This window comes from Lissotriton helveticus, chromosome 11 (genome assembly GCF_964261635.1).
Source record: "Lissotriton helveticus chromosome 11, aLisHel1.1, whole genome shotgun sequence".
NCBI lineage: Eukaryota > Metazoa > Chordata > Amphibia > Caudata > Salamandridae > Lissotriton > Lissotriton helveticus.
This window is the reverse complement of record NC_136072.1, coordinates 156,487,713-156,631,891: the sequence shown is the minus strand read 5'-3', so window position 1 is coordinate 156,631,891 and position 144,179 is coordinate 156,487,713.

The following is a 144,179-nucleotide window of genomic DNA, read 5'->3' as shown; positions in this document are numbered from 1 at the left end:
TATGATGTTCTCACCAGAGCAGAAATAGAGACTTTTGAGCAAGCTCGCACACGGCGTTCCCTGAATTCGGCCTTCAACTTTAAAAATAAAGTCACATGAACAATTTTACCTCCAGTTCACGGACAGCAATTTTTCAGCAGCCCCAAAATATTTTTGCATATTTTTCGGGACACTATCTTCTGCTTAAAGTAAGAACTATTCTTAGAGAACTAAGGTTTCTAAATTTTAGATAGCTTATAGACATTAGCTGCCCGCTGGTATTTTCGTAAATATTTTATTCTGTGATGGAATGGTCTTGAACTTTTTTTCTGTATTAAGAGCCATTTCATGTGTAAATTCTCATATACCAAATAGCAATAATGTATACAAATGCGTGATTACTTTGGCATTATTCTACAGCTTGAGTTCATACAATACATATGATTGCAATTCTTCCGTATATTTGAAAAATTTCAAAATGCATTTATGTATTTTGGGGTGGTAAGGTATACACTATACTCTATTGTATGTTTTACTATGCATAGATTAGTAAATATGTCCATAGTTAGCGTGGAGTGGGTGTGATGTATTCCTATAGGTTCTGAATCGATCCCCCTATTCCTGACCCTATTCTGGTTAAACAAACCAACAAGTTAACTAGCAGTCAGCCCATGAGGCAGAAAACCCCCATGATGCAGATACCGTTATCTGACGCAGTCACACTACGGCACAGGAACGTGTTATCTGATTAGGTCATAACGCTTGCGATCTAATTAGACAAGCGATATTCCTCCAGCCCCTGATAAGGCATACGGAGTACTCATAACAAATCAAACCTATGACAACCTGGGCAAAACCCTGCGGCCATTGTTTTGATTTCACCGAGAACTTCAGCAAAAGAATGTGCTAACGAGCAAGTCGTATGACATCCTTATTGACGTATCTATGTCCATCCTTACGTCAATCTCGGCACCTTAAAGGTATAAATATTACCGATATTGCCCTATGCAAACACACGCGGTGGTGACGAGACGGAGCAGCCATACTTGCCGAAGCGAAGAGCAGAGCAGACCCCGCTGGCACAGCCCCGCCTTCCTGACGCGCTGAGAACGAGACGCGCTGCTTTCTCCTGCCGAGAAATCCAGCACCGGCGCTTCCGGGTAGCCCTCGCAGGCAGCCTGGAATATCGAGACCAGAGAGAGAGATACCATCCCTCATTCAACCTAGATTCCAGGTACAGAACTGAATAACCCCTCGCAGAGAATTCTTTAGTTATTCACTTGGCAAAAACAAACTTAACTTAAACTGTAACTTTCTATTCCCGCCCACGTATTAGGCTTAGGTCAGGTACACGGGGTAGGCGTATTTAGAAACACCAGTTGAGTACGTTTAGTCAAATGTATATGTGTATGTAATATATTTTATTCATTTTAAAACATCTTATGGCTTAGAAACCATATCAATGTTTTTACAGTATTATTTCATACTATTGCTTTTAATGTATGCACTTTACTTAACTATAAGTATTGCAATAATATCGATCCATTTCTCTTGTATGAGAAAAGAGACTGATCAATAAATAACACCTTTTTATTGAACACGCCCGTCTCTTCCTTTTCTCTACATTCTGATGAGACTAAGAATGCACGTACTGACTGAGTAAAATAAATTGCCTTTTGTTCACACGACTCTCGAGATACACTCTTGATTAGGGGAGAGCAAAGTTGTCATGTTCTATGGTTGTCAGAAACTAAATCCCTTCTTGTCTAATCAGGGAAGTTAATTCCTTCCTGAACATTCGAGAAAGTTTCTAGTGAACTCTGAGCTAGCTGGCAAACCCAAAACTTTAAGTCTAATATCGACAGTAGTAGACCTAGTTAACGTCTGGTCTAGGCCTTTACTATTGAAGGTATTATTCCAATGCGCAGAGCCTATTGGGATAATAGGAACTACACTACAACCTGGTTCCGCCTTTTTAAAAAAAAATATACACGTCTTTATCAGTAAAAACATACGAGTAGTGCAAGAAAAAGAGAGGATGAAAAAAACTACGTAGCAATTAATCTTAGATGGAATCGGATGACGGGATACAGCCCCCCCAAGAGCCCTATAAAGGATAGGATAGAGCACATGAGAATAAAAATGGGAAAAAGTGCATGTGCATAGCGTATGATTTTGGGACTAGAAGAATCAGCCATGGAGCCTTACGATGATCGAGTGTCAGCGTGCTTCAGCGAGGTGCTGTGAAATCCTAGCCAAAACTTCTCTCTGATCCGCCATGCGTGGCCTAGAAATTTTGCCACACAACACGCGATCGGTCCTGAGAATGCTCAAGGCAACCTGATAATCCCGAGTTCCCACGTGCTGGCACAGTGGTTTTAGCCACTTAGGCCTCGGGAGATTCAAGCAAACAGGACATGGGCAACACTTTCTAGTGGGGCCCGCAGCAAGGGCAATTCTTTGATTTTTGATTGCGCAACTGTCATTTCGCTGTCGTCTTACAAACAGGAAATGTGCTGAACCTAAAATGGATGTATAACATCCCATCCCGTGGGACCTGAATAGCGTCTAAAAAGCGATCTAGGAAACTAGTCTGCTTGTGGAGATGAAATTTAGCGGTCAGTCTGCCTAGGTTCGGTTTACAAGATTCTTGGTGGTCCACCCATTCCAAATAGTGGTGTGTTAGCTCTTCTTTCATGGGTGACTCTTGCCTATCCCAATGCGCTTGTAGGCCCAGAGCTAACATCGCCTTCCTCACATAAGAGATCCAGCCTATTTTGTGGCCAGTGTCTAATTGTATCACCTCGGTGAGGGCCTTGGCATCGGGAAGGAGCTCTGGGGTTCGCCTAATGAGGACCTAAAAGAGGAGCGGGCGAAGCCTTGCTATATCACCAATGGATTGCCTGCCCAGGTCGAGTATTAGGGGGTGAGGGGGATGGATTGGAGCAGCATCACCAGATCTTTGAAAAACTTGTGCTCAGATCTGCAGAGATTGTGAGCCTTTTTCGGTCCCCATAGCTCTGCTCCATACAAAGTTGCACCTACAGCTTTGGGTACATACCATTTAGAAGTATTTTGTAAGGAAAGAGGACCAACCTTGTGTAGTGCCTTATGGACTCAGTGGAGCGCCTTGAATTTAATCTGCTCTGACTGGTAACCAATGCAGGTTTTAGATGCTCTGTGAGATGGAACAAAACTTAGGAAGCTTCAGCAACACTCGAGCTGCAACAATTTGAAGTGCTTCTAATTGTCTAAGTTGGCGCTGCTGGGAGCCTACGTACAGAGCATTACAGTAATCTGGCCTCGAAATTACCAAGGTTATAGTTACTAGTTTTCGCAGCTCTGAGGGAAGAAAAGGGAGGGCATTCTTCAAGACCATTAGTGTAAAGAAACAGGAGGAAGTCACTTGATTTACATGGTCAGCAAAGACCAACTTGGAGTCAAAGATGACCCTCATAGAAGAGCCCTATAATTTAATACAGTTGAAATGTTTCATATTTTGTTTGAACATCTCTGGAAGATGATGGATGCTTTCCTAAAAATAGGAATGTGCATAGGTAATAAGAATTGACATTCCTATTTCTGCTTTGTTAAGGGATAGTTATGTATGATCAGACCATGATAATTTAGCTGTTTTACTAATTTGTTACGCAAGAATTGTGTATAAAATGCCCTAGATTTTGGGGGTGAGACAGAGATTTCTGAGCTTTTGTAGTCTACTAAGGGTAAAAAAGGATTTCCTTTTGATTTTGCTGTTCATTTCAGAATTAGAAGGATTTCTGATTTTGACTACTCTAAATAAAATGTATTTGAGCCTTCATGGAATTAATCTGTACTGCTTTTATTTTGAGTTGTTTGTAATAATACCCTTTAACTTATGCCTTGATCTAGACCTCAGTTATTGAGTGATCCCAATTATTGATTTTTGCTACTCAGCTAAATTGATGTCATGGAGGGTGGCTTTTCGATCAACACAGGGCAGAACCATATACGCTACATTTTGGGTGATCGGATTTTTTGGGGTGTCCTGAATATAAGGGAACGGTTCTTCTCCCACACTTCTCCTGGATCACCCTACTCATTTCAAAATGGGTCCCATGCAGCTCATCCAATGTTAGTTTTATCAGCCCTAGCACAACATAATTTTGGCACTTTATAAAGTCACATAAATAAATAAGTAAACAAGACTAATAATTCTGAAAAGTGAGCCAAAAGTATGCAAGGCATAATAAATACTCAAAATGAGTGGAAAAAAGAAAAAGTTATACCAAACTGGTGTGAGGAGGGCAAGACATCTTTCAAATCAGATTGGAGAACAATTAAATAAATTGTTGTTTCCTGCGCACAATGAGCAGAACACACACACAGAAAATCTGTCAACAAATTAATGCAAAATGTTTAGAAAAGGGTATATATAAGTAGTGCATGAAAGAGCAGTTTGAAAATGCCAACCATGCAAACGGTTTTGTCGCCCCATTAACTTGTATGTGCTGTACAAGAAAGTGGAACAATTAAAATTAAAAGAGCCTTTGTAGGATGCTTACTCTATACATATGCATTTAAAGGTGCAAAGGCTTGGTGTCCTGTAAATGTTTGCTTATTCTCTCCCACCGCCAGGAACAGTCACCAGGGGGATCACAGAGGGGGAGAGGGCGGTCACTTCACCACCCTGCTAGCCAAACCCCTCTTGCCAATGCTTTGTAGTTGCTGCTATTTGTTTTGCCAATATCAGATTCTTTTCTAATCCACTGACATTGTCAAATGCTATCAACCAGCCATCTTAACGTATAGAAATCAATGTTTTCAAACTTTGCCGCCCATGTTGCACCATGACACATTGTGTTGAATCGTGTCATTCAAGATGGCTGCCTCATTGCATCACCACATTGCACCATGAAACATGGTGGCCATCTTGACAGTATGAAAACAGTGTTTTCTATACTTTTAAGGTAGGTGGTCAGGTTTACTGGTTTTGCCAACAGTGATGCACTATTAAATCATTTGGCATTGCCAAAGCCAATAGTGGTGGCCAGCTTGGCACTGGGGAGAGGCAACAGGAGAGAAGAGGGGGAAGGAGACAGGGAAAGTGCTGCAGGACAACATACAGGGCAAGCCCCCCCATCGAGTGCCAGGTGCCAGGTTACAGTGGATGGGTAGGGCACCTCTCTGACAGTAAAGGGAAACACTCTACTGACAGGACAAACACAAGAATAGGGAGGAAAGCCATCCAGTAAAGAATAAAGAACTGAGACAGACAAGAAAGCCATTCAGTCATGGGCAAGGAACTGACCCAAGGGCCACTATATCTAGCACTGTATGCATTGATGTTTGAGACAAAGAGCTGTCTGTTGCAAGACCACAAAAATGGGAAGGTTCAGGTGCCCAAGACAATGGACTCAAAGGAGATGCAAGTAGTTGGAGGAGGGCACGCCAAGTAAGGTGTTCAAAGATGTAACCCATGTGCTTCTTATCTGAAGATAATGTTAAAAGGACAGAAAATAAAGCAGCAAAGGGAGGAACATAAAGGAAGAGTGACAGACAGGTTAGTACAACAGGCAAGGTTATGGGATGCTGCATATGGAGAAAAAATGAATATGGCAAATGAAACAGGGAACACAGGAAGAAAATGTATGTGTTAATGTGCCGCAAGTGCAGAGTGGTGGAAACACTCTTGCAGAGCATCATGTTCAAAGTGGGATGAAACAGGTGTGTACTGTGCACATGTGGGTCTGGTAAAAAGGGGCAATGTATTGCAAACCAAAGGTGTGTTAGCTGGTTTTTAAAGGCTGCGCATAAGCCACCTTGGCTCTCTCACTAAGGGTCTGATTTAGAGTCTGGCGGGTGGGAAATATATCACAATTGTGATGGAATAACCTGGTCACCAAACTCTAAATCAGGCCTTAGTTCATGACGAGAGTTCATTAATCATGCACAAAATGTATAGTGCACTACAAAGCCATACCCACTGCAGAAGCGTGGTACATAAACATTCGAGGCCTCATTTATGAAAACTGTTGCATCGCCGTTTGAAAATAGTGATGCAACAGTTTTCACTGCGCCCTCCGTGCGACACTATGGATGTGCCATATTTAATGTTCGGCGCTCCATGACGCAAGGAGTTACGGATACATCAGTATTTCTGACGTATCTGTAAGTGCAGTCAGCCGCGGCCCAAGCAGGTAAGAGTGGTGGGGCCGGGTGGGGGGGATTTCAATGGACGATGATGAGGGAAAATTAAATAAATAATTAATTTTCCCTCCACTGCTCTTACCTGCACGATCCGTGGCTGGGCGCAGTAATGATGCATTGCTGGGGTGTGTTGCAAAAGTGCAGCAACTCCAACAATGGGTCATTACACATGGGCAAGTCCCATGTTAAATGTGCCTGTGTCAGTCTTATGCCTGCTGTGAGGCAGGCGTAAGATTTTGATGCAGTGGCGTCCTAGAAGTGGCGCAGCGAAATCTGATCGATTTCACTGCGCCACTTCTACCAGGCATTTAACGGGGGAACGCCCACCCTGCATACATTATACCTGACGCAGGTATAACGCAACGTAGGGCTTAACAAACTGACGCATCTGCCCAGATGTGTCACTTTGTAAATAGGGTGCAACATGGCGCATTTTTTACGCGCCGATGCGGCACAAAAACGGCACCACAAAAGTGTCCCAAGGCCTCATAAAGAAGGCCCTTAGTGCAAGAGTGCAAGAGACAAGCCTCTGTTTATACATCTTGTATCCTATGTATTACAGTTGCTTACAGCTTTTACTTTGCAAATAGCCTGAATGCTGCAAAAAATCGAAGCGTACTACCTCTTTGTCCCGCTTTGGCTTTAGGACCATTGGATCAGGATGTAAATACCTTTCTTTCTCATAAGGTGCTCCAAGACGAGCCTGGCCCCTGCTTCTGTATTGAATTCATTGCCTCCAATGTCTCCAACATGCTAGAGAACATTATGCCCAATATATTTAGTGACAGATTGCTGCAGCGCCTCCGGCTTTTCCTTGTATGATTGGAGGCAGAGTACTCGTCATTGTTTAATATTTCAGTGCCTCCCCGGTGCTCTCCACAGGGACAATTTATGGCCTGGGATCATGATGCATTGATGCCAGGGCACCTCTTTGATTCTGTGTGCACAGACAGGTGAATGACTTCTAGCCCATCTGCTCCAACGCACTGATGTGATTCTCAGAATGCAGAAATCCATCATTCGTAGCCACCCTGGAACCGGAGACGCCTATTGCCCATCAAGGCTGTCCTCATCATTGTATAATGGGCAGCATACCAAATGAGAAGGCGCTGTTCAGCTTCGGTTTATGACATTCTAAAGTGTGTGCTTAATTTACAGGTCAATGTTTCATTTATTTTCCCTGGAAGAAAAATGAATGCATTGTGGAAGTCCACCGAGCAGATTTTACATAGTAATAAGGATCAAATAGCGCTCTGAAGCAACCAAATGGATATGAGCAGCGCTTTATATAAATCACAAATAGCCACTCAGGACCTGATCAAATATGTTTTCCCTTGCTTAAGATGTTCGTAAGAGTGCCTAATGCAATGAAAGATGCCCTTCATAGTTTTTTCCTGGTTTGAGATAGCCCTAAATATTGGCCCACTGCCTTAAAACATTTTTAAAGCTGCATGGACTTCTATTGGAATTCTCAACGGCATTTTATCAAACCCATTATCGCCGCTTTAGCTGCAGTTTTCTGCCGCTAAACTGGCGATAATTTTTAACGCCGTTCTTGATAATATGCCCCGTACTGTCTTATTTTCTTTGATGTTAACAATAGGGCAAGGCAAAACATTTCCCCGAAATACAAAATCTACCTTTGAAAAAATGTCACTCACAGAATGAATTCACCCGTTTTTCAATAATTAATTCTACGGTGTGGAAGTTATCATGATTCATGGCATTTCCAGTGCATATTTTTGTTCTCCACATCTTCCATGAGCCGAGGAAACACCACAAAGCGACAGGAGTTTGTGGTTTCTCGCAGATGCGGAAAATAAAAAAGACTGATTCATTTTTACAAAATAAAAACGGTAACTTACTCCAGTATATACATATATATATATATATATATATATATATATATATATATATATATATATATATATATATATATATATATATATATATACATATATATATATATATACATATATATATATATATATATATATATATATATATATATATATATATATATATATATATATATATATATATGTTCGCTCTAGTGTAAAGACACCAACCAGGGCTTCCAAACAAGGTTTATTTCATCACAAGTTGCTCAATGGCTGCAAACCGGGAACACAGTCTATAATAAGTCCTGCTTCGTATATATATATATATATATATATATATATATATATATATATATATGTATATATATATACAGGGCCGGATTGGCTACCGGGCAGTTGTGTGTGCTGCAGTGCTGGGGGCTAATTTCGTTGATGGGGACCTGCATGTGCAAAACGAAATTCGTTTTGCTTTTTTTATTTCAAATCGCACGCAGGTCCCCATCAACGAAATAAACCCCCACCACAGAGAAATTAGCCCCTAGCTCGGCAGCACACACAACTGCCCGGTAGCCAGTCTGGCCCTGTATATATATGTATATATATATATATATATATATATTATATATATATATATATATATACACAGAGGCCCCGCCGTGTGTGTGTGTACATATATATATATATATATATATACACACTTTATTTTAAACATGTGCTCTGATACCTTAATAGAAATATAACAGTCTTCTGCCAGATCTGTTTTGGAGACTTGTGCATTACTTGATAAAGTGGCTCAATTTGAGATTTATTTTGTGTTTCTGCCTATGGACACAGTTCCCCATTAAAGAAGAATGACACGGTGACTATTCCCCTGCTACAGATGAACTCCTTTTCCTCAGTAGAGTCATACCACCCACAGAGCGCATTTGGTGGTTTTATGAAGGGATTCATGATATGAGGTGTTTTCTCTCCCCTGAAAGTTATGAAGAGCAGGGTGGTATTGAAATTTAGGGTTTGTGCTTCATGTGCAAGAATGTAGCTTTCTTTTTTTTTCATATGGAGGGAGTATCTACTGAAAACAATTTATACCACTTAAAAAGAGGAGTGCTCCAAAATAGTTTCAATTACTGACTTTACAGCAACTAAGGGATTGTAAAGAAAATATTAGAAAATACATTTGGGCTCATTTAGGAAAGAGAAACCTGACTCACGTTTCTTATGTGTGGAAAAGGCCCTAAATGAATCCTATTCTTACTTTTTGCAATTCACTAAGGGGCAGATTTACTATTTTTTCACGTAGCGCACTGCAGCAGCCGCAAAAGCTGCGCTGCGCTACGTGAAAGGGAGAAGGAGGAAGAGAGCGACCTATTTACAAAAATAAGGCACTCTCCTTCCCTCTCACTAGCGCCGGCACTGAAATCAGCTGCTGTGCGCCACAGAGACACCTTTGCGCCAGGGTGCTAGGGTTTCTCCGTGAGCCTAGCTTAGGTTTGGACTGGAAGGAACCCTTCCAATACAAAATACTATGCACATATTCACTTTAACCATTTTCCCACTCTGTATGTGTGCTGTACAGTGCAGCACACATGCAAAGTCGGAAAAGGAAGGAGAAGTAAAACCATTTCTCCTTCTTTGCGCATATTGAAAATGGCACAGTTTTCTCACACTAAACCCAATCGACTTTATTTAGTAAATTGGGTTTAGCGTGAGAAACATTGGGTGGTTGCACGGGAATGTCAATGCTCTGCCCATGGTACTCCCCGTGGCGGAAAGCTATGCGCTGCTTGGCATTACTTTTCCGTTATTTCCAGTGCTAAACAAGCTTAGCACTAGAAAGTAAATTAGGGAAAAAAAGAATTTGCACCGATTTGCATCACTTTTGTGACACCAACACGGCACAATAACTAAGTAAATCTCCCCCTATGTGATTGAAACATCTCGAAAATGGTCTTACGAAAATGCTTAGCTTATTTATGCTTGTTCGCTTGAGTTACACCATGGTGAATCCAGGCACTATAAAATAATTCACTGTAAATGGCCAAGGACAAAAGCAATACAAATATCAGTACTACACATGAAGTGTGGGATGTGCAACATAACTTTTACATTGATGCCACCAACTAGGACCCCACTGAATTAAAAATATATCCCACTTCAACTTTCTAATACATGCTAATAAAATCCAAGAATAGATACAAACCAAACACACTATAGAAGTCATACTCAAACATTTTTAGCTAAACAACATCGTCCACAGATTTACAATCCCTAGAAAACATTAAAAAAAACTTCAATGACTTACAAAAAAAAAACAGGTGTATGGAACACAAGGGAAAAATTGACACTAGCATTTGTGTACACACAGATATAAGTGTAAACCATGCATGTGTACGTAAGATACACAGCTAAGCGTCTTTTGAAATTGTTTTGTCAGCTACAAGTGATTGATAATAAAGTGAGTGGTCAGTTGTGGTAAAGCTCTTCAAATCCACACACCCACTATTCATGAGATGCAATGGGTGGGATTATGGTTCTTTCATGGGAGCTTAGAGTGTTGTTTGACTATTCACAATCTATCTAAATCTCTTAACTTAAAATAAATCTGTAAACGATTTGAACACACATACCTGGTAGCCTTAGCTAGTGGTAAGTTAGAAGTGCAAAGTGGTAGCACCCAGTGTGAAGATATTGAAACCTAACTCATTTTGACAGGGTGAGTGGGAACAGAGAAGTTGTGTTTGTGGAAAATGTTTTTGAGTCCGAGAAGAAAGTTGCTTTCATCTTTTTAACTTTTATGACTGTTATTTGCGTCACTGGAGTAAGTTACACATGGCGTGAAGCTGTGGCATTTTTCATTCACCGTCATGGTTTGACAAACATGCTGATTTTTTATGAACCCCATTCACCTAAGTATAAAATATTCCACATTGGTGGCACAATATGCGTCTGAGTGGCAGAGGACATTACATTAGCCACCCTGATGCATACCACCCGCCATATTTAGAGACACTGCTCACGCAGCAGTGAGTTCTGCACCTTCATAGGAACTTTCTCAGAAGGCACTACTAGTTTGGTGTGCGGCCACCGTCTTTTTGGCAACCACACACCTAACTTATTTGTTTCTCCAAAACAAAGTCCCAAAGCATGAGTTTGATTATGAGCAACAACAAACTAATGACCTCAAACCCTGAAAGTTTTCTTTGCAGGTATCGGGGTTCTTTTTCCTGGTCATTTTTTTCCTGGAAGTAAGCGACAAAAAAAAGCATTGCATGAAGCAGCACACATGAAAGTGACAGAATGGCAATTCTAGGACTGTTTATGTGCAGGAAGGGACACCTTCCTACACATAAACAATCCTTCCCTGCATGTAGACACCCCTGTAGTCTGGTGCAAGGGTGCCTGCGTTGACGCTACGTTGCTAAACTTAGCGCCATCGTAGAGGGAAACACAAGGCTGCACCACATTCTTGTAAATATGGTTCAGCCTTGCATTTCAGAAGTGGAGGAGAGAGGCGTTAAGCCGGGAAGGCTAACGCCTCTTTCCTCCACTTCCTTGTAGATATCCCTCTATGTGTCCGCTTCAGCTCTCACCTATTAGACAGCGCATGCGCTGAATGTTGCGAGACGTATTGCTAGCTTAGGATGAACTTAGACACTCCCGCCCTCCTTATTGCTTCTCCCACCCGTGCTCACCATGTTGTTTCCGTCTTCCACCTAGGCGCTCCATGTTGCCTCTGACCCGGCCCACTCTCCTGTGTTGCTTCCACTCCTATGTTGCATCAGGCATCTGTTGCTTTCGCCATCCATACTGCTTCACTAGTTACGGATACGTAACGAAAAATAAAAAAAGGAATTTGCATCATATTGTAGGTGCACTCATGACAATGACGCAGACAACTGCATAACGGATTTTTCTTTTTATTCTTTATCCATACTGCATAGCATAGGGGATATCTTTATCCATACTGCATAGCATAGGGGATACCGTTCAACTTGGCCAAAAGCTATTGGTAAAGCCATTAAGTCCCCAAGGCAAGAACTATTGGCTGTGCCAGTGCTTATTCATGAATTACTTCACCCAAATGATGCTTCTAATTTTTTTATAATAACCAGAGTGTTCTCACCAGATTCCCTGCAGTTTTCCTTCACAGACTGCTCCATATAAAGACCCACAAATTTGCTGTGCAAAGCACCGGGTCTCTGATGTGGTGTCAGGGTGAAATGCAGAGGGTGATGGATGGACCCCGAAGGACACCCCTTTTAATTTCATGCTTTAGCTGAAAGGAAGAAGCCCAAGGCTAGCCTTTTTGAAAATATCACCAGCAAGGAATACAACACTTTTCTCCGTATTGGTTGATAAAAACATACCAGCCTCTTATCCTTTTTACTTTTATTCCATTCAGTTAATCTAAAATATGTATTTAGAGGCTGAAATTTGAAAATCGTCGTCATATTGCCTAGTCATAAAATCGACACTGCTTTCCAAGGCAAAGTATTTGTTTACAAACTCAGATCTGTATTTTCCCCTGCAGTTACTATTACATGTCCAATATGTTATGCATTTAGGTTTATTTTCCTGTTTAGTTTTTCTATTTATGAGACGGATCTTCTATTTCGCCAGCTGAAATAATGACATTAAATGATGCCAATAAGAATTCTCTTTATTAGCGTTCTAACTTGAAATTAATTGCTTATTTGAGAGCTCCTCTATCTTTCAATGTCCCATTAAAGCCAGCTATTCCTGTCCAGGCCTGATCGGATGGTTAATCCTAACAGTGCCTGAATTATTAAGTGCTACAGGAGTTCTCCTTGGGGTGGATTGTATCTACTGACATACTGTGCAGACCACAGTAACAGTCCAGCTCGCCATCTTGAAAAAGGGTTTGGTTGTACATGCTGTGACAGAGGAAACAATGCATATCATTGACTAGAAGGAAAAGAAACACTAAAAGAAACAATGGAAACAAATGAAAAGCCAATATCTTGTGAACCCATTCAACACCTAATGTAGTGAAACAAGTGTCAGAAACAAACATTATATTTGGAAAAACCCAGGTTCAACATCTCCCAAACACTGAACCACATTTTGAAATTCACATCAGCAGACCTTAGCAGTGAACCCACACTCTGATTGTTTAAGAAACAGCAAAACACCCACCTCTTCGCTTATTCCAGAGTTATTATATTTACTAGTGACTCATGAATCTATGCTGCTAAGGCAGTGTTGCACAGTGGTTTATTTTATTATTATCTCTGTACCTGTCTGTTTCAACTTATTGCAGGAGCGGCCGGTGCAGGTAAGAGCGTTGGAGCGGGTTGGAGGGGAGTCGACACACGATGATGAGGGAAAAAAAATAATTAAAAAAGAAAACTACTTACCTTGCGCTTGCCGCGCACCTGACTTGGTGATGTGGCGAGTGCAAGGTAAGTGTTTTTCTTTTTTTACATTTTATTTTCTCTCATCGCTGTCTGTCGACTCCCCTCCACCCCGCCTATGCACAGGCGGCTCCTAACTTGCTTTATTATACAGGGGTACTATGATAACATGTTAAATAAATAAACAAATAAATGAATAACCAGTGAGGACCAAGATAAACAGAAGTATTCCTCATCTTGATTTGGCTAGACTGGATGCTGCCATGATGGAGCTATGAAAGGTCAGCCCCTGGCATCTGATGGTGTAGGTAGGTGTAGCATTCTGCTTATTTGTGGTCATATAGTCATGCACATAATTGAAGGCAAAGTGAATTACTTCATGGCACTGATTCAAACGTGTTTACCCTCAGCTTCCAAGTACACATTTGTAGAAGGTAATCTCTACTTACTTCTGTAAAGGTGAAATCTACAACTCCCAGGAATAAAGGAAGGTACCGCCCAAGTATAAAAGCATAATTTGTACGTGATGAGGGCTCCCAGAGGATCCTTCTGCAGAAGATAGAGGTTCTTGTGCTCGAAATCCAGCATGCTCGAGGCAATGCACACATTGAACTGTACATGCATGGCTTTGTGTACAATTTGTAGGGGATTGAATAGTATTCTGTCTATGATGTGCAGCTGTATGATGCAATAGAGTTCTTTTAACAAACAGTTTTCTTTTGGATCCAAATAATCCCTGGATTTTATTCAGAAGGATAGATTGTGTCAGGCATGTGTGCAGCCCTTTCTGGCTTAGAACAGTTTTTGTCTACATTTAGGGGGGTTTGAGAAGGGAGTGAACTTCAATGAGACTTTTTCACTTGTCTAGTAGATTACCACTATAGTATACCCTGAAGACAAAACAATGTCCCCGTGGTATAAGAAGAGGTGCACAAAAAGGAGAAAATTCCTCCTTTTAAAGAAAACTCCTCACTCACCAACCTAGTTGGTGAGATGCTTCATCATAGGGGTCCCACCCGAATAGCCGAATGCTATCTGGGTGTGCTTCAACATCTGATTACAGTGGAGCAGGTTTTTTTCAGTGGTGCACGTAAGTGAAAGCAAGTGAATTAAAAATTGGCTAGATTTAACTCCCTAAAATACTTAAATCTGGGGCAACTGGACAATGTAAAAAGCAATGTAAGATGCCGTGCTTGGTTAGATTGACCTCCTGTATCTTGAAGGCATTAAAAAGTAAAAAGTGGTCTACATGTTTCAACCTGATGACAATATTACCAGGTTTTCTTCAGGACCTAGTTGCGTGACCCGAGTGGTCTACACATGCTAAGGTGTACCCAACCCTTCGTCACTCTGAAACCAAACCATGTACTGACAGTCTGGTGCCCTCTCTTCAACTGTAGAAAGGGAAGTTCTGAAAAACAAACAAACAAACACACGCAAAAAGAGTAAAATACGTGTGCCGTGCCACAGAAATAATGTCAGGTGATCCTCTCATGCAAGATCCATAGTATTTATCATTAAAATATACATAATGTCTCTGGTGATTAGTGTATATCACAAGCGGTGTGCCCCACGTAATGCAAGGCACCTGTGAATGAAAACAGCCAGTCGCACACTCATTCAGCGCTCTTAGTCAGCCCGTATTTTTATATATCGCAACCCACACCCAGCATTCCTTTATGGTGGGTGTCTAAGCATTCGATCCAGTAGTTAGAGCGTACAATCATGGTGAAGCACTCCAGTTACAAAAGCATGCATGCTTAATAAGAGCTCAAAATGGAACTGCCGTAAAGAACAAATGGGGAGTTAAAGGCTTACTAGAGACGCAATGGAATCGTGCCTCATGGAAGCCGGGGTCAGGGCACTGGCTCTAGTCACACTCTACGGAAGTAAGCGAGATGTTACGTTAGAGCGGTCGCATTGCACATACCTGAGAAGTTGTTCGTGGAGAAGCGGAACTCACCCGCATTGTGTCTGGAATACTTACCACATCAAAGCATGCCACCCGCTGCTACGCTTATTCAGGGACCCGACAAGGCGACCCGATAATTACCAAGTGTGTATTTCCTCGCTATTTTAGCAGGATCAAACAGTGAGCCCTTCCATATGCGTCACAGTGGGCTTGGTGACGTGCTCATGTGGCCATATCACCAAATCAGAGTGGGCATGGCTGCCATGTTGTTAAGGATGCTTTTCCGTGGTGCTTTAGGAAAGTTTGTGGGGGCAGAGGTGACACTATTTACGACTGAGGGAAGGAAATCCCTGTGTTTAAGCCCTCCTATGAATGGGAGCAAACAAGGAAATGCGTTCCCTATGAGTGCACTGCATAGTAGGTACTATGAATGATCGCACTTTTCTGGATTGAGGGATGGAAATACCTACGTTAAAGCCATTACATAACTGCAAGCACCCTACAACGTTTGGGGAAAAAAGCTCCCTGTGTGGGGTGAATAAGGGGGTGGAACTCCCTGTGTCTCAAGCCCCAGATGGGCTGAGCTGATAATGAAGTTAAGTTTAATGCATCATATACAGCGCTTTCAGCGTTTCGTGTAGTCTGGGGGTAGGAGGTAGTGTATGAATGGGCCCCGCTAGGCTTGATCTCTAAGATTGTCAAAATAAGGGAAAATGTCCCAGGATGGAATGGTAATGTATAAGGGTGTGTAAGTTAGCTCATGAGCCTTATGTTTAGAAATATGCATACTACAATGCCCAGATTGACTTAAAGGTAAGCATTGTTATTGTGTGAAGAAGGTGTTCGTCATAGTGTCTTGGATTGGACGACACGTTTACAGACTCAGGGTTATTTTTGTAGAATTAAGTTCCACTGGATATTCTCATTAAGCCTGTTTCTGTGTGTGGAAAGTCTATAAATCCAACACTGTTCCTTTTCAAACAAGCGTTGTTTGATTTTTTCTCCTGAATTGACTTGTTCAATTATAGTCCAAATCATGTCATTAGTTGTGTGGTTACTCTGGAGAAAATGTTCTGTTAGTCTTGTTATTTTCTTGCACCTGATCGTGCTTCGGTGCTCACAGGTTCCCTGTTTGACTTTCCTGATGGTCATGCCCACATATTGGAGGTCACAGGGGCAAGTGATCAGACTTACAACGTTGGTACTGTTGCAATTTGTATGTGTCCATTGTGTCCACACTTTTCCAGGTTCCAGTGCGAGTGTTTTGGTGATGCTAGTGAGGCCGCACACACTACAATTCCCACATGGGTAGTGGCCTACAATGTTAGGTAGGCCCCATGCGTTCAGGAAAGTAGCTGTGTTCTCCTGTCCTTTTTTCTTTGGGCGCGTTCTCACTAAAGAGACCTTTAAACTCCTCGCTTTTCTGAAGAACAGTGGTTTCTCCCAGTTTAGATTCCCTGTATTGAGGATGGCCCAATGTTTGTTAATGGACCGTCTCATTTGGTTAGACGCTGTGCTATACGTGGTGACACAAGTTAGTGGTATTTCTTCCTCTGTTACTCTCTTATCTTCCAATAGGGCCTCTCTAAGTTGGTTGCGTGCTCTTTTCTGGCATGTATTCAATGTTCTTTCCGGGTACCCTCTGTCTGTCAATTTTTTTGTGAGGTCCACTACTTGGGTGCGGTAATCTATGGTCTTGCTGCAGTTGCGGCGAAGTCTTAGATACTGGCCCTAGGGCAGGTTCTCCCTTAGTGGTTTCGGATGAAAGCTCTCATATCTAAGCAAATTGTTTTTGGCAGTGGGTTTATGATGGGTCTTTGTATCTAGGTACCCATTCTCTTTTGTGATTATGATGTCAAGGAATACTATTGTACAGGGGTCCTTGGTTTGGGTGAACCTTAAGTTACGATCACAGGTGTTGATCCATGTGATGAAGTCTGACAGAAACTCGATCGGTCCTTGACAGATGACAAGGACGTCATCGATGTACCTCTTCCAGAACGTGGTGTTTGAAGAGAATGGGTTCTGTTCATTGAGTATGAATTTTTTCTCAAACTCGAAGACGTAGAGCCCTGTCACACTGGGGGCGAAGGTGCTCCCCATCGAAGTACCCCCGGTCTGGAGGTACAAGGCTCCCTCAAATTCAAAGTAGTTTTTCTTCAGGACCAATCTGGCACACTCAAGGATGAAGTCCTTTGGTGTCCTGTATGTCCAGTTTGTCTCATCCAATTCTTTCTTGAGCACTTCCAGCGTGTCATCGTGGGGGATGCTGGTTTAAAGGCTTTCAATGTCGAAGCCCGCCAAGATTGCTTTTCATCTACTTTGATACCCTTTAACAAGTTGAGTAGACTTTTGGTGTTCTAGAGGTAGGTCGTAGTGTTTTGTACCAAGGTCTTTAGATAGAAGTCACAAAAGCATGACAAAGGTTCCAGTAGAGACCCTATACCAGATATGATGGGTCTACCTGGGGGAGGGGGTCTTGTTTTTGTGCATTTTGGGAAGTGTATAGAAATATGGAGTCTTGCCCTCACTATTGGTAAGAAAATCTGCCTCATGTTTAGAGATGTGTCCCATGGATTCAGCGTGGTCCACAAGAGACATGATTTCCTGTCTCAAATCTGGCGTAGGGTTGGATGTCAAAAAGCAGTAATCTCCGGCATTCCGCTTGGTATGCCGTCTTGTCCTGCACAACGACGACGCTCCCTTTGTCTGCTTGTTTTATGACAATGTCCTAACACCTTTCCAAACTTTCCATGGCGAGATTCTCTTCTCTGCTCATATTCTGGAACGGTTGTTTGGTCTCCAGTTGTTCAAAGTCGTTAAAGACAGCTTGTTCGAATGCTATTATCTCCACTGGGATGGTATGCGATGGGCGTGTGAACGTTGATTTTAGCCGTAACCCTCTTTCATTATGGTCTTCAGTTGGTGTTTTATCACCCTGTTTCTCGTAAAAAGTCTTAAGCTTTAATTTCCTGAAGAAGCCCGAAATCTCCCAATGGAGATTGAATTTATCTAGTCTTGACGTTGGGACAAACCCTAGTCCTTTGTTGAGGACATTTTCTTCTGTTGGAGAAAGGGGTCTCGAGGCAAGATATGTGACTAAACCCTACTGTTGCTTGTCCCGGCCAGGGGTTCCCGTGCCTTGCTCCGTGTGTTGCTGCCCACTGGGTCCTCCTCCTCCCAGTGCACCTGGTTTGTGCCCTTCCTTCTGCGGGCTTAATGAGAATATCCAATGGAACTCAGTTCTACAAAGGTAACCCTGAGTCTCTAAACGTGTCGTCCAATCCAAGACACTATGATGAACACCTTCTTCACACAATAACAATGCTTACCTTTAAATCAATCTGGGCATTGTAGTATGCATATTTCTAGACATAAGGCTCATGAGCTAACTTACACACCCTTATATGCTACCATTCCAGTCTGGGACATTTTCCCTTATTTTAGCAAACTTAGAGATCAACCTTGGTGGGGTCCATTCAAACACTACCTCCTACCCCCAGACTACACGAAACGCATTAACCTTAACTTCATTATCAGCTCAGCCCTTCTGGGACTTGAGACCAAGGAAGTTACAACCCCAGACTACACGAAACGCTGATAGTGCTATATATGAGGCATTAACTTTAACTTCATTATCAGCTCCGCCCATCCGGGGCTTGAGATGCAGGGATCCACCCCCTTCTTTACCCCACACACGGAGCTTTTTTCCCCACACGTCGTGGTGCACTTGCAGCGTTGTAATTGCTTTAACGTATGTATTTCCATCCCTCAATCCAGAATAGTGCGATCATTCATAGTACCTACTATGCAGTGCGCTCATAGGGACCGCCTTTCCTTATTTGCTCCCATTCATAGGAGGGCTTTAACAGAGGGATTTCTTTCCCTCAATTGTAAATAGCCTCATCTCTGCTGGCCACGCCCGCACAAACTTTCCTAATATACCTCGGAAAAGCGTCCTTAACAATGTGGCAGCCATGCCCACTCTGACGTGGTGATGCGTCACATCACCACGAGCACCGTGACGCACCCGGAAGGGCTCAATGTTTGATCCTGGTCAAATAGCGAGGAAATACACACTCGGTAATCCTCGGGTCACCGAGCGGGTCCCTGAATAGGCGTAAAGCAGGTGGCATGGTTTGATGTAGTAAAGTATTCCGTACACAATGCGGGTGGGCTCCCCTTCTCCGCGAACCACTTCTCAGGTTTCTGCAATGCGAACGCTCTAACTTAACATCTCGCTTACCTCCGTAGAGTGTGACTAGAGCCAGCGCACTGACCCCCGACTTTCATGAGGCACGATTCCATTGCATCTCTAGTAAGCCTTTAATTCCCTATTTGTTATTTACGGCAGTTCCATTTTGAGCTCTTAATAAGCATGCATGTTTTTTTAACTGGAGTTCTTCACCATGATTGTACGCTCTAACTACTGGATGGAGCGCATAGACTCCCACCATAAAATAATGCTGGATGTGGTAGCAATATATAAAAATGCGGGCTGACTAAGAGCCCTGAATGAGTGTGCGACTGTCTGTCTTCATTCACAGGTGCCTTGCATTACGTGGGGCACACAGCGTGTGATATACAATCATCACCAGAGACAGCATGTGTATTTTTATGATAAATACACTGGATCTTGCATGAGAGGAGCACTTGTCATTATTTCTGAGGCACGGCACACGTATTTAACTCTTTTTGCGTGTGTTTGTTTGTTTGTTTTTCAGAACTTCCCTTTCTACCGTTGAAGAGAGGGTGCCATATTATGTGAGTACATGGTTTGGTTTCAGAGTGACCAAGAAAGGGTGCTCTTTCTTTTGGCTACAATGCAATAAAGCATCGTCTTTGCGGCAGATTATTGGACTCTGGTGCTATTCACTGAGTAGAGTGCACGAGCGCTTCTGTGCACAGTGAGTAGAATTTGATAACCAGGCTGCCTCTGACCTGCAGCTTTTGGTGTCTCGGATTTCTTCGTCGGAGGAGGAAATGTATATATATATATATATATATATATATATATATATATATATATATATATATATATATATATATATATATATATATATATATATATTACCTACTGGCGGTCGCCAGTAGGTATATATAGTTAGGATTTTTTTGAATAGGGATTTCTGAAAATTCTATGTTGAATAACTTTGGCGTTGATGGACGGAATTGGCTGAAATTTTCAGGAAAATGGCACATTTTGTTTCTGAGCGTCCCCTGGACATTTTGTCAAGCGGGGGCCGAGAAAAAAGGGGGGTCCCAAAACGTGTTTTTAACATTGAGATTTCCATCGGGCGTTTGGACTCACTTTTAGCTCGAACGGCTGAATGGATTTCTATGAAACTTGGCAAAATTGTAGAGACTGTTTGCCCGATGTGCCTTTGCTAGGTCTCAAGATATGTGCTCTAGTGGATTTTGAGAAATTAACGTTCAAAAAAATATATATATCTGTGACAGCGTCCCGATTAGCGCCCCGGTTCGCGTACCTGACGCGTAACGGAACTTTGCGAGGAGAAGCGGATTGGCTCTCCGGTGACTGTCAACATTCTAAACAGTCCGGTGCGGCCGCCATCTTGTCTCTCGGTAGGATCGAGAGACAAGAGGTGGAAATAAACGAAGGGGGAAATGAATGAAAGGGGGCAAGGTAGACCCCTCCTGACCCCCTAGGATTGATGTGGGGGCTATTAAAGGGCCCCGCGGGGCAAAACAAATAAAATACATTTTTTTCGATTTTCACGGGGGGAGCGCTACCCGGTACGCGCACCGGGGAGCGTACCGGAGAGCGAACCATGGGGAAAAATAGTGAAAAAAATTATATAATCATAATAATAAATAATAAAATAATCATTTTGAGTGATCAGAGGTAGGGTAGCTCTGAAAAGAGCTTTTGGGTTCTGTGGCTATTTTAGGTACCTACAAGTATGTCCCACACACACCCACACGCACGCAACCCCACACCCCCACACCCACACACAAATTACTATGTAACCCAAAAAAGTTGCACAGTATACTATAAGTCTGACTTTACATTATAATCAATTTGGTACTAGTTTATGATTTACATATAATAATGAATAATGTCTTGAACAATTTTTGATTATTAAATATAAATTTATTTTTCTGATTCTTTTTCAAAATTTAATAGAACGTCTAACATTTGACTGTCCGAAATGTCTTCTTTTTGACTGAACATAACTTCCAACATTTGAGTGTCAGAAATGTCCTCATATTGAATTAACAAATCCACAGATTCTACACATTGTAGAAGTTCATGGTCCCGTGATTCATCCATGAATTCCAAGTCAATGGGTTCAATGATTTCCTCATTGTTCATCTCTTGGACAATTTCAAAGGAAATATTCTGTTCTCCTTCCATTTTTGTGCTGAAATTTGCATAAAACAAAAAATCAGTAGAAATATGGCACTGTTGGGTTTAAGTTCAGACAGGTAGTTTTGATTTTTTAATAGTGAAGTTCACTTTGGGCAATGTATGGGAACAGGCAGGAAGTAGAAATATTAAAAAGTGCCTGTGAAGAAGTGTAAGTAAATTCATAATTATAGCAGAAAAGCCTAAGTCAATCTATAAATATAACAGAGGAGCCTATCTCTATCTATAACTATAGCAGAGGGACAGTAAATAACGATCAGAAAATGTTTTTAATAAATAACTTAGAGTGCCCCTTAGAAATTATCAACTTACTTTATAGAGAGGTGAAGAAGACAAAATGCGAAAATCCTTCCAAGATGTACCTCAGGTAGTTGTAGTCAAAATGGCCGTGTTTCCCTCTCATTTTTCATTTATATTCATGTACATACCCAATCAAATGTCAGGAAAAAAAAGTAGAAAATGAAAGTAACATTTTAATTGGTTGTCAATTCTAACACTTCAGATGTGTTTTTGTCATGTAAGTTACCTCAGGATATTTAGACAGTGCTACAGCTCAAATGGCTCAATGGAATTCCACCAAATTTGGGAAAATGGTAGGGACTGGTATGTAGTATGGCCTATTCTATATTTGGTGAAAGTGTCTCCAGTGGTTTTTATGTAAATTAACTTTTATTATTTTTTTTGGAGCGCTTCCCGGTGCGCGCCCCGGTACGCGTACCGGCAGCGCTACGGGAGTCCTCCATTTTGTGTTTCGGTAGATTTGAGTCAGAAAATGGCGGACAAACAACGTTGGGAATGGGTATAAGGGGGCACGGTTGGCACTCCCTGACCCTCTAGGTTTTCTGAGGGGGTCTTAGGAGGCCCATATAGGCCCAAAAAATATATATATGCGATGGGGGTGTGAACGTTGATTTTAGCCGTAACCCTCTTTCATTATGGTCTTCAGTTGGTGTTTTATCACCCTGTTTCTCGTAAAAAGTCTTAAGCTTTAATTTCCTGAAAAAGCCCGAAATCTCCCAATGGAGATTGAATTTATCTAGTCTTGACGTTGGGACAAACCCTAGTCCTTTGTTGAGGACATTTTCTTCTGTTGGAGAAAGGGGTCTCGAAGGCAAGATATGTGACTAAACCCTACTGTTGCTTGTCCCGGCCAGGGGTTCCCGTGCCTTGCTCCGTGTGTTGCTGCCCACTGGGTCCTCCTCCTCCCAGTGCACCTGGTTTGTGCCCTTCCTTCTGCGGGCTTAATGAGAATATCCAATGGAACTCAGTTCTACAAAGGTAACCCTGAGTCTCTAAACGTGTCGTCCAATCCAAGACACTATGATGAACACCTTCTTCACACAATAACAATGCTTACCTTTAAATCAATCTGGGCATTGTAGTATGCATATTTCTAGACATAAGGCTCATGAGCTAACTTACACACCCTTATATGCTACCATTCCAGTCTGGGACATTTTCCCTTATTTTAGCAAACTTAGAGATCAACCTTGGTGGGGTCCATTCAAACACTACCTCCTACCCCCAGACTACACGAAACGCATTAACCTTAACTTCATTATCAGCTCAGCCCTTCTGGGACTTGAGACCAAGGAAGTTACAACCCCAGACTACACGAAACGCTGATAGTGCTATATATGAGGCATTAACTTTAACTTCATTATCAGCTCCGCCCATCCGGGGCTTGAGATGCAGGGATCCACCCCCTTATTCACCCCACACACGGAGCTTTTTTCCCCACACGTCGTGGTGCACTTGCAGCGTTGTAATTGCTTTAACGTATGTATTTCCATCCCTCAATCCAGAATAGTGCGATCATTCATAGTACCTACTATGCAGTGCGCTCATAGGGACCGCCTTTCCTTATTTGCTCCCATTCATAGGAGGGCTTTAACAGAGGGATTTCTTTCCCTCAATTGTAAATAGCCTCATCTCTGCTGGCCACGCCCGCACAAACTTTCCTAATATACCTCGGAAAAGCGTCCTTAACAATGTGGCAGCCATGCCCACTCTGACGTGGTGATGCGTCACATCACCACGAGCACCGTGACGCACCCGGAAGGGCTCAATGTTTGATCCTGGTCAAATAGCGAGGAAATACACACTCGGTAATCCTCGGGTCACCGAGCGGGTCCCTGAATAGGCGTAAAGCAGGTGGCATGGTTTGATGTAGTAAAGTATTCCGTACACAATGCGGGTGGGCTCCCCTTCTCCGCGAACCACTTCTCAGGTTTCTGCAATGCGAACGCTCTAACTTAACATCTCGCTTACCTCCGTAGAGTGTGACTAGAGCCAGCGCACTGACCCCGACTTTCATGAGGCACGATTCCATTGCATCTCTAGTAAGCCTTTAATTCCCCATTTGTTATTTACGGCAGTTCCATTTTGAGCTCTTAATAAGCATGGATGTTTTTTTAACTGGAGTTCTTCACCATGATTGTACGCTCTAACTACTGGATGGAGCGCATAGACTCCCACCATAAAATAATGCTGGATGTGGTAGCAATATATAAAAATGCGGGCTGACTTGCAGCCTGATTCATGAAGCGAAATAGCGCCCGCAATGGCTGCGAAAATGCAATTGCGGGTGCAAAACACGGAATCGGCATTCAAGTACGAAATAGCAAATTCGCAAAAAAATAATAGCGATTTAAATAGCGATTACGCTATAATAGTCGCAGACTCTGGGTAGTCGAGCATTAGCGATACGGAAATAGCGACCAACCACGGAATCTGCGAAATGAATAGCGAAACGCAATATTGTCTCATTCGGCATTCATGAAATAAATACAATAGCGAAAAAGCGCTAATTCGCACGTTTGCGCGGCGCAATTTAAGGACAACTCAAAGCAGGTGGTAACCATAAAAGCCATGATTAAGTAAAATTTGAATAACTGTTGGCCAATCACCAACAGGTCCAGGCCTGACCAATCACACATAAGGACATTCAGCAGCAGCATTAGGCGTTCCACAATGCCTGGGATGTACATGGTGGTGAGGCGGCGAAGGCTACAGCGAGCAGCACGGAGGAGACGCATGAGGCAGGAAAGGATTTACCGGCAGCGGGTCACCTTGCTGGGCCAAACCAGAGAACAGATTTATGCTAAATACAGGCTGAATGGGGAAATGATCACCTGGCTGATACAAGAACTCGACCCCATCATGCAGCACCCAACAAGGCGAAACAATTCTGTGCCCACACATGTGCAGGTATTGTGCAGCCTGCACCTCCTGGCCTCCGGCAGTTTCCAGGGCATAGTAGCCGCTGCTGGGGGGATATCCCAGCCCACCATGTCACGCTGCCTCCACACTTTTGTTGACGCCATGCTCAGCCAGCTCCACCGCCACATCACATTTCCCACGAGCCAACAGGAATTGGACCTGACAAAACTACAATTTTACAATGTCGCCCATTTTCCCCATGTCCTCGGCTGCATAGACTGTACCCACGTCGCCATCTGCCCACCAGCTGCCACGGAGTATATGTACCGCAACAGGAAGTCCTACCACTCCCTCAACATACAGATGGTCTGCAATGCCAAGACCATCATCACTGACATTGTGGCCCAGTACCCAGGGAGTACCCATGACTCCTTTATCTTCAGGCACAGCGGACTCCACACACGACTGCTCAGGGGAGAGTTTGGGGAAGGACACCTACTTGGTAAGTACACTTTGTCGACCATGTCACATTGCTATGAAGTAACTGCGCTGCACAGGCAATCAACATCTGCTCCTCTCATTCAGGTGACAGTGGCTACTCCCTACGGGAATACCTCCTGACCCCTTACCTCAACCCTGCCACACCTCAGCAACGGCGCTACAATGTTGCGCACATCCGGACAAGGAACTGTATAGAAAGGACATTCGGCCTGCTCAAGAGCAGGTTCCGTATTCTGCACAAGACAGGTGGGGCGATGTATTACAGTCCTGCAGCGTGCTGCCGCATTGTGGCTGTCTGTGCAATGCTTCATAACATTGCAACCAAGCGCCGGATACCTGTTGACATCTCAGGCAGTGAATCTGAGGGGGACGACCGGCCACCAGCACATGCGCACCATGCACGCGGGGAGAACCCAGCTGAAGGCCACAGACGTCGCAACCACATCACAGCAAACAATTTCTAGCCCACCCTCTTCCCCCAACCCACATATCACAATTGCATGCAAAATTTAATGATTACACAAGGCTAATGTGTGCAGCAAAATAAATGTATTTGTTCCATTCACAAGAAAAAGGTTATGGTTTCAACTATTTACAAATTACAGTATTCCTGCATACTGCAGTGTGAAGTAGGTTCTTGGCAGGCTTAGCGTCAGCCTGTGGCAGTGTCCCTCAGACAATGTCATTGGCGCCTCCGGCGCGTAATGCCCAGGCGCCTGTGAGGCTCATCCTCATCCTGGGCAGCTGTACCAGGCGTTGCCCTGGTGCTGCGCCTAGGTGGCGGGACCTGCGTGGCAGAGTGGCTGCTCACGCTGGAGGCACCCTCACTGGCATCGTCTCCCCCTACAATGGCCGGTAGCACAGGTGTATGAAGTGCCGTCACGGCGGTGGTCAGGTGCTCCAGCACCCTGGTTATGTCCTCGCAGCACTGGACCAGTTGGTGCTGCTGGGTCAGAGAGCGCCGCGACAGCTGGGTGGTGGCATTTGCTGCCACATAATTTGACCTACTATAGGCCGACAGCCGGCTCATCAGCTGGTGGTGGCGCCTGCTTGCAACACTGCGGTGCTTGACGAGCGCAGCAGTATTGTCCTCCATTGCCGCCGTCATGCGGTCCATGGCCGCCGTCATGCGGTCCATCCGCTCTCCAACTCCCGCCACATTGCGGCCAATTTTATGCAGCTGGAGCTGGATGGCTCCTTGCTGCTGCGACTGGCGCTGGTGGATTCGGAGCATGCGCCGCTCGACGCTCATGCAGGCATGGAGATGCCCATTGCCCCTCCTGCTGTTCGGCCGCTGTGTTGCGGCTGTGGCAGGCCCAGATCTGGTTGCACGAGCTGCAGGTGGTGTAGCAGCTGGTGTTGCTGGTGCGGCAGGAACTGGAGGCACATTGGTGGGGTGCCTGGCTCTGGCAGCCGGTTGGCCGGCAGATGTAGGAGCACGTACGGTGGGGGGCCTGGCCTTGGCAGCCGGTTGGCCGGAAGATGTAGGAGCAGGTACGGTGGGGGGCCTGGCCTTGGCAGCCGGTTGGCCGGAAGATGTAGGAGCAGGTACGGTGGGGGGCCTGGCTGCTGGTGTTGGTGCAGCGGCAGATGCAGGAGCAGGTACGGTGGGGGGCCTGGCTGCTGGTGTTGGTGCAGTGGCAGGGGCTGGTGGCTGGGTTTCGGATAGTGATTCCTCCTCCTGGGCCTCCTCATCAATCTGCAGCCTCTCGCTGTCACTGCTATCATCGCCACCTGTGAGGGTAAGTGGATACTCATTAGGTGCATGTGACTGTCAGACGTGCAGATGTTACATGCATGCTGGGTGTCATTCCCTGGATGGCTGTGGATTTGCGCACTTTGGAACCTAACTGGCCGCATTGTGGTACTACTACATTGTGGACATACTACATCTCCCACAATGCTTCAGGGCATTTCCTGATGCACAACATAGGCATGACTAAGGGCCAATGAGTGAGCCTATTTGGTCAGGGACGGTCATAGGGGACAGGGTCGCAGTCGCATGCCACATACCTTGGGTGTCTTGGGTGGGGCGGGAGGAGTCCAGAGGGGTCACGCCAACACACGCCTCCCTCTCCAAGGTGTTCTCAACCTGGTCCTCCAGGGGTGTGTTGGGTGGGACAGTCGGTCCGCCACCTCCAGTGCCCGATGCCTCACCAAGGCGCTCCGCCACCCTCTCCTTGGCACGACCTCGGAGGTCGTACCAGCGCTTCTTCAGCTCCTCCAATGACCTGTCCGCCACGCCCACCGAGTTTACGCTGGAGGCTATCCCCAGCCAGATCCTCCGCTTGTCCTGCTCTGGGACCTTCCTGGAGTTGGGGCCAAACAGCCTGTCATGGTTGGCCACCACCCCTTCAATCAGGTTCTCGAGCTCCTGCTCGGAGAACTTGAGCTTGCGCTTTCGTCCAGCGCTGTTGCTGGGGCCAGGGACAGGTTCCTCAGACATGGCGGTCGCTATTTCTGCCGTTTCTGGAGTCGCTAACGGTGGTTTAGCGTCTGCTTTCTGACGTGCACACTCGAAGGATAGCGTCACTGTGGTGTTTGGGGGTGGGAACTGGCTGCTTCCTGGTTGTGATGTCATCACGGTGCTCGGAATGCGTCTTCCCGTTTTCCCGATCGCGCGAGAATGCGACTCGCATTCCCGATCGCACGGGATTGCGAGTCGCAATCCCGATCGCAGGTAGCCGGGAATAGCGATTTTTCTGCGTTTTTTGTAGGTCGCTAACGGCTTTAGCGCCCGCGTGCGAGTCGCTATTTTTTCCCCGAAAAGTACATGAATGCCGTTTTGCGTTTCCTCTATAGCGAGTCGCTATTAATCGCTATTAGGGACACGCAAAACGGCCCGTACATGAATCAGGCTGTTAGAGCCCTGAATGAGTGTGCGACTGTCTGTCTTCATTCACAGGTGCCTTGCATTACGTGGGGCACACAGCGTGTGATATACAATCATCACCAGAGACAGCATGTGTATTTTTATGATAAATACACTGGATCTTGCATGAGAGGAGCACTTGTCATTATTTCTGAGGCACGGCACACGTATTTAACTCTTTTTGCGTGTGTTTGTTTGTTTGTTTTTCAGAACTTCCCTTTCTACCGTTGAAGAGAGGGTGCCATATTATGTGAGTACATGGTTTGGTTTCAGAGTGACCAAGAAAGGGTGCTCTTTCTTTTGGCTACAATGCAATAAAGCATCGTCTTTGCAGCAGATTATTGGACTCTGGTGCTATTCACTGAGTAGAGTGCACGAGCGCTTCTGTGCACAGTGAGTAGAATTTGATAACCAGGCTGCCTCTGACCTGCAGCTTTTGGTGTCTCGGATTTCTTCGTCGGAGGAGGAAATGTATATATATATATATATATATATATATATATATATATATATATATATATATATTACCTACTGGCGGTCGCCAGTAGGTATGTATAGTTAGGATTTTTTTGAATAGGGATTTCTGAAAATTCTATGTTGAATAACTTTGGCGTTGATGGACGGAATTGGCTGAAATTTTCAGGAAAATGGCACATTTTGTTTCTGAGCGTCCCCTGAAAGTTTGGGGACATTTTGTCAAGCGGGGGCCGAGAAAAAAGGGGGGTCCCAAAACGTGTTTTTAACATTGAGATTTCCATAGGGCGTTTGGACTCACTTTTAGCTCGAACGGCTGAATGGATTTCTATGAAACTTGGCAAAATTGTAGAGACTGTTTGCCCGATGTGCCTTTGCTAGGTCTCAAGATATGTGCTCTAGTGGATTTTGAGAAATTAACGTTCAAAAAAATATATATATCTGTGACAGCGTCCCGATTAGCGCCCCGGTTCGCGTACCTGACGCGTAACGGAACTTTGCGAGGAGAAGCGGATTGGCTCTCCGGTGACTGTCAACATTCTAAACAGTCCGGTGCGGCCGCCATCTTGTCTCTCGGTAGGATCGAGAGACAAGAGGTGGAAATAAACGAAGGGGGAAATGAATGAAAGGGGGCAAGGTAGACCCCTCCTGACCCCCTAGGATTGATGTGGGGGCTATTAAAGGGCCCCGCGGGGCAAAACAAATAAAATTAATTTTTTTCGATTTTCATGGGGGGAGCGCTACCCGGTAGGCGCACCGGGGAGCGTACCGGAGAGCGAACCATGGGGAAAAATAGTGAAAAAAATTATATAATCATAATAATAAATAATAAAATAATCATTTTGAGTGATCAGAGGTAGGGTAGCTCTGAAAAGAGCTTTTGGGTTCTGTGGCTATTTTAGGTACCTACAAGTATGTCCCACACACACCCACACGCACACAACCCCACACCCCCACACCCACACACAAATTACTATGTAACACAAAAAAGCTGCACAGTATACTATAAGTCTGACTTTACATTATAATCAATTTGGTACTAGTTTATGATTTACATATAATAATGAATAATGTCTTGAACAACTTTTGATTATTAAATATAAATTTATTTTTCTGATTCTTTTTCAAAATTTAATAGAACGTCTAACATTTGACTGTCCGAAATGTCTTCTTTTTGACTGAACATAACTTCCAACATTTGAGTGTCAGAAATGTCCTCATATTGAATTAACAAATCCACAGATTCTACACATTGTAGAAGTTCATGGTCCCGTGATTCATCCATGAATTCCAAGTCAATGGGTTCAATGATTTCCTCATTGTTCATCTCTTGGACAATTTCAAAGGAAATATTCTGTTCTCCTTCCATTTTTGTGCTGAAATTTGCATAAAACAAAAAATCTGTAGAAATATGGCACTGTTGGGTTTAAGTTCAGACAGGTAGTTTTGATTTTTTAATAGTGAAGTTCACTTTGGGCAATGTATGGGAACAGGCAGGAAGTAGAAATATTAAAAAGTGCCTGTGAAGAAGTGTAAGTAAATTCATAATTATAGCAGAAAAGCCTAAGTCAATCTATAAATATAACAGAGGAGCCTATCTCTATCTATAACTATAGCAGAGGGACAGTAAATAACGATCAGAAAATGTTTTTAATAAATAACTTAGAGTGCCCCTTAGAAATTATCAACTTACTTTATAGAGAGGTGAAGAAGACAAAATGCGAAAATCCTTCCAAGATGTACCTCAGGTAGTTGTAGTCAAAATGGCCGTGTTTCCCTCTCATTTTTCATTTATATTCATGTACATACCCAATCAAATGTCAGGAAAAAAAAGTAGAAAATGAAAGTAACATTTTAATTGGTTGTCAATTCTAACACTTCAGATGTGTTTTTGTCATGTAATTTACCTCAGGATATTTAGACAGTGCTACAGCTCAAATGGCTCAATAGAATTCCACCAAATGTGGGAAAATGGTAGGGACTGGTATGTAGTATGGCCTATTCTATATTTGGTGAAAGTGTCTCCAGTGGTTTTTATGTAACTTTTATTATTTTTTTTGGAGCGCTTCCCGGTGCGCGCCCCGGTACGCGTACCGGCAGCGCTACGGGAGTCCTCCATTTTGTGTTTCGGTAGATTTGAGTCAGAAAATGGCGGACAAACAACGTTGGGAATGGGTATAAGGGGGCACGGTTGGCACTCCCTGACCCTCTAGGTTTTCTGAGGGGGTCTTAGGAGGCCCATCTAGGCCCAAAAAATATTTTTTTTTTTTAATTTTCGCGGGGGGAGCGCCCGGTACGCTTCCCGGTGCGCGTACCGGGGAGCGTACTTTGGTGAAAAATAGTGAAAAAAGTTAGAAAAAGATAATCATTTGGAGTGATCAGAGGTAGGGTAGCTCTGAAAAGAGCTTTTGGGTTCTGTGGCTGATTTAGGTTCCTACAAGTAGGTACCAATGCAAAGTCTTAAATTCAGGATGAAAATTCTGTTCCCCTCATCTGAGAAGTGCACTCCATCTCCTCTGTAGATATCTTGCATGTAGTAACGCAAGTTATTGTTGTAGATGGAGCCCATTCCATGGTCTCTCATGTAAGCGGAAACAGACTTATTTACATGCTTCCTCGATTTCTCAATTTGTGGACAAAATTGGTTGGACCACCTCCATTTCTGTCTTTGGCATATATGTGAATATACCAAGGCAGTTTGAGGAAAAAAATTGCTCAAAGGTGTCCTTTAAAAGCATTTCCAGACCTACCCCAGTCAAAGTGCCCAAATCATTTCCTCCACAGTGCACAATTAACAGGTCAGGGTGTGGCAAATGCAAAAAGGTTTTCACCAATGGTATCAATTGGTGACATCTCAATCCTCTGTGGCCAATCCAGTTGATTTCCACATTTTGTAAATTGAGGTTGTGTACATTTCTGTTATCAGCATACCTTTGAGCCCAGTGGATGTAACTATGTCCAATAATCCAGACAGAAAACATGGTGAGAGGAGGTTCTGCTGCAGTCAGATGAAGTGTGGGAATGAAATGGCAGTTGAAACAGTAGGAGTTTGTAATGAAAAAAACTGTGCAGTTACAGTGCTAATGATTCAGTAGCAGTGATTGGTGGATTTTGATTGCTGAAAATAGAAAGTTAGGGTGCATGGATGAGTTCTTTGAAAGATGTAATTTGAATGGTTAAGAAAAAATCATTTTAAGAAACATTGCACTGGATACGCAGGTGTACTGAGTTCAATTGAAACATTGTTGTGTGAACTTGTAAACATGAGAGGTCTTTCAGGAGGTAGTTGCTATGGAAAAAAGGCAGAAAGAGCAGAGGGGGGAAGGGTGTTGATTTAAAAAATTGAGGGAAGAGTTTTGATTGGGTGACATGAGAGATATGTGTGATGAATTACAGCATTTCTGTGCCTTTGTTGGTTGCAGCCTCTGGAGTGCATACCCTTTGCTCTGCTAAAGAAAAATTGGTGTGTGTCTGAGACTGTTTTGAAACTCAAAAAGTATTTGCTAAGGTGAGAAAAGATTCATTTAATTTAGATAGAGACTAGTATGCTTTAGGGAGAAAATTAGGAAGAAAGTTGTGTATTTAAAATGTTGCTTTCTGTCAAGTGTTTTACAAATAGATTTTGTTTCTTTGAGAAATTGTAATTGGAGATAATGTGAAGTATTAGTACTGACAGGGTGTGCTTGTACATAGGAGCTGTGCTGTGTTTTCAAATTATGACTTGAAAATCGTTTTTGAGGAAAAGGAATGCTTTTTAAATTTATGACAAGAAAAAATGGTGTCTGCTTCTTTAAACAAATATTTCACTTGCCCCATGATTTAGGGAGAATAATTTGCTTACTTGATGTGTTTAAAAACGTTTTATAGCCAGCATGGGCCATATTTACAAGGCCTTTGAGCCACTTTCACGTCATTTTCCCCATGTTAAAAGTGACGCAAAAGTGGTGCAAGGGTCTTGTAAATACGCCCCCATGTGTGTTAGGTCATTTTAAGTCACTTCCCCATGAATCTGGGTGAATAATTTGCTTACTTGATGTGTTTAAAAACGTTTCTTGAAGTCATTTAGGTTTCTTGATATGTACTGCTAGAGTTTCATAGCCAGCATGGGGCATATTTAGAAGGACTTTGAGCCACTTTCACGTTATTTTCCCCATATTAAAAGTGACGTAAAAGTGTTGCAAGGGTCTTGTAAATACACTCTCATGTTTGAGCCACTTTCACGTTATTTTCCCCATGTTAAAAGTGACGCAAAAGTGGTGCAAGGGCCTTGTAAATACGTCCCCATGTGTGTTAGGGCATTTTAAGTCACTTCCCCATGATTTAGGGAGAATAATTTGCTTACTTGATGTGTTTAAAAACGTTTCTTGAAGTCATTTAGGTTTCTTGATATGTACTGCTAGAGTTTCATAGCCAGCATGGGGTGTATTTACAAGGACTTTGAGCCACTTTCACGTTATTTTCCCCATGTTAAAAGTGACGCAAAAGTGGTGCAAGGGCCTTGTAAAATATGCCCTCATGTGTGTTAGGTCATTTTAAGTCACTTCCCCATGAATCTGGGTGAATAATTTGCTTACTTGATGTGTTTAAAAACGTTTCTTGAAGTCATTTAGGTATCTTGATATGTACTGCTAGAGTTTCATAGCTAGCATGGGGCGTATTTAGAAGGACTTTGAGCTACTTTCACGTTATTTTCCTCATGTTAAAAGTGACGCAAAAGTGGTGCAAGGGCCTTGTAAATACGCTCTCATGTTTGAGCCACTTACAGGTTATTTTTCCTATGTTAAAAGTGATGCAAAAGTGGTGCAAAGGCCTTGTAAAATATGCCCTCATGTGTGTTAGGGCATTTTAAGTCACTTCCCCATGAATCTGGGTGAATAATTTGCTTACTTGATGTGTTTAAAAACGTTTCTTGAAGTCATTTAGGTTTCTTGATATGTACTGCTAGAGTTTCATAGCCTGCTTGGGGCATATTTACAAGGCCTTTGAGTCACTTTGACGTCATTTTCCCCATGTTAATAGTGACGCAAAAGTGGTGCAAGGGTCTTGTAAATACGCCCCCATGTGTGTTAGGGCATTTTAAGTCACTTACCCCATGATTTAGGGAGAATAATTTGCTTACTTGATGTGTTTAAAAACATTTCTTGAAGTCATTTAGGTTTCTTGATATGTACTGCTAGAGTTTCATAGCCTGATTGGGGCATATTTACAAGGCCTTTGAGTCACTTTGACGTCATTTTCCCCATGTTAATAGTGACGCAAAAGTGGTGCAAGGGTCTTGTAAATACGCCCCCATGTGTGTTAGGGCATTTTAAGTCACTTACCCCATGATTTAGGGAGAATAATTTGCTTACTTGATGTGTTTAAAAACGTTTCTTGAAGTCATTTAGGTTTCTTGATATGTACTGCTAGAGTTTCATAGCCAGCATGGGCCATATTTACAAGGCCTTTGAGCCACGTTCACGTTATTTTCCCCATGTTAAAAGTGACGCAAAAGTGGTGCAAGGGCCTTGTAAATACGCCCCCATGTGTGTTAGGGCATTTTAAGTCACTTACCCCATGATTTAGGGAGAATATTTTGCTTACTTGATGTGTTTAAAAACGTTTCTTGAAGTCATTTAGTTTCTTGATATGTACTGCTAGAGTTTCATAGCCAGCATGGGCCATATTTACAAGGCCTTTGAGCCACGTTCATGTTATTTTCACCCATGTTAAAAGTGATGCAAAAGTGTTGCAAGGGCCTTGTAAATACGCCCTCATACCTCAACTAGTGTGTTAATTGTTTGCCTACTGGTATTGGTTTACTGTTTGAAAATAGTGGTTAAAATCTGTTTAGGGACATTCGTAGACGAATGTTCTGCAACAGGATAATTGGCAATTTGTTAAAAAATATTAATAAAGGTCAACAGAAAGTGGCTTTTTATAAGAGAAAGAAAAATGTTGAGAAAATTATTGATCAGGCTTTTGAAATTAAGCGAAAGTTATTTATTTTGATAATCAATAGAATTAGGAAACTAAGCAAGGCAATTTATGATTTCAAATCAAATAGTAGATGGAAGAGAACAGTTAATCGTAGTAATTTTTGTGAAGTTTTTTCAGGAGAATGGATGCATAGTTCAAGTTGTGAGGCATTTTTTAATGAGGAGAGTTATTTCCAGGATAATGATTTGGTGCATGCAGTTGATACCAGTGATCGAGCATATGAGGTGAAAGATGGTTGTCTGGTTGAAAAAGAAAAACTTGTGTCAACAGAGGCAGAAGAGGTGTTAGGTAATGAAGTTTTAGGAAGACGTCCTAAGGGACCAGTGTACACCTGGAAGTGTAGTAGTATTTGCAGTGTGCGACAGGATTCCATCAATTTGCTTTGTGATTTTGTACAGACATTTAATAAGAAAAGTTTAAAACAGAAAATGAAGTTGTTGCAAGAATTAGATCCTTGCAGAGTGAGAGAAGTGACAGGTTTGCATGGTCATTCACTGGCTTGTCTTTCCAGGAGAGTATGCCAGAGTGTTTTTCATCATTTCAGGATGCTAGCAGTGCATCATAATAAAGTGAGGAAATTAGTTAGAATGTTGTATTATGCTAAGAGTCCAGCAATTATGCTTAAACAATTATGCTCTGCTCTTTTGCATGGTTCTGAAGTAGATGTGAAGAATATTTGTGAAGAAATTGAGTTTTGTTACTTTACTAGTAAAGAGAACAATGTTGAAATTGACCCAGTAGAAGAAGGTAATGTGGAAGAGAGTGTACAGATTTCCAGTACAGATAAGTTTCTGAAGGAAATTTCCACGTTTACAGAGAAATCGAGTGAGAGGCCTAATTTCACTTGTGTGTGTTGTCGACGGACTTATTATAAGAATCAGACTAAGTTAGTGGATTTATATGCAAAAAGTGAAATGGAAAACAATAGTGAATGGAAGGATTTTGCAACATACTTGATGGTAGAAAATTGTTATGATTTGGGATCAGATCAACGTATGTGTACTTATTGTTTTAACAAATTAAATCAAAACCGGATGCCTGCTAGAGCAGTTCATAATAATCTGGAATTGGTTGACATTCCTTCTGAACTGAAGGATTTAAATACTTATGAATCTATTTTGATTCAAAGTGTCCATCCTTTTCAGGCTATTGTTAGAATGGGGCCTAAGACAGGGAAATTGCCTCCTTCAGATTTACAGAGAGGATTAAAGGGAAGAGTTGTTTATTTGCCTCTAGATTTGAAGAAAAATATTGATACAATTGGTGTAGACAAAGTGGAAGAGGAACCTCTGGTTATCCTAGTTAATGGGGTTCCGACAAAGAGTAAGAAAATCTGGCAAGATTTAGTGGATGTTAGGAAAGTCAAAAAGGCAACTTTGTATTTGATGAAAAACAATGAGTACTACAAGAATGTATGTGTTGCAGAAGACGAACTAAGTGAAGAAGAGGACAGCGATTTGTGTGCTGGACAAATAGAGAAAGTAGATGCCTCTAAAAATGAAGAAATATATGAACATTATAGTGTTCATCCTTTGCATTCTAAAGAACTCATGGGGAATGCTATTGAGTTGTTTCAAATGAAACAAGCCAAAGGAAGTCCCATTAGTGTTTGGGAGGAAAGTTTGGAAGCTCGGTGTTTCCCACAGTTATTTCCAACAGGTCGAGGAGGAAGATATGATGAGCGACCTGATCAAATTCCTGCTTCTGAATACCGGACTTTACGATTGTATGCAGAAGATCCTAGGTTTCGTCAATGCATTCCCTATTTGTTTCATCTACTGTATGAAAGTGATCTGTCTGGACTGTCTTATGCAGTGAACCACATCCTGAAAAGTGGTGTACAGCTGCAAAATATCTCGGCAAGGGACTTTATGGATAAAGTCAATGTGCAAGACAGTATTTTGGATTCTCACCTGATTAATCTCATGGCATGTCAGCGTGGTACTAATGAGTATTGGTACCGTCGTCATGGTGACTTAAAATGTATGCTGAGGAACTTAGGAACTCCCACATGGTTCCTCACTCTCAGCTGTGCCGAGTATGGCTGGGAAGACTCACTTGAATTTCTACGAGAGGCAAATGGAAACATTGAAAATATCGAATTCAAGACACCCGGAGAACTGTGCTCTTTGGATCCAGTCAATGTATGCAGGTACTTCAATCATAGATTTGAAGCTATGATGTCTTTCATTACGAACAAGAAAAATCCACCTTTTGGAGAGGTGTTGGATTTCTTCTGGAGAAAGGAGTATCAAGCAAGAGGTGCTCCTCATATACATATGCTGCACCCAAATTTGGAACAGATCCGGATGACTTAGTGATGAGTTTCATAGAACAGTATTCTACATGTGCTGTTCCAAACACAAAGGAAGACAAAAGTTTAAGAGAACAAGTTTTACGTTTTCAAAACCATCGTTGTGGAAAGTACTGTTGTCGTAAATTCAGAAACAAAGACAAGTTCTACACAAAATGTCGTTTTGGGTTTCCACGATCAGTGATATGTAAAGGAAGAGTGAACAATTTGATGTCTTCGCTGTGACATAATGTGATGAGGAAATCACCCAAAAATACATACAATTTAAAAAGAAACGAAGAGTCCAAGTACATCAACAACTACAACCCAGTGATTTTGTCCATGTGGAATGCTAACATGGATATACAGTTTGTGGCTGACAACTGTATGGCTGTGGCTCGGTATGTGACGTCTTATATCACCAAAAAAGAAAAGACAGAACTGAAGGATATGTGGGATGACATTTCACATGAGAAGAGCCTCAGTAAGAAGTTATACAGTTTCAGTCTAAAGATGTTGTCGCATCGAGAAATTGGAGCATACGAATGTTCTGATCGGTTATCTTCAGCAAGTCTCTATGCCAAATCTAGGAGTATAATTTGGGTGAGTCTTGGTCTTGCTGCAACACGTAATCGAGTTCTGAAACCTGTACGGGAAATTGAGTATTTGGCGGAGAAGGAGCCAAACAGTACAGATATTTTGAAGACCAACATGTTGGATACATATTATCCAAATAGAAGCAGTCACCTCGAGAATGTTTGTCTGTATGAGGTTCTACAAAATTACATATTCAAGAGGAACATCAAAGAAGATATTGATAAAGGAGTGTATGCTGTAATTGGAAGTGAGGGATGTCTGGTCAAGCAAAGAAAATACCAATTGGTAAATCATCGAAAATTGAGTTGCGAATCTCCTGAAAGAAAAGAGTTTTTTTATTTAGCTCTTTTGCAACTTTTCAAGCCTTGGCGTGCAGAAGAGGAACTGCTTGGAGATTTCCTCTGTTATGAAGATTCTTTCAATGCAGCCAAGGAGTCCATAGAATGTCCTGTTTTTCCCAAATATCTAGAAATGTTGAATGCAGAAATCGAGCAGGAAGCAACAATTGCAGCCGAGATTGCTAGAGATAGTTCTCAGGACAGTCAGAGTTCCACTTCATTGAGTCAGGATCCACTAGGAGGACCAGTTATCGAAAATGAAGCTGCCACTGCCATGATTGAAGTGGAAAGAGCCATGGAACATGCTCAGGAGGATGCGGTTAACTTAGAAGATTTGGAAAGACAACTCAACGTTGAGCAGAGGAAAATATATGACGAAGTTACCAACCAAATTGAACATGGATTAAGTCATGAGAAGAAAGAGTGCTCATGTACATCGTTGAAGCCTGTCCGACTGTACGTGAGTGGAGAAGCAGGAACTGGAAAACGTTTGCTCATTAAAGCAATTTCATGTTATTTGCAGAAAAGGACTGAGTCATCGCTGTCTTGTGTTGTCACCGCTCCAACTGGTCTGGCAGCACATAACATTAAAGGTATTACTTTGCATCGTCTACTGATGCTGCCAGTGGAGCATGATAACAAATTACAATACCACAAGTTATCTGGAGATGCTTGTTGTGAAGTTTCCAGAGTCTTGAGGAAAATGAAACTTCTTATCATTGACAAAGTAAGCATGGTTTCCAATGTCATGCTTGCCTTTGTGCATTTGAGAATGCAAGAAGTTCTTAAAACAGAATATGATGTGTTATTTGGTGGCAAACACATCATTGTTTTCAGTGATCTTCTGCAGCTGACACCAGTGAAAGGACAACCAGTGTTTAAACTACTTACGCATGAAGATACCAGGAAGTGCCTATGGAGCATTGGCAACGTCAATATATGGTTAAACTTCAATTATGCTGAACTGCGTGTAAATATGCGTCAGGCGAAGGATGAAGATTATAAGAATATTCTACAAGATGTTAGAATTGGAAATGTGACTGAGCATGGGAAGGAAGCTTTACATGCACGATTATTGTCAAATTTGTATCCAGATGAAGACGTTCTTACTGAGAAGAAATCTGGGATATGTTTGATGCCAACTCTGCAAGAATGTTCCATCTTCAACAACAAAATGTTGATTTTAGAAAACCAAAACATAGTGAAACTGGAAGCTATTGACAGAATTGAGCATATGGGAGCAACAATTATTTTGTCTGAAAATTTGAAATCTAAATTGGATTCATTAGAGAAGACTATATCTAAAACTGCGGGTTTTGAAAAGACTCTGAATGTGTGCTTTAATTGCCGTATCATTTTGAGAAGAAATTTAAATGTTGAAAGAGGTCTGGTAAATGGATTAATGGGTAATGTTGTTGGTTTTGTGAATTACAAAAATAGAGATGGAATTGAAATTTTAAAAATTTAATTTGATGGCATTGAGGATGTACAGCAAATTGGTCGTTGCTCTGCTAGGTTTTTGCTTGTTAAAGAAAATATGTTCGCCGTAAGCAGTTTCCTGTTTGCTTGGCATATGCGGTGACAATCCATAAATCGCAAGGTTTAAGTGTAGACAGTGCTTTGGTGAATATTGGCAGTTCTGTGTTCAAGGAGGGTATGGCTTATGTGGCATTATCACGAGTCAGAACTTTATCTGGATTGTACTTGATTGAGTGTGATGAGACAAACATTTGTGCAGATCTAGATTGTGTTAAGGAATACAATAGGTTAAGAAGAGAGTATGCGCCACATTTGCCTCAATATCCTTTATTTGAAAAACGTGTGGTAGGCCGGAAACGAAGAAATGTGACCAATAGTAGGGAGGTTGTAGCTAAAAGACGAAAAGTTGATGAACCCGAAATTGTAAGCAGAAAGAAAATGGATGCTGTTCAAGATGTTGTTGGTTTTCAATTTGAAAATAGTTCTGGTGTCAACTGCTATGCTAATGTAGTGGTTAATGTTGTCTTTTCTCTAGAAACTTTAAAAGAAGCGATTGTGGTCAATCTGGATCAAAGATTTTGCTGTTTGTTGAATTCTGTGTTAGAGAAATGTAGCACTGATAGAAGAAAAATAGAAAGTGTGTCTGAAATTCGAAATCTCTTAGACAAATGTTCAGGTCAAACGCAATTCTCTCAAAATATTCAGCAGGATTGTCAGGAGTTTTTAATGTATATGCTTGATGTTTTACAAGATGAAGGTGTAGATGTAGATTATCTGTTTGGCCTTTCTTATCAATGGCAGCATGACTGCGAGAACTGTAGGCTATCAAGTACTACTAGTGTAGACTCAGAAAGATTTATATATTTAACTTTGTCTGACAGTAAATCAGTATCCTTTAATAAGCTAGTAACAGCAGCCGACCAAAACATGGAGTGTAGCCAATGTAAGTCTGCAATGCTGTCCACATTATTTATACGAAGTTATGGCCAGTATGTCATTTTAATGTTCCAACGATGTAGACCTGATGGAAAGAAATTGACAACTTTAATTAAAAATGTTGTGACTTCGCAGTTGTCAATATCAGGAAGGACTTTTGTAACTGCAGCAATTATATATCATGACGGTCCTTCAACAACTTCAGGACATTACACAGCTTATTTAAAATCTGGAAAAGGCTGGTCATTCTGCAATGATTCTGTTTTAACTTTCAAACAACGTTTGCCTTTTGACTTAAAAAATTCTTACCTAGTGTTTTTACAACCAAAATTTTAGGGAAGGAAAGTGGCCTACGAAGATTTGAGCAGTTGATAAATTTTAATCTGCTGTTTTAAATTGCTTTGTGAATAAGAGTGATCATGATAATTAAAAATGTAAAGTAGTCATAGAGGTACATAACTGGCCTATAATGATTCAAAGAGTTGATATGATTTACTCTGTTGTTTAAAATTGCTTTGTTAGTAACTGAGATCAAGAGAATGAAAAAATTGGAAAAGTGATAGAGGTAGTGTAAGTGTGCCTCATATTAAGTCGTATCAATGTTATAGGAAATGTGAAATAAAAGTAAAGTAGAAGGGGAGATATTATTAGTACAAGATTGTGAAAGTGATTTTGGACGTTTTCTTAATGAAAGTCGGGGAAAAAGAAAATGACGGGATTTGCTTTGAGGAATTCGAAGAGATTAAATTGGCTCTTACACGATTTGGCCTTGAGGAGAAGTGTGGTAGAGAGCAAAAAGTAATTCATTGTTTCTAACATATTACTCAAAAAGAAATAGCTTTTCTTTCAGAAACTGGCGGGCACGGATTTTTTAGAGCACAACAGAGTATAAGCTGTTCATCGCATATCATTCGACGTCATGGAAAGTAAGTGTAGTTTTGATGAGTTCTGATTTCTGATTTGTTATATTATTTGGGTTTTTTAAACACAATCATTTTGATTGTGTTTTTTTTCCCCCCGCTGTTATATGATGAATACCTTCAACTCACTGTTTTTAGTGAAATTTGATATATTCTGAGAACAGCAAAAATAAACCATTTAATATGTATAATTAATTCTATATTTTGTATTTTGATTTTTAATTTATACTCATCTTCTCTCATGCTTACTTGTCTTTTACTACCTTATATCAATTCTCTTTACATACTCACATTGCCTTTTGTTTTATTCTCTTTCACCATTGACCTCTAACTCCACTTATCTTTCAACCTTTGTTTCCTTATTCCAACTCTGCTTTTTTCTTTTCTCTCATGCACCATTTTGTAGCTTTTAGACCCTCTGCCTCGGTTCTCTTTTCCATCTTTTCTCCCTTTTGTTTTCGAAATTAAATAATTTTGGGTTCTCCTTTTTTGTTGCAATCAGTTACTTTAACTCACCTTCACTCATTTATCTTTCTTTGTTGCTTCACTTAGTCTGTATCTGACACTCTTTCCTTCACTTTCTGTGTCCCCTCTCTCCCTCACTCTCTTTTCCTTATTCACCCTTTCCTTATTTAGTTTACTTTACTCACATTCTTTTAGTATCTTACACATCTTTAGTTGATTTTTCTCTTCTATCCTTCTTTTCTGTCACTGAATCTATCCTCCTTTTTATTCACTTAGTAATTTATTCTATTTCTATTTCTTTTTGACTCTGTCTGTCTTTCACTGTTACTTTATTTTCCTTTCTGAATGTTTATCTCTAACTTTATTTCTTTGTAAAATTGTATGATTTTCAAACTTATGCCTTGTCTTTTCTATTTTTTAAATACATGTTTTAATATTTTTCAAATTTTTCTTCTTTCTTTCACAGATTGAAATTTAAAAAATTATAAGTGATGGAGTTAACAACAACTATAAAGTAAGTATTTAGTACTTTTTCCCAAACATCTCTATCATATTCAACTTCTATTACTTCCACTGCTTTATTTCCTTAACCCTCAGTTTCCTTCCTTTGCTTTTTCCCTCATTCCTTTTCAATTACTTACTTACTCCACTCCTTCCACTCCTTTTGTCAGTCCCTCTGTTCTCTCAGTTCCTCACTCCTTTTCACTCAGTCCGTCTCTCTAACACAAACTGTCACTGTCTCTTCACTCTTTTACTAGTTGTTCTTTATGCTTTTTCTCTGTAGTTCAAGCACACTATCTTATTTTCATTTTTTTGCTGCTTCAATTATTCTTTTTATATCACTTCTTCTTTTCTTCTTTCTGTTTTTTCTCGCTGTCATTCCACATGTTTTAATCCTATTTACTTTCACTCACTGTTTTTTTAACACCTTCTCTCAGGGTTGTTGTTTTAGTCCGGTTCTATCCCTACCTCTTACTCCACATCTTTTATTCTCTTTCTTTTTAATTTGAAGATTCATTCACATTCTCCAAGTAACTCTTGTTTATTATTCTTCTACACTCTTTTTTTCTTTCACTTCCTTTTCTATTTTTTTTTCCAATTCTTCCCTCTTATAACTTTTCTTTGTATAATTATCTATTATACAGTATCTCTGTGTTACTCCCTCTAGCTGTCTTTCGTTTAACATTATTCTCTCTGTCTCCTTCCCTTATATTCACTCTTGATTTTTTTTTCCATTTTTTTTCCGTTCGCTTCCGGTTCGCGTACCGGCGCGCGAACCAGGAAGCGAATCCAAAAAAAAAAATTGCAAGAGTGCTAAACATTTTAGCATTTTTTTATAAATCGGAGGTAGTTCTGAAAAGAACTTTTTAAATTGTTTTTGTTGTTTTATATTTTTTTTATTATTTTTCTGAACATTTTTTTTTTTGTATTTTTGGAACAATTAAAAAAAAAATGGTTTTTTTGAGGGGGAACAACGAAAAACAGGCATTAGAAATGGCTCAACAGGAGCAAAAAAAGAAAAAATCACTTTCTGGGGCGTTTTGAGCACTTGTGATTTTCAAATGCTCTGTTCATTAAAATGACACTCATCTCCCCGTGGCAAAGTAGTCCTCCACAATAAATGCACACCAGCTTGATGTGCTGAAAATTGCTCTGAATATTGAGGACCGTCTCCCTCGCCTCTGGTCCCGAAAAACTTTCCTGTGTTGAGGTGGTGGTCACATGAGTTCGTGGGTTTTCACGCAAGTCACGCACCTCAGCCACGCTGTAGTTTATTGGATGCCACCTTTGCATGTGGCGATGCATGGTATAGTTCCCAAAGCTATATTTTTTATCTGTGCCTCGGGACAGAACTTCTTTACAGATCAGGCATGTCACATGACGGGCATTGACTTTCTTTTGGCCTTCTGGAAATGAAAAAGATTGCCAAATAAAATTTTTCTTATGGTGGGTTTTCCGGGGCTGTTCAGGCAAGAATACTCTTTCCTGTACCTCCTCTTCCTCTTCTTCCTCCTGTTCCTCAGGGTTGGGAAGGAACTGGGTAGGTGGTCCTTCCTTCCTAGGAGGTGGTGGTGGTGGTGGGGGTGCACCAGCTGCAGCTACTAATGAAGCCATCTCTTATTATTCAAAATAGGTCATCCTCTCACAAAGTTGAAAGTCAGAGTGAGAAAAAAGGTGGGGGCTTTCATCATTTGGGGAAAAAAAATGTTCTAAACCAATGAAAAGTGTTATTTTTAGGTCACATGACCTAGCCTTACATCATTAGGAAACCAAAAGTGAAATGAACCATTGAAAAGTTTTATTAACAAGTCACATGACCTGTTAAGCTTACGTTATGCGCTACGCGCCGCGCCCCGTATCGCTTCCGGGGTGCTGCGCTTCGCGTCTCGGTTCGCGCAATGCGCCGCGCCCCGGATCGCTTCCGGGGTGCTGCGCTTTGCGCCTCTGTTCGCGCTCTGGAGCACTTCTGGGTGCGCTAATGCGGCGCGTCATAAGACGCATTACGCGACAACGCGATACGTCGCGCTTACGCGACGCGTCACGATGTTGTTTTCTAAGGCGGCAGTTGCGCAAACGGAACGTTTACCGGTTCGCGGACCGGGTCGCGGCACCAAATTGAGCTAACGGGAAGCTACCTGGTGCGCGGACCGGTAGCGAAACAAAAAATAAATTAAAAAAAATATATACATAAAAAAATTGTATTTAAAACATATAAAATATATTTTTCGATTTAAAGAAGAATACATTTTAAAGCTTTTGATATTTGCTATTAAAAAACCATTGAAATTCACTGAAAAAACCATAGGTTATAGACCATATATAGTTAGGAATTAGCATTTACAAAACCTTGAAAATTCACTGAAAAAACCATAGGTTATACACCATATATAGTTAGGAATTAGCATTTACAAAACCGTATTTTACTCACACAAAACCATTGAAATTCGCATATATAGTTAGTTGCACTAACTATATATCGCGCACCCGCAATCCACTGCTGATCATGTCACATATTACATCATTCATGACATGGTCAGTGACATCACTGATGACATCACTGATGACATCTCAAATGACATCACTGATATAGTGATTCTACTACAGTTGTCTCTGTTTCATGTGTCTCTGTGTCTAACGTGCACTTTAAACTTTTCGAGTCTTCTGTGTATAAACATGTTGTGTATTAGGATTTTTAAAATCATGCTACATTAGATGTTTATCTGCAGTCCCTCTAAGAAATTAAAGAGACTGAGTATCTATATTGATTTTCCTATTATAAATATGAACAGTAAGATATGCCATTGCCTTCTGTGTCTATCTATAGTTAGGTCAATTCTTTGATTCAGTTTAATACCCAGCAGCTATAGGTTGTGGGCCTCCTAGTCACCCATCCACCCATTTGTTGTTTCATTACAATTGTTTTAGTACTATTAGTGTGTGCATTACTGACCACTGTTTCCAGCAGTATCTTTATCCCAAAAGAAAAACATTTGCATTATTGGACCCAAATACGATCCCAGAGAAACACAAAAATGTGAGCAAGAAGACACATTGTGCCAGTCCTTTGTAGTAGTAGGCTAATAAAAAGAATAGTTGTTAAGTGATTAAATAAATGTATTCTCTGCCCCCAAAATAACTGTTATAATTGGCACCTACTTCTGAGGTTGCCACAAGGTCATAATGTTGCACATATTTACATCATATTTTGGCATTTTCTTTACCACTTAATTGGGAATTGCTGACACATGCCATTTTATTAACACTATAAAATAAATATTTCAATGTTCTCTGCATGTTTTCCTTTCCTAAATAAAGAGGGTTTGCAAGTTCCAACATGCACTTTTGCAAGCTTGAAACAGGCTGAAGGTTGGGGTATTTAAAACCGTCAAAAGTTAAGATCCTTTACAACATTTGTATTGCTGCTGATGTCTCATCAATGAAAAACAAATTAATAAGTAAATAAATGCACAACTGCAAAATGTTCTATGACGTGTGTGTAATGAAGGTCAAAGCAATAACACAAAAGACATTACCTGTTCAATCATTAACAGACCGAAAATAGCACAAGGTCTTTGGCACAGTAAATGACTATTTCTTTGTGTTCCATTGCATTCCTAATATCAGTGAAATAACCACATGGTAGACGATAATTGTGCAGGAGATAAAAAAAACCTGAGTCATGGGGAAAAGGTCTAGTCATACTTTGCCTGTCCCATGACAAACCCCGCCCACATATTATGCTGACACCCTCACCGCAGCTTCATAGTACGTTTTCTAGTGTATATTGCCCTTGATCAGGCATTCTTCAGTAGATCAAATTTGATATGTGTCCAAAGGCGGTGACAAAATTAGTTTGTATCCGACTTGCAGTGGGTGCATAGGTATGCAGTGTTTAATGTTTGTAGGTTGTTTCTGGTGCTGGGGGCCAGCACCCATTGTTTTGAGACTGAGACTTATTTTTAATCAGATTTTTTACCCAGAGCAAGAGAGAGAAAGGCAGAACAAAGATGAAGAGCAGAGAAAACAGTGGCAAAGTGAGAAGGAAGTGATGAAAACGGCCTGCAAAAGTGATACAAAAAGGCAGGATGTGTAGGGTGGTGGAAAAAGCGTTATGTGGGGGTGGCACCTCTGTTATGGCGACGGAGCGTTGCTTCATTGCCTCAGCAGCATAAAATCATGGAAATTAAAATTATAATAAAGCAGTGTTATTATCATTTTATTTTTCATTACAGGAGTGAGCCGAGTCTTGGGGCGGGGCAAGGCAAGCATGGAGGGCACTTTCAGTGGTGGCACTGCACGTGCGCATGACATCATGGGCACTTAGATGTCTCCAGGTTGGTGCATGGAGAGAAGGTGGCACAGGCTCCCAGTCCCTCTTGGAGCTTAAAACCAGCCCCCTCTGCCCAATCCTGACGCTACTCTCATGCTAGATAATAGTATAACCAGCATGAGAGCAGGGTCTGGATTGGCACAGGGAAGTCTGGGAGCCTGTGATCAAGAGAAGAGCTGCGAGCATCGAAGCGGGAGGCGGCAGGTAAGTTTTAATTTAAATGCATTTATTATAACCCCACCACTTTTCCCTCCTGGCAGCCGCCACTGGAGGCATGTGGTGGAATCAAGTCTATGCAGCCCTGTTATCCTGCAAGTCTGGATATGTGGATGATAAGTGCACAGAAACTGGGGACAAATATGTGGACATTGAGATGGTAATACTAATTGTGTATGTTATTCCTTGTTGGGGTGGAAAAACATTTCCTACAAGACTGTGTGCCCCTATCTCAAGTTCATCACAGCAAGCCATAGCTTTTTCACGAATATGAGACGTTACGACACATGCGATACATCGCATGCCATTACAACGTGGTCGTTACAATGACCCCGTTGTTACGTCTCATACCATTACAGCACAAGTTGTTACAACAAGTTGCTCTAGGGGGCGCTGGATGTTGGAATAGTATAATTTACTATTCCAACTACAGTCTGTGTAACAGTAGGGGAGGTATTGGATTTTAAATCCAACACCTTCTGCCCCCTACAGCAAGTCGTTGTAACAACTTGCGTTGTAATGGTTTGCGATGTAACAACGCTGTAGTTGTAATGACCGTGTTGTAATGGAATGAGTTGTTTCGCATTCATTGTAAACAATGTCCCCCTTTTTCACCTCCACCTCAGTGCAGACGCAATCATACATGTGCATAAGAGGTGTTTTTGTTAGACAGATTGAGACCAAGAGCGGGGCTCTTGAGACTTGGTCGGGGCACTCAACGTGCACCCTCCTTTTACCTAGCGTGGCTACTGACAGCCCAATAGGCTGTACAGAACTGACAGCGGTGGCAGTGCATGCTACCATTCGTAATGGCAAAGCTGGTCTTTTTCACAAGGACCTGCCTAGGAGAGACACTACGGGCCACTTCCATCTTTTTGAAAATCCATTCTGCCACACCCATTCAATTGGGTCTTTTGCCATCCATGTAGGACATCGAGAATGCATGCTTGCACTTCACCGGAGTGTATAGAGGATACATGCTGCCATAGTCACTCGGATCCATTTGCCACATCCAAGTGGTACGTTACATGTAGAGTTGGAGAGAGTCCATACACAAGATGTGAATTGTAGTGTGCTTTCAGGAAATCGTGGTATCCTTTGTAGTGAGTCAGAAATTAAGGTGTGAAATAATAGTAAATATGCCCCTATGTGACAAGCTCAAAAACTTGTTTCTAGAGAAAATGGGGCAGGGTTTGGTTGCAATTTCTATTTTCTAAATAACATTCTATTCCCACTTCCACAGAGGGCGTTCTCCTGCTTTCTGGTTCTGACTCTTCTACCAGTGCTTTCTCCATTATAGCTACATCTTTAGAAAAATACATGATTTGGATGAGTAATTTTACCCTAACATATTGTGTAAAAGATGCAGCTTCTGCCCTCATCTGTTCAAGCAAATTCATTGTTTTGTGCCCCAATTGCTTTACATCTGGTTAACATCTCAGAAGGAGAAGTCTGTGTTCCAATTGTTCTAAAAGACAATAGAGTGGACATTTACCCGAGTATAGAAATATTTGTGTGATTTTACATGTAATATTTGTGTGATTTTACATGAGTACATGGGATAAACTATCTGTAACATATCTGGGTGTATCAAAGTACCAAGAAGTTATGTTACAAAGGACTGATATATATGATAAGTGGGGCTCCTGGTTTTAACGTATTTTTTTTTTACGTTTCCGACGGTATTTATCCATATTTCTTTTTTGTTAATTTTATGTGTATTTATCCATATTTATTTTGAGTTTTGTGAAAAAATTGAGCTAAAACTAGAATATGAACACATGTAATTAACGGATAAATTTGCACACATGCTTGAATGCCTGAGAGATTTCAATGATATGAAAACTCACAAGAGGATAAATCAATGCACTTATATGAAAACATGTGCATATCTATTGCTATTTAGGCAACTTTACTAAAATTCCGTTTTTTAACACCTTTGCCTGTCAATCCGTACAACTGTTTACTTAGCAGCCATCACTGACTGCATTTAGAATCACTAAAAAATACTACCCATTTTCTGTTATTATCCACATTTAAAAATAACTTCAGACAGGAAAATAAATGGGTTTCTGCCTGTATTTATATGTGATAATCAGTAAAAACGGAAAACAGGGAGACTTGATGATAAGTATTCACTCCATTATAATAACAGGAACCAGAGGAACATAATTGCTTACAGAGGAAGCCATCTTCATCCATTGGTCTGCTGTTGTATCATTCACAATTTGTTTTCTAGCACAGCATACTGTATGGAGTTGTCCATAGGCCTACCTGGCTGCATGTGACGGCATTATGCTTTTGCACAGTGTGCCCATCGTCACAAGAGGTAGTCTCAGTCTGAGCTAGGGACTACTGGCTCAATGCGTGCTTTCACTGGCTGTTAGCCAATGGTTGTTTTCAAGCAATGTCTTTATACAAAAACCATTCTAAAACAAAATAAACATTGGCAAACCAGTTGGTCTTCAGCTAATGCCAGACCTTCTGGCTGTACCAATGCTTTTTGCTATACACTTAAATGGGCATCTCAGCATTCGAATGTCACAGAAGGGTCTGTCACCAGGAGTTCCTGTCTGCTGTGCTCTTGGTTTGTTAACTGGACCAATGCTTAATTTGAGCCGGTGTACCGGCACTTAATTGCGGGCACTTAATTGCCAGAACCTGCACTTATGACATCTGCCACATGGTGGCAATCTTTGTGTAATTTAAAGATGAGCAGAAAAACAGTTGTTTGTTAATTTAATACACCTTAAAAACAACTAATACCTGCCACCCAAGCCATCCTTAAAGCTTTGGCGACCTCGAACAGCCTGAATTGTCACACTTGTAGCACTGTTATGGTTAGTGGCAGTGTAAGTATAGCAGCAATGTGTGGTCCAAACTGCGGTGGCCTCCATCATCACCTTTGGTTTTTCTTTGTTCGCCCTAAGTTGGCAGGGTATGCTCAGACGTGAGTCCCTTGCTCACTTTGCCACTGGAGTCAAGCAAGCCCGGCTGAAGACGGCTGTAATGCCAGAAACCGGTCCTGGGAAGCTTGATTCCGGTCCAGGGAAGACATGGCCTGGCAGTTCGGGCTGGACTGTTCCCAGAAGGCACAGGGTCAGACTGATTTGCATATAGCCATGTCTGAACTGGGGTGGCGGAGTGAGCTAAAGAACGGTGATGGATTAAACCCAGATCAGTTGACTGGGGGTGAGTGTTTGTATTGTCAACGCTCCGTCCATCATCACCTTTGGTTTTTCTTTGTTCGCCCTAAGTTGGCAGGGTATGCTCAGACGTGAGTCCCTTGCTCACTTTGCCACTGGAGTCAAGCAAGCCCGGCTGAAGACGGCTGAAATGCCAGAAACCGGTCCTGGGAAGCTTGATTCCGGTCCAGGGAAGACATGGCCTGGCAGTTCGGGCTGGACTGTTCCCAGAAGGCACAGGGTCAGACTGATTTGCATATAGCCATGTCTGAACTGGGGTGGCGGAGTGAGCTAAAGAACGGTGATGGATTAAACCCAGATCAGTTGACTGGGGGTGAGTGTTTGTATTGTCAACGCTCCGTCCATCATCACCTTTGGTTTTTCTTTGTTCGCCCTAAGTTGGCAGGGTATGCTCAGACGTGAGTCCCTTGCTCACTTTGCCACTGGAGTCAAGCAAGCCCGGCTGAAGACGGCTGTAATGCCAGAAACCGGTCCTGGGAAGCTTGATTCCGGTCCAGGGAAGACATGGCCTGGCAGTTCGGGCTGGACTGTTCCCAGAAGGCACAGGGTCAGACTGATTTGCATATAGCCATGTCTGAACTGGGGTGGCGGAGTGAGCTAAAGAACGGTGATGGATTAAACCCAGATCAGTTGACTGGGGGTGAGTGTTTGTATTGTCAACGCTCCGTCCATCATCACCTTTGGTTTTTCTTTGTTCGCCCTAAGTTGGCAGGGTATGCTCAGACGTGAGTCCCTTGCTCACTTTGCCACTGGAGTCAAGCAAGCCCGGCTGAAGACGGCTGTAATGCCAGAAACCGGTCCTGGGAAGCTTGATTCCGGTCCAGGGAAGACATGGCCTGGCAGTTCGGGCTGGACTGTTCCCAGAAGGCACAGGGTCAGACTGATTTGCATATAGCCATGTCTGAACTGGGGTGGCGGAGTGAGCTAAAGAACGGTGATGGATTAAACCCAGATCAGTTGACTGGGGGTGAGTGTTTGTATTGTCAACGCTCCGTCCATCATCACCTTTGGTTTTTCTTTGGCCTCCACCGAGGGCCTGACACTAATATTTTTACAAATTAAGCACAGAACTGGGCCTACCAGGGAATTTGAGTGGCCTGTGGGATCAGAGCATCCCACAGCACAATTTATAGGCCATTGTCTCGAGGCTGTTAGGCAGAGTGCCTCGCGCAGCAACAAGAGCATTTCCTATTGTGAGAGCGCATTAATGCGTTAATGAAATGCGCAAAGCAAAGAGCTTCATCCATACAAATGAGTCATTTAAATAATGAGGAAGGATGTGGTTCAGTGTCACTACTGATTAATTAGGACAAAATAAATAACCAGCTTAACAGCAGTCACTGCTTCCACTAAAACTTTACTATATTAGTGGTAATTGAGCTAATGTCATTGAAGGATAATTAGATACCAGTTAAGTGCATCTAAACTACATCAATGTGGGGTTTTTACCTTTAGGTAACACACTATTGTTGAACCTCTACAGGGCAATTAATATAGATAATGTTTCTGGCTAATATTCTTTTTAGTAGGCTGTATCTCTGCTTGCTATCAATATAATATTCATATCTCAGGTGTTTTAAAAGTAAGTTGTGCACATTCCCAAACTAAACCTTTTTATTCCAAAGTGTCGAAAACCAATAGAACGCCACTGTTACTGTAACATATCTTATTTTAAAGATTGTTTAAAACAGAATGGCTGTTAAGATATTTTTGTGTGTTCAGCAGGTGCTGCTGAGACCTGTTAGTGACGTGCATGTCACAAAGTACGATATCGACTTAGACATTCATTCTTCCAATGTCAGAAAATGAGTGTATATGGATGAGGGTAGGATTTAGTACCTGCAGCGCTAAGAAGCGCAAAACGGTAGTAGGAAACGCTACACGTGAAAACAACTCATTAATAAACAAAATATGGTGACTGGTCTTGTGTTCAAAAGTTGTATTGATGAAGGAGCAAAATGAAAAAGGGGAACATTGTTGATTCACAAAAGTGATAATTTGTGTCGGGAGCAATTACACATGATGCACAAAGCACACGAAAGTGTATATGAATTGAGTAATTTAGGCGCAGTTTGGCACCAGCCTCTGTTTCAAGTTCTGGGGATAAGATCTCTATCATTAATAACTGACGTGAGAATTAACAGTTTAAAACATACCTTCTAATTACTAAGGGAAATGGAAATGGAAAAAATGCAGGTTTACCTGTAAGCAGTAAATATCTTCTGCTGCACTGAAACTGCTGCAAATGTTAAACATTAGCAAACATTTGCTTTTGAATTTTTAATTACCAAACGTCATTTTTTTTTGGCTTTGATTTTTTGTTGTTGTTGTTGTTCACCTCATTTAAATTCTATGGGCCTTATGTCGGAAGCCGATTTGCGCTCGCAAATGCTGAAATTCGCAGAATTTCAGCATTTGCGATCGTAATTAGGGCAGTGTGCAATGTAGCACACAAAAACCCACATGCAAAATAAGGAATCGCAAATTTTGCCATTCCTTATTTTGCAATTGCATTTAAGGAATCGCAAATTGTGATTCCTTAAATGCAATGTAGGAAGCACCCAAGTTGTGCGGATTTTGGCTTAAGGAATCGCTAAATACCACCAACTTCAGGTTGGTGGTAATTTGCGATTTCTATGAAAAATGCACTTTTTGGCATTTTTCAAAGTGCCATGTGGGTCAAGGCATGTATCTGGGCCACATGTGCACACATGTTAATTTCAGGGGTGCAAAAGGGTGTCATTGACACCCTTGCAACCCTGAAATTGCATTCTCAATTTGCGATTCTCTAATTGAGAATCGCAAATTGAGAATGTCTTCCAATTCATTCCTGTAGGCCTTCTAGCCCATAGGAATGAATGAGAAGGTATTCCTTATTTGCGAATCACAATTTGCGATTCGCAAATAAGGAATAAGTGGGATTCGCAAAAAAATGTGCTAATCCTACCTACATTTCGTTTTGCGATTCTCTGATTGCGATTCCCAAAAAATGGCAATTTGAGAATCGCAAAACACAAATTACCTACATATAGCCCTAAATTACCCTGACCCTCTTAACCCCGCCCACCTTACTGCATATCATATTAAAATTAAGATTATTAAAGTCAAGGTGTGTTTCTATAACATATCCATTTTAAACCTACATCTTTACAGCCATCGCTGATTTGTACATATGCAAGTGTTCCCCAAGCGACACCAGTTGTGTACGCATCGTAAAAATGGTACATAATGGAAGCTGTGACAGGCACATTTTGTATGTGTTTCAAGTTAGCGAATCGTGCACGTTTAAGGCATTCAGAAATTATATTTTTACGAATAGCTCGTGGTGGCCGCACGATAAATACATTTGTCAGTCTGGACATTTGCTCCATTGATTTTACGTATTCTGGATATTCTTTAGGAGTTTAGAAAACTACACCTTTTCATCACACTATTCTGTGCATTAACTGTTGTAAAATAAAAGTATTTAGCAACCGGGAGCACTGTAAGCAGAAAGGTAGTTTTAATTGCAAAGTTAATGCAAAGCATATCACCGCAAATTACCTTACTGTAATAATCAGAAAGAGTGTTAAACATGATGGATGAAAACAGATTTTGCTCTAATCTCGTTGGGATCGCGCCTTAATATTTTTATATTAAGTCATCCAAGTTATGTGACACAGGAAGTCACTTTAAATTCAAATATAAACCAAGGCTATCCATCATGTTAACAATTTAATTACCTAAGTATATATTTTTTCAGGAAAAAACATTATTTGTTATGTATCTTATTACCGATTCATTGCCTCGGGACAGCAGCGGGGGTATCAGGGAAAGGCCTCGCTGGTAGAAACGCCAAGATGTGGCGCAGATAAGACACGTGCGCGCTCGCGCTGTCAGTCGAGGCCTACTCGATTTCCGTGTTTGCTCCGGGCTTTACCTGTTAGTCTGCCTGTAATCTGTGTCGCAGCGGTGAAATGGCGCCGTGTAAAAGCGGCCAGCCATGACCAGGATATTGAAAGAGTTCAATGAAGTAGAAATGTGATATTTTCTGTGGGCCCAGGAAATAGGACTCCCGCTGAGCAGGGACTTGGCACCGGCAGACTATCACCGCCATGACAGTTCAGTTGTGAGGTTGTTTCTTTCGCTTTTTTTGGGGACAGAGCAAAAGGAGCGTTTAATTCTGCTACGTTTTCCAGAAGGCTAAATTGCGAAAAATCCCAAACATTCCTTATAGGTTTGAGAGTTTGTTTGTGCCGCTTGAGTCTTGAATAGATGACACCTGGGTTTTAAGTTTTAGAAAAGACATCCTTAGCATGTGTGATTCCAAAAATTTGAATTTACGAAAACACAAAGAACGTTTTTAAATGCGATGCAGCGCACGCAATGAAATTAGTTTTTTTTTTGGCAGAGTTTTATATAGCGCGAACTGGACCCGAAATGGGTATCAGAGCGCTTTACATAGCACCAGTTACGTTACATGAGGACACACTTTCATTTTTGTTAGGCACGGGAAGACTAAGTGATTTGCCCAGAATCACAGGATGTTTTAGCATCATTACCGAGACTCAAACCCAGTTCCTCCAGGTCCGAGGTCGAGCGCCCTAGCCGTTAGGCCAACTCCTCTCCCCTTATTTATTTATTTGTATACTTTCCATTCGGCCATAATCCAGAGTTTACTTCCCCCCCCACCCTGTCCCTCTCCCGCACTGCGTCACCGACCGGCAGCGCTCCCTCCCGGAGCTGCTACTGCTTCCTACACAAAAACAATCCTTTGAAGCATTATCATTGTTCTGTGCGGGGAGCATCATGCATAGAGAGAGGAAGAAACAAGGAGAAATAAAGATATGGGAATGCAGGGGAAAGCCCAAGCTCCACCTATGGAATGCCTCCCAGCTTGAAATGTAATGTAACACCGAGCAAGCTGATGTGTTGCTTTACATTTTTTTACAAGGCCTCACAAATCATCCCCTGCGTGGCTTTCTAAATATCACTGAACCTTTTGCATTTTCTTTGCATCGCCTTGCACAAAGCAAGGACAACACAAAGGCTTGGTAAATCTGTTTCATGATGTTTAAACTAACCTTTGACTGATGATTGGGATCACAAGTTGCAGGGATTGAGTAATCAGAGACCTGAGATCCCCACAACTAATACCCTCAGCCTATGGTATAAAGATTGCTGTTCTACAACTACTAACAATTTTTGGTACAATGGATCCACAAGAATCATCTCTCAACCAGAGGCACCTTATCTACCTGAGGCATGTAGGGTCCTCCCGCTATCATGACACCGTCTACATTAGCAATTAATCTCAGTGATTTAAATGGCGTGATACCAGAATATCATGGCATAAATGCTGTCTGTAGTATCCTCAATAATGTTTACAAAGACCAGGCACCTTTAGATTTAATAATAGAGAATTTGGTGACTCTTCGTTTCCAGAAGGAAGCAGCTGTAAGCCTATGAACCACAATTAAGAAGGTTCCTCCACTTGGTATCTAGAAAGGATCCTAGTCTGCGGCAAACCAACACTTTCCTGTGGACTGAAATGAGTAGCAGTCATTCCATTCATATGTAGAGTTGTGTGAAGCGTTAGCCTGTAGTTTTCAGTCTTGCAAGATCCTGATTTTTGACTTACCTGTGGGTAGTGGAGCTTCCTACATCTATGCTTTAGCCCATTTCTTCTTGCAAACTTGCAATATTTCCTTGCAAGTGTTAGCAAGAACTGAAAATGGATGTGCTGTTTTTTTCATGAATTATATATATTTTCCCCAGCAACTTAAAAGGATGCAAAAGTCCTGATTTTCCTATGAAAATACACATGTGGAGGACTTAATGACCTACCATTAACCCCTTCGCTCTGGGGCTAATTCCCCCGTAGTGCTGGGGGGAGGGGGGGGGGGGGTTTGCGCAGTACCACGGTGCTTGTGACGAGCTCAGCTCGTCACGCTGCACGGTGGCGCTGTGCTCATGACGAGCTCAGCTCGTCATGACCATGCCCGGTTCTTTAGAACGCTCAGCACAGCGGGGGAATTAGCCCAGTGTGTGAGCGCCGCGCGTCATCAGCACAGCGCAACCGTGCCTCATGACGAGCTGAGCTTGTCATGAGCACGGGAGGGGATAATAAGGTTAGTACTTGAGGAAATTGTATTCCAGAAAAACTTCACTACTTCGCACAACTCTATTCAGATTTGGAATGAAGTAGGACTGAGTATTTCTAAATCTGATCCCCTGTATATATCTGTAGGCAAGGGTCCGACTTCAGATAAAAGCAGAATATTATGGCACTAAGTGCACCTCAGCATTAAATCAGCAGCATTCTGCAAAATATGAAGATTCTTCATCTTTAAACACATGTGAAAACCTTCTTTTATTGGCTGCTTTCAAGACCAAATTTTCAAGGGCATCCTTGAGGAAAAGTTTCTGCCTCTCTAAATAAGAGTCATACATCTAACTGGGAAATAATTGGGAGACTGCTATTCCTCCCTGCACACTGACACACTCTGTTGCTATGTCAGAACAAGCTCCTCTATAACTATGGCTCCACCCACCCTACAATCTAAGGCAGTTGTGCTACCTAGAATTTTACAAGCAATATCCTGATTCTTCTCTGCACTTTTATGGTAACTGCACAGAAGCATTTTTAAAGGACTTTCTTGAAGGGTTCCCAAACAGCTTTGTGACTGGTTGAGTAATTTGCGACTGTAGTGTCTATGCTTGATAGAGGGTATTGGTTGAGGTGTCATCTGTGAATAGTGTGTTTTGGTGCAGTCCATGAGGGGCAAAGATTTGCTCCAGACGTTATACAGCAGTATGCAACAGCATGCTGAATTTTTTATAACTTGCTCTGCAGAAGTCATCAGTGATGTCATCGATGATGTTGTTTAACATGTCATCATTGAGGTAACATATGAGGTCATAAACAGTGCATGGCAGGGGTGCAACTTATAGTTAGCTCAGTTTTTGTTTTTTTAAACATTAGTTTTTACCTTATTTTAACACCTAAGTAGAACTTCTCTTTAACCCTGTTTTTTTTCAGAGACACAAGAACCGAGGCACAAGAAAACAGAAAAACAAACATGAAAATCGAGAAAAGGGTGCAGGGTAGAAACACCCTGACCCCCTAGGACTGCTTAGGCGGTCCCACAATCACGGGATGCACGGAGGATCCACGGATCCGGCCGCGAAAAAAAATAAATGAATTAGCCTCTGGGTGGGCCAAGTCCCGGGGGTAATATTTAGAGTGTAATGGGGGGACCAAAGGGGCCCCCCAGCCCCGGGGACCACCACCCCCTGGGGATTTTCAAACGTATTGCGGGGGCTCACGGCCCCCGCAGCCCCGGGGACTGCCACCCCCTGGGGCTTTTACAGTAAATGGGTGGGGGGGCTCAAAGGCCCCCCCAAGCCCTGGAGATCGCCACCCGGGGCTTTTATAAAATATTGGCAGGGGGCAAATGGCCCCCGCAGCCCCGGAGACCGCCACCCCAGGGGTTTGTTTATTAAAACAATTAACTACCTGTGTGGGGGGGGCTTGAACCTCCCCACATGCCCCTGGAACTGCCACCTCCCCAGGGCTCTAATTATTAAAATTGGGGGTTCCGTGATGGACCTCCAAGCCCCGGGGACCATCACCCCCGGGGTTTTGTAAATGGTGGGAGGGGGCCATGCGGTCCCCCTCCTGGAGCCATCAATGGCCCTGGGGACCGTCACCCCCCCAGGGCCGGCTCTTGCAATGTCCCGGGGTGCCCACCCCCGGGACACTGCATTTTGCTATGGCGGGGTGGGAGCCGTGCGGCTCCCGCCCTGCCATAGCAAACTCTGCTTTGGTTTTTGGAAGATAGAGCAGCTCTCTCTTCCAAAAACCAAAGCTGATTGCTTTTCCACACGGGGAGCTGCATCTTAGCATCTCCCCACGTAGAAAAGCAATGCCGGCTCCAGCAGGACTCGAGGAGCCGGCGGGTCCGTGGGGGGATTGGAGACCCCACCACGGTCCCCAACGGATAGGGCCGGCCCCTGGGGATGGGGTCAAACAAAAACATTTTTTGAAAAAAAAGCAAAGGCCATCCCCGAGGGATGGGATCCCCGGGGCTATAAATAGCCTGAGGAGGGGGACAACGCAGCCCCCCTCCAGATAAATTAAGAAAAATAATGGCCATGCCCCGGGGGATGAGGTCCCCGTGGCCAATTATAGCATCGGGAGTGGGGCCACGTGGCCCCCTTCCAATTAATAAAAAAAAAAAAATTGGGGTCAGGCCCTGGGGGATGGGGTCCCCAGGGTCAGTAAAATAGGAAAAGAAGGGGGGCCACACAGCCCCATTCTTAAAAAAAATAAACATAAAAAAAAGACCGGCATTGCGCCGGAGGCCCCTCCCTGCAGCACTCTGCAAATGCGCCTCCTGGTGCGTTTGCAGATGGGGAACTAATCCCCCTTGAATACTGGGGGTCCCTGAGGGGCAACTAGCCCACTAGGAACCTCCAGTATGCGCCAGGGAGCAGCGTTGCAGAGAGGTGTTCAGAGGCCACGCCCCTTTTCACACCTCTCAACAACGCAGCTCTGTGGCGCTTAATGGAGGTATCTGGTGGGATAGTTGCACCTCAGGGACCCTCAGGATTCAAGGTGAGTTAATCCCTCAACTTAAAACGCACCACGGGGCGGGTTTGCACAGTGGTGAAGGGAGGGGGCGGGGCGGGGGCGGGGCCTGAGGTGACATGTGTGCAAACACACTCTGTGGCGTGTTTTACGTTGGGAAATGTATTCCTCTTCATACCTGAGGTCCCCAGGGGGCCAATTAGCCCACCAGGTACCTCCAGTAAGCACCACGGAGCTGCGTTTTGTAAGAAGGGGAGTGGCCTCTGAACACTTCTCTGCAACGCAGCTCCCTGGCGCATACTGGAGGTACCTGGTGGGCTAGTTGGCTCCCAGGGACCCTCAGGATTGAAGAGGAATTAATTCCCCAGTTTAAAACGCGCCACAGGGCGTGTTTGCAGACATGTCACCTCAGGCCCGCCCCCTTCTTTCACCATTGTGCAAACGCGCCCCCTGGCGAGTTGTAAGTTGGGGAATTAATTCCCCTTGAATACTGAGGGTCTCTGGGGGCCAACTAGCCTACCAGGTACCTCCAGTATGTGCCAGGGAGCTGCGTTGCAGAGAGGTGTTCAGAGGCCATGCCCCTTTTTACACCTCTCTGCAACACAGCTCTGTGGTGCTTACTGTAGGTACCTGGTGAGCTAGTTGGATCCCAGGGACCATCAGAATTCAAGGGGACTTTATCCCCCAACTCAAAACCCGCCACGGGGTGCGTTTTTGCTCAGTGGTGATGGGAGGAGGCGGGGCCTGAGGTGAAATGTGTGCAAACACACCCTGTGGCGCGTTTTAAGTTAGGGAATTAATTCCTCTTCAATCCGGAGGGTCCCTGGGGACCAACTAGCCCACCACTTACTTCCAGTAAGCGCCACTGCGCTGCATTACAGAGAGGCGGCCCAGGCCATGCCCCTTTTTACAACACTCTGTAACATAGCTCTCTGGCGCTTACTGGAGGTAAGTGGGGGCTAGTTGGACCCCAGGGATCCTCAGGACTCAAGGCGACTTAACCCCCCAATTTACAACGCACCAGGGGGTGCATTTGTGCAGTGGTGCAGGGAGGGGGCATGGCCTGATGTTACTAGTGTACAAGCATGCCTTGTGGCGCGTTTTAAGTTTTGGAATTAAGTCCCTTTGAATCCTGAGGGTCCCTGGGGGCCAACTAACCCACCAGGTACGTCCTTTGCAGTTTCCGCAGTCTGTTGATCTTGATAGAGCTAAGAATTCCAACAGCGGGTGCTGTCCAATGGTGACCAAACTATCAATCAGCCTTCTCACTACCCTTTGCACCCTCAGCCCCATACAATCAGGCATCCACTATTCTTGGTATTTCACAGCTTCCTGGGCACTCCAGAGGTATTGTCCGGTTCTCTCATATTGTCTATCAGACTCTCCCTTGCCTGGGCCACCTCTATAGAACCACAGCCCCTCTTGGTCTCTTGCAGCAGTACCCCCCTTTGCAGCCTGCCCATACCCTAAGCTCCTACACCATGCCATTGCTCTGGGCCCTCACCAGTCCTTCCAGTTTTGGGTAATTTCATGTTTCTTCAGGATCATTGCCAAGTCAATGAATCTAATCATGATTTAGTTTTAGCTGGATGGGAAAACCAACGCAGCAGGCACAATCCAGGCGAGTACAGGACCTCCAGTTGGGTAACGTCAGCCACCAACATCGTGACCCCCTCCCAGTACTGTTCTAAAGACAGGCAGCACCACTGCATATGGTAGAATTCCACCCCTTCAGCACCACACCTAGGGCATTCTGCTCTTGTTGCATGGAATAATCTGCTTATTCTATCAGGGATAAGGTATGCCCTATTTAGGATATAGAAGACTATTAACTTAAATCAAGCATTTCTAGAGATCTTTGGCATTTGCTCCAATATTTTCCCCCAATCTCCCTCTGAGGTCAGGACCCTTCCTTCCACTTTTCCTGGAGTCTACCCAGTGGTTTCAACATATCTATTCTAAGGGCCCTGTAGAAGCAGGTAATCACCTTGAAATGCCCTGAGATCATACAAATGGGGTAGCAACTCTGGTGTGTGGGCGGCTCGGCTATACCTGCGCCCTCCAGTATTTAATTTCTTTACCACCGCAACTACTGCTCTGTGGGGCAAGAAGTGGCCTGGTGGCAGGTCAAAGTCTACCTGCAAGTCCTCAAAGGGAATCAGCTTTTCAGCTTCAAACAAATTCCACACTGACTATTACCTGCCTCTATCCACTCTGTCAGTCCTCACCAATTTCCTCCATGGAGCAGTGATTCTAGAATTGATAAGGGCATTATCTGGGTAGTATGGGCACAGTGTACAGGTTTTTGCATGCATGGCAGCTAATACTGCTTCACTGTCCTGAACTCCTCTGAACCCTCCCGAGTGGGGCGCTGAAGGCCAAGGAGAAGTCATAATAGCTGAGAAAGCTCAGGAACAAAGGGCCATACCTCTTATATCGGACCTTGAATGCTATGCACCCATTGTGTTACTCACTGCCTTTGTGCTGCTAAATAATAGGCCACAAGATCTGGGACTGCTAATCCTCAATTTGCAACTGGGCGTTGCAGCTTGGGCAGCACCACTCTATGGTGGCCAGATGCCCCAAATGAAGGCAATTAGGAGCGACTCCAGTTGTCTAAAATCACTGCAAGGCACCAGTATCATTAGACCAGCAAAAAAGTATGACTTCCAGGAAGGGCCACGATCTTGAGGACTGCAACTTGGCCCGCTACTAATAAAGACAGTGTTTTCCAAAATTCTACACTGGATCGGAGAGATCGGACCATTGCCCCCATATTGCCATCCAGCAAATCTGTTGTCATGGCATATTCCCTCCCCGATATTGTAAACATCTGGGTTTCCACACCAGTGATCCCGGGTCTAGAGGCAGTTGGAAATCTGCGCACAACAGTAATAGCTTTGATTTCAGCCAGTTGACTCCCAATCCGGACATTGCTTCAAACCGATCGAGTAATCTTGTAGCATTCTCAATTCTTACATTCATGCCTTGCAGGAATAAAAGCAGATCTTGGGTATACAAAGCCGCATGGTGCATTGTGCCACATACTTCGAAACACTGATTATGAAGACCAACATTCTCACTACAAACCAGGAGTTTCACTGCTAATGCAAACAGCAGTAGGGACAGCGGGAACCCCTGCTGTATACCCTTCCTACCTCTCATACTGCTCTGAAATCATTCTAATGGTTTGAACTTAGGCAGTGGGTCCGGTATGTAACAGCTTGGTCCATTTGAGAGCTGCCCCCACCCCATCTTCTCTAGTAATTTGGAAAGGAAATCCCATTCTAGGCTATCAAAGGCCTTCTCCATGTCCAATCCCAGGACCACTGCTGTCCATGTGTCATAGGTATAATTCCTCAACAGTGCCAGCTAGCAACATATGCTAAGCGCTGTGTTGCGGCCCAGGATAAAACCCACCTGATCTGTATGCACTAGCTTCGTCATAAAGGGTAGGATCCGGGTCGCCAGTACCTGGCTTAAGATTTTATAATCGACATTAAGCATCAATAGCGGTCTGTAGGCCTTCCTGTCATGGGGAGGGTGGCCAGGCTTTAGCAGCGGGATCACCAATGCCGAGCGGGTGGTAGTTGGTAACTAACCCAGGTCTCGCACTTTTCTATACAACTCCACCAGTCTGGTTGCCAATTGTTCAGTGTAGGTGGAGTAAAATTCTACAGGGAGGCCATCCGTCCCCAATAACTTTCCTCTAGCCATTCCCTTCAAAGCGGCCCATATTTCCGGTAGTGTGGTGTCACCCCCAAACATTTCTGCTTCATCTCGCGTGAGTGTCTGTATATTGAGTGGATCTAAGAAGGCATTCACCTCATGCAACGCCCGTGTTTGAGCCCCTATGTACAGGGAGGCATAGTATTCCCTAAAACTGTAATTGATGCTGTCCTGCTTATAAATTATGTCCCATTGGGTAATCTCCACCTCTAAGATTAGCCCATCAAGCTAGCTGCGATCAGCCTTGTCACGATCAGTATGTGCCCAAGTCATACATGCTCAATAATCAAAACACCTAAGCTCCTCCAGCTGGCTCGCCAGGAGTTCCGTAGCCTCTAGCAGAGTCTGGTGCAGCTAACTGAGTGCAAACAAAGCAAACACAAGGAGATGATGGACGGAGCACTGAAACTTTTCAGACACTCACCCCCAGTCACAGATCTGGGTTGAATCCATCATCGTTCTTCAGCTCACTTCGCCACCCCAGTTCAGACACAACTATATGCAAATCAGTCTTGACCCTGTGCCTCATGGGAACAGTCCAGTCTGAGCTGCCAAGCCATGTCTTCCCTGGACCATAAACAAGCATCCTGGGACCGGTTTCTGGTTAACAGCCCTCATCAGCCAGGCTAGCACAAATCCAGTGGCAAAGTAAGCAAGGGACCGACGTCTGGGCATACCCTGCCAACTCTCCTCATCTCCTTGTGTTTCCTTTGTTCGTTGTAAATTGGAAAGGTATGCCCAGACGTGGATCTCTTGCTCACTTTGCCACTGGATTCAAGCTAGCCTGGCTGATGAAGGGTGTTACCCAGAAACCGGTCCCAGAATGCTTGTTTCCGGTTTAGGGAAGACCTGGCTTGGCAGCTCAGGCTGGACTGTTCCCAGGACGCACAGAGTCAAGACTGATTTGCATATACCTGGGTCTGAACTGAGGTGGCGAAGTGAGCTAAAGAATGATGATGGATTCAACCTAGATCTGTGACTGGGGGTGAGTGTCTGAAAAGTTTCAGCGCTCCTTCCATCATCTCCTTATGTTTGCTTTGTTTGACCTAAGTTGGCAGGGTATGCCCAGACGTGGGTCTCTTGCTCACTGTGCTACAGGATTCAAGCTAGCCTGGCTGATGAAAGGTGATACCCAGAAACCGGTCCCAGGATGCTTGTTTCCGGTTCAGGGAAGACCTGGCTTGGCAGTTTTGGTTAGACTGTTCCCATTAGGCACAAGGTCAAGACTGGTTTGCATATAGCTGGGTCTGAACTGAGGTGGCGAAGTGAGCTAAAGAATGATGATGGGTTCAATCGGGATCTGTGACTGGGGGTGAGTGTCTGAAAAGTTTCAGCGCTCCGTCCATCATCTCCTTGTGTTTGCATTGTTACACAGGACTCATGTTTCTAAGATATACATTGAGTGATATGGAGGTGCGAACCCTTGGTTCACTATGTCTGAGTACAGGGTGGGATTGGATAGATTTCTGTTGTCCACTTGACTGTATGCCCTTGGATTGAGCACCTCCACACTCTGTTATGCACATTGGTACTAGTAGATGGGATTCAGCATACTTAAAACTCCTGCACATAATGTTTCTGTACGAGTACTTACTCGTTGTTGTATGTTTAAATGCCAATAAAGAAATTTGAAAAAAAAGAGGTCATGCCCTAAGCCACAAGCAAAAAATAATAAAAAAGGAAGAGCATTTTGAGGACCTGAGGTCCTATTTCATTTTGCTGGTTTATAATGAGGATGGGGCACTTTTCCAATATGAAGGAACAGATTTTTTTCGGTCAAAATCAGTTTGCTCCATTTATTATTGCATATGTGGGTAGAAAATGTATTTAAAAAATGAACCAAACTCTTTGAACTCTTTGTGTAAAAAAGATTAATTCAAGGACCAGGGTCTGTCATCCATACTAACTGTACTAACCTTAATACTCAATTATTTTTGATTGATAACAAACCATTCTAAAAGATTATTTTGCCATTTCAGGTGTAAATTTTATGCTAGCTGATGTGGTTTTCAGTAGTAATGTTAGATCATATGTCTTTTTTAGCCTGTGCTTTAAACCTTGGTCTGTGTCGATCATTGGCGTCTGGGCTGTGCAGCAGCTAGGGCTGTTTAATGTGCACCCGGTCATCTATCATGTACTCTATATTCATGAATTCATCTTAAATTATATAGTGAATATTCTCTTTAACGGAGACTTGACTGAGTTGTCAAGTTGGACTGACAATGTATTTTATGATACCTTTACATTGAAATCCTTTTCCTATTCTAATGTAATTCATGAGGCTGGGATGGATTTGACATTTTTACATTAAAAGTTCCACACCTGTTTCCTTCCAGGCAGTGCCACTCACTACTTGCAGTGATATCTTCAAGGATGGTGTCCCAAATACCACAAACTATTTTAATTCAGGTTTAAAGATAAACATGATGCCGAATCCACAGTGATAGATGCGCTGGAGAATTTTGTGAAAGAGTTGGGCACACACTTCTTTCTCGTTATCTGTTTCTTCTCATATGTGCACTTGATTACAGTTTTCTACCTTGCATGGGTACTAAGAGGCACAGTTTGCCCATGTGTTGGAGCATACTAATTGTGTTGATACATGAGGAATTTGCAGAATTTACATCTCATTTAAGGAACATTGGAAATGGGATATAATATGCCGAATAAACTTCAACTTTTAAATGTGGGCACAAAAAAGCCAATAATCTTTACTTGCAAGCTTCTAACCCTACCTGGGTGTAGGTTTGCAACTTTTTACAATGCACAGACTTCTTCCAGGTTATGCCTGAAAACATGGATTGGTCACAGGTTTCTGGGCATTCTCCATGTTTTCTTATGAAAATACACCGACACATATATTTTCGCACAAAAGAATGAGCGAACTTGTTAATCTTTGTCCATTTCTTCCCCTGAGCAAACATGCTTTCCTGTAAGATAAGCCACTTCCTTTAAACTCCACTCACCCCTTAAACCAGGTTACTTCCTGCTCATTTTCACACTGAAAAATGATTTACTTCTGTTCTTGATTGGAGAAAATCTCTGACCTTTTTTTAGGTTGGGAATGTGTTGGAGTCCAGTGTATGAAAAAGTACACATTTTGCGGTGTGCACAAACTCACAGTGCATTAGCAATGTATAATGCCCACTTCCCATGCACTCACCACCCCATATCTATTTACTCGCATGAAAATCCTCATGTGAGCAAATCCATTGACAAGTGCAAAATCAACTTTTTTTAATTGCCTGAGTGATTTTGCAATAGGAAATAGGGCTAACCCACTTGATAGCAATGGATCAACTTCTATGGTCGGTGCAAGACATTAGGAATATTTGCTTCCTACTTTTAAAGGCTGTGTGGGAAAAATATACTTTTGTTTGATCTATAATAGTTGGTCACCAGTCGCTGATGTTAGACATCTCCAATGTTGACATTGTTACAGTTGTGATTCATATAGAAATCATTTACTTTTGTCAGAAAGGGCACAATGGTACACAACACACAGACCCCTTTTGCACAACATACATTCATAAACACCTCTTTTGAGGACAGGCAAGTTTTTGTTGCAAGATTATGGTGCTGGTGGCCTGTCCTGTCTGTGGAACTATCTTTAAGATTGTCATTGCGTGATAACAAAAAAATCAAAATAAAACTACAATAGGAGAAATGGAATACCGAACAATAGTCTTGAGATTCTTTCATTTTATTTTGGAGTAATATTGAGTAAATCCATTGCTCATTGGAAGCATGTATTAATTTGTTGTTAAGGATTTGGGCCTGATGTGTATGTTGATGGAAAGGGTTCTCCATCACAATGATGACGGAGTACACTTTTTCGCCAACCTGAAGGTCCGCCCTCCTTATTTAGACTCAGGTGGAACTTCAGTGTGTAGACGGTGGAGACTGCTCTGTCTTCATCGCCTACAACCACCTCCGGCAGACTGACAGAGTAATGGCCAACAGGGGTATGGTCATGTGTCAGCTCGCCCACCCTATTAACAATGGGCTGGCCACAGCTATTTTACACTGCCCGTCACCGTGATGATGAATAACTTGGCGGTCAGAGGCATTGAAAACTTTTAAATGACCCCCACACCTTAGCAGAATGCTGCCATTGCGGGGGGTGGGTGGGGAGGGTGGGGGGGTGGGTGGTTCATTGTTTTTTTTCTCTTCAAAGAAAATCATGCTTTGGGATTTTATTTTTGAAAATAAACAAAACATGCAAGTTTGATGTACGGTTTTGTTGTGTTGATGCAGCCGTCCATCAAACTTACAATGAATTTTCAAGGACCACCATGACGCCAGTTCCTAGAAATGCAAGAGATGTCTGCAAGGGCAGAAGACATCTCAAAATACGACAAGCAGAGTAGCTTCATCATGGCAGAAGTAGAGTACTCCACCATGACAATGGCATTCACTCCATTGACCAACATATAAATCAGGCCCTGGGGCATTGCATGGTTCATTAGGATAGGGATGTTTTAAAGGGTAATTAAAAGATAGTTATTACTATTGTAGTTAGAGGTATCTTTGTGTTTAATGTTAGGGAAAGGGCTTAGTTTTGTGTTAGAGTTAGTATTGTTTAATGGTTAGGTTCAAGCTTGATTTTAATTTGATTTGAAACACTTTCACAATGTAATTGACATGATCACATCTTCAGGCTTGTTTCCCCTTGCTGTCTGTGAATCAGATGGTCAGAATGCCCTAACACAAGAGAATTAGAATAATTCAATGTTTTAAGTGCTCATCAATGTATTGACTAAGAACTAAAGTCTTAATCATCCAGAGAGATGTTACTTTACCAGGTCTCTAAATTGGGAAAAGCTCAGAACACCCATAAAGGTGAGGAGGAGGGTGGATGCACCAAAGAGAATTGTTTCAGTAAATCCTAAGGCCTTGTTCATCTGGTGAAAGACATCCATTATCCATTACAAATGTGTATGTGATGCAGTGTATCTCAAATATGATTAGAGCTTGAAGAGGAAACCAGCTTAGATCTATCAATTTGTGACATATAGTGTTGAATGTTGTCATTGGATGATGCTTTTCTGTGAATGTAGTGTGAAATCAGATTTTTAGTAAAAAAAACAACCATTGGTGAATCCAGAGCAAAGTGTTCAGACTCAGAGCTCAGTATTTTGCTCAACATTATTCTAGCAGCGTGTACTTTGCCAACAAAGGAGCTCAGCTATGGCAGAGAGTGACAAACAAAGCAAAGTGATGCTGGCTGTTGCAGACCATGTTCAAGGATACATCCTTGGTAATGACATGTCATAATTTGATTCAAGTGTGGTAAATGTAAGGAAAGTGTATTGATTGGTCCTTATGAAAGTGCTAAATCTACTCACCTCACCAGAAGCATGTCCAGCCCCATAACAGGGTGATTGTATGCCTGTTGTTTTATCTCCTAACAGATTCCTGTGCCTACGAATACATTGAGTTAACTATTTGCTCTTTGCAGTTCTCCATTAGCATACAGTGCCCACACACCTCACATAACAGCCTCCCTCCTCGAAGCTCTCTGGTTTCTAGTGATTCTTTAAAAATCTGTTTACTACCAGATAGGCTGTTTTGTTGTGATTTGCAGAACTGGTGCACGTTTGCCCTTCTTTTGTCTCTCTCTTGAATAAAATTAGCATTAAGAGTTAAACCAAAAAGACTATGAAAACTTAAAACATACATAAGTATTTGCTGTGTTTCTCATCTGCGGTAGACTTATGATGTACACCAGGGAAAGGGCGACAGATTCTACATTACTCACCCTGAATCCCTTTTCTGAGCCTATGCAAAACCTAGGGGTTTGAGCAAGAAATCACAAAACTGTGATAAGGGTTCCAATATGGACCCAATCCCCAATACAAACGGCCTCCCTGGGGGTGGTCTTGTGGGATTATGTATCTTCGGGAGTATATAAAAGTATGGTGTTATCAGTTCGTCCTTGTTTAGGTAGTCTGCTTCTTGTTGAGAGATCCAATCATTGGACAGGCCTTCCTCCATTATGGAGCATATCTATTTCCTGATTTCTACTATGGGGTCCCTCCTGAGGATGCGGTAATATCTGTGGTTGGATAATAAACTAAGGCACTCATCTGTGTATGCCTTTTTGTCCAGGATGACAATGGCACCCCGTTTATCTGCTAGGTTTATCACCAGTGTAGGATTTTCTCTCAGTTGCTGCAAAGCTTCCTCATTGCTCAAGTTCCGAAAGGACTGTTCTGTGATTTGTTCAGTTCCTCAAAACCATGAATTGTCTACCTGCACAAACGTGGCCACTTCAAGAGGTAGTGTCACATTAGGAGGCGTAAATTTGGATTTTGGGTGTAGCGGTGTGTCACCAGTTGGTATCTCCCTTTCCTTCAAAAAAGACTCTCAGTCTGATGTTCCCTGAGAGCACTGCCAGGTTCCTGACGTATTTGAAAATGATTTTGCATGTTTGTGGGGACAAAACCTAATCCCTTATTCAAGAGCTTCTCTTGTGGTGGGGTTAATGGTGTGTCTGTCAGGTTTACCACTAGGCCCAAAATTCAAATTACCATACTAGGTCATGTAGAAAACTGAGATGAGATTGAGACAGCTGGTGGTGGAGGCTAGCCTGGCTACCACACGATCCGTTGTATCGTTGGTCACTTTCATCACGGCAACAGTGGTGTGATACAGCTAGCCACTACCAGAGTTATATGACTCCTTGAAACATCTGCAGGGGTGCTGTTTATCAATAACATCAAAATGTACATATATTTTCTCCATGTAGAGTGTGACTACAGGGTGCCGCTCCCAAAACCTCGCTCGTTCTATTGACTCGCTCAATGAAACTCGATGATTGAAAGCCCATGTTTTGCTTGAGCACACACGTTTCAGTGACGCTATTTGGATATGGATGGAATGGACTCCTGCATGTTTTATAAATTGGACATTTTTCCCTAACAAATAGGACGATTTGGACGATGAGCTAATAAGTGAGCCAACTGCGTGCTGTAGTCAGAATGGATATGTACAGATGCTGAGTTATATGAGGGCACGCGCTCCTATGGAAAGAGTTGTTTGTTTTTATACATTATATGCAGAGAGTAAGGTGATCTAATGAAAGATCATCCCCCTCCTTGTTTCCTACAGATTATGGAGAGAGTGTGTGTTTGGTAAATCCTATTCTGGGAAGGACAAAACACCCAGAGACACCTAAATCAGCATCAGAGGGTGTTGCGTTTTGGGATCCTGAAGTCCTGATGAATGCCGAAGTGACCTGACACTGTGGGCACAGTTACAGTGGCAGAAACATGTCGACACCTTTGCAGTAAGGAGGGGTGAAGGTTCCTAATTTTCTCCTATCACCACCATCCTTCACGTTTTTAACCCTAGCTGGGTGGCACAGGATTATAATTGGAATCAGGGGCACATTTCGAGCTAGTTTTAATCTTCACTGACTGCACTTTCTTTGGTGATCCCAAAACTCTATGTTTGTATTGTCTCCCCTTCCCTTTTGCTCCACCCCGGGTGTTGGTCTGCACAGGAGTGTCAGTTAGCAAACCCGATGATAAAGCATGTCACAATTTTGTGAGTGAGGATAGTTTTTACTCGCTGAGTATGTGCTACCTCCAGTATACACGTTCCTACCTCCTTTTGTGTGTAAGACGGCTTCATCCATGGCATATTTTACAAGGGTCAATCTTTGTGAGTGGTTGCTGCCTTTACATCGATGAACACAGATTTGAAGCCTGCTATTGAGAGCACTGGATATGTTTGGTGTGTTGTACAGAGGGTGGGTACCATTGTGATTTGTGTAGTGCAGTTGAGGTTGAGGTGTTTTTAAATTGTATTAATCTCTTCTAAAACTAACCGTTTTATAGTTTAGAATGTTTCTGTTGCGTAAGTCATTGGTGCTTTACAGAGGTTGATACAGTGTCTGATATCTTCGAACATGGATTTGGGGAGAGGATGTGGCCTTACGGCTAGAACGGTCGACTTCGAAGCTGGGGAACTGGGCTCAAGTCTTGGCCGGAATGCTTAACATCCTGTGATTCTGGGCAAATCACTTAATCTCCCCGAGCCCAAAAAAATGAATGTGTCCGTCTGTAACGCAACTTGTGCTCATGTAAAGTGCTCTGATACCTTCGGGTCAAGTTTGCGCTATATAACACCCCCCCCCAATGGATTTGCACCTATTATATGCTTTTGTGATGGAATTGTGAAGTAGGTTGTTTTAGCTGCCAAGCTGATGCTTCTGCTTGATCTACTGCAGATCCAAAACATTTTTAGCATGGTTTATTATTTTGTCTGTTCATCCGTCAATTGCTGTTAGAGAGTTTCTGCATGTATCATGAGCAGATAGTGCATTCTTATGGTCAAGTTTAGCCGGCCTATGGATGCTAACATAATGGTACATTAGCTTGGGGTTGAGGGGTGGTGGAAAAACTTTTGTAAGACTTACTCAAGTAATTTTAGGGATACTCTCTGAAGGAATGAGTCTATTGTTTGACTGACTTGATCTGGCCGTCTTGACAGTAAATGAGATGGTGCAATGGACTGCCGAGTCTAGTTGTATTGATGGAAGAATGTTGCCCATGATAGCGTAGATATGCTGACATGTTTCTTGATTTCATTTGTGCTTCAAAGGTTGCTCCTAGTGTAAGAGGTCTACTCCAAGCTTCAGTTCATTGTGGTTGATTGATATAGTTGTGCTTTAGAGAGTGGCTTTCTCTAGGACTTTACTTATTTTACCAGGAAGACTGTAGATCTGAACCAAGGACATTGTTAGAGCAGAGGAAGGGGGCACATGAGATCAGGAGATCAATGGAGATGAGGTTAGATGTTGTTTTGTGCAGCCCTTGAAGCCTCCTCTTTGTTAGAGTTTTTTTATTGGGATGTTAAAAACTGTATCCTTTAGGGTGTTCAAGAAACATATAGTGTTGCAGTTGAGCTATGTTCTAGTGATGAAAATTGAGTCATGGTTGTGAGTCATAATAAATTGTACTGTTGTGGTTTTATGGCAGACTCATGGACATCATTTTGGAGTTACCAGGTTTCACAGCTGTGGTCCCTGGCTTGGTCCTTGCAGCCACTGGCACTGCTTTTGCGACCCCTGGTCTCAGAGGTGGCTAAATATGTGCCTGAAATGCTGGAGCAGCTTGCCCTAATAGATATTGGTTTGGGTTACACTTTCCTGGTTTTCTGTCAATTTGTGTAAATAGTCAATAATGTTATTCACTATTAGTGTAATAAAAAATGAAGCACAGTTAACTAGAATATGACCCTATCTGGCAGCTGAGATAAGCAAAACAATGATTTTAAATGTGTGTTTGTATGCATGCTTGCTGGTGAGAGTGAGTTTATGTGAAAGGAGAGTGTGTGAATTTGTGTATATGTGTAAGAATATGTGTGAGTGAAAGTAAAGGTTAAATCACGTTTGATGTCTTAGGCGTCCATGGGCAGACTGCAGAAAAAGCATTGATGTGCAGGACAGTAATATTCTTTCTGCTGAGGTTGGATGATGTAAATGACTGGAAGAAGAGTATTAACTTCTGGGTGTTAACGTGGAATTTTGAAGGGGAGAGCTTGGATTGAAGCACATGATGATGATTTATGTAACATGCCAGATTCGCAGATTTAAACCCAAAGACCTTTCCAGGCCCTGGTCTTCCTGGGAAACATCTATTACAACGCAGTCATTACATTGCACTGCTTTTACAACGCAGTTGTTGAAATGCAACTGTGTTTACAACGCATGCCATTGCAACACATGTCACTACAACGCATTTGATTGCAAAGCATTCCATTCCAACACATGCCATTACAACGCATTATAAGGTAAGTAATGGAGATTTTTTTGTTTTAGGGTGTGTTATGGGGTAGATGGGAATAGTAATTTTCACCCCTACACTATCCAACACTTTCCCTACTGTTGCACTCACTGGAGTGAGAATAGTAATTTTCACCCTTACACTATCCAAAACGTACCCTACTGTTGGCCTAAAAGTATTATGCGTTGTAATGGAATGGGTTGTAATGGTAGTTTTAAAAAATACGTTGTAATGGCATGCGTTGTAAAATCAACCGATGTAATGGTAGCTGCATTGTAAAAACTGCGATGTAAAAGCATGCGTTGTAATTGTTTGTATTGTAACATCATATATTCGTCTTCATCTGTCTATTACTTCATCTGTCCATGTCTTCTTCCACACTTGTCTGTATTTGCCATTGTCTAATTCAGTCCGTGCATGCATTTGCCCTTGTCTTTTTCACCCTTTATTTCCTACTTTTCATCTGCCTTGTCCTTATTGCCCTTGTCTTTAGATGCCCCTTTCTTTATTTACCTTGGCATCGAGTTCCCTTGTCGCTGTGTCTGCGTACACCCATGTTTTTACCTTCCATCCTCCTTGTCCGACCCTGCATTCGTCTAGTGTTTTTTCTGTCCTTGTAATCTCCTACCTTAGAAATCACGTTTTTGTCTTAAACAAATACTTCGCTCTGTGTTCTAATTTGCTGGCCTTCAAAGGAGAGGGACAGGTGATATGTACAACTTCCAACCATAATGCCTCGTGCTTTGTTTCGTAATAGTTGTCAGTGCAATATAAACACATTGGTGCTCCCTGAGGGTCCCTGAAATCAAACCACTACTTCGTAAATTAATTTTGCATTCTTCAGCATCACATAGAACTTTAATACCACAAGTAATGTGTCTGAACTTCGGAAAGTCCACAAAATGTGCTTATTTTCAAGTCTGAAAGAAAACTGCTTTAAGCGGGTCAGCTAAAATCACAAAAAAGTTATCGATTTACACAAGAACAAACCAACTGCCCCCTGCCCTGAGCCCTAAAACTGACCCCAACCCTTAAAACTGCCCCTTCCCCCTGACCTGAGCCCTAAAACTCAGCCCCTGCACTTAAAATTACACCGAGCCCCCCGTCCTGAGCCCTAAAGCCCTGCCACTTCCAAAAAAGCTACCCAAACCCCCTGCCCTGAGCCCTAAAACTGACCTCCACCCCTAAAAACTACCCTGCCCCCCAAACCCAGTTCCACCTATCTGTCCGCGTCTGAAGCTTTCTGTCCCGACGCTTCCTGTTCCTCTCCTCGCCCCTCCGGACATCTAGACCACTACCTGCCTTAACTATGCATCAGCCGCGGACGGTGGTGGGAGTACCTGCGGGCGGTGACGTGGGGAGGGGGAGGGGCAGGGTGGGGGGTAATAATGTATGGTTTACGGAGTTCAACAGGTAAATTAACATCTAAACAAATAAAACGAATTTCGTTGCGTGCACTGCATCACCAAATGTGTGGCAACTTGTGGAGCCACGTTTTTATATGCAATAGCCAAGGGATATTACTCACTGAAGGGCTTTCTTTTAAAACTCTTGCACAATCCCTATCATAGACTTAACTGGACTTTCCTGTCCGTCTCTTGTCATGTTTAGTCATTCCTGTCTTCCTTTGGATACAAACCGAAAAAAAACATGTTCTCTGCACTTGGTATAATCATTAATTTTACTAGCTATTCTAAGCATTTATTAATTCACTTTAGATTTATGTTCTGTTCAGCGTTATAATGCTTACCGTTCTCGTCTCCACCTAAGAAAACCTTTAAATAAACTTTTCTCACTAGTGGTTGCATGGTCAGAGTCAAAGCTTACCCGGTGTACTTTTGTTAAACAGAATGGGGGTCTTAGACGCTTGTGCAACACCTTCTGCAATACAGATTGCTCCAGTTTACAGAAGGTGCGGGTACTGTTCTATAGCGGTGTTCCATTTTTAGCATGAGGATGTACCCCCATGGTAATAAGGGAAATAATAAGGGAAGCACTTTGCCCCTGTACCCACGCTATATAATGGAAGCGGGTTCAGTTGCAAAGAGACCGTCAGGAGGGGCACTGACAAAGGTATGGTACACAGTTTTGAGGGTGCCAGGGAGAAAGGGTCCCATTCAGTGGCGGCTGCTCCAGGACAGCAGTAGTGGGGCAGGGAGGGGGGTTTAAAAAAAAGTCACTTACCTGCCGGCCAGCCAGGTAGCCGGCTGCCGCCTCTCCATCCTCTTCCTTCTGTGTGAACAGGAAGCAGGAAGTACATAGGCTCCCCTAAGCCAATCACAACACTGCAATGCAGCACTGGGATTGGTCTGAGAGCTGTGGTTCGGCACTTCGGCAGGGACTGGGAGTCTGTGCATATTCTCCACCAGGCTGTACAATACAGCCGGTGGAGAACATGCAAAGCATACATGACTGTGTGGCCGGCCCAAGACGGCCTGCTAAACAGTCATCCGCATTTAGGGGGCGATTCACAGAACTAATCTGCGACAAAATCCTAAACTTACTACTTTTGGTATTCACAGAAGGCATTTAGCAGTAGTAAAGTTTGTATTTTGTCTTAACTTCATATTTTGTCTTAATTTAGGATTTTGTCTTAAGTTAGGACTTTATCTTAACTTAGTATTTTGTCTTAAGTTAGGATTTTGTCTTAAATTAGCATTTTGTCTTAAGTTAAGACTTTGTCTTAAATTAGTATTTTGTCTTAAGTTAGGATTTTGTCTTACGTTAGGATTTTGTCCTAAGTTAAACTCAAGTTTGTCTTAAGTTTTGGTCTTAAGTCAAAATCCTAACGTAAGACAAAATCCTAATTCAATACAAAATCCTAATTTAAGACAAAATCCTAATTTAAGACAAAATCCTAATTTAAGACAAAATACTAATTTAAGACAAACTACTAACGTTACTACTACTAAATGCCTTCTGTGAATACCAACAGTAGTAAGTTTAGGCTGTTGTCTCAGATTAGTTCTGTGAATCGGCCCCTTAGAGAATGCCACCACTCCTCCCCCCTGCTCTGCCCAGCCCAGCCTCAGCATGGAAAAATAAAATGATAATAATATTGTGCTATTATCATTTTAGTTTTCCTTTTTTACATTGCTGTAAAGCAGTGGGGCACACTCCTCCGCCTTAGCAGAGGAGCTGCCCCGGGTCCCATTGTTGACCCTGACATCCTCCTGCAGTTGAGCGCAGTCACTCACTGCACCTGCTGGCAGTAAGTCTCTGTTCCCCCTTGCAAGCAGGCCATGCAGCACCTGCATTGAAAATAACAAACTGGATGCTTTCCGCCTTTCACTAATACTTTGCCGACAGTAAAGGCGCAAGTTTTTGGCTGCCTTTGGGACAGCGGATTATCCTTAACGCCTTAACCGCAGCGGAAATTCCGCCGCGGTGCAGGCGTTCTAAAGGGTGGGCGGGGCTGCGACGGCCAACGGTCGTTCTCAGTACCAGGGAGGTAGTGCTCCCGTCTACCGTTGGCGGACAGGAGCACAGAACGGGTTAATAGAGAGCTCTGCCCCTGTTTTATCTGATGTAACTCGTTGAAGGTACAGCCACTAGCAAATGTTGTCTCTTTTTTTTCATTGTGTACAGATTAGAGGCATGCAGCCCTTTCTACTTCCTGTTTTGTCCCTGGCACAACTGCATAATAGGAGTGTCAAACACCAAATGCAGTTTCCAAACAAAGTAACCTTGTTTCAGTAGAGTTTCTCCTACAATTGATGCAGCCATAACACTATTAAGCATCACTATATACCTGCTGTCGAATATTGCTTCAAGCACTCCCAGAAAGGTTCTGCACATGTCATACTCTATGTATTCCTATTTGTGTGATCAAATTACCAGTACAGTACCTTAGAGCTGGTGGCTTGCATGCTGCACTAGACGTCATTTGTTACTGTGGCATATATTTGGATTCTAGACATACCTTGGCGGTACATTAATAATTTGACAGCTCCACGCAGAGAACAAATCGAGATAGTCCTTGATGGCGAGTGTGATGTTTTCAGCTAAGGGTCTAAGCAGGTTCTTTGTGGTTTTTTTTTAAAGAAGGCAGCGAATCGATAGGGAATTCTAATAAATGTTTTTAAAATGCAGATTAATCAGTAAACTACATTGAGTAATGAGAAAGAAAACATGGCTGCTTAGTTAGCAAGAAAGGATGCATGTCTGCTATTGACATTTCCTTTGTAGGTAATGCTCTAAAATTGGCCTAGCCTTTAGACAGACTTTGATTATTCATAAATCTGTTGAGTAAGGTACCTTCCGTCATTAACCTTTAATCTCTTAGTAGAAGCCAAGCTGGTAGGCTGAAATCTACGGTATTTACTTTAGCACACTTGCTCGCTGATAATAAGTCTTTTTTTTATTTCCTTTTGTGCTCTCCTGGCGATGGAAATGCACAGCTGTGCAAGATACAAGCGGTGTTTATTTTCGAATTAGAAAAGGTAAAGGAGATAGGATCGTTGAAAAGCCCTGGGTAAAGAAAGACCGAAGAACGCCCTGCCCCTGTTTGCACTGCCACTTTATGAACGTTTTCCACGTAGGCCTTTCAAAAGTGTTCCTAAAGAAAGGTATCTTAAAAGATGAAAGAAGACAAAGGCAATGCATTAATAGACGAGGCTCTCAAGATAACATGTTGCTAAGTGTTTGGATTAGTTATATATTAGTGAGGTAGAGATATAATAGTGTTTGGCTTCCTTACTTTCGAGAGATCTGTTGTCAGGGCCCTGAAAAAATAGGTTTCATATCTTTCTTCAACATTTACATAATGAAAAATGCTCTCCTTCGATGTTTTGTGGATGTAAATAGAAAGTTAGACATCGAGCTAAGCATTGCAACTACCTTTTTTTTTTTTTTAAATACCTGACTCTATGAAGTAGTTAGGGAGAAAATAATTCACACACAGACTTTCAGTGATTGTGACATGTTTTGGCTTCCTTGGAAGTTTTCAAGGCATGGAATTTTTTTTTTGGGGGGGGGGGGAGGGTTATATAGCGCTAAATCGGCCGAGGGCATTGGCGCGCTTTACAAGAGCACCATGTCCCATTACACAAGGTCAGATTAATTTACTTCTCACTGCGGTGCAATTTCTTTTGCCATTTTTTTGTCCAATGACAACTGGCACGTTTCTGAATGTGTAGTACACATTACGCAATGTAGGAGGACACGCACAAAGATATTCTAGGGTGTTCGCTAGACTGTTTTTTCTGCATGGTGAGTTGAGCTGGAAAAAAAAATTAAGAATTTTAATGCCAGATATGTTAGTAAGGAGCAGGTTGGGAAACTGATTCTCAAAACGCACTAAACAATTGTTGACAGAGCTGATATTGCGTGTGCGCATCTCTACACTTGGATGGCCCCGCCCCGTGCACACCTTTTTAGTGCCTGATTTATGAGTACTTTTCGTGTTTTTTTGTTCTTTTTGCAGGTTTTCTACTCATTCTGTTTTCAGTACTCCATGACTTAAACATCTAAAGCCCTTATTATGACTTTGGCGGACTCAGAGCGGGGCCGCCATGCTGCCGTCCCGCTCCGAGACCGCCAAAGCCATTAAAGATCGCAACCCAGAGTATGACTTATTTTTACTCTGGTGGACGGTTCTTTGGGGGTTCCACTGCGGTGCCTTTGACACCGCCGGACTGAGAATCAAAACCGGCCGTGGCAAAGTGCTCGGCCGGCCCCCTGGGGTTGCGACCGAGCTCTTTGTCGGGCTGGATTTCGGCCAATTTTGTTACAGGGCGGCTTTTGCAGCTATGCTGCAAAAACGGCCCTGTAACAAAAACGGCCCCCTGGGCCCAAAACCGGCCCCCACCCTTGCGGCGCACCGGGGGATTGCCCGGTGCCCGCAACGGCCAGTCCGGGCCTGGCCTTTGAAATAGGGAGCATCAAAGGCAGCTCCTGTAGAGCATGCCCTGTAGGAACTGGGGGTGAATGCACACAGGGGGGAACAACCTGTGCCCTCTGCATGCACCCCATGGTGCAGAGGCAACAGGGGGCCCTGTAGGTGCATATGATTGGCTGTGCCTCAGCAGCACCACCGGCATATTATGGGCCTCCGACTGCTGCGCCACAGCCAGGGATTGTGGATCCCTGGCGGCTGCAGCTGTCCCATGGCGGTCCAATCACAACAGTCCTAATGCGGCGGACAGACCACCAGTCTCCACCACGGGTTCGGCCGTCCATTGGACTGCTGAACTTGTAATAAAGGCCTCTGCAATGTTTATTTGTAGAAATAAAGAAATGAGTTGAGGCCCAAAATTCTAATTAAGAGCCCTCCACTGGTGCTGCCAAATGCTGTGGTTGTCGAACATCATGGCTGCCTAATAGAGACTCTGCATCATGCCTCTTTCTTTCACCACCCTACACTCATTTTCTAAATATTTAATTCTTGTAAGTTTCTCTTCATTTTCCTTTCTCCATTTTTCACTGTTTTCTTACTCGTACCTTCCTTATTCCCCTTCTGTCTCTTACCTGTCTCTGTCTTCTTTCTGCTTTGTCTCTCTTGGTCTAGGCCAAAGCCTGATATTGAAAAATAATTTCTCGGTCCCTAGAAGGGGGTCAGTGCCCTCAACCTGCAACCACCAGCACTAATTAAGCACTTAATCCAAGTTTAAGCCACGTTCTCTCAACAAATGCAGTGTTTCATGCCCTGCCCACATTAAGGAAGCATCGCCTTCTTTGATAACAGTTATCAAATAACTGACTAACATACCCACCACTGAAATTACTTTAATATTTCACTATACTAATTCACCACTTATCCTTTATGGATTCCAGAGTAGTGTGCTACTCGCCAAAAAAGAGCTTCAACACCTCATCACGTGTAGCAAGAGCTACATAAATGTAAACCTTTTTCCCTCTTCTATCCCTCCACTATCCTTTTAAATCCAAATAGCAGACTAACATGTCAACCATTCAAATTACTTTCATATTTCACTATACTAATTCACCAATAATCCTTTATGGGTTCCGGAGTAGTGTGCTACCTGCCAAAAAAGCACTACAACACCTCATCAGGGGTAGCAAGCACTGTATGAATGCAAACCTTTTTCCCTCTTCTATCCCTTCACTATCCTTCTCAATTCAAATAACTGACTAACATATTCACCACTCACATTACTTTCATATTTCACTATATTAATTCATCACTAATACTTTAGGGGTTCCGGAGTAGCATGCTACTCGCCAAAAAAGAGGTTCAACACCCCATCAGGGGTAGCAAGCGCCATATAAATGCAAACCTGTTTCCCTTTTTATCCCTCCACTATTTGTCTCAATCCAAATAACAGACTAAAATATACTCCACTCAAATTATTTTCATAGTTCACTCTACTAATTCGCCACTAATACTTTATGGGTTCTGGAGTAGCATACTACTCATCAAAAAAGTGCTTTGACACCTCGTCAGGGGCAGTAAGCACTATATAAATGCAAGTACAATACAATACAATCACTTATATCTATGCCATTTCAGAGAGCTTATACACAGATCCGCACGGCACTGGCATAAAGTGATTGACCACAAGAGGAGCTATGCCAACTTTCTGAAGCTGGACCCATTCTTCCATCATCTCTCAAATACTGTGAAGGACAAACTGACCAGTTACTGTGTTTAGAACAGAGTCTAGAGAAGACCTTCTGTTATTGTAATGAAGCCGTATTCGTACTTCAGGACAATCACCAGGCCTTTTAAAAGTCGCACCCATCTGATCCTATGTCGGCCTAAACTACAACTATGGGCTTCTTGGTGTTCAATATTTACATTTGCCCTTTCTACCTTGATTGAGTGTTTTCTCTACTAGAAAAGCATAGTAGTGTCAAACATGACTTAAAGAGTGCCTTTTGAATGATTCATGTTCACACCAATACTCTTGACATGTCAAACTGATTATAAACACATTGCACCTTTTCATTGGTGGACATCTCGTAACGTTTCAGGTCCAAATAACTATTGATTAAAGGTAACCGTACATTTTCTGGATTCCAGAAAAGCTGATTTTCCTTCCACAAAATGCCTAAGACAAGAAGGAAAAGAGGACATCATTCATGAAACATTGAATTGCACTATGCTGTCACAGTTGGCATCGGCGTAAGAGAAAGAAAGTAAAGTGGAAGTTTAAAAGCAGCCTACCAGACATATTGCCTATTGCTAACAACTAGTGAAAATCCAACAGTATGGCTAATTGAGTTGAACAATCACGTCTGATAAATTTGTGATCTGAAAGTCACTGGTTCAAATCCCAGGAAGGCAGACTCCTATTTAATCTATCTGAGGTCTGGAACGTGAGAGCCATATATTGTGTCATAGAAAATCTATTATTTGCCACACTCAGGGCCCAATATACTAAATAATTTTGTTGTTGCAAATTTGTGATGCACAAAATCACATGATTAGTGACTGCAAAATGACATGTTAAGGCTTTATTTTGAATTTGGGCAATAGTATTATTTGCCACTAACGTGGATGATGTCCCTTCCTCTGAGTTACAGGTACATTATTGATCATGGCACTTGTAATACGGATTCCATCACATTTGTGACGGAGAATCTAATCTACCAATCTCGATTCAAGGTCATTACTATTTACTTAACACCTTTTGCTATTTGGAAAACTTTCTGAATTGTTCATTCCCTCTGAACTCGGATTCTGTATGGAATGTATCAATAGCTTGTGACCTCAACTGGAGGTCCTAGCAGCTTCCTCTTTGGGAACTGTGTGCATGATGGCCTAAGGGGGGCTGGCAATTGCCAAGGTGACCACTGCCTGCCCTCCCAATGTCTTCTCAAAGGGGAAACTTTTATTTTTTTAAATCAGCATTGGTTCCTTTAAGGAAAAAGTTTCCAATTTGAGAATGTAAACACAGGGATGGTAACATGCTATTCCTTGCAGACCAGCATTGATGCATGTGTAGCCAATCACAGGGGGCTCAAATAGGGACTTGTCTAATCAATATTAATTGGACAGTTCATTCTGTGACTGGCGATTTTGTGATCAGACTTCTCAGTACACAGAGTACAACAAAATAATGTTCCAAAGGGATTCATTTTTTTTCTAGGAGTAATTCTAAATTCCAGACATGAAAGAAGTTTGCCTATGTCAAATGGGGAAGGAATCCAACAGATTTTAAATTAGATTATAAAAAGAATAATATTTATTACATATTTATACACATGTATTCATGATTACTTCATGAGCAATGAGGAAAACGCCACATTCAAAAAAGGACATAGATCACAATGGACATTAAATGAAATATACCAAACATTACAGTACCACACAAATATAAAAGATTATGCAAAACGCAAACCTAAATCGGGACAATATATAATGACACATTGCCAAGAGAGTTGCCGTTTCAGTCCACTTCTAATCTCTTTGTGGGACCTTCATCAGGAAAAAAGTGGTCTCCTAATACTTTCTGTTCCTCATGGCAATCATGTGGTGCAACACATATTCGTTGCTAAAGTAATGAATAATGGGATGCAGCCAGAATATACATCTTAATAATTCAGTTCAAATGAATAACAGTAGATCGCCTTGTAGGTGCCAAATGTATTTAGTTCACATACCAAAATTAATGGTCATTCAAATTCCTCTGGTCCATTATAGTCAGTAATTAAGGCATTCACAGTCTGGGGCATCTCCATTTGCTGTCTGTAATGGAAATTACCACATCCGTTTCCAAAGACATATACTGAAAGCTGCCAAACACAAATGGAGGAAATATTCTTCAACACTTACTATGCTGAAATCTTAGACATCCACTCAAAAATGTTATATATGAAGCAAATTGCATCTTGTTGAAAAACAGAATACAATCCACTAGAAGCTACTCTAAGGAGCTGTTCCAGATTTTCAAACAGCAGTTCTCTGCTCCCACTTACTAAATTGATTAATCAAAATGCAAATTAGCTAATAATTTTTTTAACAAGATCATTGTCTCAGGGAAGTGATTGACAATCTGTCAAATAACAACAAAGCTCCACCCTCTTTTCCTGGACAAATATCTGCCACTTGGAACTCTTTTGCAGTCATCACTCTTCAGAATCTTGAGAAAACCATCTCTGAAACCCGACCTCCCTACTGCCCCATCTCTGTTTCTGGGGCTAGATAAATTAGAAACGTTATGTCATGCTTCCGGCATCTGATTGTGATGCTCTCAGTAATATGAGATGCAACAGACCCCAATTGGAACTTTCCATTACATCTGCCCGCATTGGATTGGAGCGTTGTAGTGAAGTGGCTTTTATAATTCCTCTCTTTGCACAACTGGGTGAGTCCAGAATCCCTGTTTCACCCATGCTCTGGGGCTACCTCAGAGCTTTATCCTTTTGCTCATGTTTTTCGATCTTTACATTGGACCCCTGTGAAATCTGTTTGTAGGTCGGGGAGTTATCATACACCATTACTTTAATAATTCACAACCCTAAATGTGTAATCACCACCTGATGTAGTACAGTTGTAAAAAACACAACTGAACTGTATGTAATTTCATAGCCCAAAATGTAGTCAATTTCTTCTTTCCCTCAACACCTCCCTTAAAGTGAAGAGCTCTGTTGTTCTCCATCTAGACTTGTGATATAAATATATTAGCACATGCATACTGTACATACGTGCATAACTAAAGGGCTGCAATTTCAGTTATTTAGTTGTGTTTATCTGTGCATCTTTTGGGATCCACCCTATGTAGAAACAATTACCCCTTTTTGGGACGGCTACAGACATCTTTAGCTATCTGACAGACCTTTTTGATACATACTTTTAAAAAGTTCAGAGACTGGACTTTGCCTTTGCCCTGAGAAGTATTTCTATCTTTTCTCATACTATTGGCTTTTTGATCTATCAATCCCTCTTCTATGGAGGCTTGTTATGCAATGAACGAGGGACTATTTTACATCTAGAAAAGTACACTTAGCCATCGCATTCAGTTCTTTATCTCATTTATGTAATAAATCCCCCCCCCATGAATATCACCACCATGACAAATGCTCTCACCACCAAAACAAATACTACCAATACCAGCACCACTAATCCTGCCAAAAATAAAACCACCAATGCCTACACCACATTACTGCCATCATACCTCAACCAATACTGCAACAACCAATGCCAACACCATTTCCTGTTCCACATACCACTAATACAATAACTGGCACTACTGCCTCTACCAGCAACACTGGCAGTATCAATACCACCACTACTAATACCACAACCATGAACATCAGGAACACCAATACCACCACCAGCAACGCCAGTGGCACCTTCAATATCGATACCACCACCAATATCACAGCCACCAATAATACCACTACAAATACAACACCACAACTAATACCAAACTGCTACCAATACCAACACAAACACTAATATGGGACCACTAGTATCAGCACCACCATTACCACCACCACATATACTACCACCTCTAATTCCACCAGTATCAATAATGCCATCACCAATTTCAGCTCCACCAACATTAACGCCACCACCACCACCGCCACCAACCAGTGCTTAATTTGAGCTGGTTGTTTCCGGTGCTCAGCACCAGCACTTAATCATCAGCACAGGCTTTTGTGACAGTCCACGACATGGTGGCGCTGCCTGTTAAATTTTCATATGAGCACAACCGCCGTGTTTAGAAAGTCATTTTGCATTGAAAATGAATAATATCAGCCTACACGCCATTATTATAGCTTTGTGTGGCCTGAAATAATCAGAATTGTCACACTTCCAGGTGCACAGTGATTAGCTTTTATGTTGTTACTGTCATTGGCAGCAGAAATGGGTGGTGCAGGCTGCAGTGGACTGCCGAGAAGGGCCCTGGCACTAAATTTTTTACAAATTAAGCACTGTCAATACTAATACAAAAATTACGACCAGTATCAATATTTTGACCACCACCGCTACCAAGAAAATCCCATCACAAACAATACTAATGCCACCTCCAACAGCACTCCACCCCCAAAATCAACACCACCACCATGGATATCACTACCACCAATAGCAACACCACCACCAATGCCAATGCCGCCGCATGTAGCACACCATTACCACCATTAAATCACCATCACTCCCACCAGAAGTACCAGCAATACCACAACCAACACTTCCACCACTACTAACAAGGTTTAGCACAAAAGGTTTCATCAGCCACAGTTCTTCTGGGCCTTATCAGTGGTAGCTAAGTGCCATGTAAATGATACATGTAATACAGTGCAATTCAACACTCTTGCAGGAACACAACCTATAGCTTGCATCAGAGGTACTAAAAACATTTAGCTAAAAGTCAAATATCAGAAGCAATTAATTAAAGTAGGTTATTTATATTCATGAACTCTTTTGCACCATGGTTCAGGCACTGCTGCTATCAAGTATAGGTGGTGGTGAGGTCTGCTGGACATGTTACCCAACATCTCTCTTCTTCCTTTGATAACATACGGAATGATGTGGCGCGTATGACAGTAGTGATAGAAATCTGTGAACATATTTTTCCTGTTTTTCAGAGTTTGGTATGAAAACAAGGTACTTGCATGTGTTGAAGTTAGGTGCACAATTTTCACTGCTTCATTTGTAAAAAAAAAATAAGAGGTGGGGCACAAATAATTTTTAGGAGCTTGCTCACAGCGATGCCAACTGCAGGATTGTAGAATACCAAGGCTGCCTAGTCTAGATTCCACCTCATGCCTGTTTCTGCCACCATCCCTCATGTCCTGTTTACCTCACTTATGATAGGCCCTATTCATCCCAGTTTTCTCTCTTTGGTACTGCTATCCTTCCTTTTTCCTCACTTCCTTCTCTCTTTTCAGCCTTTTTCTCTCTCACTCATGGTAAAAGTCTGATGAGGAAAAAATGACCCAGTTCCCAAATTTGATTGTCCATGCCCACACACCGAACAACTGGCACTAATTAAGCACTGCCTATTGCTAAGGCTACGCTTTTATAAGAATTTTCATACCTCTTAAAGTGTCCGGCACACTCCAAGTAGACCAGGTAGACTTCCCCTATGGAATGATGTGCTCACATAAGTCTTGCATCCACCTTTATATTATTATTATAAGTAAATAGTGACTTAGGTCCTAATTTAGTGTTTGGCGGATGGGTTTCTGGACCAAACATTTGATGAATATCCCATTCACCTTTTGAAGTGGCAGGTCAACGCAGTAGCTGACACCTGCTTCCACACCCTCTGCATGCTTCGCAAGATTTTAAGGTGGATCCCTATCAACACCAGGAAAACAGTAACCCAAGTTCTCGTCACCAGCCAACTGGACTAGGGAAACACTCGCTATTCCGGAACAACCTCCCATCTCCTCAAAGAACTACAGATCATACAGAACGCCTCAGCCAAACTGCTCCTTGACATCCCCAAACGGACCATCATCACCACCCACCTCAGAAGCCTCCACTGGCTCCCCGTCCAGAAGAGATGCCAGTTTAAGCTCTTTACCCACACCTACAAGGAACTCCACAATGCTGGACCTGCCAACATCAATCACCGCCTGACCTTCCCCCAGACAATCAGACAACTCCAATCCACCTCCCTCGGTATCATACATGTGACCTGCATCCAGCAAAGCCACAGTGGAGGTCGTTCTTTCTCCTACCTCGCTGCCAAATCCTGGAATGACCTCCTGCTCCACCTCTGTGCCTCCCCCTCACTCACTGCCTTCGGGAAGGGACTCAAGCCCGGGCTGTTTGACTAAGGCTCTCCACTCCTCAGCACCTAGATACCCCCTAGGTGATGAGCCATGCTTTATTTTTTTTTATTTTTTTTTGCGGTAACAACAAATATGTCTTTTTTTTTTTTTTTTTAGTTCAAAAACCTTTATTTGAGTAAGCATAGAAAAGTACAAGAATGGGCCTACAACCTCACGGGCTGGCCGCTAATAATAAGGCACAAGGCATGAATTAAGAATGTACATCCGTGGTCAGGCACAAATCGAGCACCAAGCCTTACTCCCCACATATCACAGAGCAATTTGAATTTTTATTTTATACAAAAGAAAAACAAACACTAAAAGGCGAATGCACGGTAAGTAAGGTCAGCCCAAAGAACGGAGGGGATGGTCCACGGTCAGGAGAACACACCCAGAGCCCTGAGGCTCCAACAAAATTGGGGGGGGAGGGGAGCAGCGGGGAGAACCAGAAATGTTAAAAACAGTATGGAAGGGTTCCGGGAACGCTCGCCTAGGGAGATAGGACAACCTCAGCAGTGCCTACAAGGGGAGGGGTGCAGATACCCCCACGATATTCATTCCACTGGCCCCAAACCCTCGACCACGCCCTGGGTCTGCCCCTGGCCACATAAACCGTCTTCTCACGAAACATGGACCAATCCATGTTGTCCTCCCACTTCGAGACCTCAGGGGGCCTGAAAGCGCCCCAGAGTTGCGCAACATCCCGTTTCGCAATCATGTAACCCAGGGTAGCCCATCTGGTCTGGGCCACAGAGTAGTCAGTGGGCTCCCACACATTCAACAGACATCGTCGAGGCTCCGGCCGCAGGGCCACACCAGTCACATCAGTCATTACCTCAAGCACAGCAGTCCAGTAAGCCGCTACAGCCGGGCACTCCCAAAGAATATGTAAAAAGGTAGCACTCGACCCACAACCACGCTTACATAACCCATCCAAGGAGAAGCCCATCGTCACCAGACGCGGACCCGTGACATACACTCGATGAAGGATCTTAAGTTGAACCAAACGGAGACGGGCAGGAATGGCTACCTCCTTGGGAGAAGAGAGTGCCGATTGCCAATCCTCTTCGTCTAGTTCCAACCCATCACCAACCCAAGCCTCCCGAAGTCGGACCAATAAGTCCGCCCGATTATTGATCAGTTTTTTATAGATCAGAGAAATAGTGCCATCAGGAAGATGCCCATCAAGGACACGGTCCTCGAGGGGGGAAGACTCAGGCGGGGCCTCATCAGGAGCCAAAACTGAGGCGAGGGCGTGCCGGACCTGCAGATAGCGAAAAAATTCCCTACCACTCAAACCATATTCCGCCTGGAGGGCCTGGAACGACTTCACACTACCGTTCGAACACACATCACCCACCTTACAAATCCCAATCATATCCCAGTGATCGAAACCCTTGGTAGACCAGAGACCGCCCAAACGTTCCGAGGCATAAAGCGGCGTCGCCAGTGTTAGTCGATCCTCCCATCCCAAACTCACATTCGCAGCTCGCCACACAGTTACTGCAATCCTGGACGGGCCCACAAGATGGCGCCCGGCCGATCGAGAATAAAGCGCCCTATTAAAGTCCCCACCCGGAAGCTGGAGCCATGCTTTATAAATACTGATTGATTGATTACAAGTGCATTATATCCTATGACACTTTCAATAAAGCAGACGGGATAACCGTCATGTTTGTGATGGAAAACCCTTCCACCAAAATCTAATTCAGAAACGTATTTATTTAATATGTGTTGATAAAGCTAAATTCCTTTTAAATGTCTGTACTGAATTTGCTGTTTTGTTGTTAACTTTTCAGGACCTCGGTATAAGCAGTGTGGGATAGGATAACTGCATGGCTTTTAGTGACAATACTAAGCAAAAATACAAGTGTTGTAGGGTGTGGTATTACCGCACTTGGTAATACCACACCTGAAACAGCCAGGGATGTACTGGCCATTTATTCTGTGAGATATTTCCCAGTGGCTGGAGCCATTGGATGTCAGTTTTGGGAGGCTCAGTGCCACAGCAAACGCCACTGTCACTTTCTCCAGATCCACAAGATTAATTGCAAGAGGGACAGTGAGGGATTTAGAAGAGAAAGAGAGAGGCAGGAGAGTGAGAGATAGTTAAAGTGACAGAGAATGGATTGAAGAAAAGAGAACGGGAGAGGGAGAGAGAGAGAGGAAGCAGATGGACTGGTTTGAACATTTTCACCAGGGCTGGTTTTGATTCCCAGTCGCTAACCTATTAAAACCCCCTGTTTTCAGATATGTCTCAAAAAGAGGGAAATCAAGCGGAGTGATAGGGACTAGGGCCTGGAACCAACTGCCCAATCACCTTCATCCAGTCAGAAACCCTTTTCAGAAAGACTCTGAAAAGGGATCACTGACAATATATCGATTACACTAATATAGAATACCTAAAAAATCGATGACAAAATATCGAATCCAAAAATTCGAATTCCTATCTACAAACAGGTAAGTACAAAAATATTGAATCAAAAATATCGTTAAAAATATAGTTAGTCAAAATATCGATTTTTTTTAAAATATCTTAAAAGTAATTTTAAATTAATGAAATAATAAATATAATTAACTAAAATATACTTAAAAATACTTAAATAACCTTAAAATTATTTAAAAAGTAATTTAAGTTATAAAAAACATACAATTTTATTCTTTAATACATATATATATATATTAACGTAATATTAATGAAAAATATACAATATTTTTACCGTAGGATAGCAGGAGAGTAACATTTACTATTACCACTCCAGTGAGTGCAACAGTAGGGAAAGTGTTGGATAGCGTAGGGGTAAAAAAATGTATTCCCACTCCAGAGAGTGCAACAGTAGGGAAAGCGTTTAATAGCGTAGGGGTAAAAATTACTATTCCCACTCCAGAGAGTGCAACAGTAGGGAAAGCGTTGGATAGCGTAGGGGTAAAAATTACTATTCCCACTCCAGAGAGTGCAACTGTAGGGAAAGCGTTGGATAGCGTAGGGGTAAAAATTACTATACCCACTCCAGAGAGTGCAACAGTAGGGAAAGCGTTGGAAAGCCTAGGGGTAAAAATTACTATTCCCACTCCAGAGAGTGCAACAGTAGGGAAAGCGTTGGATATCGTAGGGGTAAAAATTACTATTCCCGCTCCAGAGAGTGCAACAGTAGGGAAAGTGTTGGATAGCGTAAGGGTAAAAATTACTATTCCCACTCCAGAGAGTGCAACAGTAGGGAAAGCAATGATTTAATATATTAATAAAAATAAATTAAATATCAATTACCAATTTAATATTATGTAATAATTAATCAATTAAAAATACAAATACATATTAGTTATTAAAATTAATTACCTATTCATAATTAATTAACAACTAATTAATTTCCAATACCAAAAACTAATTAATAATAAAAATGAATACCAATTAATAATTAATTAACAGTAAATTAATTATCAATACACAAAACTTATTCTTTATATGTAATTAATTACAATTAAATTACTTCCCACCCTATTCCCCTATAAACCCACAACCCTCTACAGAAAAAAAATATTAAAATTAACATCATTATCAACTAATCAATTAATAAAATGAATTACCATTTAAAAATGAATTACCAATTAATTCAAAATGAATACCAATAAATAAATAAAATTATTTAAATATTTCCAAATAAATTACTTCCCACCCTATTCCCCTATAAACCCACAACCCGCTACAGAAAATAAAATAATAAAATTAACATCATTATCAATTAATAAAAATGAATTACCATTTAAAAATTAATTACAAATTAATTCAAAATGAGTACCAATAAATAAATACAATTATTTAATTATTTACAAATAAATTACTTCCCACCCTATTCCCCTATAAAACCACAACCAGCTACAGAAAATAAATAATAAAATTAACATCATTATCAATTAATCAATTAATAAAAATTAATTACCAATTAAAAATTAATTACCAATTAATTCAAAATGAATACCAATAAATAGATTAGATTATTTAATAAATTGCAATTAAATAACTTCCCACCCTATTCCCCTATAAACCCACAACCCGCTACAGAAGTACATTACGCAAACATTAAATGACATAAAATTCATTACTTAAAATAAATTACAAAAATAACATACACTTTTCACACATATACTAAGATATAAAACACTTTAAAAATTCGATATTATTAAAAATTCGATATTTTGACTTTCTATATTTTAAAAATCGATATTAAATTACTTACCTTCAATTCGATATTTTTCACCACTATATTCTGTCCATTCGATATTTTGTCCATTCTATATATGAACTATGATATTTTGTCCATTCGATATTTTGAATTCGATATTTTGTGTAGTTACCCTGAAAACATGGATCTTCACGCCCCCTGACACCCTATGCAGATCACTCATTTAACTCCTTTCCAGTCTTAGCCACCCGGTCTGTCAGTGAACCTGCCTAGCGCCATGATGCTCCTCGGAGTGAAAGCTGCGCTTTACAAATGCGTTATAACATAACATAACAAATTGCACCTGATGTTACATGTTGATTTACATTCCAGGACTCATACTTGTAATGGCCGGTAAATGCTGTGGTAATACCACATAGTAATGGTAATGCTGAGCACATTATAACCATGCCACATCACTGGCAAGCTCCAGCACTATTTTTATACTGATTGGATCATTTCAAGAGACATTTTAAAGTCTCCTTTCACATTATACGCTCCAGAACTTCTGGGGAAGGTTTGTGAAATTGCAAAATATTTTAAATACGCATGCTATATACTGAAAACTTTATATTACGCCTGCATTTTCATTACTTTGCTGCCGAACTAGATAATTTAAAGAATACAAAATCTGTTCTAAATGCTATTATCAAAGTCAGTGCCTGCTGTGATACACATTAGAATTCAGGTCTCCTCAAATCAGCTAGCACACAGGCTCACCAGCCCAAGTTCTCATGTATGATCCGATCCAAATGTGGGGGGGTGTACAATTAATAGCTTTCGTGTCAGGGAAAGCTCCAGGCAGGTACTGGCAACTTCAGGATGATGTTAGCAAGGATCCAGACCCAGTGAAGCATACACTTGGCATTATAAAATATACGTTTCTCCTAAATTGTTGAGTCACAATATTCTGCTCCAACTTTAATATATGATTCATTAATGCAAAGCCTTTACTATTAGAGCAAGGACACTGCAGAAATGCAATAAGCTGTACACAAAAAAGCTTGCAACTTGAAAAAAATATTTTGATAAAATATTGGCCAGCTTTAAATTCCATTTCTGTGGCATCATTTAGTATAACTTGTTTGCATTAAACAAGATCAACATTAGAGAATCAGTGTATAATACTAAAGGGCAACATTAATGGCAAAATGAAAATAAATTGTACAAAAATCTGCTGCACAATTGCAAATTCACTCTCCCTACACCCCACGATCCCCTACTTTGGAAAAAGTTTTTTACTCCGGCCGTTGTCAATGTGTACATGACCAACCTTTTTCCAGTGTGGGAAGAGCTTAGATAGAATTTGGTGAATAACCTTGAACGTGTAAGTTTGTCAGCATGCAGGTACACACAGGGCATTCCAATTCGAGAACAACCCATTGCCACTTACTTCAAGCCCATGTTTGCAAATGTAACAAAAGTGAGCAAAATAAGCGCCCTACTAGAATCCATACCCTGATTTAACAAGATCACTGTCATTATGGTTGAAGCTATTATCAGAGCTCTGATGTAATGAGGATGCTGACATAATTTGCCACCTCACTGCATGGCTCCAAAACTGTTAGATGGATTTTTTACAGGAGCAAGTAGATTGCTGAAGCATCCCATCCTTTGGAAAGTAGATATTGCATACAGTTCTACACCCTGGATAGGACCAATGAGTTGAGGAGACAGAGGCTTTATAATTCCACCTTTAGCATAGCCCATGCTATGGGAATGACCTAACGGCACTTAAAACTTTGAAGACTTAAGTAGGGGAGGCGGAATTTGCATAGTCGCGCTACACAAAGCTTTGCTAAACGGTAAAAAAATGTTCGCGAGCACTTAAATGTTCCGCTAACATGTAGAATTGCTTGTTCCGCCCGTCCGCAATGCTTTTTTCCTGTTTGTGAACGCTGTTTGCATGCTCGGGGAGAAATATCACGCAAACACGCTTTTTGAAAGCGAGAACGAGCAAAAAAATTCTGTGAAGACGCGGATCGCAGAATTTTTAGCAATCCTGCGATCTCTGCGGAATGTAAAATTACCAAATTCCGCAAATTTCACAAGCGGAACGGAATTTATCGCCCAGGCCTAGACTTACAATCATATTCGGCAAAGTGTTTGCTAGGAGAGCAACCAGGTCTTTGTGTTTATTCTCTTAAATTACTGTGATCATTAGCTTGTGCATTGTAAAATGAAATGAGTTCGCCCTCATGTCATCCGTACAAATTTGACAATTGATTGCTTTTGGAGATCTGCGCTAATGGCCAAGTACAAACTTTAGGAATTTGAGCATGATGAAAATGAATTCTTTATTTAAAAAAATCTTTGCATCATATGCCACATATTCCAAATGAATTGAACATCACAAAACTCAAGCAATTTTACTACATCTATTAATAATACAAAGTTTTTGGGACGCATTGCAGGGCTCATGAAAGCACATTTAGGATTCAAAAGAACAATGTCATGGTGCACAAAGGAAACTCTGCAGCAATTTATGGCTTGTTGGAGGATTTTAAGGATCTACGGTACAACTCTAAAGCTAATCAAGGAAATATCAAACTGTGAGGTGTTATTTGGATAGTCATTGAAGACAATTTTTGCTCATAAGACACATACTAACCCCGGGTGGAGTAGGCGTAGTGCCTCTATGCGGAGTTCCACAGAGTTGAAAAAAACTCTGTGGAACTTCGCTCCGCTCCCTCCCCCCTGCCGAAGTATTATAAAGTAAGAAAAAAGCCACTTACCTCCCGTGGTTGCCTCCTCTTCGCCATTGCTGCTCTCCTTCCTCGTTGTTACCGTGTTTCTTCTTTGCTAACCCCTATGTTGTTCGTCTTGCGGAAGGAAACCAACAAGCCTTTTCAACTGCAAGTCAACACAGTGCACAGGGGTTCAGTTCCTGCGGCTCCGAAGAGGGATACTGGCCTCAAATTTGGTGAGAGGACAGGGCAGGCCTCGAGGGATGTGAAGAACAACCACCTGTGTTGCTGAGCTTTTCGGAGTCCGTGGGAGCCCAGGATCAGCAGACCGGTCAGCTTAGTCGCGGTGCCTGAGGATGCAGGGAAGTGACTCCTTCACTTCCAGGGAAATTCCTTCAGGTGTCTTGGATGCCCACAGGCCTTGGAACGTTCCTGTATGGTGCACAGGCACAGACTTTGCAGCAGACGAGCAGGGCAACGAGATCAGGAGCAGCAGGAGTCTTTTCAGTTGCAGCCTTGATGCCCAGAGTGAAGTCCAGCGAAGTCCAGGGTGCCCAGACGGTAGAAGAAGTGGTGTTTGAAATTAATCTTGTCCCACAACGAATCTAGGGACCCACCTACAGGTAAGCCCTTAAATATCTTAAGGAAAGGATTGGGACGATTCAGGTGTCCCTCCCTAAGGAGAGGCTGGACAAGGGGGAGGATACTCCCCTGTCCATGGTCCAGTTTCACGTCAGAGTGGGAGCCAATGGCTTCCTGCACTGGTTTGAACTGGACTATGCATGGAAGGCATGAAGTGCGCCACTCTCGCAGACTATGTGGTGCTGGCAAGTGCCCCCACCCTGCACCAATACACTAAACCCTGTCTGATAGGTGGTCACACCTCCCTGTGACAGGATACCTATTGTTCTGCCTTCCCCTGCTTGAGCTTGGCTCAGCACCAGGAGGGCAAAAAAGTGTCTCTGGCCAGCAGCAGTCCTAGCTTGCTGTCGGGATCTGGAAGACTGGTACCGGGAGCACTGAGGGCCTCCCAAAGTAGCTTTATGGTGCATGTATTCATACCCCCACACTGTTTATGGTGTGGGGGTATGATTCCACCCTTTTTGATACAAAACATGATAGGATTCGTTTAAGCCAGTTTGGAGATGGTCACCGTGTAATATGTCATATGTCTGTCTCACTTACAACCTTGGAGAATGGACGCTGTAGGGGTGTCCTGCTCATGCAGGGGCACCCTTACACTTACAACCAAGCAACCTACCATCAGGATTGAAAGACCTGCCTAAGGGGTGACATATAGGTTTTAAGTGCAGTGACCTTAGATATAGGTAAGCCTATATATTTCGTAAGTGGCGTTAGCACCCTGAAAAATGACTACTCCTGATGTGGTTCCTGAATGGCTGCCTGCCATGTGCCACCACCGGACAGGTTTCTGGACCCCTGGGTAGAGGGCCTCCGCTCTCTGGGTCCAGAAACAAAGCCCATCCTGGTCAGAGGGGTTGAGCCTCCTCCCCAGGATGGGCGGGGTCCACAAAGGGGAAGCTTCACAGGCCTGCAACCTTTGAAAGCTGTCCCTGCCTTTTACTCCCCTGAGCAACTGGTTCCCACTTGTTCTGTCCCCCACTTGATCAGGAGAATCAGCGGGAAAACCTAGTTAGGAGGAGAGGTGTGCCCACCTTTGCCAGCATCACCCATTAGGTGGGAGATGCGAGGTGATGCACACATCTCAGTCCCCTGCAACTTGAAGATGAGGTGACACAGCCATTTAGAGAGAGGCTCATGCACCCCTTCCACTGGAGGGTGGCCTAATTGGGGGTGTACTCACCCCAAGGAAGGGACCAATTGGTCCCGACCTGCACACCCTTGTAACTCCCCTACATTTAGTATTTAGGGGGACCCTGAACCTTGCCTCCCGAGATTCCTGCAACCAACAAAGAGGAAGGACAGAAGAAGTTGCACAGCAGAGGAGACTGTAGCGAAGAGCTGACTTGGCCCCAGTTTCCAGAAATCCAAAAGTTGACTTGTCCTGCAGCCAGCGACTTCCAGAACCCCTGGGAGGAGTGACTCCCTTCAACAAAGACCAGATCTATTCCAAACTGCAGCTCTGTTTTAAAGAAACTACAAAGAAATACTCTGAGCCTGCTGAGGACGAAGAAACATGATGCCTGAAACCACCACTACACCAGTCGCCTTCAGCCCGAGTTCAAGTGGCCCATTGGTTGCAGCAAGGTCACCTCGCACTCCAGAGTCCGAGTCTACTGTGCGTTGACCCCTCCAGGACTCCCTGAGCCTCTGCATGGAGAGCCCCCCAACCGCGAATGGCCAGGTACGGTGAAACGGACCTCAAAAGGTACCCCAGCATCCGGCCACTCTGCGCCCTGGAGAAGATGACCTGAGATGCACCTATATTCCCAGAGTCCTCCAACTTACATGCCCAGCAGTTGGATCCTCCCGGAAGCTGTGCTGGACTGACCGAGCCAGTAGCCAAAAAGTACAAAACATGCAACCTCAATAGGATTGCATTGGGCTTCCGACCCCTTCTAAGCACCATGCACCCAGCCGCCCTGTCAGCGCTGGCGGTGTGGGCTTGGTGCCCACTCAGGACCCCCTTTGCCCTGGCCATAACCCTAGGAGCTTTCCTCCTATGACCAAGAGGCCTGCCCATGAGCAGCCCCCAAACGAAGTGCCCCTTAGTCCCATTGGCTAACATTGGGCTCCTGATTTCTGCACCTGGCTGCCCCGGTGCGGCTGGTAGTTCACTTTGAGTGCCTAACTTAACCTTGGGGAACCTTGATTCAAACCCCTAAAAACTATTCTTGCAGGCCGTTTACTTACCTGCAAACCGATAACCCTCTTTTCTTTACAAGTGTTGTTCCTAAAAATGTGTTGAACTGTTTTTGTATGAAAGAAAAGTAACTGTGCTTCAAACCTAAAAGTGTCTTGCTTACCTTTGTATTGTAGGACCCCCGATTTGATATCTAGGGATATCACCCTGAGTTGTCGATATAATCCAGAAGTAGTGCAAACGTAAACAAAAGTAATTTCTATGTATTTTAAACTGTTTTAAAAGCAAATACAAACCTGAATGATTGCAATTTCAACCACAACCTTGTAAAGTTTTGCATTCTGAAGTATATTTTACATTTGCTAAGTCCTGCTTGGTTCTAGAAATAAAACATAAGGATACCTTTTTTTATACTCACCTAATTGGTCTGGATTCTGTCTCTGAGTGTGTGTAATCATTCTTTTATTGAGTGAATACAATAAATGCTTAACACACCCTCCTGATAAGCCTAATTGCTCGACCATACTATCACAAAGTGAGCTGTTAGTGATTATCTAATTTAGCCTCTGCTGCACTTCTGGGCCATACCTTACTTTGGTATAGTATATACAGAGTCAGCTTCCTACAGCTGGTAGATCATGTGAAAGCGGATTGTTCCCCTTCAAGACTTCAGACCGAAAATGCACTGTCAAAATTAGTGCCCATTTCACATAGGGTTGCGGATCACCATGCCTAATCTTGATCAGGTTCGCCATTGCACAACCCCAAGTTAGAGGTAAATAAACCACCATTTTGTCAGAATCCAAAGGTGTTCTTTGCATGCAGACATACCATTCAGTGCCATGCAAAACAAGTATATGAATTCTAGCACCGCTCTGTATAAATTGTAGAAGCTGTTTCACAAATTCTTGTGATGCAATACTGTTGTTTAAGCTTTTGCTGGGCATTGCCACTTAAATAGAGGTCTCTGGTAAGCATTGCTGCTAGTGTTCTTTCAGGATGTGTACAGGTGTCAATAGAAACTGGCCCTTTCTTTACTACCCCCACAATCCCATTCTTGCATTGACTCTAGGAGCAGGGAAGTCTCTGCTGCTGTGCTGTCCCAGGCCCAATGCAAACATCGCATAATTAAAACACAGTAACTCTATAAAACCTCAAATGTTTTACCAAATAGTGTATAACAACTAAAGCACAGAGATAAAGCCAAAATGTGGCCTTTGGTTATCATTTATTATTTATCCAGATAATATTAGAGAGGAAAAACATAGGTGGCAAATACATTTGTGAACATTTTTGCTCAAGGAAAATGAACAAGAATGTGCCATGTTGAGGTCAGTTTTTTTGTAATTATTTTATTCCGTGAAATGAAACAGAAAAGGAAATATGTCAGTAGAACTACTCAAAGGCATATATATACATTAAAAGCTATGACAGCATTTGAATAGTCATATCAGAAAGAGGAAGGGAAATAGGAGGAAAAAATGAAATGGGGTGGGGGAAAAGGTTAAGGCTGAAAACAAGTTTGCTGTGGAAAGTATGAGAAATTAACTGAATTTGGGCTCGAATGGTGTGTTGCCTTTAGGGGTAGCTTTACAATAGAAACATATACCTATTAATGCAAGGTGTTACACAGCTATATTTATTTCTCATTTGTGCCGTGGTTCTCCACATTTATATCAGTTCCACATTCCTTCTCGTCATGAATACGTTCTGTTTCTGCATTGATAACCCAGAACTTGGTGCTAAACTCAAAACGTCAGATTATGGGATAGCTGAGTAAAGTGACATTAAGCAGACAATTCATCCACTTTATAACAAAATTGTGCACTTAAGTAAAAAAAAACATTTTTAAAGCCAGCCACTTTATCAGGTTTGGCTCCATGGCTTTCATTTTAAGTAGTGTGGAGGACTATCCTGCAACAAATGTAACTGTCTGAGTGATCACCACAGCACCAGGGACCATAGTGATTTGATTTGTAAGAAAAGACTCTGTAGGATAGTTCAGACGGAAAACTCCAGCCACCATTTTGTTGGTTTAGAGAAATATGGGCTAAATGTTACAAATCATTTTTGAGGTGGCAAATGGTGCCTGATTTGCAGAATTAGGCTGTTTGCTCCCATAAAAATGCTTTATGGGATGTACAAAGCCTAAATTGTGATTTGGTGACTTGTCAGCAGGCCACCATTGCTTGTGATGGCAGCGAATCGCAGACGGTCACAAATTGTGACTCACCTCGTTAATATTCATGAGGTATGTCTACTTGCCACCCATTACGAATTGCTAATGAAACTCATAAGAATTGTATACTTTAGGAATTGCGATTTCCTAATTGCGATTTTCAAAAAATCAAAATTCGTAAATCGCTATTCCTATCTTTTGTACATCAAGCCCTATATGCTCACTGCACACAATTTTGCATATCAACAGGCCCTGTGAAGAGTGTGGTCGAAACGGGTTATCTTGATCACAGTATGACCACATGTGTACTGATATCACTGGCTACATTGACTCATTAACTTTAGTCATACTGAAAAATTGTAATCTCTAAGAATTAATTTTGGAGGTACTTTTAATCTAAATGTGTCATTTCGAATTTTCAACATGGATTGTTTTTTAAATGGATTTTAGGGCATAAAGACTCTCTTTGGGATCGAAACATCAAATATATTATTTTAATTCATTTAATGCTGTAATTGAAAACAAAATATTAATTCACTGTTTAGTTTTGATACATTAATTACAATTAGAGACCATATAGCAGACTGCCACCCTTCCACTCCAAACCCACGTAAATCAACTGCGGAGTACCCTAAGAATCGTCACTCAGCCCCAAGCTCTTCAACATGTACATGGCCCCCCTCGCCGGCATCGGCAGACAGCAGAGACTCAGCATAGTATCCAACTCCAACGACGCCCAGCTCACCCTCTCCCTCACCAAGGACCCCATCACCACCAGACTCAACTTCCAAGAAGGAATGAAGGACGTTGCATCCAAGATGAGCAACAGCTGCCTGAAGCTGAAATCAGAGAAGACAGAGGTCCTCGTCCTCAGACTCTCCCCCTCTGCATGGGACAACACCTGGTGGCCCACCGCCCTTGGCAGCCCACCCACCCCATGGACCATGCCCGAAAGCTTGGCATCGTACTTGACTCCTCCCTCTCCATGACCCGCCATCGCCTCCACCTGCTTCAACACCCTCCACATCCTCTTAAAGACCTTTAAATGGATCCCCTTGAATCAAGGAATACTGTCACCCACGTGCTCATAACCAGCAGACTGGACTACGGAAAGCCCTCTACGCCGGCATCAAGAAGTCTCTGCTCCGTAAGCTCCAGACCATACAGAACACACAGCTAGACTCATCCTTTTCATCCCTTGACACAAAAACTTCACCCAACACCTGCGTAACCTCTACTGGCTCCCCGTTGAGAAGAGAGTAGCCTTCAAGATACTCATGCACACCTATAAATGCCTCCACAACTCCGGACCCCAATATCTCAACGATAGAATCTCCTTCAACACACCCAAGAGGAACCTCCAGTCCCCCAACCTCGCCCTCTCCGAACGCCTATGCATCCGCAAAGCAAGAACAGGTGGAAGAACCTTCTCCTACATCGTGGCTAAGACCTGGAACGAGCTCCCAAACGACATCAGATGTGCCCCCACCCTGCACATCTTCAGGAAGACCCTCAAGACCTGGCTCTTCAACTAACCGGAGCTGCTCCACCCACCCCCAGCGCCTTGAGACCCTCACGGGTTAGTAGCCCGCTTAATAATTCCCTCATTGATTGATTGACTGTTATTTATCAGGTTTCATGAATTGCACCTGCTATTCCGACAATCCCTGCCGTCTATCGTGTGAAATTTCACGTAATGTTCTCTTTTACTGGAATGAATGTTGGAAAAAATAAAGGTAAGAGTTTGCCATTCTTATATCTGCAAATTAGCCTAAGAACTCCATGTTTTTTATGGGAGGGCAGTTAATCATACAAAAATGTACACACCTCTTTACTTTTCATAAATATGCATTAACTCTAGACTTCTATTCTACAACAGCTGCCATGTATTTCACATAGTTATGGAATCATGGAATCCCAGCTTGAATATTTTCCCCCCGGGAGCAGTTTTTTAGGTCTTGGCCTGCCAATGCGCTTGCGCATAGCTGGCGGAGATTATAGTAAGGGCAAAAGAACAGTCTACCAACGGCGGATTAGCCACAGTTCATGTGAACTATGCACGTGCACAACCCAGCCACGTCACAAACCACCATTTGTCTGTGCCTCACATCACACTTCAAAGGCTGCCACTCCCCGTTCCCCGCGTGCGCACACCAGCACTCTCCTACTTCCCCTCCCACCTCCCACGGTCGCTCTTCCCATTCACGCGCTCTGCAGGTCACCATTTGCCAGCATGCGTAAACTTCAAAGACTTCATGCTGTGGCCATAATCAGGCTCCTCTGCTTGCCGTAACCCCTCCCTTTTCCCCTCCCTCCTGGTCAGCCTCGCTCTCCCAAGCGCCTCGCTTAGGCACATACATACACCACTCGCGTGCTCCCCCCGGATCACTTTTGCTTTCACGTCCGTCCGTCTCGGATGTATGATGTTACAACGCATACTTTTACAACGCCTACCTTTACAACGCGGTTTTTACAACGCATGCCATTACAACGCATAATGCTTTTAGGCGCTGGATAGTGAATAGTTTAATTTACTATTCCAACTCCAGTCCCCGTGGATAGTAGGGAAGGTTATTGGATAGTAAATTAACCTATTCCCTATCCTAGAGCGCCCCCCAGAGCAATGCGTTGTAATAGTTTGCGTTGTAAAAGTTGCGTTGTAATGGTAGGTCGTTGTAAAAGTTTAGTTGTAAAGGTTGTTTACCGTCCGTCTCCCTAGATATAACACGATTACATGCATAACAGAAAATTTATAGTTCAGCTGTTGATCTCCCAACTCAAGGCCGTATGTGCGACATCAAAGAGTTTAAATACCTAGATTCCAAGAGGAGTGCTTGGTCTTGAAGACCCGCGTTAAGAAAATAACTCTAAAAGGATTGTCTTTGCTTAGGGGTAAATCACAACTGCAATCAGAGACCTTTGTTGAGAACCCCTAAAAGGCTATGTTGTCGGAGATTCATGTTTCTACTTAGTCTCACAACTTGTCTCCACCAGCACTGACCGCAACTACCCCTGGACACTACCTCTCATGTGGTGCCATTTCCACTTCTCGCTCTGCTGGTTGCACACTCGTTCCCTCAGCATGTTTCAATAAGCCCAGTATGCCTGTCACACTCTACTCTCCATGTTACTGAATACACCAACCCAAATTTGGTTGGTGTATTCAGTAACACGCTGCACGCTACACACTGCTGCACGCCTCACACTGCTGCACGCTGCAGGCCACACACTGCTGCACGCCACACACTGCTGCACGCCACACACTGCTGCACGCCTCACACTGCTGCACGCCACACACTGCTGCACGCCACACACTGCTGCAGGCCACACGCTGCTGCACGCCACACACTGCTGCACGCCACACACTGCTGCATGCCTCACACTGCTGCACACCTCACACTGCTTCACGCCTCACACTGCTGCACGCCACACTACTGCATGCCATAACACTGCTGCACTCTGCAGGCCGCACACTGCTGCACGCCTCACATTGCTGCTTGCCACACACTACTGCACACCACACACTGCTGCACGCTACACACTGCTGCACGCCACACACTGCTGCACGCCTCACACTGCTGCATGCTTCACAACACCACCACATCACTCAGGGACACCACCATATCACTCTAGGACACCACCACATCACTCTGGGACACCACCACATCACTCTGGGACACCACCACATCCCTCTGGGACACCACCACATCACTCAGGGACACCACCACATCACTCAGGGGCACCACCATATCACTCAGGGGCACCACCACATCACTCAGAACACCACCACATCACTCAGGGACACCATCACATCACTCTGGGACACCACCACATCACTCAGGGACACCACCACATCACTCACGGACACCACCACATCACTCAGGAACACCACCACATCACTCAGGAACACCACCACATCACTCAGGGACACCACCACATCACTCAGGGACACCACCACATCACTCTGGGACACCACCATATCACTCTAGGACACCACCACATCACTCTGGGACACCACCACATCACTCTGGGACACCACCACATCCCTCTGGGACACCACCACATCCCTCTGGGACACCACCACATCACTTAGGGACACCACCACATCACTCAGGGGCACCACCATATCACTCAGGGGCACCACCACTTCACTCAGAACACCACCACATCACTCAGGGACACCATCACATCACTCTGGGACACCACCACATCACTCAGGGACACCACCACATCACTCACGGACACCACCACATCACTCAGGAACACCACCACATCACTCAGGAACACCACCACATCACTCAGGGACACCACCACATCACTCAGGGACACCACCACATCACTCTGGGACACCACCACATCACTCTGGGATGCCACGACATCACTCTGGGACACCACCACATCACTCTGGGACACCACCACATCACTCAGGGACACCACCACATCACTCACGGACACCACCACATCACTCAGGAACATCACCACATCACTCAGGAACACCACCACATCACTCAGGGACACCACCACATCACTCAGGGACACCACCACATCACTCAGGGACACCACCACATCACTCTGGGATGCCACAACATCACTCTGGTACTCCACCGCATCGCTCAGGGACACCACCACATCACTCAGGAACACCACCACAACAATCAGGGACACCACCACATCACTCTGGGACACCACCACATCACTCTAATACACCACCACATCACTCAGCCCAACCACATCATCACTCAGCACCACAACAGCATCACTCAGCACCACAACAGCACTGTCCTTGCTTGCTACCAACACGTATTGCCATAGCCAATAGGACTCACATTAAGAAAGTGTAAGCTATTGGCTTCATGAATAACAATGCTATTAATTTATATATTTTCAAAGCCAACACATATTTAAAAAAATTGTCATTTACAATACAAATAGCTCACACTTTCCTAATGTGAGACCTATTGCATTGCAAATGCTTGTTTCTGCTGAGATCACTGTGGGTTCTTTATCCAAACCAAACCAAAAGAAACTTTGTTCGGATTTTTTTTTTTTATCCATAAAAGTACATAATGAAAAACATTATTTTTTAAAACATTAAAAATAATTCCATACATTACATCTCCATGTTTCCAATATTAAAAAAATAAATAAAATCCATTTCAATAGAGTTCAAGTAGTACATGGTGCTTATCCTACTTACGCCCGGCTTTCGAGATGGTTGTTGCTTCTCTGTTATGGTGGCATCCTTATGAAACGTACCGTTCTTCATCTCTGCTTAGCTGCCAATCATTTTTTTTTCAAACATTTCCAAACCTTGGCCCAACTTTATTAATTTTTCGTGCTGCAGGGCAGCCATTTTGGTGCAACACATTACACAAGGGAGTGGGGAACAGTGCAGAGCAATAGTTACTAAGATTGGCCTGCTGCTACTGCCGTCCCTGTGCTGGCACAAACAGGCTGCCTTGCGTTATGCACAGTGTCACCAAATGGCACAGAGGTGAGTGTGCAGTACTTAAAATAAGATTTGCACACCCTTCCAGGTGGAGAAGTGTGGCTCAGTGGTTAGAGGCGGCAGACCCGGAATCTGAGATCGACCGTGGACCAGGGTTCGATTCCCTGCCTCGGCGGGTCTCGGGCTCATAAATTCCACGGTCTCGACAATTCTCGCTCCGGTGCCTACTCGACTCACGGGGTCACACTCTGCGACTCTGGGCAATAGCTTGCTTAATCTCCACATCGGCCCCTCGCGGCGGGATGCCTGGCTTTCACCTTGTGGATACCCTGCCGGGGTTTCTCACAGGGGAATACCAGGACGGGTTCCCTAAGCAAGCGCGGAGATGCCCCAGGGTAAGTCCTGCGCTATATAAGTTTCATACATTTACACATTTACACTTACTATGCCCAGACAACCACAGAAGGATCCCACGGATTGGATGCCTGTTGTGCACTGCAGCACACATGCAATGTATTGTTTTGTTGGGAAAATCATCAAATTTCACTTTGCATATCCTGCTTCCAGGAAGTGTTAATTTTTGATGCAATGCCCAATCTGATTTTCTTAGAGATCGTGCATTGCATCGTTGCCTATGTTATTTGTGCTGATCCACCCCAGTAACACCTTAATTTGTGTTGGTGTCTGCCTTTTTTCAGCAGAGCACATCAGCAGCTTGTGTCAACATTCACAAACATGAAAATTAAAATAACAAATAATAGATCGAGTCTATTCTTACAGTTTTAGTGACAGAAAATATTTTTTTACAAATTAAACCGCCCCGAGATGTAAAAACACCTTTTCCAGTGGATAGTAAATACCGTGCGAATCTTTGCCTCCCTTAGTGATGCTCTGTGCCCCCACAAAACCTTAGTAAACCTGGGCACTGGTTTTCTTATCTTTGTAGTTCTTTCATAGGTCAGTGTTACCTGCAAACTTAAATAGCAAAGTAAACTCTGGGGGTACAAGCCCAGCATCACCTTCAGTTAGAAACGCATACCCTGTCCTTGCTGTTTTATACTCTTTCTTGATAGTGACTTGAAACAGTTATTTGGCAATTACTTTACAGGAAAAGTAAATAAATAAAACATAAATAGGTTATTCATGAGCGTAAAATTCCATAGAAATTCCTTACCATTTAATTTAAATAAACATACTTCTTGTTAGCTTTGTCATTTTATGACCAGTAGCAGTCACTTATGAAAACAAAGTGTGGCTAAGTGCTGGGTTTTGCCCGGATGACTGCCGGGTAATTAAGAAGCATAATGAGTGTTCCTTGATTCTCAAGCAAAGCATTTAGTTACACAGTAATCTGACATCCTGCCTTGCCCACCATTTTAACTATACCTCAGTCGTGCAGGTAATATTCACAAGGAATTGGAACTCATTTTGTGAAGTCTTGTTTGTGGTGCATTAAATGAAACACATGCCACGCGTGCGCGCGCGCGCAGACACAGAACTGAATTTAGCATCTTGATGTTATGTTTTATTACTAAGATCACAAATCAAAGCATGTTATAGTAAACATAAACAACTCTTTAAGACATCAGTTTAAAGGAACATTATGGTTAGGAGCCAAGACCAAAAACCATGTAGCTTAGACTACCCTAATCTCCTTGACATCACAGATGACATCACCAGTGATACCACCGTGACACCAAGATATGCGGTTCTTCGCTTTGCTTTTTGCTTACTTCCCTGGTCCAATTACCTGCTGTGAATGACTGGGAAGTGGTGTGGCCTTTTGGTAATGCCATGTTCCTATACTATCCAACAGTCATGGGGCGTGGCCCTTAGGCACAACCTGTGCTGAGAACTTCGAAATGGCCTTTAACTTTGCCCACTGGTCACTGAGGTTGTATTTTCTCAGATCCTGTTTACACCCTATGTCGAATATCCTTGTCTCACCGGGATTGGTCTGTGGCCTTCTCTAGTGGTGACGTAGAGTAGACTATTCATATAGAGAGTGCCTCCCACCCCATAAATTACAATCAATTTACATAAATAGGAACCTGTACCTTGTTCCTATTGGTGTCCATAAATGGATTATCTTTTAGAACACTTTTTAAATTTAGTTACTATCCCAAATTGTTCTAAAGAAACTTTTTTTTCACACTTGCGATTACTTGCAGTTTGTCTTTTTACTATTTTACAGTTATGTACATTTTCACTGTTTCAAAGTTATGTAAATGTTTACACATTTATATACACGTGAAAACATGCACTGGTAGTTTATGAAAGAAATACAAGAGGTGGGGGAGCATCACCATTTTAGATAACAATATTCTACCTTGAATCATGAGAGGTAAGGTGCTCCAAAAATCATCTGAGTTTGCAGAATGGATGTGACGCTAGTAAGGATCCCATCTATTAGATCTTGTGTATCATGGTACATGCAGATCCCCAGGTATCAGACCATGCTGGGCTCCCATTTTAATAAGTGGGTGTCTAGCAGTAGTTGTTGCGCAGGATAGCCCGCTCAGAGTGAGAAAGCATATGACTTGGACCAATATCAGGAAAATCAACAGTTAAAACCAATCCACCAGACCATAAAACAGGCTCACAACCAGCCATAAAAAATAGCTCACACACTGATCTGGCAGACTAGCTTTTTGGGCACCTCCTGATTGCCGTATAGGCAAGTCCGACTGTGATCTCATCTCCAGTACCCGCTGGAAATGGCTAGAAGTCAAACATGAGAGGCATTTCTTTTGGTTCTGGTTATGACCTACACCCAATATTCTGAAGCTGTTACTCACTGGGATCAGCCTGCACTCATTTACCATTCTCTGTACTCTCTGGGCATGGCCTTCTTCTGTCCTCAGCGAGCACATTGCTTGCATCTGGCCACCCACTCTTCACAGTACTTTGGTACACCCATGCATGACCACATTCAATATCATGACTACAGCAGCTGCCTAGCATAGCTTGCACTCTGTGCTCAATTTCCTTGGCCAGAGACCACACCCTGATCCTGGGCCACGACTTAAGACCCATTTGTGAAGACCAAGCCTAGTTCCCTTTACTATTTGGACACATCTAATTAAAGTCTGAGTTCGTAGATGCAGACATGTTTAACAAAAATTTATCTTTACTTTTTGTACCTTAGGTTATGTGTACTTTCTCAATCAATATCCACAGAACTTAGGGCCAGATGTACGACTATTCCATATTGTGAGTCGCAAATTGTGAATCGTTTGCGACTTGCAAAATGGAATATAGTAATGTGTCTTAGACACATTTAGCGATTCCCAATGGAGTAGCAAATGCCCTGCCTCATCAATATTCATGAGGCAGGTTGCAATGTGTGACCCACAGGGAATGGGCAAGAAAAAAGGGATGATGGCCTACTGTGGACAGCAGACCACCATGTCTGTGTTTGAATTTTTAAATAAAGCAAAATTTTTTCTCAAATGAAGCCTGTTTTCCTTAAAGGAAAATGGGATGCGCTTAAAAGAAAAAAAAAAAATAAATTCTTTGTAATTTTTAAGGGCAGGCGATGGTCCGTGGGACCACTGCCTGTTCCTATAAAATATTTTCGTATACATTCACAAAGGGGAAGGGTTCCGCTATTGACCCCTTCCCGTATGCGACTGGCTCTCCACCTACTTGAAGTAGGTGGTAACTGTGATTGTTTTGCAACCACATTTGCAGTCGCAAAACAATTGTACATTCCAGTGTGACTCACTATTAAGAAGAGACGTCCTTGGCATTTCCCCTTTCTAATAGCGACTCGCAAACCCTATTTTGCCCAGTAATAGGTTACTGACTCGCAAAATAGGGTATGTACATACTACAACCCATTTTATTGGTCTCAAATGCCCAATTTATTGTTTGTGACTGCTGAAAACGGTTGTACATCCAACCCTTAGTGCCCTCTGCGTTCCTGCCAAGTTTGGTATTCATTTGTGTATCAGTTTAATCCAGTGCCCTCGGCGCCCCTACATTTGAGAATTTGATTAGCAGGGTTCATATCTGGGTTCTCCTCTCACTCCCGCAGCATTAACAAACCTTTATGAAACTTTACAAGATAGACCAAAAGTGAAGAGTATTTTGGGGATGTGTAACGACCTGACGTTCCCGGGATCGGGGACAGACACCCACAGAACACAGTACCAAATATACTTGTTGAGGATTTATTGTTAGGGTACAGGGATTTATAGGAAAAAGAGAAGTAACCACACAGTAAGTTGTTCTGTGGTCCCCAGGTCTTATACGTTACCCCTATCACAGCTCTGTCGTGTAGTACCGTCCTCCGCAAGTACAACGGTCCCGTTGCACGCCAACGGAGGGCACTTTGCTAAAAGCGGCCGACAATGCCGTTCGATAGCTGTGAGGGGTCTTTCCTCTCTGGCTTAGCGCAGCAGACGTGAGGAAGGTGGTAGTCGCCCAGCCGGGTTCTCTACCACTCCTTCCTTAGGGAATACGGGGAGCAGCCGCTCTACCGGTATCCCTAAAGGCGGTTCTCGCTGCTAAGCCCTGAGGGGTCTTTGACGCTGCAACACCTCCCGGTGTGCGTCTACTATGCCCAACAAGTAGTCAAAAGGATAGGGGTGGTCGAGAGCAGCCGCTCGATCTGACCTACCCCTTAAGTGCTCGACCTGCGGAGACGCCGCAAAACTCCTCCTGGAGCGCGTCTCTACGCGTAGTCTGGACTAGCACAAGAACGGGGCTAGGAGCATCGGCTCACACCAACCTCCGTTTCCAGGTCCTTTACCTTTGGACCGGGCTGGGAGCAGCCGCTCCTACCAGCCACGACTCAGGTCCCTGAGCTGTACCTCGCTGACTCGTCCGAGTCAGAGGAATGTCTTCGCGCTGCAGAAGCCGTCAGGAATGGGATAGAGACACGGGGCTAAGAGCGAACGCTCTTCCTACCTCCGTTCTCCTGAAGATCCTCGATAGCCTCTTCTCACTCGGGACACGGAGCGCACGGCTTCCAGGTGCGTCGGCGTTGGTGTCTGAATATCCGACACGGCGTCCATTCCCTATCCGCCTATATAGGCGGTCCTTAGATGTTATGCAACCTGCATAACGGGCGTTACGTAATTTCGCCGCGCTAAGCTTTCTGGGGTATGTAGTCCGGTCTGACATCGTCGCCCTGACCCTCGATGGCTTGACGAGGGGAGGAAACATGACAGGAAGTTTGGTGCTAATCCATTCCATAAAGCTAAATTTCTTCTGAAAACTAAGACTACCCGCCTCAAAGGTTCAGGCTCTCTCTTTAGAATATTAGTATGGATATATATATATATATTCCGTGTTTATAGTCACGATGCTGCAATTGAGAAAATAAAAACTTTGGAATACACACAAAGGATTGGGATTGATCGTCTTTTCACTGTCAAGGAGAGTGCACTTGCGTAGCTGCTGTGGCTACACGCTGTGAATCTGCATTGAATACAGGGTTACCTTTGCCCCTGGATTTGCACCGTTGTCCTGGTGTCCCGGCACTTTTGTGAAGGAAGTGGAACTGCATATATATATATATATATATATATATATATATATATATATATATATATATATATATATATATATATATACTAAGTTTATTCTGTATGGACCAAGTACCTGCAGACATAAGAGGAGGGAACAGGTTACTCAACCGCATCGCTGCGGCGGCTTTTCCCGCTGTGTGTTACATGACGAGCTCAGCTCGTCATCCGCGTACGGCAAGACCAGGGGGTTTGAATAGCGGAGAGGAGCTGGTTGTTCATTTATTATTCTTCCTGCCGGGTGAAATTGATGGCCCATCCAGGGCTGAATTATTATTGTTTGTTTTGGAAATGTATATATTTTCATGCTGCATATAAATATTTTGTGTTTGCCCATCCAGGGAGTAATGGGATACGGTGAATAATGAACTGTATTTACCATTTACAAATGGTGGTACACCAGACTAAACGTTATGTCCCTTTTTTATGTTTATGAATACATGTATTTAAATTCTGCCAAATGGTGGCGCCGACCTCTATTGACAAAGGCGGTAGCCGAAACGCGTCTGGAAAGCGTGTGTTAAAGCCCAATAAAGACATGTTGGGCACGTTCCTGTGAGTGCTGTGTACTTTGTAACTCGAGCTTTGGTCTGGAGACCAGCGTGGTGTCCGTCACCCCGCTCACAAGCACCCGGTCGGGAGTGAAGGAAGCTGACGGAAAGCGAGCCTGCAGTATATATATATATATATATATATATATATATATATATATATATATATATATGTATATATATATATATATATATATATATATATATATATATATATATATATATTTATTTATATTTATATTGATACCCCTCGGTTCCTTTTCGCCAAAATTTGCAGCGCTCTCTCACCGGTTCGTAAATCCCCGCGGCAAAACCACGCCACATTTAAATCCACAACCAATTCCCCCAGCTGGGAGAAAAACGGGACGAACTCGCGTTTGTCTTCACTTATGTTCTTTTTTATTTAATCCTCGCAGCATGAAGTTTCTCAAGCAGGCAGGCACAAATCTATGCATTTCGGGATAGCATATCCCTTGTTCACGATCAATTTGGACTGGATATCCCAATTCCACAATAAAAAAAAATTTTAAAACATGAATATGGCACCCACACTTGGTTCCCCAGCTGGCTTACGTATCAGCCTACATTAATACACATTTAATTCTTGCTAAGCAGTCTTCGTAATCCCTTGTTGGATATTTAAAGATCTGATTATTCGCCTCAAAGTAGGCTGATATCTTCTCCTACAGAAAAAATTTATAAAATAGTGCTATCAATAAAGTTTTATACATATTCAAAACAAACAAGGCATATAACAATTCATTTCTTTCTAGAAGCGGATAGACTATCAGTTCTACAAATTCATTATCCTAGATGGACCGATAACTCTTCATCTCTGTTTAGTCCCATCGGATAAACAGTACCAAATTTTATAATCATCCTGGACTCCAAGCGTCTAAGCTCCCTCACTCTGTTACCTCCCCTTACGGTAACCAAAATTCTGTCTAAGGCACAAAATTGAAGGAGACCTCTATCTTTATTGTGGAACTCTTTAAAGTGTCTTGCGACAGGATAACTTTTGTCTCAATTCGTGATAGCCTGCATATGCTCCAAAACACGTCGTTTGACCTGCTACCACTATAAATCAATGAGCAGGGACAGCTAAGTGCATACACGCAATATTCTGATTTGCATGTTAGATGTTTCAAAATATGAAAGAGTTTTTGTATTACAGATCATTTTATTTCTTTGCGGTTATTACTAGCCCTACAGGCTTTACATGGACCGTATACATAAAACCCTTGCATGGGATTTTCAACTCTTTCAATTGGCAATGTGCTGCTGCATAGTATATCATTTAGCACCATACATTTCCTGAATGTGATTTTTGGCTTGCCTCCTACATACTTTTTCAAAGTCTCATCAGTGTTGAACACATGCCAATACTTTTTAAGACATTTCCTTACTTCCCACGATTGGTTGCTATAGGCTGTTATAAACCTTATAGGTTCTTCCTCTGACACATATAAAATACACGTATGTCTATGCTATAAAATTTTGTAACCTTACTTTGAATAAGCTCTTACATGCAGTGGTGTAACACAAAATGATGATCCCCTTGCAGAATGTGATGAGGGGCCACAGAGCCACCCATCTTACACAGATATTCATTTGCACAGGGCTTGCTAGGGGCCCCTGAAGGGATTAGGGCCACTGAAGGGTTGCACCCCTGTAACCCCCCCCCCCCCCGCCACAAATGCCACAGAACCTGTTTTACGCCCTTGGCATTATGTGTATGCATGTTTAATTTATGAGTGAACTGGTTTTGTCTCCTCAGCAATGCTATTGGCCACAGTACAATGGTGGTCCAAATGTCGATATTAATTTGGCATCAAAAATTACAAAATGCCTCCATATTCCTATTTTCCAGGATCCTGTCTAGTAAATTAGGACATTTCATTTAGCATCATTTTGTAAATTTGTGTTGCCAAAGGAAAACGTTCATATGCAGATACATTACATATCTGAAGGAAATGGTTGAACTTGAAAATACCTACTGCCATATTTTTTATTTAAGTAATGCTATTTTACATTGGTTGCTTAGTAGACTATTGTCTAAAATTAAGAACTTAAAAAAAAAAATTGTTCTTATCTAAAAATTCTATCTATTTGGGTTTTATGGATAATTCTGTTGAAGCGTGTGACCTTTCCAAGTAATAATTCTGTTTCTGGGCAGCACATTTGTACTTGTACAGTTAGGACAAGCTTTGTTCAGACCAATAGACCATGACCAAGGTGTCAGTAAAGGAAACCTCGAAGGGCCTAGAGGGACCAAAGGAAGTCTCTGGGGGTCACCGCAGAGGTCAAGCCAGTGATTGCATTTTGAAGTAAGATATTCTGAAGTGTTTTGTAGCACTCAGTAGCACTCCGTAAAAAACAAGTAAAAATTGTGAATGATTCTACAACGTACAGTACTTTATAACATCTAGAGGTGCAGATATGAATGTGAATATCCTTTAGACTGGGAAAAGGAAACCTGCAAAATTGGAAATCAGGCCAAGATAAGCATGTTTTCCATTGACCATGGACTGGAGTCCATGTTGGTGTTGCTTAGCCAAAATGTCTATTATTGTTATTATTTATTATATATTTTGTGTGTGGGCATATTACTTATAAACATATTTGATTGTTAATAGAGTTAAATATAAAATAGTAGGGCCATCCATAACATGTTATTTTTATTCGTCTTATACTCAATACATGAAATTAATTTCTTCACTCAATTATTTGTATTGAAAGAACTTTCAGTAGATATGATGTGCTCAATTGAATCACCATTTTTTTATACAGTTGCTTTATTGCATGGTTGTGCCTAACTAATGATTAAACCTAGATCAATAATGTATATAAGGGATTTACGTGAATTTTTGGATTTGTGAATCTTGGGGCAAATTGACTAAAATGTGATGCAATGCAACACAGCATCCTAAGTTGCTGCATCAAATGGAAAGTGAAAACCAGCTCCATATCTTAGAAGATATGGTGCTGTTTTTCTCTCCCCAGTTAGGCTGTCATGCCAAAATCACACACCCTTGCACCATAGTGCAAGGTTGTTTGTTTTTTGTCAAGTAAAAAAGTTATCTTCTGAAAGGGGAGCCTTCAAGTACAAAAACTATGCTTTAATCATTTTTTATGTGTTCTGTACACTGCAGCAAACATGCAAAGTTTGAACAGTATGGAGAAAATAAATAATTTCTCCTTCACTACGTCTGTCTCAAGGAAGTGTAAGGTTTTAGTGCAAATCCCTGTCTACAGTTGTTAGTAGATAAGGAATTGTGTCAAAACCTGAGTCGTTGCATGGGCACAACCATGTACCCCGCTTGGAACGCCCCCTTGATGCAAAGTATTGAAAAGTAGTGTTTAGTAGGACCCGCTTTCCAGCCGTGAGGAAAACGGCACGAAGGACACTTACCCTGGGAGCTTGCCTTGCCTTGGGGGAACAGCTTTGCCCCGAGAACCTGCCGTGAGGGAAACGGCTCGACACCCGCAGACATCCACCCGGAGCCACACGCAGCTGGGGAACTACATCACCCAGCTGCCCCGGGGTTAGGCGCGGCGGCTCTGACGAGTCAGACGCGCCCGGAGGCGCCTTATCAGAAGGGAGCGCCGAAGCGCTCTGGGGACCCGCTTTCCAGCCGTGAGGGAAACGGCACGAAGGACACTTACCCTGGGAGCTTGCCTTGCCTTGGGGGAACAGCTTTGCCCCGAGAACCTGCCGTGAGGGAAACGGCTCGACACCCGCCGACATCCACCCGGAGCCACACGCAGCTGGGGAACTACATCACCTAGCTGCCCCGGGGTTAGGCGCGGCGGCTCTGACGAGTCAGACGCGCCCGGAGGCGCCTTATCAGAAGGGAGCGCCGAAGCGCTCTGGGGACCCGCTTTCCAGCCGTGAGGGAAACGGCACGAAGGACACTTACCCTGGGAGCTTGCCTTGCCTTGGGGGAACAGCTTTGCCCCGAGAACCTGCCGTGAGGGAAACGGCTCGACACCCGCAGACATCCACCCGGAGCCACACGCAGCTGGGGAACTACATCACCCAGCTGCCCCGGGGTTAGGCGCCGCTGCTCTGTCGAGTCAGACGCGCCCGGAGGCGCCTTATCAGAAGGGAGCGCCGAAGCGCTCTGGGGACCCGCTTTCCAGCCGTGAGGGAAACGGCACGAAGGACACTTACCCTGGGAGCTTGCCTTGCCTTGGGGGAACAGCTTTGCCCCGAGAACCTGCCGTGAAGGAAACGGCTCGACACCCGCAGACATCCACCCGGAGCCACACGCAGCTGGGGAACTACATCACCCAGCTGCCCCGGGGTTAGGCGCGGCGGCTCTGACGAGTCAGACGCGCCCGGAGGCGCCTTATCAGAAGGGAGCGACTCTCGCCCCGCGAGTCGCGCGCGGGAGAAGCCCGGGACAAGGGCGGGGCCATCTGCGGCCATCAAAGGCCAGAGGAGGCCGGGTCGGGTCACCCCCCCTTAGTCCCTATATCAAAGGTACTGTCACCCATTGACTACCTCCGGACGCACCAAGAGGCCCCTTCCAAGGTTCTTGATATTGTACAAATCTTTCTTATTGGTGATAGCTCCAACGCTATGTCTTGCAAAGCGGACCTTATAAATCTCTCTTCCCGGGGTGATCTGCATAGGGGAAAACTGGATACGTACTTTAAGCGTGTTATTCTCCCCATTGCAAATGATTTTGATAGAACAGAACGGTCCCCGGTTCTAGACAGCTCGTTCGCTCTGGGTTCTTCGCCTCAGACTGCAAATATAGCCCCGGCAATATCATTATTGGATGAACTTAATTTATTGTGTAAATCATCTTACGCCCCTTTGGTTCCAGAAAAAGCTCCAACTCCCTCACTTCCGACGCCTAATCTTGGGTCTAGCTACCCTTTCCAATTAACTCACACTCCACAGGTAATGCCCCACACAATACAACCTACAGCAAACTTCCTACCGGTCATCCCCAACCAGGTGTCCTCTGCAAAAAGGAAGAGAGATGAGGCTATACACACGGGAAGTCAGGCCAAATTACAAAAATTACATCGTAACTCACCCTTATGCAAAACTCCCAGCACTGCGACTCTGAAAACATCTACACAGGCCTCCCTATTGTTGGAGCTTGAAACCATGATGAAGTCAATCGTAACTCCGTTGATTGAGAAAATAACTAGCTTAGAGGACAGGCTTAGGGGTGTCGAGGAAGCTATAAAAGTCAATTCTATGGGAGGACCCGTACTATCACAGCATCCAGCCCCTAGAGAAACGCCAATTTCCACCACACAAAGCAATTCCCTCAGTACACCATCACTTGTCACACACTTGAAAGCTGTAAATAACCCAGAAGTCGCAAAAACTGCTAGGCCGTTACAATTTTCTCACCATAGGGCTGGGCAGATTAAAGACAAGTTACCTCATAAAAGAATAGTGTCTAGTCATGACACTTTTCCTCTCAAAACTAACCAATCAATCAATCAAGACATTTATAGAGCGCACTACTCACCCGTAGGGTCTCAAGGCGCTAGGAGGGGGGGGGGGGGGGGTGCCGTTACTGCTCGAACAGCCAGGTCTTGAGCTTCTTCCTGAAGGCGAGGTGGTCTTGGGTCAGGCGCAGGTCGGTCGGGAGGGAGTTCCAGGTCTTGGCGGCCAGGTAGGAGAAGGACCTTCCTCCTGTTGTTGCTCTTCGAATGCGGGGGACGGCGGCGAGGGCGTGGCTGGTTGATCTGAGGTGGCGCTTGGGAGCGTAGAAGTTGATTCGGTTGTTGAGGTAGCTCGGGCCTTGGTCGTGTAGGGCTTTGTGTGCGTGGGTGAGGAGACGGAAGGTGATTCTTTTGTTGACGGGGAGCCAGTGCAGGTCTCTCAGATGTCCGGAGATGTGGCTGTTTCGTGGGATGTCGAGGATGAGTCTGGCTGAGGCGTTCTGGATCCGCTGGAGTCTCTTCTGGAGCTTGGCGGTGGTTCCGGCGTAGAGGGCGTTGCCGTAGTCCAGTCGGCTAGTGACGAGTGCCTGGGTGACAGTCTTCCTGGTCTCGGTGGGGATCCACCAGAAGATCTTCCGTAGCATGCGTAGGATGTTGAAGCATGACGAGGAGACGGCGTTCACTTGTCTGGTCATGGAGAGGGAGGAGTCCAGGATGAAGCCCAGGTTGCGTGCATGGTCCGTCGGTTTGGGTGCGGTGCCCAGGGCGGGGGGCCACCAGGAGTCGTCCCAGGCGGAGGGCGAGGAGCCCAGGATGAGGACCTCCGTCTTGTCTGAGTTCAGTTTCAGGCGGCTGGTCGTCATCCACTCGGCTACATCTCTCATCCCTTCGTGCAGGTTGGCTCTGGCGGCAGCGGGGTCGTTGGTCAGGGAGAGGATCAGCTGGGTGTCGTCGGCGTAGGAGATTATGTTGAGGTTGTGTTGGCGTGCGATGGCCGCGAGGGGGCTCATGTAGACGTTGAAGAGGGTGGGACTCAACGAGGATCCTTGAGGGACGCCGCAGATGACTTCGGTGGCCTCTGACTTGTACGGTGGTAGGCGGACTCTCTGTGTTCTTCCGTTGAGGAAGGAGGTGATCCATTCCAGTGCCTTCTCCTGGATTCCGATGTTGCCGAGGCGCTGCACTAGGGTGCGGTGGCAGACAGTGTCGAAAGCCGCGGAGAGGTCCAGGAGGATGAGGGCCGCTGTTTCTCCGTTGTCCATCAGGGTTCGGATGTCATCGGTGGCCGCGATGAGGGCGGTCTCGGTGCTGTGGTTGGCTCGGAAGCCAGACTGTGAGGGGTCGAGGGATCCATTCGTCTCGAGGAAGGCGGCCAGCTGTTTGTTGACGGTCTTTTCGATGACTTTGGCCGGGAACGGGAGGAGCGAGATGGGACGGTAGTTCTTGAGTTCGGTGGGGTCCGCTGTAGGTTTCTTGAGAAGAGCGCTGAGTTCTGCGTGCTTCCAGCTCTCCGGGAAGGTGGTGGTGTCGAAGGAGGTGTTGATAATGTCCCGCAGGTGGGGTGCGATGACAGCGTCGGCTTTGTTGAAGATATGGTGAGGGCAGGGGTCAGTCGGAGATCCGGAGTGGATGGAGTTCATTGTGCGGATGGTGTCTTCGGTGCGGATCGGAGTCCAGGCGCGGAGGGTGGTGGTGGGTGGCGTTGCTGCGGTTGTGGCGTGCGTTGGTTGGATGCTGAAGCTGTTGTGTATGTCCGCGATCTTGTTGTGGAAGTAGGACGCGAGGGAGTTGCAGAGGTCTTGCGACGGGGTGACGTCGTTGTTTCCGGCGTTGGGGTTGGAGAGCTCTTTCACGATGTTGAAGAGTTCCTTGCAGTTGTGTGCGTTGTTGTCCAGCCGGTCCTTGTATGTGTTTTTTCTTGGTGGCGCGGATCAGTTGGTGGTGTTTCCGGGTGGTGAGCTTGAGGGTGGTCATGTTGTCCGTTGTTGGTTCCCTTCTCCATACTTTCTCGAGGGCTCGGCAGTTCTTCTTGGAGCTCTTGAGTTCGTCGGTGAACCATGGGGTTTTTCTACTGCCGGGTCTGCTGGGCGGGGTCCTCAGAGGGGCGAGTTCGTCCGCGCAGTTGCTGATCCACTTCGTGAGGTTGTCGGCGGCCTGGCTGGGGTTCGCTGAGCCGGCAGGAGGGTGCTGGCTCAGGGAGGCGGTGAGCTGGTCGGCTGTGATCTTGTTCCAGCTTCTTCGGGCAACCTGTTGCTGGTGGTGGTGTATCGTCGTTCTATTGAAGGTGAAGTGGACGCAGCTGTGGTCCGTCCAGTGGAGTCCTGTTGCGTGGCTGAAGGCGATGTCTTTGCTGGATGAGAAGACGGCGTCGAGTGTGTGTCCGGCGAGGTGGGTGGGGGTGGACACCAGCTGCTTGAGTCCGAGGTTTGCGAGGTTGTTCGACAGGGTGATGGTGTTGCGGTCGCTGTTGTTCTCCAGGTGGAAGTTGAGGTCCCCCAGGAGGATGTAGTCGGCGGAGGGGAGGGCATGCGGGCTGATGAAGTCGGCGATGTCCTCGCTGAATCGTGTGCGTGATCCCGGGGGTCGGTAGATCAGGGTGCCTCTGAGGGTGGTCTTCGGGTCGGTGTGGATCTGGAAGTGCAGGTGTTCGGCGGTGGTTAGGTTGTCGTCGGTGTTGGTCGTGATGCGGATGGTGTCTTTGTGGATGATGGCGATGCCTCCTCCCGTCTGGTTGGCGGTGCGGTCCCTCCGGGTGATCTTGTAGCCCTCTGGGATGGCGATGGCGATGTCGGGCGCTGAGGAGGCGTTCATCCAGGTCTCCGTGAGGAAGGCGACGTCAGGGGCTGTGGTGTCGAGGAGGTTCCAGAGTTCGATGGCGTGTCTGTGGACGGAGCGGGTGTTGAGCAGGATGCACTTGAGGTGGTTGCTGATGGTGTTAGGCTTGGCGGGTGTTGGTGCGGGGTTGGTCCGGATGCAGGTGAACTTGCAGGCGTGGCAGCTGAAGGGTCCGTGGGTGTGCTTCGGGGTGGCTCGGTGACATCCCGGGATGGCGCCGGTGTTGAGTGCGATGAGTTCGGCGGCGTTGTAGGTTCGTCGGGTCGGCTTCCGTCGGTGGGGGCCAGGGGTCCTGGCCCTGGGCGCGGTCCAGGCGCGGACGGGCGCAGACGGGCTTACCTTTGGCGCGCCTTCGGCGCACAATCGGCGCGCCCGCTGCGCGTCAACGCTGCGCGTTCGCACGGTCGCCATATATGGCGAAGTGCGCGGGTGGGCGGAGCAGCTGGGAGGCGGGAGCGGGGAGGGAACAGAAGGAAAAAAGGGGCGGGGTCAGCGGTGGTGGCGGGGAGGGAAGACGGAGGGCGGTAACGGGCAGGAAAAATACAAGCAAAACAGCGGGAAAAACAGCAATCAGAACAAAAACAATTCTACACAGTAAATACACCAGGGGCACAGGGTGAGGAGCGCCGAGCGGGGAGGGAGGGAGGGAGGGAAGACGGAGGGCGGTAACAGGCAGGAAAAAATACAAGCAAAACAGCGGGAAAAACAGCAATCAGAACAAAAACAATACTACACAGTAAATGCACCAGGGGCACAGGGTGAGGAGCGCTGATCACGGACCACGCCGCTCGAAGGAGGGGGCGTGGTCACGAGGCGGCAGTCGGGCAGCGAGGCACAATGGAAGGGGAGGCACACGCAGCAGCTGGTGGCCGTGCGGCGCGGGGGTGTCCTAGAACTACTTACATCTGCCACCTGAGGCAGCTCCCATTGTGTGTGTTCTCTCAGGAATACCTGAACTCCCTAAGGGAAAACTCGAGAGACAGCAGGACCTAAGGAATAAGGTAGTATACTGGCTCACCAAAAATAGACCTCTGCCCTCCAATTTAGATGGGACCATACTAAGTGTTCGAAGGGTGGGCTGGTTAGGACCTCTCATAAAAAATACTGTGGGTGACTTGGTACTCGTAAAGTTTAGAAATAAAAATGTCGTACCATACCTGCAATCCTGGCAGCCACAAATAGGGGATGGTCCCATATCAGTTTGGCCTCTAAGTGTCTTTTACCCCAGAACATTATATGTGCCGTCACAATGTCAGATAACATAGAGTAAATCTCCAGACGGCAAAAAGGGGTCTCGTATTGTGTGGACAATTTTCTGTTCATGCTGTATTTTGTATATTGATTAGCTGATTCACCTCATTGATTTAATTTGTTTTTTTTAAATTCATTTAATAATGTTTTTAATGAAATGAAATGTATTAATGTTTTGGTGTATTCTTCTGTATTGTTGTTGCTTTTATGATTTTCTTTGTTGGAATCGAATAAAGCTAATCGAAATCGAAAAAAATCGAAAAAATCGAAATCGTATTGAAAAGTAGTGTTTAGTACTACCTTGCGCTACTTCAGCCAACTTTCCTATGCCAATCCCATTTGCACTGGAAAGTCAATTCCACTGCAACACTTTGCTGAGGGTTTACGTTACAAAAATAATACCAAACTGGAGCAAAATGTTAGCAAATCTGGGCCACTGACTGTTGTCATTTGCACTGGAATTGTGAGATATTCTTTGAATCACAGCCTACGTTTTGTTTTTTCTTGTGAAACTTGAATCAAGACCTCCATATTGCAAGCAATCAGTGCACTGAATAACTAAACTTTGATGAACATTGGATGTAGGAGATTTGCATTCATTTTAAGGGTATCGAACCAGTGGCTGGTTTACAGCTGACTCACTGAGACAATCTTTGAATCGCATCCTATGCTTTTTTGCTCGGTACAATTAGATTTAAGACCATTACATTGCATGCTACTCTGCTTAACCAATAACTGAACAGTGATCAAGCAATATGAGAGGCTGTGGCTTAACGGCCAGAGCGGCCGACCTTAAAGCTAAGGAACCAGGTTCGAGTCTGGCGGAATGATCAAACATCCTGTGTTCCTGGGCAAATCACTTAATCTCCTAGGGCCTAATTAATGAAAAGTGACGCATCGCAGCATGAAAACAGCGATGCGTTACTTTTCACTGCGCCCTCCTTGCGACACCAATGATGCGTTATATTTATAATATGATGCATCATTGCGCAAGGAGTTACAGATACGTCAGTATTTCTGACATATCTGTATGCCGCAAAAGTGACGCATTGCTGGAGTGTTTCACAAAAGTGACGCAACTCCAGCAATCTGTCCTTTCACATGGGGCAAGCCAGATGTGAAAGGGCCTGCGTCAGTCTTACGCCTGCTGTGAGGCAGGCATAAGAAATTGACGCATCTGTGTCCTAGAAGTTGCGCAGTGAAATCTTATAGATTTCACTGCGTCACTTCTATGACCCTGTCTTGCGTCAGAACGCCCCCCCTGCATATATTATACCTGGCGTAGGTATAATGTAGCGCAGGGGTTTACAAAGTGACGCATCTACCTAGGTGCGTCACTTTGAAAATATGGTGCAACAAGGCACATTTTTTACGCTGCTGGTGCGTCACAAAAAGTGACGCACCGGCGGCGTAAAAGTGACGCATGGCCTCATAAATGAGGCCCCTAGTGCCTAAAAAAATATAAAAAAGAATGCGTCGGTCTGTAATGCAACTGGTGCTCATCTAAAGCGCTCTGATACCTTGGGGTTGAGTTCGCGCTATATAAAACTGCAAAAATAAAAAGAAACGTTTTATGGAATGGAAACGTTGACTGGTGCAGTTTACTTTGGCACACTGACGTGACATTGTAATTTACCCTCACATTGACATCCTTTCAAACACAGTCTACCATTTTGTTTGGTGATATTTAAATCGAGAGTTTCATATTGCATGCTACTCTGCTTCCGCAATTACAGTTAACAGATTAATGCAAGCCCAGGGAGGCCTTTGAAGCCATGTTTAAGTGAACCCTAACCAGTGCCCGAGGCCACCCTATACAAGTGAAGAGAATTAAGGTGAACTCGCCACTGCTACCACGAGTCAATTGGCAGAATGCACGGGTCATTAATTGTGTGTCCTTTGTTTTGTCAGTTTGTTTTTCCGAAGACTTGTGGAGAAAGTGAAGCAGTCATGCTGAAAATTGTCTGCTCTGTAGCATGTTTCCCCTCTCAGCGGGACTGCACGCGCTGCAGGTCAACAGCCCGCCATTTCCTTCCCGCGAGCCGCTGATCTCGCGACCAGATTCGGTAGCAGAACAGCTACTTCTGCTGAGCCCTGTTTCACCCGCTAATCAAGAGACTCCGAAAATTGTGTGCATTCACAAATGCCACATTTCCGAGGATTTTTAAAAACATGTTTATGTACTCTACAGTAGTTTATATTACTTTGAGAGACATGCTTAAAAAAATATCATGATGGGTCTGAATGCACGAGACTGTTCTAGAGCATGCTTTTTAATTTTAAAACCTCCGTACTATACATCTTGTATTTTCTAGACTAATAATAACGTGTTGTTATATAGCGTTTCATACCAGCATGTGGTTATTTCCATGTGATATACTGCAGGTAATGCTATTAACCAGTTTAATGGTATAAACTTTGGGGCAGATTTACAAGAAACTGACGCATCTCTGCGTTAGAGCAGAGATGCGTCAGTTTCACTGTGGCTGCCTTCAAAACTTGTGCGCCACCATGGTTGAGTTGTATTTACAGTACAGCGCACCATGGCGCAAGGATTGACAGATGTGTCCGAAATTCTGGTGCATCTGTTGGCGCAAAAGTCACGCATTACTGGAGTTGTGTCGCAAGCACGACGCAACCCCAGCAATGCATGGGGAGGCTTATACTTATTGTGTTGGGTCACTCCTTACGCCTGCTCCAAGCACGTGTAAGGTTTTGACACAGTGGAGCCCTAGATTTCACTGTGTCCCTTTTACAAGGCTTTCCTGCGTGAGAGCGCCCACCCTGCATACATTATACCTTACGCAGGTATAAAGTGACGCAGGGCTTTACAACGTGATGCATCTCCCTAGATGCGTCATGTTGTAAATGGGACGCAATTTGGCGCATTGTTTACGCCGCCGCTGCGTCACAAAAAGTGAACCAACGGCGCAAAAATGACACAAGGGGCTTGTAAATCTGCCCCTAAGTGTATCAACCTTGAGTCGACCTTGCAGAGGGATTGGAACTCTTCCCCTGCGGTTCACTGCCTGTTTCAGTGGTGAGCGTTCCGCCCACTGAGCATTCCTGTGGGCTTATCAATAATGCTGGTCTTTATTCTTCTATTGATTGGAAAAACTTCTCTTCACAGCTTAAACATTTACATTTAAAAAAAATCATGTTTTTAAAAACATGTCCTCGTATTGCACGACGGTACAAAAATATGCATGCTACTGGGTTGTAGCAAGTTTTATAGGTCGATTTGGACTTTGGGTAGAGAGTTTGATAACACAGTAACAGGTGATCATAATATCGAGTAGACTACATGTACTGGCCTACAAGTTGCTCGCACAATGTTTCCTTCTTTCCACTGATTGCTTAGCTTCCATTGAAATAAACAGTCGCGAGTGGAAGCAATGTAAGATAATTTTTTCTCGCAAACGTCAGCAAACAAAATTGGTATCTGATGATGAAAAGCGTTGAGAAAGCCTTGATTTTCATACAGGTAGCTTCCCAATGTAGCACGACCAAAACCTGCCATTATCACAAGAAATATATATGCATGTTATGCAAGAAAGACTTGCATTTAGGATGCCTGAATTCTCATTTTTGGCATTTAAGCGTGACCAGAATGCTGTATTTCTGCAACTCCTGCAAACCAATTGCTATATTAAGATGGCTGCTACATGATCTCATTGGACCTGATTCGCCATAAGCAACATTGTTAGATCTAACTGGAATGGCTAATTTCCATGAGTTTTAGGATTTGTTCCATGCTGTAATTGCTTGAAGCTCTAAATGTTATTAGGATAATACTTTTTAACAGTAGCTACGATTCTCCTGTTTGGTTTATGGGGTACCGCTTTTTCTTTTATCCTATCAGCCTCTCCACTTATTTTTATTTAATTATAGCAGTGGCCATTTTCTTGCTAGCACCATGCTGCTCGGTGTAGCTGTTTCCCCGCTTACCATGCAAAAATGAACAATTGCTACATTAATTTAATTTAGAGGTGGCCATTTTCTTGCTAGCACCATGCTGCTCGGTGTAGCTGATTCCCCGCTTACCATATAAAAATGAACAATTGCTACATTAATTTAATTTAGAGGTGGTCATTTTCTTGCTAGCACCGTGCTGCTCGGCTTAGCTGTTTCCCCGCTTAGAGCATGCAAAAATGAACTGTTTGATATATTAATTTAACTATAGCAGGGGCCATTTTCTTGCTCGCACTCTGTTGCACAGTCTAGCTGATATCCCGCTTAGAGCACGTGAAAAGGAACTGTTTGCTATGACAAACGGTCCTCTTTGCAACTGCGCTGAGGCTGTGCCAAGTGGGCACGCTGATGGAACACTGAAGGCAAGTCCATCTGAAGGACAAGTCGGTCTCTGTCTATCCACCCCTGTTTGATCCAAGTGATATCCACATTTCATACACAAGTCAGCAACTTTTGGTACTTAATAAGTATGCATTTGATTCTTGGCTTAGTTAACATAGGGCATATTTCCATCACTTGAAGATAGATGGTCAACATTATGAATCCAAACAGTTTATTTTACATTTTCTGATCTTGACCCAGACATTGCAAAGAAATGCAACAAGTGATTATCAATTCTGATACTGATATTTGGATTCTCACAGAAACTTGCATGACTGGTCAGTACTTGCCTGGGCAAATCTCTGAACCGAAAACCTTCTCCGTAACCCATAGCTTTCTTCAGAAATTAAGAGGAACTGAAACGAAGTCATGGGAAATTATAATTCTACATTTGTCAAATCTGCCTATGATGAGTTTGGGCATGGAATAACTAGTGTCTCCACACAGAACAGTGTTATATGAAGTGATGCCTTCAAGTAGGGTAGTGTATAAGGAGGGCTGATGCTTAGAAACTCTTGTTGTACCATTGTTTGTACCACCTTTCTTACAGCTTCCCAAAATTGACATTTTGTGCCCTAGATGGATACCGACCTTATAGTCTTATTGGTGACAGATGTTTGACAAGGATTCTGTAGCAATCAAGGGGCGGGATAAGACATATCATTACCATTAATCATTAAGGCGCTTGCTACCCATCTGTGCACAGAAGTGACACATTTATGTCCACGTGTGTTGCAACACTCTCCCACATCACTTTCCCTGTCTTCTACATGCACATATACACATGGTAGTACCTTATTGCACTTCTGTACCTTCCTAAAAGCACTGAGTCACTACCTTGCGTCCTTTATACACATACACCTTGTTAGCCAATGCCTGCTGCCTGTCTCTTTAGCAGAAGAATTGAACATCCTACGTTCAAGGTTCTAGTCCTAACCATGAAGCAAGTTGTCATATTTGGCAACCGCAATGATTCTCAACACTCATGCCTTTTTCCATTGGCAGACAAATACAAGTATTCAGATAAAATGAGTAATGATAGATCTGCCTGCAAAGTTTCTTTGCAGTCTTAGGTCCAAAACTGTGGAACTCACTCTCCAAGGCCCTGACGAAATGTAGCCCGCTGCTAGCATTTCGCAAAGGTCTAAAGGCCTGGCTGTTTTAAGCACTAATCTGTTTTCTTTCTCTTTTACTCAGTGCCGGAAATCCCTTTTTGGGTAGCTGTTGCACTGTATAAGACTTATAAATAAATAAATAAAATCACCAAATTTAAAAAGGTTAACATGCAGGTCCAGTTCTTGCAGGTGGACATTTTTTCAACTTTACTAATAAAATGGAAGAAAACTCCCTCCTCCTGCATTTGAGACTCATGTCATCTCATCACTAACAAGTCTGCCCAATGAAATACTACCTTCAATGGTATAATATCTCTGGATGTGATTACGAGTTTGGCGGTCTTGGGACCGCCGTGGCAGCATCATTGGATTCGATGCACCCAGGGCTGGACTGGCCATAGCGGGCACCGGTCATTTCCCCGGTGGGCCGGAGGTTTTGTGCCTATGGGGGGGGGGGGGGGGGGGTTTGTCACTGGGGGCCAGTATGGCACATGTAACAAAAGCGGGAGCGGTGCTTCTTGCTAGCAACCCCCCGATCCCAGGGCCGGTTGAGCAGCAATTTGCCAGGGCCTGGTTGCAGTTCCCCATCCGGCCCTGGCTGCACCTCTGGAAGTCCGAACACCGTATTGCGAGGCATGTGGTTGCATAGATGTAAGACCGCTGCAGACCCACCAACTCCGCCAGGAAATCCTGACTGCGACTGCAGCGGGACAGATCAATGCATCGGTGGGAGAACAGACCACCAGTGTTACCGCCGGCCCAATTACGAGTTGCCTTATAGCCAGGTGTGAATGTGGCGGTCTAACCACCACATTAAGCTGGTAGAAAGTGAGGGATGCAAGGACAAAACTCACCTGTACTCACCTCTAATTGTCCTGTGCCACCATGGAGCCGGTCTTACACATCCTGCTGTACCTGCTTGATGACATCCAAAACCAACACTGTCAATAAGTTATACTCTTTCCTGTTTTCATAGACTCCTCAGCAAATCGATACCCCGTCATGAACCTGGCAAGTTGTTTGGGATGCCTGGGCCAAACATATTTTATGGGACCCTGTTCGGAATTGTTTTTTATGTATGACCAAAATACAGCTCTATGATGCCCTCTTTGGCCAATTCAGTGACACTTCACAGGCATTTTGTACACAAATAGACATGTGTTTGCATCTTATAATCAGTGATAGCGATGTGTTCATTAAATTGTGGTACACAACAGCACCTCCTCATCAATATCACATCTGTCAATCTCTGTGAAACCCTCACATTGCACACATTCTAGGTCCTGTTGTGAGAGCAAAGATGCTTCTGTATGGATGTGTCATGAAACTCAAACACACCATCTCTGCTACAACTCTGTATTGAGCTCTCACACATCACTCACATTAAAAGGTAATGCCAGTAAATGGGAATACAGATAACCAGTGTGGGAAGCATTCAAAGGGTACAATGTAAACACTCTCTGCTGAATAGGTATGCTTTACCAGGGGGAACCCTGAAAAGCTGATGCCCTGGGCCACAGTCCATTTCGCACATACCTTAAAACTTCTAAGTGCACAGGACCTGTGGATTGAAATATATCAGGGACAACCAAGTGCCAATTACGTGCAAGTAATGTGTAAGTGTAAGTCATGAAAGCAAACACAGCAATAACAGTATTTGCACACATTTAGCTAAAGTAGGTGTAAGGTACACACAGGAAAATGAATACAAAGGACACTCTTTTCCTTGAAGCTGCACCGGACCGCTGGCAATTACCTCTCACTGAAGTCCTCCTGATACAGGGACATACCATTCCACCTCGCCGGACCCGCTACGCGGGTCCCGCAGCGCGGTAGTGTTTAAAGGGGCTGCTGACTTTGGGCTTATCACCGGACCGGCAGGGCTGCGAGCGAAGCAGGGACTCCGTGGACCAGGAGCCCCTGCGTGCCCCATTACCAACAGCTGGGCTGCTCTCCCTGCCGGCCACGCCCCCCGCCCACGGAGTACAACAGGCGGGATCTCCCGCGTCCAAACGGGACACTCTTTTCCTTGAAGCTGCACCGGACCGCTGGCAATTACCTCTCACTGAAGTCCTCCTGATACAGGGACATACCATTCCACCTCGCCGGACCCGCTACGCGGGTCCCGCAGCACGGTAGTGTTTAAAGGGGCTGCTGACTTTGGGCTTATCACCGGACCGGCAGGGCTGCGAGCGAAGCAGGGACTCCGTGGACCAGGAGCCCCTGCGTGCCCCATTACCAACAGCTGGGCTGCTCTCCCTGCCGGCCACGCCCCCGCCCACGGAGTACAACAGGCGGGATCTCCCGCGTCCAAACGGGACACTCTTTTCCTTGAAGCTGCACCGGACCGCTGGCAATTACCTCTCACTGAAGTCCTCCTGATACAGGGACATACCATTCCACCTCGCCGGACCCGCTACGCGGGTCCCGCAGCGCGGTAGTGTTTAAAGGGGCTGCTGACTTTGGGCTTATCACCGGACCGGCAGGGCTGCGAGCGAAGCAGGGACTCCGTGGACCAGGAGCCCCTGCGTGCCCCATTACCAACAGCTGGGCTGCTCTCCCTGCCGGCCACGCCCCCCGCCCACGGAGTACAACAGGCGGGATCTCCCGCGTCCAAACGGGACACTCTTTTCCTTGAAGCTGCACCGGACCGATGGCAATTACCTCTCACTGAAGTCCTCCTGATACAGGGACATACCATTCCACCTCGCCGGACCCGCTACGCGGGTCCCGCAGCGCGGTAGTGTTTAAAGGGGCTGCTGACTTTGGGCTTATCACCGGACCGGCAGGGCTGCGAGCGAAGCAGGGACTCCGTGGACCAGGAGCCCCTGCGTGCCCCATTACCAACAGCTGGGCTGCTCTCCCTGCCGGTAACGCCCCCCGCCCATAACGCCAACATGTATTTGAAGACCTTAGTATACCCGCTGCGCGGGAGCGTGCGGGAGCGTGCCCGGGAGAAGCCCGGGACAAGGGCGGGACTGTCTAAGGCCGTCATAGGCCGGATTAGGCTGGGCTGGGCCTACCCTCTTTGGTTTGCTACCTGCTTACAGGCCTATTGTGTTGTGAAAGCATAGTACTTCAGGTTTTGTACCCATTACGGTTAGCTATGCCCTCCCCAGTTAGGGAGGGAACTCCTATGAGGCAGGGAGGGGTAAAAAATAAGACCCTCGATAAATATTTTTTAAGGGCTGTGGGAGAAGGGGATAAGGAAATTAACTTGGATAAGCTTAGGGCGGAGCGTAGACGCTCAATAGAAAACCTGAAAATAGGCCCTCTGCAGATAGCTCCATATTACCAAGTGATGAAACATCCGTTTTGGATGATGTCCCACTCCTTTTGAGGGATTGTAGCAACACCCTGACTGAGACAACTATTAACTTAACCCCCTCCCCTACTCCAAGCAGTGTGACTGTAGATTTGATTTCCCAGCCTCCACTGGCTATTAAAGCCAAGAAAGCTAATGTTAAAACTAAACATACCACTGTTAAAGGGGTATATGGGCCCCCACCGAATAAACGTAGGAGGAAGGTAAGGGGTGGCCAAGGAATATCTATAACTAAAACAAAAATTCCCCACTCTGAATTTGGTAGATTTACAAAAGCGCCTTCCCCTATTGAGAAGCCAGTGGAAGATGTACATTTAACATCTTCAAAAAAGGTAACTACTGCTACTGACATGGCTGATACTACGGCAAATAATGCCACCAATGCCCTTCTTTCTGTCGTCCCATTAGGAAACCTTGAATTCTTGCTCAGGTCTCTATTATTGCCCATTTGTGAGAGCATAAAAAAGGTTGAAATTAGACTCACTATACTAGAGACTACACTAAATAGCATGAAATCGGTGGTAGGTACCCAGGCTAGACCTCTTGAGACCATTTCTCCTCCCATGGTCTCTACGAACTCTTCTAACAGGCTAGTTATTCCAGTACCCCCCCCCACTACCATTGCTGCTCATCCTATACAATCCCTTATGGCTAATATAGTCCCAGCTCCCCCACTAAACCCTAATAAATCACCTCCTTCTGTAGGCCTAGCTCCTTCTATACAAGCTAGAGGCAGCACTGCTTTCCCACCCCCAGTCAAGCCTTATACTAAGCCCCGTAGACCTAATCTCCCTCCGGAGGCAAACGACCTTATGGTCATTATGGCCGGTGTTCCCTCCCTCGAAGTGGGCGAAGTTGAGAACTTCTGCACACTGAAAAGTAGGGTTATCAAATGGCTAAATGTGAACAGGCCCCTCCCGTTACACCTTAATAATGAAATCATTATGGTGAGAAGGGTCCCTTGGGTGGGTAAAACACACAAAACCATAGTAGGGGATTGTATTTTGGTGAGCTTTCGGGATGCTGGGACTGTTACCTATATATGTCAAGGGAAGAATAGATCTCTTGAGTCAACAATTCAAACCCTACACGTGTCATTCTTCTTCCCCCCTATTCCTAGACATCATAATCAACCCCATGATGTCTGGACGAAGGTTTCTCGGAGGGGCAGACATCAAGATTTTAATGCTCGACCACTCTTTCAAGGCCCGGCTTTGCCATTCTATGGTCCTAATCGATTTAGTTGCTTGAGCAGACTTGAAGGGGTCGATTGACATATGGGCTGTTTCATCAGCTCAAGGGGAAATGAACCTACAGTAGTTGCTAATATAGGGGTCTTGACATTGGAACCAGAACAGCAAAATTCCTTGGCACAAGAAATATTATTTAGTGGGGTTCAGGAGATCGAGGCAGACGTGCCTAGAACTATAGATACGGAGCAAATACCATCCATCCAGGCTAGTGATTGCCTCGAATCCCAGACCTTTAATATAACTAGTAACCATAATATTATACCTGACAAGGAGCCAATTAAAATTCTTAGTTGGAACCTTGCAGGTATCCATAGGAAACTGGCCCTCCCCGAATGGAACGACCTGGTAGAGGCACACAAAATTTGCCTCTTCCAGGAGACTTGGAGCACTGAACCATTACATCGGGTTGGTTTTGTAACCCATTTTATTCCTGCCCTCAAAGCAACACAAGGGAGGGGTCGTCCCTCAGGGGGACTGCTCATTTGGATAAGTATTTCCCTTAATTGCTATGTAACATCTAGGCAGGTAAATAGCACAGATATACTTGGGGTTTTACTAACTAATCCTAGGATGGGCTTATCCCTTGCCTTATATAATATCTATGTTAGAGGCACTAAAAATGGGTGTACTTCCATGGTACTCTCTGCTTTGGAAACACAGCTCAGAGATCATGATGAATCAGACCATACTCTGGTAGCAGGTGATTTTAATTGCACCTACGAGCCACTTCCTATGGAGGATAACTTAGATTTGGGTGATGAGGACAGCAAATGGGGTATCCCTGCACTTACTATCCCTTCGATAAAAAGATGGTCCCGCAGCGCAATACAGCTTAATGCGCTGACATTAGAATTTGGTCTAAGAGCTACTAACGGCCGTACAACCTCAGATCGCATGGGTGCACACACGTTCAACAGAATAGATCACTCCTCAAGGATTGATTATATTCTGCTGGACCTAAAACTTTCGGGTTTGGTGCATGACATGGTAGTGATAGCCACTGTTGAGAGTGATCATAACTCACTCTCCCTATCTCTAGCGAACCCTTGGCTTAGTAATGAACCAACAGTCGTATCCAAACGCCCTCACACAACCACTGTTTCCTCCTGTGGAAGACGTCTAAAATGGAATAAAATTGTTGTGGACGCTACTAAGATTTCCACCATAGACGTACTACTAATGGCCTCGCAAATAGAAATGGATAATACCAATTCGGCCCTAATAACCGAAAAGGCAACATCTATCTTTGAAGCAGCTGTTAAGTCCATTGGGGAGGTCTTTCTGGTTAAGGGCACCGAAGGGAGGAACCTGTCCCATCCTAAACCTAGGGGAAAACATGATTGGTATACACCTGCATGTAGACAGGCAAAGTCCCTTCTGATTGAGGCAGTTAAAAGTAAATCACAATCCTTGATACAGACTGCTAGGAAGAAACATAAGACTATACTGGCACACGCCAAAAAAGAATGGGTAGAAGAGTACTGGTTTACTCTTAAGGAAGCTAGTCTCAAAAAAGACGCAAAATGTTTTTGGGACACGATTAGAGCGAGAAATAGGCCGGATATAGATCTTATTCCATGTAACATCTCAAGCCAAGCGTGGGTCAACCATTTTTCAAAACTATACTCCCGTCATGATGATTTATCACCTATTGAGGCACCCACTGACGTAGAAGGGAGGTCTGTGGTTCCAATAATGAATCCATTAGTTGGAAGTATTATTCCCGATGACTTTGGCTTTACAATTAAAGAGGTGGAATATGCCATAAGCACCATCAAGCCACAAAAAGCCGCTGGTCCGGATGGTATTCCGGGCGATCTTTTGAGGCGAGATATCCCAAAGTGGGGTACATTTATTTACTCCTTACTTGTTGCCATTTGCAAGGGTGCTCCGATCCCCTCGTCATGGAAAGGGGTGGAGATGGTCCCCATTTTTAAAAAAGGTGCCAGAGATGAGCCGTCCAACTACAGGCCGATTAGTTTGTTGGATATTACCCAAAAAGTAGTTGGTAAGGTCCTACTGGTTAGAATACTGGACTGGATAGAAGAAAATAAAATTCTTTCCGACTACCAGGCAGGATTTAGAGCGGGTAATGGGACAGTCGAACAAGTATTTAGGCTCATGATGGTGTATTGGAAGGTTGTGGTCCTAGGCAAAGGCAGTCTTTATCTCGCGTTTATCGACTTAAAGACTGCCTTTGACCTTGTACCGAGGGAGACACTATGGAGAGTCCTGGCCAATATGGGGTTGCCACACTATTTACTCACACTATTGGTCAGGCTGCATGAAAATAGCTTTGCCCAGATTAGGTGGGGTCCAGGAGGGGAGAAAACCAGCAGTATCCCGGTAGAGAGAGGGGTCCGCCAGGGATGTGTCCTTGCTCCCACCCTGTTTTCTCTTTATATTAACGGGGTGGTGAAGCACCTCTTAGAACATCCTTCAGATGAACCATCCCTGGCTGGAGAACGCATACCCACCCTCCTCTTCGCGGATGACACGCTTCTAATATCGAAATCTCCGATAGGCCTCCAAAGGCTTCTAAATAATTTTCAATCCTTCTGTACAAAACGGGGCCTCGCAATCAATACAGGCAAGACTAAATATCTTGTGTTGAATCCCCCAAAAAAATTATCACGACCTCCAATCCTGAATACTGAACCCTTGGAAAGAGTAGAGGTGTTTGATTACCTCGGCATCCGACTATCTCATAAAATGCAATGGTCTCCACATTTGGATAAAATGTTATTATCCCACAAAAGGATTACAGGAGCTATTCTCAAAGAGCAACGCTCCTGTGTAATCAGACCAATAGCAGTTGTTCTTGACATTTATGAAGCTAAAGGGGTCAGTTCTGCTCTGTATGGGGCGGAGCTTTGGGGCTCATCCATTACCAATGAATTGCCTAAATCTGAAAGGAAGTTTTGTAGGGCGATTATGTCACTTCCACAGGGTACCGCTACGGTCCCTTTAATGCTTGACCTAGGCTGTCGCCCTATTGAAGATCTAGCAGGATTACGTCCACTCCTACTATGGGCACGATTGTGGCGAGTGCCTGAACTGTGTAAATATGCGCAAGGCCTCACAGAAATTATGTCCTTGTCAGGGTGTCACAAAATTAAATGGCTGAGTGACATCAGAAGCTTGCTACTCAATTTGGGTCTAAATGATTCATGGACTAATAGATATTCTCCTCCAAAGGCAACTCTCAAGAAACTTTATTGGAACTGGATTAAGTTACAACGAAATACTAATGCTTCCATGGGCAGACTTACTGAAGAGTTCTTAAAATTCAAGGACTCTCCAAAATGTGAACCTTATTTAGATGCTATTGGCAAACCTTTTGATAGGGCTCTTTATTTTAAATTTAGAGCAGGAATTTTACCATTGTATACTTTTTCCTCACGTTGGAAACTGCCTGCACAAACTGTTGAGCTTTGTCCAGTATGTCTAGCTAAACCAGAAACATTGGCACATTTTATGTTTGAATGTGGAGAGTACAATTTACCTAGGAAAGTATGGCTTAAACCTCTTTGTCGCCAACTGGGCACTAGGTGCCACTCAGACGCAATTCGTATATTGATGTCTGATAGCCGTACTACCTATGCTTGTGCTCTCGCCAAATTTTTATCTTGGGCCTGGTTAATCCGAGCCAAAAGGCTTAAATCAATTGTTTAATTTCTCTTTTAACCTACAACGTGTAATTAATTGCTATGTATAGCTTTTTTTTCTGTAACTTGTTTTTATTCTTGGCTTCTTTTATCGTATGAATTTTATGTGAAGCTTTTATGATAATCTTTTATCGAAATAAAGCCTTTTTTGACTTTGACTTTGAATACAAAGGTCTACAAATGTATGACGATATAACACCCTCCATGTGTGGATTAACAAATATCTAACTTGTACACAAAACACACATATCCAACCTACATTTTAAGGAGAAGTGCAACCAAAATGATGTTGACATTGGCCAGGCCAAACTGAAATACTTACGATATAATATGACACCCAATACAATGTCAGCCCCAGTTTAGATTTCATTTTGCATAGCCATTCATTCAACATTTTCCCTTGTCCTATGTATCTCCAGCACAGGGTGCAGGGCCATATCATATAAACCACTTCAACTGGATCACTAATCAGGGATGGAATAAACACAACCTTAGTCACACATCACTGCCTATCCAATAACATCAAATAATTTGAAAAGGAATGGCAGGACTAATGTCTTCCAAACAATGAACATTTTTAATGAATGGCTGAAAAACATGAGGTAAAACAGAGGCCAATGGCCAGTCCATTCTAGAAATTTGTGCCACAGCACAATGTTGTGCCACCAAACATGCCCTTACTGACACTGCCAGGGAAACTCCTACCAAAGGGGCAACCATTGGGCATAGCAGGTACCTTGAATATGATACTTGGAAGGGTGGGGGGTCATTTACACCAGGGTTGGATTGGTTTAGGGAGGGGTTTTCTTTGACCTCTTAGGGGTATGGCTGGGTTTAGTGGGATTGGGGATCTGGTTTTTGAGGGGTGGATTGGGATGTGGAAGCGATGGGTTCGGCTTTGCAAGAGTTTTTTTTTACTTTGGGAGGGGGGTCAGATTTCACAGGGTTAAGAGTGAGGGCAAACAAGTCACGTTCATGGGTAAAATGGAGAGAATGTTCGGAGGGTAAGAGCGCTGAGTAAGAGCGTGGGCGATTTTTGTGCTCATGTACTGAGAAATCATTTTAATATTTTAAAAGTTAGCCGCACAATCTGTGGGGAATTGGTGGTGGGAACAGTAAAGGGCTGTTTGTTGACTAACCTGTAACTCCCGCCCCGGTCCGCCGCGTCCTTGTGGGTGTTTGTTGCGGAGGGTGAGGAGGAGCCCAGCACTTCCGGGCAGACAGCAAGCAGGTCCGCGCTCTAGTTCCCCCGCCCCTTCCCCTACTTAATGCGGATAGGACAGCGGGCGCGCAGCGGCCGCGCCAGTGGCGCGCCAAAGGCAAGCCCGTCTGCACCCGTCCGCGGCCGGACAGGGACCGGGGCCTATACGCCTGCCCAAATCGATTGCCAGCCTATTCAGTATGGGAGAGAGGAACTATTACAGCTGTGCCCTCCCTTGGTGAAGGCTTGTAGACATTCCATGGCGGCGATGCGACTGAGTAAGTGCCAACACTGCTCCTATACGGGGAGAAGGGAGCAGAGCAGTCAGACAGGCCTGAAACTGCTTATGGGTGGATTACTAAATTGTAGATCAGTCAGTAAGCATAACGTCGAGATTTCGGAGCTTCTCATAGATGAAAATCTCGACGTATTATTTCTGACTGAAACTTGGCTGGGGCCTAACTCGGACCCTGATATAGTAGAGGCCCTGCCCCATGGATATACTATAGTTAGAGTTGACAGGCCAGAGGGCAGGGGAGGTGGAATCGCAGTTATCATGAAGGCACCTTACGAATGTTCCCTTGAACCCTTAGTGGTGAATAGCAGTGAGGCAGGGCACTTTGTATTAAAACTAGGTCCTAAGTCTTCTATTACCGGGATCCTCCTCGATAGACCTCCCGGAGCACTTGGGAACTTTAAGCCCAGTCTTCTAGATGGCATAGCCCATTTGGTGATCAGGCGGAACAATATTCTTGTGCTGGGTGATATAAGCATGCATTTTGAAGACGCTCTGCATAAGGAGGCGGTTGAACTACGTCAGGACTTACAGTCTATGCAGCTGGATCTCAAGTCTGCTGTCCCCACCCACCGACTAGGTCATTTGCTAGATCCAGTGTTTGCCAGCTGGGAGGGTGTGGAGGTAGGGACTCCACTTCCAGTCCCCTGGTCTGACCATTTCCTGGTGCCTTTTAGTATGGCCATAACCATAGAAGACCCACTGAAGGGAGGGACCAATAACTTTCCCTGCAGAAAATGGAAAAACTTCTCGCAAGACACCTTCAACTTGCTGCTTAGGGAAGGAGGCCCACCGGGAGGCTCGGACAGTGAAAATGCAAGTAAAAACCTAAATGAGCACATTATACAGGCCCTCAACAAAGTGGCACCTCCCTTATTGAAGAAATTTGTAGGGAGAGTCAGAAGATCTGCTCCCTGGTTCACTCCCGACCTGCAGAAGGCCAAGGCAGAATGCAAGAGATTGGAAAGGAGTTGGAGAAGAGAGTTTAGAACGCAGGAGCGGAGGCTCTACAGAGAAGGACAGAGGAAATATCAAGTCCAACTCAGAGGAGCTAAGGCCGCCCATTATAAAACCCGAATAGGAGAGGCTGAGAACTCCTCTAAGGAACTCTTTAGAATCTATAAAGAGATCTCCACAGTGGCTGATTCGAATGCCCCGGGTAACGACTCAGTAGAAGAATGTAACAGAGTAGCGGACTATTTCTCTCTGAAGGTTAGGAACATCTATGCTTCTTTCACTAGCAATCCAGGGTGTGGATTGGCTTTTGAGGAAGTGCCTGGAGATAGTGTAGTGGGACAAAAATTGAACTGCTTCATAGTCCCCCCTCCAGAGATTTTAAGAAGCATTTGTCTCAGCATTAAGTCTGGATCCCCCAGTGACCCAGCCCCTCCCAGGGTGCTGGGAGAGAGCTTAGAGACTCTTGAGCCGTACATTAGGCACGCCATAGAGATCTCTTTTGCATCCCATACGCTCCCAGCATCCTGGAAAAAAGCGGTGATATTACCTATCAGGAAAAAAAAACACTCTCAGCCATGATATTTTGGAAAATCTAAGACCCATCTCCTTGCTGCCTTATGTAGCGAAGGTAGCGGAGAAAGTGGTCAATATCCAGCTAACCGCACATATGGAGAAGGCTAAGCTTCTGCATCCCTCTCAATCAGGGTTCCGGGCGGGCTATTCCACCGAAACGGCTCTGTTAAGAGCCACAGAAACCATCAGGCAAGGAGTAGATGCGGGACACACCATGGCACTGATAATGTTTGACCTCAGTGCGGCGTTCGACACTGTAGCACATTTCACCTTGCTGCAGTGTCTGAACAGAGGAGGTGTCTCGGGTCTTGCGCTAGGCTGGCTGAAATCCTTTCTGACAGAGCGCAGTTTCAAGATCCAACGAGGATCCTTTCAGTCCAAAGAGGTGGCACTTGAGCAGGGGGTCCCTCAGGGCTCGGCCCTGAGCCCCACTTTATTCAACTTATACCTGTCCCCCCTGGCTGAGGTGGTGCAGGCGTTTGGAGTGGAATTAGTATCGTATGCTGATGACACTCAGTTGCTGATCTCCCTATCCCAAGCACCCTCGGCTGAGGCTTCCAACCTTAAGCAGTGCATGCAGGAGCTTGCCTCCTGGATGAATAAAACTGCTTGACGCTGAACGGAGCCAAAACGGAGGTGATAGTGGTTGGCAGAGACAAATCTTACTGGACCTCAGGGTGGTGGCCACAATGTCTGGGCCCCACCCCTATACCCTGTCTAGAGGCCAAGAATCTGGGAGTCTGGGTGGACTCGCCGTCTCTTATGAAGGCCACATCCGCCGGCTAGTGGGGGAAATGTTTTGGTGTATTAAAAACCCTCAACAAAACATTAGATCTGCTCCCACTAGAGGCCAGGCAGACTATGACGCATGCTCTAGTTACTTCCCGCCTAGATTACGGGAATGTCCTTTTTCTGGGTGCTCCGGAAAAGAATCTCAGGTGGCTTCAAGTTCTGCAGAATGCGGCAGCTCGTCTGATTTTGAGACTACCCAGAAGGGCAGCGTCTAAATCAGCCCTTGAAGCTCTTCATTGGCTTCCAGTCAAGAAAAGGGTATTGTTCAAATCCCTTCTTATTTGCCATCGCATCCTCTGGCACAAGGCTCCAATGTACCTGGGAAACCTGATTACGAGGTATGTACCGGGCAGAACATTGAGATCAGGCGGGACAGGACAGCTGGTAATCCCTAGGATTAAGAAAGCGAGAATGGGTGGTCGCTCATTTCGCCTCTTAGCTGCGCAAAGCTGGAATAAACTCCCGCTCTGTCTGAGGATGGAACAATCAGAAACCAGATTTAGGAGTCTTCTCAAAACTCACCTGTTTTCTGAATTGCCCTCTAGAATGAGCTCGGACCGATGGCTTCTCTCTACTATTATGTACTAGTCTATTCTCCACAGCGCGGGGACACGCCGGAAGGCGTAACCAGGTGCTTTATAAACTCCTTCATTATTATTATTATTATTAGGGAGTTGGGTTTGGGTAGATAGTAGAGTGAATGGAAGTGATAGGCATGTCTGCTGAATCTACTGCGTGTTCTGTAGGTGTCTGTTGTGTGGGTGACTGTGAGTGTTTGTTTTTTGTGTGTGTTTGATGTGGGCATGCTGGGTGTTGTAGAGGGGTCTGTGGATGTTGGTGTGGTGGCTGTGGGAATGCCGGGTGTTGTGGAGGGGTCTGTGGGTGTCGGTGTGGTGTCTGTGGCAATGCTGTTGGTTGTGGAGGGGTCTGTAGGTGTTGGTGTGGTGTCTGCTGGAATGCTGGTGGTTTTGGAGGGGTCTGTGGTGTGGTGTCTGGGGGTATTTTGGGGGGTGGTGGTGATGAGGGGGGTGACTGTCCGGTGAGTGATTGCATGCCTGCCTTTTTTATGCGGTTTTTGTTTCTGTGTGATGCTAGGGTCTGCTGAAGTGTGTGCGTGCAGACATGTGCATGTTCTTGGGACAGGAATGGTAATAGAGAATTTAGATGGGGAAGGGGCAGAAGGTGGAGTGAAAGATTGGGATGGGTGGAAAGCTGAAGTGAGGGAGGAGGCCAGAGCCTGAAAAGACCTCTCTAGGCCAGTCATAGCACAGTGGAAGCCTTCCAGATAGGCCTATATCTGTGTCGGTGGACTACCTTACACCTGGATGGCATTCATTAGTGCAGTCTGACCTACAGAGATGCTCATCAGGAGGTTAATAGCCGCCTCACTCAGGGCAGTGGGGGTAACAGGGGCAGGGGAAGGGGCTGAGGTTCCTGCGGCAAAAGAGACGACTCCCCTCTTAGGTGAGAGGGTCCAGCCGACTGGTTGGTGGACAATGGGGAGAGTGGGGATGAAACGAGGGGTGGTGGACAAGGATAGAGGTGGAACTAACCCCTTTAGGTCTACCACCACTTGGAAGTGTCCACCGGAGGATGACCTAATGATGATGAACTTGAGCTTGTGTCCTCCATGGCACTCCCCACACCCTCCTGGTCACTGGGTCCCTCTGTGTCAGTTCTGTCACATCCGGAACCACTGTGACCAGCTGTGCCCCTAACAACGTTGGACCCTTCTCCTTCACTTGCTCTGGATTCGTCTAAAAATACATGTAAAGAAGGTTTATTTCAACTGCGTTTCCACACCTGACAATCACATATCAACAGAAAACATTTTTTAAGTGCACATATCACACCAGCTTCATGGTTCACTAAACATGCTTCTAAATTAGCATGAGCACATGAATGCATGCTACATAACCTGCAAGCAGTTCTCATAACCCCGACAGCTTCCAATGCATTTTTGGACTTGTCTACACTCCATTCTTATGCCCATACTAGGATAGTTGATCACCTTGCATACTTGGAATTTGTAGTATACCATGGTAAAATGATGTTACCAAAATGGATGGATACAAGTTTTTACATTTACACAATGTTCACACAAGGCTCAGATTACAACAAATTGTAATTTTCCTCATAACACATGATGTCATGAAAGTCAAGTTAAAAACCAATGTACCATCAATATGTGCTATCACAGAATTCAAGTCAGATGCAAATGCTCATTGCACAGTGATGACACATTTGAGTTTAATCTTCATCATATGTCCACTACCTTAAAAGTCTAATGAAAGCTGTACTGAAGTAGTTTAGCTATGTAGCATAGAAAAGTTGCCTGGAAACATTGAGGGCCAACGTTTTTTGGGAGATAGATACTGACTTTACCCGCCATCGAAAGGCTGGTGCGGATGGACTTTGGGGACCCGTGTGGGCCCCCCTTGACCAGGGGCAGTTTCTTTTTGCACTTGGGGGGCACCTATGATGAGGGAGGGATAATAGGTATAATAGGTTTTTAGGGGATGAGGGCTGGGAGATTTATAAAAAGTTAATATATAATTTCGAAGATATGTAAATTAATAATTTTGAATTTAGAAATATAATTTTTATATTAGTATTTTTAATACATGTTAATTTTCATTTTAATTAAGGTATATATTACTGGTACAAAATTAAGATATGTATTCCTGGTAAGAAAACGTTTTTGTAAAAAATAAATACATTTTTCAAAAAAAAAAAGAAAAAAAAAATATATATATATATACATTTTTCATAAATCAAATATTTATAAATAATATTATGTAAGTATTATATTTTTATAATTTCAGGAAAAACTTGGTTTAGAAATATTTGAATTTATTTAAATATAATTTTATTGAAAAGTTATATTTTAAATTAAATTTACTTATACCTTTTTGTATTTTATGATTGTTAATTTTGGAATAATAGATGTTGGTTATTTTATGGTTTAAAGCTTTCAAATGTTAGAAAAAAAATCAGAAATCTTTAAACTATTAATAGTATAAACTTTTTTTATATATTTTATTATATAAATGTGTATATAAAGGTTTGTAATTTAGGATAGTTGTTTTTACATACAATTCTTTTTTCATTTTATAGGAAACAAATGAGTATGCAGTATTAATTGTTTATGTGAGTTGTTTAATATCTATTACCTTGTTTAATGTGTTTTATATTGAAGTGGATATTGTAAATTTCACCTCTTTAGCGCCCAACACCTTTTTCAAATAGCCTTAGATTGGTGTGGGATTATTGAATGTCATCCTTTTAGTGCCCTACACCTTCCCCAAATTGGCATAGATTTGGGATGGGAATAATAAATATCACCCCTTTAGTGGCCAACACCCTCCCCCCATATGGTTGTATTGGAGTGGGAATGCTAAATGTCACCCCTTAGGTGTCTAATACCTTCCACAAGTTCACTTAGATTGGAGTTGGAATAGTAAATGTCACCCCTTTAGCGTCCAACACCTTTCCTAACTTGACATAGATTGGAAACGGAACAGTAATTGTCACCCCTTTAGGGGCTTATTACGATATTGGTTGGAGCTGCCGCTGATTGACACCCTCTTGGTCTCGGGACCAACTGACCTCCAATCGCTGGTTCCGACCGCCTGATTACGATGCGACCGAACATGGTTCGATCGCATACTCACTTTTCTCTATTGGGAGCGCGTGTTGCTGCTGTAAACGCGCTGTAATACAGGGTCCTACAGAGAAATGGGGGTGTGTGTAAAACCCTGCACCCTGTGGCTGGCACCCCATGGTGCCTGTCAAAGGGTGCATGGATTTATTCACCACCAACCGTAGGCCACGGAGGCAGGGCCCCCAAAGACGATTTCAGACAGCCTTTCCATGTCAGAAAGGCGGGTACGGAAAGGCTGTGGGAAAGCAACATCGTAATCCCGATGGTGGAAACGCCATCCATTGGGGATTACGATGCGGTTACGACCAGCAGAGGGACTCCGAGAGCCAGTCAGAATGACCGGCCGGTTTAAGTTCTGACCACCGACATTGTAATCGGGGGGTCGGACCGCAAACCGACCATGTCGGTCAGAAAGCCTCCAACCGACATCATAATCAGCCCCTTAGTGTCCAGCCCCTTCCTCCAATATGGCTGGATTGGGAATAGTAAACATCACTCCTTTAGTATCGATCGCTTTCTCCAAATTGGTTTAGATTGGAGTGGGAATAGTAAATGTCACCTCTTTAGTGTCCAACATCTTCCCTAAAATGGTATAGATCGGAGTGGCAATAGTAAATGTCACCCCTTTAGTGTACAACACCTTCCCCCAGTATGGTTGGATTGGAGTAGGAATAGTAAATGTCACCCCTTTAGTGTCCAAGGCCTTCCCGAAATTGGTTTAGATTGGAGGGTGAATTGTAAATGTCACCTCGTTAGTGTCTAACATCTTCCCCAAATATGTCTACATTAGAGTAGGAATAGTAAATGCCCTACCTTTAATGTCCAACATAGCCCCCAAATTGACATAGATTGGAGTGGGAATAGCATATGTCACTCCTATAGTGTCCAACGCCCTTCCGAATTGGTTAGGATTGAGTGGGAATAGTTAATATCACCCCTTTAGTGTGCAACACCTTCCTCAAATATGGTTGGATTGGAGTGGGAATAGTACATTCCACCCCTCTAGTGTTGAGAGTCTTTCACAAATTGGAATAGATTGCAGTGGGAATAGTAAATATTAGTGCCCAACACCTTCCTGAAATTGGTATAGATTTGTGTGGGATTAGTATATGTCACCCCCTTAAGTGTCTAACATAAAAAAAGATTAATTTTGAAGTGTGATTATTTAATTTTATAATTTGAGTCAGCAAATGTTTTATTTTACTTTTATTTGTACATGGTAGAAGTACTTTGTTATTTTATTAGTATTGTTGGTAAATAGACAGATAATAAAAATAACTGGTTGTATGTTTGTAAACAATAATATTATTAATTACATTGTTTTATGTGATTAAGACATGTCACACATTTTTCTCAGTTTATTTATTTTTTTAAAAGATATTTCACAATTTTATATATATATATTTAATCTAAAAAACAAACATTTCCATAAACTTAAGCTAGTACAACATTTCTTTTTTGAAAAAAAAATAAATTCTATTTACATAGTATTGTATGTTGTACATTTTCAACTTTTATTTTATATTGTTCAACAATTTTTTTAAACATTTCTTACATTTGTTAATGTACAAATTGTCAACTTCATTTTAACATAAGTTTTTTCTTATATATTAAATAATTGTATATATTTTATACTATTGTTTAATTTATAATTTATAAATTGGAAACATTTTATCACAACCTATTTTGATATGTTTTAATTTTTTTATATTTTTTACAGTTGTTATACATTTTTTTAACATATTTAGAATATTTCCCATTTACTTCTACGTGGAGATTATCTTTTCTTTAGTTTAATTTAGCGGCCATTTTTGTTTACTGCTACCTTCTATTTTGTAATCTATTTGCATTATTTTGTGTCTGTTTCCTGGAACCAGGTCGCAGTAAGGATCTGCTGTTTGTCAGAACAGATAAGTCCTTTTTTAAGGATTTTGAGGGTAGGCGGTTTAAGGGGAAAGTCTAAAACACAGTTACAGTGTTGTTTGTGGATTTACTGTATATTTAAGTGTATTACTGTTATTGTTTTATTTTCTTATTTTTTTTATTTTTATTTATAAAGTTTTATATACCGTGAACTTGATCCCGAAGGATATCAGAGTGCTTTACAATTTGAGGCAGAGTTGAGTACATTTATGTATAAAAATGGTGTATGAAAGACAAAATAATGCAGTAGTACGGTCACAAAATGTGGCACATTACGCTGGATATTTTGCCTTTTCTTGTTGCATACTTTGGTCAACCCTACCGCATAATTTGGTCCTCCCCGGTTGCATAATTCCAGTGGCCCTCAGTATAAACTCTGCCTCAGCCAATCTTTTCCAGCAGCAGTACCTGCACACCTTTAGCACTGACATATGAGCCCGGTGATCGTACGAGAGACACAGACACCAAGTTGATTTTCTAGTTTATCCAGTAATTACAGTTACTACATGTGATTTACTCTGTCAGATCAATTTAAACTTGTGTTCATCGCCGCTTCTAAGAAAACGGGTGCAGTTGCCGGTCAGAAGCACAACTGTCCCAACACATTTTGGACAATAATCTCCTCGACATGTTCCAGGCGGGCCTTATTCAAAATTGCAGCACTGAAACAGCCCTGCTGCAAGTGATCGATGATGCGCTGCATATTCAAATCCAATACTGGTATCAGTATGGATTTAGTAAGACTAGGTGTTTGATACCAAACACCATAGGATTCAGTGAAGCCCATATGTAGCTGGGTAACTTGTAATGACCAGTGCCCAGTACATAACTTAAGATGGTTTACCTGTTCACTTGCAATATCTAGTAATATTATGAAAATAGTAGTATTATGAAAATAAAAAACATTTTAACCAAATGTCTGGTGATAATTTTTTGTAAAGTTCTAAAATTAGTGTTTAATCTAGATATTTTTATATAAATAAATTGTAAAAGACAAACCTGGAGCATCACATACAGGAGCTGAAGTACTACTATTCAAGACTCCAGCGATGGCTTGTAGCTGTTTTCTCCTTGATGCGAAAGCCCAGTTCAAACCAGTACTTCCAGATCTCTACCACCAACCTCTTTGTGACACATACTGGTTTTTGTACACTGTTGGATCCTTGTCCAAATTAATTTCTTAATTAGTACAGGAACTGACATTGATGTTTTGCAAACTTGTTCCTCTTTTTCTGAGAAACACTCCTCCACTAGTATCTCCACCTCTTTGTTGCTGAATTTGTGCTTTCTTTTCTTTCCCAACTCCTCTTGTGACACCTATCTGGTCATACTGTTTTGAGTCACTCCTCTGTAGGGAGAGAAGTTATGTTCTTGCTATGCAGCTTCCAGCAAATATACTTCCTGAAATGTGTGAGGTCATGGCTTGCCGCCAGTGAGTGCTTCGCATTTTGCGACTCATACCTATTTGCAATTTAAGTTTCAATATTTCATATACAGAATGCTTATGAATCGCCAACTGCTGTAAGGTACATTAGTCATATTTAGCATTTCTATTTTGTGAATCAGTATTTTTTGCAATTTAGGACACGCTAAATAGCATCTTTATGCATCAGGCCCATACCATTGTATTTTCAAGCGACAAAATGAGTTTACTGCTGTCTTCTGAAAATGGAAATTCAAACTCCTGGTGTAAAATAATTCTGAAAACTATGTTAAATCATCTCACGGCTCGGATCTCAGCCTATCCAGCCAGGCATATGGTTATGATCTCTAAACTGCACTGCTGGTTGATACATGTCATTTCAAGAACCTTGTGAAAAAGCCTGTAACAAGCTGTGGTGAGCCACACAACAATACAGCCCTGTTCCATCAACCTACCAATCAATGAAATTACCAATGCTAAACTCTCAAAATAAATCTGGTCTGCACACTTCACCCACTTCCCCAGCCTTTTACCCATAGTTTGTTTTTGTGTCAAATATGGCTAAAATATTCATCCAACTTAGGTGTGCTTTACTTTAGTAAGGGGTAAATGATGTTGGTAGTCTGTAAAGCCCTGCCACCAATATTAAATAAAATAGGCATATATCTTCTAACATTGTGAATAACAGCAATAATAATCATCCCCTCATACTGAGAGGCCTTTGTCCAAATTGCCAAAAGGCTGCAAATGCAGAGATCTTGTCATCTTAATTAGACTTAATAAGTCCTAACTAGTCTACTGGAACTTTATTATAAATTGGATAATCCTTAAAGTTTGGTGGGCTCGGCAAACTCCAAGCCCACCATAAATTACAGCTTCTTTTGAGCTTGTCTGGACTAATCTGCCCAAGCTTGCTCTCAATGATTTAAAAATTTATCAGCTTCCAAGATAAGTGCAAAATGAAAGAACAAGGGGACCCTACTCACAA